The sequence below is a fragment of the Cynocephalus volans genome, chromosome 13 (assembly GCF_027409185.1).
Source record: "Cynocephalus volans isolate mCynVol1 chromosome 13, mCynVol1.pri, whole genome shotgun sequence".
Classification (NCBI taxonomy): Eukaryota; Metazoa; Chordata; class Mammalia; order Dermoptera; family Cynocephalidae; genus Cynocephalus; species Cynocephalus volans.
Genome location: NC_084472.1, coordinates 49484671 through 49628849, shown reverse-complemented (window position 1 = coordinate 49628849; position 144179 = coordinate 49484671). Strand labels below are relative to the sequence as shown.

Genomic DNA, 144179 nt, shown 5'->3' with positions numbered 1-144179 from the left:
TCCAAACCAGCATGTCCAAATCTGAGCCCATAGTTTCCCCCCCCCATGGATGCTCTTCCTGTATTTTCTATTTCTGTTCATTTATTCAGTATTCTCTCAATATGCTTTCATACATATATTGTCCAATCTTCCTGACAAACTCAGGAAGAGAAAGTTACTGAGAAAGTTACTGTTATTTTCCAAATATTTCCCAAATATTCAGGGGATAAAACTGAAATTTAGAAAGGTGATATAAATTTTCCAAATCCCCACAACTGATAAGACTCAAAGCCAGGGTTAGTTAGGCCATGGTCCTAACTCACCCAAAAGCCCATGCAATATGAGTGGACGACAAGAACCCTGAGGTTGGGGTCTTAACAAACACAGTTCTTAGTATAATGTCTAACACAAAGAAGATCTGCAATAAGTGATTAGTGAACATTTCTTTGTCAAATATAAATGAGGCACTGTACTAAGGATCAAGGGAGGAAGCATAAAAGAACGAGGCTCTGACGGAGTTACTCTCTAGTTTAAGGAAAGCAGCACAGGCAAGATTCAGAAAAGGGTGATTCCGTCACCACGATTCTTTAACATGATTCTGAAAGTGCTAACCACACCAGTAAGATCAACAGCAACACAAAGAACAAGACAGACACTGGAAAGGAGGAAAAGTTATTATTATTTGCAATGATAGGATTTGTAGAGCTAAAACTACAATTTTAAATATTTTCTAAAATTAATCAGATAGTTCAATAAGGTGGTCAGTTACCAAATTAATATACCGAAGTTGATATTTTTCCTAAATAGCAAAAATAATTGATAATAAAATGTAATTTTAAAAATCCAATTATTTTTATAAAATTCTCAAAGATCAACTTAATAAGTATGAAAAAGCCATGAGAAAAAGCATAAAATTCTTCTGAAATATATAAAATATGAGTTAACAAATAATTCAAAATATTATGTTTCAAGATGAGACAGTTCCATTTTTTTTAATGCCAATACTTTTCTAATTATAATTTTAATATCATCCCAATCAAAAACTCAACATTCTTTTTGTGGAAAAATAATATCAAGTTCATCTGAAGGAATAAAAATACAAGAGTAGCTAAGACTTATAAGGAGAAAAGAGTAATAAACTGAGACCTGTCATTCCAGATATTGGAACATCATTGAGCAAGTACAGACAAATCAATAGAACATAATGGAGAACCCAGAAGCAGAGTCAAGACAATATATTTGGAATAAAGTGACAATTTAAATCCGTGGAGAAAAGATGAACTATCCAGTAATGATGCTAGACCACAGACTAACCCTTTGATAAATAAATTGAAATTCCCTATTTCATATATCACTTACTTTTGCTACATAACAAGCCAAAACTTTTAAACTTAAGGGGTTAAAAACAACCACGGTTTATTTAATTCACTTTTCTGTGGATCAGCAATTTGGGCTGGACTCAGCAGAGCAGCTCTCCTGGGCTTGGCTGGGCTCATTCATGTCTCTGCCTTCAGCTCCTGCTCTGCTGACATCTTGCCCAGGGGCTGGCTGGTCTCAGAGGACCTCACTCACATCTCTGGAAGTTGGCTCCTGTCAACTCAAGTGACAAGAGCAATAACAGGGTCACGTGCATCATCACTCAACAGGATTGTTCACATGGCCCTGCAGGTCTCAAGGGAGGTTTTCAGAGGTCTAGTCTTGGGACTGGCGCAATATCATTCCCACTACATTCAACCGGCCGAAGCAAGTCATGAGGCCAGCCTAGGTTTAAGAGGTGGGGAAACAGAATCCACCTCCTCATGGACAGAACAGCAAAGTCACATGGCCAAGACCAGATCCTGCTGAAAAGGATAGAAAATTGTAGCTGTTTTCACAATCTGTCACACATATTAAAACTAAATAAACTTTAGATTCCATAACTATTTTAATGTGCTGAGAAAATAATAAAAACTTTAGAAGAAAATATGGATTAATATTCATATTTAAGGGGTAAGAGACACATTTCTAAGCAAAACAGTAAAATTAAATCCCATAAAAGAAAAAAGGTTGAATTGACATAGTTAACTATCTAAATTTTTAAAACTTTTACTTGACTAGAAAAATACCATAAAAATGGTAAAAGGTTAATCCATAAAGAGTTTTTATAATTTGACAATTTCAAAAAAGAAAAACTATCAATAAAGATGTAAAAAGATGTTCATCAGTAGTAATCTAAGTAATTTATATTAAAACAATAATAATATATCATTCTTTGCCTATAGGGTTGACAAAGATTTTTTTTTTCAAGGTCATTCACAAATCTTCATTTTAAAAAAAATTTTAACATTGACTTGTACAATGTTTGTACAATATTTGTGAGGCACAGTGCGCTGTTTCAATAGATGCATATGCTGCACCATGATTCACCTAGGGTAGACAGCATAGTTTTGTACTCATTAGTCCACCATATCTCCTCCTCCCCTCTCTCCTCCCCTTCCAGCCTCTGGTAACCATTATTATATCATTATTCTACTCTCTCCTTTTTTGAGAACAACTTTTTTTTTTTTTTCAGATTCCACATATTAGTGAGATCATGCAGTATTTGTCTTTCTGTGCCTGACTTACTTCACCTAACATGATGGTTTCCAGTTCCATCCATGTTACTGCAAATGATAGGATATCATTTTTTATAGCTAAATAGTATTCCCTTGTGTATATATACCACAATTTTTTAATCCATTCATCCATTAATGGGTATTTAGGTTGATTCCACTTTCTGGCTATTGTGAATAGTGTTGTGATGAACATGGGAGTGCAGGTGTCTTTTTGATTTATTGATTTCATTTCTTTTGGGTATACAGCCAGTAGTGCAACAGCTGGGTCATAAGGTAAATCTATTTTTAGGTCTTTGAGGAACCTTCATAATCTTTTCCACAATGGTTGTACCAATTTCTATTTCCACCAACAATGTGGAAGGTTTCCCTTTTCTCAACAGCCTTGCCAGCATTTGTCATTTTCTATCTTGTTGATAATAGCCATTCTAACTGAGGTGAGGTAATATCTCATTATGATTTCAATTTGCATTTCCCTGAGGATTTGCGATTTTGAGCATTTTTTCATGTGCTTTTTGGCTACTTGTATGTCTTACTTTGAGAAATGTTTGTTCAGGCCATTTGCACATTTTTTAATTGAGTTGTTTGTATTTTTGCTGTTGAGCTGTTTGAGTTCCTTACATATTCTGGATATTAGCCCCTTCTCTGATGTGTACTTTGCAAACACTTCCTCCCATTTCACAGGTTGTTTCTTCATTTTGCTGATAGTGTCTCTTGCTGTGCAGAAGCTCTTCTGTTTGCTGTAGTCTCTTTTGTCTATTTTTGCTTTAGTTGCCAGGGCCATTGCAACCTCACTCAAAAAAAAGCACTGCCCATTCCTATTTCACGTAGTGTTTCTCCTATGTTTTCTTCTAGTAGTTTCATAGTTTCAGGTCTTAAATTTACATCTTTAATCCATTTTTGAGTTGATTTTTGTGTATGGTGAGAGACAGTGATCTAGTTTCAACATTCTGCATATGGATATCAAGTTTCCCTGGCACCATTTGTAGCAGAGGCTGTCCTTTCCCCATTGTATGTTCTTGGCACTTTTGTGAAAAAGCATTTGGCTGTAAGTATGTGAGTTTATTTCTGGGATCTCTAATCCATTCCCTTGGTCTATTTATCTATTTTTATGCCAGTACAATGCTGTTTTTATTACTATAACTTTTTAGTATATTTTGAAGTCAGGAAGTGTGATGCCTCCAACTTTGTTCTTTTTGTTTGAGATTGCTTTAAGTATATGGGGTCTTTTGTGAGTCCATACAAATTTTAAGACCTATTTTCTATTTATGTGAAGAATGTCATTGGTATTTTGATAGGAATTGCATTGAATGTGTAGATTTCTTTGGGTAATATGGACAGTTTGATGATGTTAATTCTTCCAACCTGAGAACATAGGAGATATCCATTTGTGTCCACTTCAATTTTTTTGCAGCAATGTTTTATAGTTTTCATTGTAGAGGTGTTCCACCTCCTTGGTTAAATTTACTCCTAGGTATTTAATTTTTCTGGTAGCTATTGTGAATGGGGTTACTTTCTTGATTTCTTCTTCAGCTATTTCATTATTGGTGTATAAGAAGGCTATTGATTTTGTATCCTGCCACTTACTGAATTCACTTATTAGTTCTAGTAATTTTTGGTGGTGTCTTTAGGGTTTTCTCTGTGTGTGTGTGTGTGTGTGTGTGTGTGTGTGTGTGTGTGTGTATTTTTGGCAGCAGGCCAGTAAGGAGAATTGAACCCTTGACTGTGGTATTATCCACACTGTGCTCTATCCAGCTGAGCCAATCTATGTATGTAATCAAGTTACCTGCAAATAGGGATAGTTTGACCTTTCCAATTCAGATGCAGTTTTATTGCTTTCTCTTGTTTATTATGCTGGCTAGAACTTCCAGTACTAGAAAGAGAAAGTGGGCATCCTTTTCTTGTTCCAGATCTTAGTGGAAAAGCCTCCATTTTTGCCCATCCAGTATATTAGCTGTGTGCTTGTTGTATATGGCTTTTGTAGTGTTGAGGTACATTCCTTCTATACCTGATTTGCTGTTTTTATCATGAAGGGATGTTGGATTTTATCAAATGCTTTTTCTGGATTTATCAAAATGATTATATCGGTTTTTTCCCCTTTATTTTATTGATTGATATATCACGTTTATTGATTTGCACATGTTGAACCATCCTTGCACCCCTAGGGTTAATCCCACTTGATCAGGGTGAATGACCTTTTTAATGTGTTGTTTGATTATGTTAGTATTTTATTGAAGATCTTCATGTCTGTGTTCATTAGGGTTATTGGTCTGTAGTTTTCTTTTTTTGTTGTGTCTTTTTCTGGTTTTTCTACAAGGTTAATGCTGGACTTTTGTAGAATGAGTTTGGATGTATTTCCTCCTCTTAAATTTTTTAGAAGAGTTTAAGAAGAATTGGTATTACTTCTTCTTTAAAGGTTTGGTAGAATTTGGCAGTGAAGCCATCTGGTCCTGGGGTTTTCCTTGTTGGGAGACTTTTTATTACTGCTTCAATCTCATTACCTGTTACTGGTCCCTTTAGGTTTTCAAGTTCTTCATGATTCAAACTTGTTAAGTTGTATGTGTCTAGGAATTTATCCATTTCTTCTAGGTTTTCTAATTTGTTCACATATAGTTGTTCTTATGATGCTTTGTATTTCTGCAGTATCAGATGTAATGTCTTCCTTTTCATTTCTGATATTTACTTGAGTCTTCTTTTTTTAGTTATTATAGCTAAAGGTTTATCAATTTCGTTTACCTTTTCTAAATACCAATTCTTTGTTTCATTGATAGTTTGTATTTTTAATCTCTAGTTTGTTTATTTCTGCTCTGATCTTTGTTATTTCTCTCCTTCTACTGATTTGGGGTTTGGTTCTTGTTTTTACAGTTCCTTGAGGTGAAACATTAGGTTTACTTGAAGTCATTTCTCTTTTCTGATAAAGGCATATATTGCTATAAACTTCCCTCTTAGAACTGCTTTTGCTATATCCAATAGATTCTGGAACGTTGTGCTGCTTTGCCTCTGACAGATTTGTCACCCCTTTTCCCCTGGTTGATGGAGCCACCAAAGATTACTCAAAGCCCATCTCTTCTGAGCAGTGAGAAGCCCTGAAAAGAGGTTAATCTCCCAGAACCCTCAAAAGAGAGGCATTCCTTCCATTTGGGAAATTAACCACGAATTGGTGTTCTCTTTGCACATTTATTTTTCAGACCAGGAAGTTACAGGATGAGAACATTGGTGGGGTTTTTGCTAAGTATAGTTTAACAAATTTAACAATAGAAGCTGGTAACATTCAGTAAGAAAAGCAAGGTGACATTCCATAATGCAATTTTCAACAAGTTAAGTTGATCCACCAACAAAAGCTTCATCTTAGCAAACCTTCTCTTCTTACAGCAATTTCCCAGTATCTTTACATATCATTCAGTAACCTGTCTGTCCTTTGAGCCAGCAACCTTGCTGCGCTACAATTCTTTATCTTACAACAGAGACTATAGCCTGGGGAAATGTCCTGTCCTTTGCAAGGTCAATATTTGAAACTGCAAGTCTTTGGAAAACCAGGCCCTGTGAAGTACATTTGCTTTATGCATACTCCACAATGTTGTGTTTTCATTTTCATTTGTCTCCAGGAATTTTGTAATTTCCTTTCTGGTTTCCCCTTTGGCCCTTTCATTATTTAGAATCATGTTGTTTAATTTCTATGTACTTGTATGGTTTCTAGTGTCCTGTTCATTTTTGATTTCTAGTTTTATTCCATTGTGGTCAAAACAAGGTATTTGTTATGATTTCAACTTTTTAAAATTTGCTGAGACTTGTTTTGTGACCTAATATGTGGTCTTCATATGCTACTGAGAAGAATGTGCATTCTGCAGCTGTTGGATGAAATATTCTATATACATTCATTAGGTCCAATCAGCCTAGAGTGGAGATTAATTCTGATGTTTCCTGGTTAATTTTATGTCTGAATGATCTGCCCTTTGCTGAAAGTGGGGTATTAAAGACTCCAATTATTAATGTGTTGAAGTCTATTTCTCTCATTAAATCTTGTAGTAATTGCTTTATATAACTGGGTGCTCCAGAGTTGGGTGCATATATATTTAGAATTGTTATGCCCTTTTGTTGAATTGATTCCTTTGCTGTTATATAATGACCTTCCTTATCTTTTTTGTTTTACTTTCTTGGCTTGAAGTCTATTTTATCTGATATAAGAATACCTACTCCTGCCCTTTTTTGGTTTCCAGTTGCATGAAATAACTTTTTCCATTCCATCACTTTCAGATGGTGTGTGTCTTCATAGGTAAAGTAAGTTTCTTGAAGACATCATATCATTGGTTCCTGGTTTATAATCCCTTCAGCCACTCTGTGTCTTTCAATTTGGCATTTAATTCATTTATATTTAGAGTTATTATTGATATATAGGGACTTGTTACTGCCATTTTGTTTCTTTTTTCTTTTTTTTTTTTTTTTTAAAATTTTATTTTGTCGATATACATTGTAGCTGATTAATGCTCCCCATCACCAAAACCTCCCTCCCTTCTCCCTCCCCCCCTCCCCCCCAACCATGTCCTTTCTGTTTGTTTGTTGTATCAACTTCAAATAATTGTGGTTGTTATATCTTCTTCCTCCCCCCCCCCCCGGTTTGTGTGTGTATGTGTGTATGTGTGTGTGTGAATTTATATATTAATTTTTAGCTCCCACCAATAAGTGAGAACATGTGGTATTTCTCTTTCTGTGCCTGACTTGTTTCACTTAATATAATTCTCTCGAGGTCCATCCATGTTGTTGCAAATGGCAGTATTTCATTCGTTTTTATAGCTGAGTAGTATTCCATTGTGTAGATGTACCACATTTTCCGTATCCACTCATCTGATGATGGGCATTTGGGCTGGTTCCAACTCTTGGCTATTGTAAAGAGTGCTGCGATGAACATTGGGGAACAGGTATACCTTCGACTTGATGATTTCCATTCCTCTGGGTATATTCCCAACAGTGGGATGGCTGGGTCGTATGGTAGATCTATTTGCAATTGTTTAAGGAACCTCCATACCATTTTCCATAGAGGCTGCACCATTTTGCAGTCCCACCAACAATGTATGAGAGTTCCTTTTTCTCCGCAGCCTCGCCAGCATTTATCGTTCATAGTCTTTTGGATTTTAGCCATCCTAACTGGGGTTAGATGGTATCTCAATGTGGTTTTGATTTGCATTTCCCGGATGCTGAGTGATGTTGAGCATTTTTTCATATGTCTGTTGGCCATTTGGATATCTTCCTTAGAGAAATGCCTACTTAGCTCTTTTGCCCATTTTTTAATTGGGTTGCTTGTTTTCTTCTTGTAAAGTTGTTTGAGTTCCTTATATATTCTGGATATTAATCCTTTGTCAGATGTATATTTTGCAAATATTTTCTCCCACTCTGTTGGTTGTCTTTTAACTCTTTTAATTGTTTCTTTTGCTGTGCAGAAGCTTTTTAGTTTGATATAATCCCATTTGTTTATTTTTCCTTTGGTTGCCCGTGCTTTTGGGGTCGTATTCATGAAGTCTGTGCCCAGTCCTATTTCCTGAAGTGTTTCCCCTATGTTTTCTTTAAGAAGTTTTATTGTCTCAGGGTGTATATTTAAATCCTTAATCCATTTTGAGTTGATTTTAGTATACGGTGAGAGGTATGGATCTAGTTTCATTCTCCTGCATATCGATATCCAGTTATCCCAGCACCACTTGCTGAAGAGGCAGTCCCTTCGCCACTGAATAGGCTTGGTGCCTTTGTCAAAGATCAGATGGCAGTAAGTGTGTGGGTTGATTTCTGGATTCTCTATTCTATTCCATTGGTCAGTGTGTCTGTTTTTATGCCAGTACCATACTGTTTTGGTTATTATAGCTTTGTAGTATAGCTTAAAGTCAGGTAGTGTTATGCCTCCAGCTTTATTTTTTTTGCTGAGCATTGCTTTGGCTATTCGTGGTCTTTTATTGTTCCATATAAATGTCTGAATAGTTTTTTCCATTTCTGAGAAAAATGTCATTGGAATTTTGATGGGGATTGCATTGAATTTGTATATCACTTTGGGTAGTATGGACATTTTCACTATGTTGATTCTTCCAATCCAAGAGCATGGAATATCTTTCCATCTTCTTGTATCCTCTCTAATTTCTCTCAGCAGTGGTTTGTAGTTCTCATTATAGAGATTTTTCACATCCTTGGTTAACTCAATTCCTAAGTATTTTATTTTTTTGGTGGCTATTGTAAATGGGCAGGCTTTCTTGATTTCTCCTTCTGCATGTTCACTATTGGAGAAAAGAAATGCTACTGATTTTTGTGTGTTGATTTTGTATCCTGCTACTGTGCTGAAATCATTTATCAATTCCAACAGTTTTTTTGTAGAGGTTTTAGGCTGTCCGATATATAGGATCATGTCATCTGCAAACAGGGACAGTTTGACTTCATCTTTTCCAATCTGGATGCCCTTTATTTCCTTCTCTTCTCTGATTGCTCTGGCTAGTACTTCCAACACTATGTTGAATAGAAGTGGTGAGAGTGGGCATCCTTGTCTAGTGCCTGTTCTTAAAGGAAAAGCTTTCAGCTTTTCCCCATTCAGGATGATATTGGCAGTGGGTTTGGCATATATGGCTTTAATTATGTTGAGATACTTTCCCTCTATACCTAACTTATAGAGGGTCTTTGTCATGAATGAGTGCTGAACTTTATCAAATGCTTTTTCAGCATCTATAGAGATGATCATATGGTCCTTGTGTTTGAGTTTATTAATATGGTGTATCACATTTATTGATTTGCGTATGTTGAACCAACCTTGCATCCCTGGGATGAATCCCACTTGATCGTGATGAATAATTTTTCGTATGTGTTGCTGTATTCTGTTTGCTAGTATTTTAGTGAGGATTTTTGCATCTATATTCATCAAGGATATCGGCCTGTAGTTTTCTTTTTTGGTTATATCTTTACCTGGTTTTGGTATCAGGATGATGTTTGCTTCATAGAATGAGTTTGGGAGATTTGCGTCCGTTTCAATCTTTTGGAATAGTTTGTAAAGAATCGGTGTCAATTCCTCTTTGAATGTTTGGTAAAATTCTGCTGTGAATCCATCTGGTCCTGGGCTTTTCTTTGTTGGGAGCCTTCTGATAACAGCTTCAATCTCCCTTATTGTTATTGGTCTGTTCAAATTTTCTACGTCTTCACGGTTCAGTTTTGGGAGCTTGTGTGTGTCCAGAAATTTATCCATTTCCTCCAGATTTTCAAATTTGTTGGCGTATAGTTGTTTATAGTAGTCTCGAATGATTCCTTGTATTTCAGATGAATCAGTTGTAATATCGCCTTTTTCATTTCTAATTTTTGTTATTTGAGTCTTCTCTCTTCTTTTTTTTGTTAGCCATGCTAATGGTTTGTCAATTTTATTTATCTTTTCAAAAAACCAACTTTTTGATTCGTTGATCTTTTGAATTGTTTTTTGGTTTTCAATTTCATTCAGTTCTGCTCTGATCTTAATGATTTCTTTCCGTCTGCTAACTTTAGGATTGGATTGTTCTTGTTTTTCTAGTTCTTTAAGGTGAAGTGTTAGGTTGTTCACTTGCCATCTTTCCATTCTTCTGAAGTGAGCATTTAATGCAATAAATTTTCCCCTCAATACTGCTTTTGCAGTATCCCACAGGTTTTGGTATGATGTATCATTGTTTTCATTAGTTTCAATAAACTTTTTGATTTCCTGCTTGATTTCTTCTTGGACCCATATGTCATTAAGTAGAATGCTGTTTAATTTCCATGTGTTTGTATAGTTTCCAGAGTTTTGTTTGTTATTAATTTCTAGTTTTAATCCATTGTGGTCTGAGAAGATACATGGGATAATTCCAATTTTTTTGAATTTATTGAGACTTGATTTGTGACCTAATATGTGATCTATCCTGGAGAATGATCCATGTGCTGATGAGAAGAATGAATATTCTGAGGTTGTTGGGTGGAATGTTCTGTAGATATCTGCCAATTCCAATTGGTCTAGAGTCTTGTTTAGATCTTGTGTTTCTCTACTGATTCTTTGCCTAGATGATCTGTCTAATATTGACAGTGGAGTGTTCAGGTCCCCTGCTATTATGGTATTAGTGTCTATTACCTTCTTTAGGTCTAATAGAGTTTGTTTTATAAATCTGGCTGCTCCAACATTGGGTGCGTACATATTTATGATTGTTATGTCTTCTTGATGGATCAGTCCTTTTATCATTAAGTAGTGTCCCTCATTGTCTCTTTTTATGGTTTTTAGTTTAAAGTCTATTTTGTCAGATATAAGAATAGCCACTCCAGCTCGTTTTTCTTTTCTGTTTGCATGGTAAATCTTTTTCCATCCTTTCACTCTTAGTCTGTGTGAATCTTTATGGGTGAGGTGGGTCTCTTGTAGGCAGCATATAGTTGGGTCCTGCTTTTTGATCCAGTCAGCCAGTCTGTGTCTTTTAATTGGGGAATTTAAGCCTTTAACATTAAGAGTTGTTATTGAAAGGTGTTGATTTATTCCTAGCATTTTATTGGTTGTTTGGTTGTCTTAGGTGTCTTTTGTTCCTTGCTTTCTGATTTACTGTTTGGTTTCTTTGTTTGTTGGTTCCTTAGGTTGTAGATAGTGTTTTTGTTAGCTTGTTTTCTCTTCATGAATGCCATTTTTATTGTACTAGCGGGTTTAGATTTTTCTTAGGTTTTTATGGCAGTGGTAGTTATTTTTCAGGAACCAAACCCAGTACTCCCTTGAGGATTTCTTGTAAGGGTGGTCTTGTGGTAGTGAACTCCCGCAGTTTTTGTTTGTCTGAGAAATATACTATTTGCCCCTCATTTCGGAAGGATAGCCTTGCAGGGTAGAGTATTCTTGGCTGGCAATCTTTGTCTTTTAGTATTTTGAAAATATCATCCCATTCCTTTCTAGCTTTTAGGGTTTGTGATGAAAAGTCTGATGTTAACCTGATTGGTGCTCCCTTATAGGTGATTTGACGCTTCTCTCTTGCAGCTTTTAAGATTCTCTCTTTGTCTCTGAGTTTTGCCAATTTGACTATGACATGTCTTGGAGAAGGCCTTTTTGGGTTGAATACATTTGGAGATCGTTGAGCTTCCTGGATCTGAAGATCTGTGATTTTTCCTATACCTGGGAAGTTTTCTGCCACTATTTTGTTGAATATGTTTTCAATGGAATCTCCATTTTCCTCCCCTTCTGGAATACCCATGACTCGGATATTTGAGCGCTTGAGGTTGTCTGATATCTCTCTCAGATTTTCTTCCATGTCCTTGATTCTTTTTTCTTTCTTTTTGTCTGCTTGTGTTATTTCAAACAGCCCATCTTCAAGTTCAGAGGTTCTCTCTTCAACTTCGACAAGCCTGCTGGTTAAACTCTCCGTTGTGTTTTTTATTTCGCTGAATAACTTCTTCAGTTCAGCAAGTTCTGCTACATTTTTTTTCAGGACATTGATTTCCTTGTATATTTCCTCTTTCAGATCCTGTATACTTTTCCTCATTTCATCATGATGTCTAGCTGAGTTTTCTTGTATCTCATTCAGTTTCCTTAGAATTATCACTCGAAATTCCTTGTCAGTTATTTCAAGGGCTTCTTGTTCTATAGGATCTAGAGTATGAGATTTATTAACTTTTGGTGGTGTACTTTCTTGATTTTTTGTATTTCTGGTGTCTTTTTTTTGGTGTTTATTCATTGTGGCAGGGGGTTTCACAGTCCACCGGTTTGAGACTAATGACTAACTAGGATGTTGCTGTGGTTGCCAATTTGGTATGGCTCCCGCCGTGACTGCTCAGTTGGCCTCTAGTGTCTTGTGTGTGTGGTTGCCTTGGGTCTTGGGCTTCTCCGGGGATCCACCTTTCTGGTCAGCTTGTACTCTGCTGGGCTGGTGGATCACGCACCACAGGGTGTGTGATCTCTGTTGAGCTTTCACTTTCTGTACAGGACTTCTCCCCGTTCCGTGTGCTCTGGCCCAGGCTGTTAGATGGTGCAGTGGCGACCCCACCGGGTGTGTGGTTTCTGTCGAGTCTCCGCCTCCCTGGCCGCACGTCTCCCCCCTCTGTGCACACTGTGCTGGGCTGGGGTGTGTCTTCTGCACCCCTCGTCTATCAGCTGGGCCTTCAAGACCCTGCTCAGCACCGCCTCGCCCAGGAAGTCTACCAGGTTTCTGCTAGGCACAGACGACCGGTCTCTCTGGGTGCCTTTGTAGCACTGTGTAGATCTTTCTCGGGTCTTGTTCACCTTTGTATCCCCCCAGTATAAACCGAGTCTAGTGCCCGCCTGCAGCCTGCTCTCCGGCAGGTTCTAGCGGACCTGGGAACTCTCCTACCACACTATTCCCAGCCAGAAATTCATTAGGCTTTTTTCCAAACTGGTGGTCGCAGAGATGGTATCTGCCTCCCAGTAACAGGAAGTTTACCGGGCCGGAGTCCAGGGTGTGGTGGAGTGACAGTCGGCCCGCCCGTATTTCCTAGCCCTCCCAACACTGGTCGGGACGCCCCACACCCCCAGCCCTGCCAGAGAACCGCGGAGGGAGTGGGAGAGGAGGCCGGCCCGCAGGGTCCGGAAAGCCCCACGCCAGGCCAAGCAAATGGGCTCAGTGATGGCCGATCAGGGCGGAGCTGCCCGCACCTGGGAAAATGGAGGCAGCACTGGGGCAGTGAGTGGCCTGGTGGTGCAGGCGGGAGCCGGGTGGGCAGGGATCACTCACAGAGCTGTGCCAGGGATCACTCACAGTGCTGTGCCAGGTCGGGCGCTCGCTCTGTCTCTGGTTTGTTGCCTTCCGTGTTCTCGGCGCTGCCGCCTCGGGCTGTTCAGTCGCGGCGCCGCTCGGGCGCTCCCAGGAATCTTCTTTAATGCCGGCCTGAAACCTCGAATCCTGAATAGGGCAGCTGGCCGCCTTCAGTGCGGCCCCAGCCTCCGGGATCCTGGCTGCATCCACAGCAGCCCTGGCGCCGTGTTCCCCGTTTCAAGACTCGCTTTTGCAGCTAAGAATCAGTTCTTTTCCTGCTCCACACTTCAAAGCTGTTGCCGGTAAATGAGGCAGCCTCTCCTGCCGGGGGCAAAGTGGCGTTGAGCCCCCACGACCGGCCAGCAGCAGCAGTCCTCCCTTAAGAGATGGCCAGAGGAAGGTCCACAAGTTTCCCGGCTGCCTGAGGCCCAGTGGCCACCTTTTCCACCTCAGCTACTCCGCGCCAGCCGCCGCAGCCGCCGCCATCTTGAAACCTAGTCTATTTTCCACTCCTAAAATATTGATTTATTTTCTACACTATGTATGATGATGCCATTGTATTTTCCTCAGAAGTTTTGGACTCATTCTTTAATAACAACTCTTAGAAGCATTAGAATTTTAGAGCTCATCATTGGTTTGTGAAACACACCCAAGAATCAGCAATAGGCAGGTGTAAACCTGTCCAGAAGGTTACGGGTGGAGTGTAGGTGATGTGGATAATTCCACTTGGATTAACACCAGTGTTACCAAAAAATAACTTCTTCTCTGCAAGATTGCACTGGTTTTCTGCCAGATGTTTGTACTGTATCACAGTGATTGCTTATAACAGAATACCCGCATCTGTGTAATTTTTTAAAAAATTTAAAAATAAAACATTTGTTACAGTTTTGGAGGCTGGGAAGTTCATGGTCCAGGGGGCGCATCTGGTGAGGGCCTTCTTGGTGGGGACTCTACAGAGTCCTGTGGTGACATGGGTATCACATAATGAGTGCTGAGCAAGAACATTTCCACAAGCTTTCTTCCTCTCCCTATAAGGCCCCAAGTCTACTCCCGGTTAATGCAATAAACCACTAACACACTAATCCATGAATGGATTAACTCATTCATGAGGGCATAGTCCTCACGATCCAATCACCTGTTACAGGCCTCACCTTTCAAATACCATATTGGGAATTAAGTTCCAACATGAGCTTTGGAGGGGACAAACATTCAAACCATAGCACTCACCTTAGAATTCTTACATATGAAAGAGAACTTCCATAAACATAAGGATGAAACTTAAATTCCAAATATTGGAATAAAAGAATACTGGAGTAAAAATTTTTTTAAAATCAGAATTTTCATTCTAGCTCCACTCCCTTGTGAACCCTATGTTTTGCCCCTAGTCATTAACTACCTCTGAGATGATCAATACTACCTGCTTTGCCTACATTAGGGGACTGTTGAAATCATTTATTTATTCATTCAACAAGCATTTATTGGGCACCTCCTATGGACCCAGCTGAAAGCAAAGTATTAGGGTGAAAAGACAAATTTGATATAATCTTCCAAGAGAATATGCTAATATAAGATGCAAAATGGATGATATTGCATTGTTATAAATACAGTTGCGTTTACTATTTAAGGATGGTAAAAATAAAAATCTTCCAGCAGGTACTGAGTTCATGGATTATTTCACAGGCTACTCCACAGGAAGCTACTCACCTTCATCTCCATTTCCTCTGTATTTTGACTTTACCTCCCCAGAAAGGCTTTCTCTGGCCTTCCGAGGTATCTCTCCCCTCATTGTTTTTGTTTTTGTTTTTTTTAACCATGGCACCTGTTTGTTTCCTTTGTAATAAATATTTGTGATTATATATTAAGTATTTGTTTATTTATTGTTTATTTCTGCTACAAAACATACATTCAATATGGTCAGGGATTTTGTTCTTGTCTTATTCTCCCCAGTACCTAGTACAGTTCTTGGAGCACAGCAGGTGCTCAATAAGTATTTGTTTCATAACTGAATGAATGGATGAACAATCATGTCACAAAGAGCCAGCCCAACTGAAGAGAAACAGAGGTGATACCTTGGATATAATGACTGAAAATGAATCCATAAAGGTTCTGAACTCTAATTCTTGGTTAGCATTAGTCTGCATTTGTTTTCTATTCAGAGTATAAGGAAGCAAATGACTCATCACATATTTATTATTTTGTTTAATTCTTATGAAAACAACCTTTCCAAGTATGTTATTAACTCCATGGTAATGACAACTAAACTGAGGCTTACAAGGGACGCTAGCTCAATGGCAGAGCCTGTTGTGTCTTTTTTTTTAACATTCATCCCTGCAGATTGATAAACTGACCCTAATCTCTCCCTTTCGACCCCAGGAATGAGAGAGGGGAGAAGCCAGAGGGAGAGAGATCAAGGCACAATGTTTCATGCAGAGTGAGGAGATGAGAGTTGATGATACACTGGAAAATTCACTTTCTTGAGTCAAGTGTCCTCATTTCACGTATGAAGAAGCCAGAGTAAGTGATTTGTCCAAAGTCACAGTGCTCTGTCCTGGGTTTCTCCATAGTGATTTCCCAGTCCTAATGATACTCTGCCTCTTTGTCTCTCTTTCTCTGCTTTTTTCTTTCATCTTTTCTTTCTCTATAAGAAAGCTCTTTAAAAAACACAAAGACCAAGCAAGTAAAGACAGTGTCACTGTGTTCACAGAAAGAGGATTTGGCCTTCAATACAGCCTGAGCTGGGTGCTTTATAATAAGGTTTTCAAGCGTGTGTATTAAGCCCTCCTTTGGAGAACAGAGCTCTGGCCCAGAAGTCTACAGGAAATCAGTGTTTTTGCAGAATTTCCACTACAGCTACAGCTAACCCCTTTGTAAAACAAAAACTTCAGACCGAAGTGGTTTGCAAAAATTTCACTGATGGTGTATGAGCGCCATCTGGCGCCCAGAGGCAGGGTGGCTTCATTCTCAGACCTCTGGTTACAGGCTTGACATCTTAATCACAAAACGTCATCAAAATACAGAGCCACCCACTCAGACTCAAATTTCTCATCAAATAATGTGTAACCAATAATATCTATTAATCCATTATAACTGTTAAAATATCAAATTTTAATATTTTTCTGTATATGAATTTTATTTTGTACTTGTAGCCTGAATCTTTTCAAGGCACATCTCTTATTTTATATGCTTATTATATAACCTCCAATTTCATACATTCAAGTATTTGTTGAGCACCTACTATGTGTAATACCCCATTGTTGGTACTACAGAGGAAACAAAAATTAATAAGGAGGAGAAAAACTACCCCCAAGGATTTTCTACTCTTGCAGGAGAGATAAAACATCTTGACAACTTAGGGGAAAAACATAAATCAACATTACAACTGTTGTACGAGGGGACTGAAAGATCCTCCAGAGAACCCACTCTCTTACAGCGACAAGGCGAGGGGAGGCTTTCTGTGGCCTGGGTAGGAGACCACTTGGGGAGACTGCTGCGCTGGCGGAGGGTCGTTCCTCTCCTGGAAACAAGCAGTTCAGCAAGAGCAGGGTTATGCTAGGTGTAGACTGGCCTCTATACTGAGCCTGGGGAAGTAGAGGAGACCCAATAACTTGCAGAGAAGGATAAGGCAGAAGAATGCAACTCAGACCCAGTAGGAACTTCCTTCTCTTATAGTACAGTGAACCTTCAGGGGCTGGTAATTTGCACCTGACCAAGCCATCAACTAACCAACGGGCCAACCGACACACTTAAAATGGCACAGATATCTCACAAGCTCCTGTGGGTTCCTCACCCAGCAGATTTCTGCCTCTGTGTGGGCTGCCGAGACACTGCAACTTGGGCTTTGAATTTAGGAGCACCTCCCTGAGGAAGAACAAACCTCTGCCCTGAACCAAGGACTTAATCAGAGGTCCATCCTCTCCACCGTGTTCCTGCCAGTTTACTAGTGGTCTTTTCACTGGGCACAAGGGTGCTGGGGCACTCAAAGATTTGAGAGGAAGAGGTGGGCCAAACAGTGTCAAAGAAATCAAGTTCCAGATCCTCAGTTTCCATGTCTTTTCCTGGAAGAGGTCTCTGGTGGTAGGGCAGGGTCACCTCTTCTTGCAGGTCTCACAAAGGAAAGGCACAGCCTTCCCCTAATCTTGTATGGAGCATTAGTCCAGGTTGGGAAAACTTCCAGGTCGCTAAAGCCACGAACAAGCTGAGAAAGCATCACAGCTGCAGAGAGTCATGCGAGGGCAAAGGGAAGCCAGGGAGCAGGAAGTACCGAGGGGTGGAGCCTTAGCTCGTCCAAGTGACAATCCCAAGGGAGCCTCCAAGCCTTTGTCTGTGTTTCCACCACTTCCACTCTCTCTTTTTCCCTCAGCTTTAGGATGAGAATTTAGAAGTGGGATGGCTGTCCCAGGAATGTATTTGAATACAATTGAAAAAGATGAAGAAAACCACTTTTTGTCAGAAAGAAAACCTGATTTGGTTGTTTGGGTTGACAATGAGGAATGGTTTTGTCAATTAATGACATAGTGGGCATATTCTATGGATAGATAACTTAAATCTGCAACTTCAAAAATTTATTTGAGGTATATATGTAATAATCTAGTAACTATATCATGTACAACTATTTAGGCTTATGATTAAAAATTTTAGATGTCACATATAAATGTGAGAGGGAATATATAGGTTTTAAAATTATTTGGATATAATGCAAGCAAAGAAAGGAACTAAGGAAGGAAGGAAGAAAAAGAGGATAAGAGAGAGGAAGGAAGGGAGAGAAAAGCATTGCGAGTGGAAGTTACCTAAGACATGTCCTGACTCATTTTTAACAGTCCTTGAGCCTAGACCAGCCACTGTGTGATTCTGGTGCCTTAACAGCGTTCTCAGTCCTTACACAAATGTCCACAACCCAGGCTCTAGTGCAAGAGCACCTTCTGGAGCTCTGGAAGTTGGGGGCAGCTCAGAATCTCTTTCTTATCACTTCACTACAATTTGGGCTTTGTTTATTTATAGATATTTTCTACTGTTTATTGTTTCTTTCTTTGACTTTCTTTTGCTAGTTTAATATCCTTTACTTAGTGACCAAATCTCCACACCTCACCCTCCCAGTTCTCCTCCAACTTCCCTTGCCCCTGGTATTGCACAGTGCCCCCAAACTGCATGCTGCAGAACACTACCAATGTTGGTAGGATTCCTGTAGAAAGGATTCATGGTCATAAACTTGGGGAATGTGGAGTACTCTACCCTTCCTCCTAGAGATTTGCAATCTGCATTAGCACTGTCTCCCTTACCAGGCTGAGAGCTTGTCTGATATTCACCACTGGTACCTACATCACCTGGAACTTGGCAGGTCCTCAATGGACATGACTTGAATAAGTCAGGATACCAAAGGCCTTGTATGAAAGGGTCTATGTAAGAAAGAAAACCTGTTCAATATTAGTTAGCCCACTGTTTCCCAGATTATTTCATCCCAGAACTCTGTGTGTGTGTGTGTGTGTGTGTGTGTGTGTGTGTGTGTGTGTGTGTGTGAGTTTGTGACCTACTAAAACACTTTGCAATAAAGAGACAACCCCAGAGACAGTAACAAAAGGTTTTGTTTTGCTAGGGCTTCTGTGGCCTATTCCCAAATGGTAACCCACGTTACCCAAGCCCTCAAAGCCCCCTTGCATATTTCCAAGAATACCCAGGGCTGCCTCAGATGGACTCACAAGCAAGCACAGTCAGGGATCGTGGGAGTCCCCCAGCCACCATCTCTTTGGTGTCATAAGGCGCCACCTCGCACATGGGGAATTGCCTCCTCTGGAAAACCCTGGTGCCATTTCTTCTAGGGACCTCTGCATCCTCCATCCACTGCTACTGCCACTGGGTATCATGCTATGCCCGCAACCAGTGCTGCTTCTGCCAGGTACTATCCCATTTTCCAGGCATGGCAGCCTGGAGAAATATTTTGTCCATGCTGCTGATGTTCTGGAGCTCTGGAAAAACAAACTCACTGTGCACTCTGGAATCCTCAGTGCTCTGAAGCCGTGTTGATTCTCCCCACCAGGTAGAGAGATCTTCTCTTCCATTGGAGGTTACACTTTGTTAGCTGCATGCTGAAGGGTGCCTCAGACCCTCATGGAAATAGGTTTCAGAGGTAGCCACCCTGATGGTACAGAAGATTTGCCAAAGACACATCTGAATCCCAGCAATGGATGTTGCTTGGGCTTGAGCTCTGAACCACCCACCAAGCCCCCTAGCTGTATGGCACTGACCTCCACCTCCCTGCACAGCTGCTCTATCTTTTCTCACCTCCCGTTTGCACTGCACTCCCACCTCTCCACCTCAGCTGTCCCAGAAAGGCACCAGTGACCTCCTAAGTGGTGACATCAGTGCTCTGTTTCAGTTCCCAGCTCACTGGACCACTCTGTGACATTTGCCCCTTCTGATAATTCTCTCATCCTTGAGTCGCTTCCATTCTAGCAGCTTTTCATCTTTATTTAGCTTCATATGTATTTCTCCTCCTATCCACGCCCTCCCAAAAAATCTTTTTTATGGTGGCCAGAGTGATTTTCTGAGCCTTGAAATTTTAAGGACCTAAGTAGCACATTCATAAAGCCAAATGTCTCCAAATTTCAGGTCTGTATATTCAACTGCCCACCATATAATTCCGTCTAGAGTTCCATGGGCCCTTCCAAACCAGCATGTCCAAATCTGAGCCCATAGTTTCCCCCCCTCCATGGATGCTCTTCCTGTATTTTCTATTTCTGTTCATTTATTCAGTATTCTCTCAATATGCTTTCATACATATATTGTCCAGTCTTCCTGACAAACTCAGGAAGAGAAAGTTACTGAGAAAGTTACTGTTATTTTCCAAATATTTCCCAAATATTCAGGGGATAAAACTGAAATTTAGAAAGGTGATATAAATTTTCCAAATCCCCACAACTGATAAGACTCAAAGCCAGGGTTAGTTAGGCCATGGTCCTAACTCACTCAAAAGCCCATGCAATATGAGTGGACGACAAGAACCCTGAGGTTGGGATCTTAACAAACACAGTTCTTAGTATAACGTCTAACACAAAGAAGATCTGCAATAAGTGATTAGTGAACATTTCTTTGTCAAATATAAATGAGGCACTGTACTAAGGATCAAGGGAGGAAGCATAAAAGAACGAGGCTCTGACGGAGTTACTCTCTAGTTTAAGGAAAGCAGCACAGGCAAGATTCAGAAAAGGGTGATTCCGTCACTACGATTCTTTAACATGATTCTGAAAGTGCTAACCACACCAGTAAGATCAACAGCAACACAGAGAACAAGACAGACACTGGAAAGGAGGAAAAGTTATTATTATTTGCAATGATAGGATTTGTAGAGCTAAAACTACAATTTTAAATATTTTCTAAAATTAATCAGATAGTTCAATAAGGTGGTCAGTTACCAAATTAATATACCGAAGTTGATATTTTTCCTAAATAGCAAAAATAATTGATAATAAAATGTAATTTAAAAAATCCAATTATTTTTATAAAATTCTCAAGGATCAACTTAATAAGTATGAAAAAGCCATGAGAAAAAGCATAAAATTCTTCTGAAATATATAAAATATGAGTTAATAAATAATTCAAAATATTATGTTTCAAGATGAGACAGTTCCATTTTTTTTAATGCCAATACTTTTCTAATTATAATTTTAATATCATCCCAATCAAAAACTCAACATTCTTTTTGTGGAAAAATAATATCAAGTTCATCTGAAGGAATAAAAATACAAGAGTAGCTAAGACTTATAAGGAGAAAAGAGTAATAAACTGAGACCTGTTATTCCAGATATTGGAACATCATTGAGCAAGTACAGACAAATCAATAGAACATAATGGAGAACCCAGAAGCAGAGTCAAGACAATATATTTGGAATAAAGTGACAATTTAAATCCGTGGAGAAAAGATGAACTATCCAGTAATGATGCTAGACCACAGACTAACCCTTAGATAAATAAATTGAAATTCCCTATTTCATATATCACTTACTTTTGCTACATAACAAGCCAAAACTTTTAAACTTAAGGGGTTAAAAACAACCACGGTTTATTTAATTCACTTTTCTGTGGATCAGCAATTTGGGCTGGACTCAGCAGAGCAGCTCTCCTGGGCTTGGCTGGGCTCATTCATGTCTCTGCCTTCAGCTCCTGCTCTGCTGACATCTTGGCCAGGGGCTGGCTGGTCTCAGAGGACCTCACTCACATCTCTGGAAGTTGGCTCCTGTCAACTCAAGTGACAAGAGCAATAACAGGGTCACGTGCATCATCACTCAACAGGATTGTTCACATGGCCCTACAGGGTCCCAAGGGAGGTTTTCAGAGGTCTAGTCTTGGGACTGGCACAATATCATTCCCACTACATTCAACCGGCCGAAGCAAGTCATGAGGCCAGCCTAGGTTTAAGAGGTGGGGAAACAGAATCCACCTCCTCATGGACAGAACAGCAAAGTCACATGGCCAAGACCAGATCCTGCTGAAAAGGATAGAAAATTGTAGCTGTTTTCACAATCTGTCACACATATTAAAACTAAATAAACTTTAGATTCCATAACTATTTTAATGTGCCGAGAAAATAATAAAAACTTTAGAAGAAAATATGGATTAATATTCATATTTAAGGGGTAAGAGACACATTTCTAAGCAAAACAGTAAAATTAAATCCCATAAAAGAAAAAAGGTTGAATTGACATAGTTAACTATCTAAATTTTTAAAACTTTTACTTGACTAGAAAAATACCATAAAAATGGTAAAAGGTTAATCCATAAAGAGTTTTTATAATTTGACAATTTCAAAAAAGAAAAACTATCAATAAAGATGTAAAAAGATGTTCATCAGTAGTAATCTAAGTAATTTATATTAAAACAATAATAATATATCATTCTTTGCCTATAGGGTTGACAAAGATTTTTTTTTCAAGGTCATTCACAAATCTTCATTTTAAAAAAAATTTTAACATTGACTTGTACAATGTTTGTACAATATTTGTGAGGCACAGTGCGCTGTTTCAATAGATGCATATGCTGCACCATGATTCACCTAGGGTAGACAGCATAGTTTTGTACTCATTAGTCCACCATATCTCCTCCTCCCCTCTCTCCTCCTCTTCCAGCCTCTGGTAACCATTATTATATCATTATTCTACTCTCTCCTTTTTTGAGAACAACTTTTTTTTTTTCAGATTCCACATATTAGTGAGATCATGCAGTATTTGTCTTTCTGTGCCTGACTTACTTCACCTAACATGATGGTTTCCAGTTCCATCCATGTTACTGCAAATGATAGGATATCATTTTTTATAGCTAAATAGTATTCCCTTGTGTATATATACCACAATTTTTTAATCCATTCATCCATTAATGGGCATTTAGGTTGATTCCACTTTCTGGCTATTGTGAATAGTGTTGTGATGAACATGGGAGTGCAGGTGTCTTTTTGATTTATTGATTTCATTTCTTTTGGGTATACAGCCAGTAGTGCAACAGCTGGGTCATAAGGTAAATCTATTTTTAGGTCTTTGAGGAACCTCCATAATCTTTTCCACAATGGTTGTACCAATTTCTATTTCCACCAACAATGTGGAAGGGTTCCCTTTTCTCAACAGCCTTGCCAGCATTTGTCATTTTCTATCTTGTTGATAATAGCCATTCTAACTGAGGTGAGGTAATATCTCATTATGATTTCAATTTGCATTTCCCTGAGGATTTGCGATTTTGAGCATTTTTTCATGTGCTTTTTGGCTACTTGTATGTCTTACTTTGAGAAATGTTTGTTCAGGCCATTTGCACATTTTTTAATTGGGTTGTTTGTATTTTTGCTGTTGAGCTGTTTGAGTTCCTTACATATTCTGGATATTAGCCCCTTCTCTGATGTGTACTTTGCAAACACTTCCTCCCATTTCACAGGTTGTTTCTTCATTTTGCTGATAGTGTCTCTTGCTGTGCAGAAGCTCTTCTGTTTGCTGTAGTCTCTTTTGTCTATTTTTGCTTTAGTTGCCAGGGCCATTGCAACCTCACTCAAAAAAAAGCACTGCCCATTCCTATTTCACGTAGTGTTTCTCCTATGTTTTCTTCTAGTAGTTTCATAGTTTCAGGTCTTAAATTTACATCTTTAATCCATTTTTGAGTTGATTTTTGTGTATGGTGAGAGACAGCGATCTAGTTTCAACATTCTGCATATGGATATCAAGTTTCCCTGGCACCATTTGTAGCAGAGGCTGTCCTTTCCCCATTGTATGTTCTTGGCACTTTTGTGAAAAAGCATTTGGCTGTAAGTATGTGAGTTTATTTCTGGGATCTCTAATCCATTCCCTTGGTCTATTTATCTATTTTTATGCCAGTACGATGCTGTTTTTATTACTATAACTTTTTAGTATATTTTGAAGTCAGGAAGTGTGATGCCTCCAACTTTGTTCTTTTTGTTTGAGATTGCTTTAAGTATATGGGGTCTTTTGTGAGTCCATACAAATTTTAAGACCTTTTTTCTATTTATGTGAAGAATGTCATTGGTATTTTGATAGGAATTGCATTGAATGTGTAGATTTCTTTGGGTAATATGGACAGTTTGATGATGTTAATTCTTCCAACCTGAGAACATAGGAGATATCCATTTGTGTCCACTTCAATTTTTTTGCAGCAATGTTTTATAGTTTTCATTGTAGAGGTGTTCCACCTCCTTGGTTAAATTTACTCCTAGGTATTTAATTTTTCTGGTAGCTATTGTGAATGGGGTTACTTTCTTGATTTCTTCTTCAGCTATTTCATTATTGGTGTATAAGAAGGCTATTGATTTTGTATCCTGCCACTTACTGAATTCACTTATTAGTTCTAGTAATTTTTGGTTGTGTCTTTAGGGTTTTCTCTCTGTGTGTGTGTGTGTGTGTGTGTGTGAGTGTATTTTTGGCAGCAGGCCAGTAAGGAGAATTGAACCCTTGACTGTGGTATTATCCACACTGTGCTCTATCCAGCTGAGCCAATCTATGTATGTAATCAAGTTACCTGCAAATAGGGATAGTTTGACCTTTCCAATTCAGATGCAGTTTTATTGCTTTCTCTTGTTTATTATGCTGGCTAGAACTTCCAGTACTAGAAAGAGAAAGTGGGCATCCTTTTCTTGTTCCAGATCTTAGTGGAAAAGCCTCCATTTTTGCCCATCCAGTATATTAGCTGTGTGCTTGTTGTATATGGCTTTTATAGTGTTGAGGTACATTCCTTCTACACCTGATTTGCTGTTTTTATCATGAAGGGATGTTGGATTTTATCAAATGCTTTTTCTGGATTTATCAAAATGATTATATCGGTTTTTTCCCCTTTATTTTATTGATTGATATATCACGTTTATTGATTTGCACATGTTGAACCATCCTTGCACCCCTAGGGTTAATCCCACTTGATCAGGGCGAATGACCTTTTTAATGTGTTGTTTGATTATGTTAGTATTTTATTGAAGATCTTCATGTCTGTGTTCATTAGGGTTATTGGTCTGTAGTTTTCTTTTTTTGTTGTGTCTTTTTCTGGTTTTTCTACAAGGTTAATGCTGGACTTTTGTAGAATGAGTTTGGATGTATTTCCTCCTCTTAAATTTTTTAGAAGAGTTTAAGAAGAATTGGTATTACTTCTTCTTTAAAGGTTTGGTAGAATTTGGCAGTGAAGCCATCTGGTCCTGGGGTTTTCCTTGTTGGGAGACTTTTTATTACTGCTTCAATCTCATTACCTGTTACTGGTCCCTTTAGGTTTTCAAGTTCTTCATGATTCAAACTTGTTAAGTTGTATGTGTCCAGGAATTTATCCATTTCTTCTAGGTTTTCTAATTTGTTCACATATAGTTGTTCTTATGATCCTTTGTATTTCTGCAGTATCAGATGTAATGTCTTCCTTTTCATTTCTGATATTTACTTGAGTCTTCTTTTTTTAGTTATTATAGCTAAAGGTTTATCAATTTTGTTTACCTTTTCTAAATACCAATTCTTTGTTTCATTGATAGTTTGTATTTTTAATCTCTAGTTTGTTTATTTCTGCTCTGATCTTTGTTATTTCTCTCCTTCTACTGATTTGGGGTTTGGTTCTTGTTTTTACAGTTCCTTGAGGTGAAACATTAGGTTTACTTGAAGTCATTTCTCTTTTCTGATAAAGGCATATATTGCTATAAACTTTCCTCTTAGAACTGCTTTTGCTATATCCAATAGATTCTGGAACGTTGTGCTGCTTTGCCTCTGACAGATTTGTCACCCCTTTTCCCCTGGTTGATGGAGCCACCAACGATTACTCAAAGCCCATCTCTTCTGAGCAGTGAGAAGCCCTGAAAAGAGGTTAATCTCCCAGAACCCTCAAAAGAGAGGCATTCCTTCCATTTGGGAAATTAACCACGAATTGGTGTTCTCTTTGCACATTTATTTTTCAGACCAGGAAGTTACAGGATGAGAACATTGGTGGGGTTTTTGCTAAGTATAGTTTAACAAATTTAACAATAGAAGCTGGTAACATTCAGTAAGAAAAGCAAGGTGATATTCCATAATGCAATTTTCAAGAAGTTAAGTTGATCCACCAACAAAAGCTTCATCTTAGCAAACCTTCTCTTCTTACAGCAATTTCCCAGTATCTTTACATATCATTCAGTAACCTGTCTGTCCTTTGAGCCAGCAACCTTGCTGCGCTACAATTCTTTATCTTACAACAGAGACTATAGCCTGGGGAAATGTCCTGTCCTTTGCAAGGTCAATATTTGAAACTGCAAGTCTTTGGAAAACCAGGCCCTGTGAAGTACATTTGCTTTATGCATACTCCACAATGTTGTGTTTTCATTTTCATTTGTCTCCAGGAATTTTGTAATTTCCTTTCTGGTTTCCCCTTTGGCCCTTTCATTGTTTAGAATCATGTTGTTTAATTTCTATGTACTTGTATGGTTTCTAGTGTCCTGTTCATTTTTGATTTCTAGTTTTATTCCATTGTGGTCAAAACAAGGTATTTGTTATGATTTCAACTTTTTAAAATTTGCTGAGACTTGTTTTGTGACCTAATATGTGGTCTTCATATGCTACTAAGAATGTGCATTCTGCAGCTGTTAGATGAAATATTCTATATACATTCATTAGGTCCAATCAGCCTAGAGTGGAGATTAATTCTGATGTTTCCTGGTTAATTTTATGTCTGAATGATCTGCCCTTTGCTGAAAGTGGGGTAGTAAAGTCTCCAATTATTAATGTGTTGAAGTCTATTTCTCTCATTAAATCTTGTAGTAATTGCTTTATATAACTGGGTGCTCCAGAGTTGGGTGCATATATATTTAGAATTGTTATGCCCTTTTGTTGAATTGATTCCTTTGCTGTTATATAATGACCTTCCTTATCTTTTTTGTTTTACTTTTCTTGGCTTGAAGTCTATTTTATCTGATATAAGTATACCTACTCCTGCCCTTTTTTGGTTTCCAATTGCATGAAATAACTTTTCCCATTCCATCACTTTCAGATGGTGTGTGTCTTCATAGGTAAAGTAAGCTTCTTGAAGACATCATATCATTGGTTCCTGGTTTATAATCCCTTCAGCCACTCTGTGTCTTTCAATTTGGCATTTAATTCATTTATATTTAGAGTTATTATTGATATATAGGGACTTGTTACTGCCATTTTGTTTCTTTTTTCTGGTTGTTTTGTTGATCATTTTTTTCCCAATCTTACTGTCTTTCTTTGTGATTGAGTGGTTTTCTCCAGCAGTGTATTTTTATTTCTCAGTATTTATTTTTAGTATGTCTCATAAGTTTTTGTGTTATCATTACCATGAGGCTTACAAAAAACATGTTAAAGTTATAACAGATTATTTTAGACTAATAACAACTTAACTTTGATATCTAAGAAAAAAGAAAAAAACCAAAGCCACCTCTACACTTTGGCATCATTGCCCCCACTTTTTGACAATTTATTATTTCAAGTTACATCTTTTAATATTGCCTGTCTCTTATATGGTTTTGTATATGTCAGTGTTTTTTTAGGTTTATCATTTAGTCTTCATACTAAGGATGTAAATGGTTTATTCACTATCCTTATGACACTGGAGTATTCTGAGATTGTCTGTGAACTTACCTTAGTAATGAGTTATGTACCTTCAGATGTTTTCTTGCTGCTCCTTAGTGTCTTCTTCTTTCAGATCGTAGAACTCTCTTTAGCATTTCTTGCAAGGCAGGTCTAGAGTTTATGAATTCTCGTAGCTTTTGTTTGTCTGGGAAGTATTAAATTTTTCCTTCATATTTGAAGGTTAGTTTTGCTGGATACAGAATTCTTGGCTGACAGTCTTTTTCCTTCAGTACACTGAATATATCATCCTATTCCCTCTGGTGTATATGGTTTCTACTGCGAAATCTGCTGAAACATATTGGGACTACATTGAATGTTATGTATTTCTTTTCTCTTGCTGATTTCAGTATTCTTTCTTTGCCTTTGGTTTTTGATAATTAGTTTATGATGTTCCTAGGGGTGTTTCTCCTTGGATTCAATATGATTGGAGACCTCCGAGCTTCCTGTACCTGGATGCTGTTATCTTTCTTGACACTTGGGAAATTTTCAGGCATTCTTTTCCTGAATATGCTTTCTACATCTCTTCCTTTTTCCTCTCCTTTGGGTATTCCAATTATACAGAGGTTATTTCACTTGAGTGATTTCCATATTTGCTGTATTTCTGTTTCATTTTTTTTCTTATTCTTTCTTTTTGTGCCTCTGATTTGATAATTTTGTATGTTCTATCTTTGTTCTCACTAATTCTTTTCTCTGTTTGATTAAGTCTGCTGTTTGGGCTCTCTGTTTAGTTTTTCAGTTCAGATAATGTATTCTTAATTCTGGAATTTCTATGCTTTTTTAAAAAATCAATTCAATTCCTTTGTGTAGTTTCTCATTCTGCTCCTGAATTGTTTTCCAGATATCATTTAATATTCTATATGTAATCATAATTTTCTTATGACTCCCTGAACATTCTTAGGAGAGTTATTATGATTTCTCTGTCAGACATCTCTTAAATCCACTGTTTCTCTGGGTCCATTGCTGGTGTTTCATTTGTTTTCCTTGCTGGTGTCATATTTCTCTGCTCTTTTTCAATTTTTGTGTCTTCATATTGATGCCTGGGTATTTGAGGAGACTGCTACCTCTTCTAGGTTTCAGAGGTGTTCTTTGGTGGTGTTAGACCTTTACCGGTTAATATCAGAGCTTCATCTCTTGTCTGTAGTTTTAGTTAATTCCTTAATTGGGGGAACATATTGTGGTGGCCAACACCTGAGATCTGTGTTTTTGCTAAATTGTTGCTTGGCTGCTAATTTTCTTGGGCAGGCTTTGTGTGAAGACTGGATTTTAATTCTTGGCCTTTTAATCACTTCTGGGTCTTGTGAGGCCAGATACACCTGGACAATGTGGAAATTCTGGCCCAGGACTGAGTCTTTCCAGCATACTGTGCCCCCTGCAGTTCCATCACACTGACCAGTCTACACTGTGTGAGCCTGTGCCAATTGGAAGGCAGATCAGCTACCCACTCTGAACCCCAATGTTGTCCTGCTGGGCCTCTTTCCTGCACTCCAAACACTTCCCATGTGGTGGGTCATATGCAGGTCCCTCATGATGACTAACCAGCCTGTGGGTGGTTTCTTTCTTCAGTAACTGCATTCCCTCACTCCTGTGTGGGTCTATGTGAACACTGTCAGTGGTCTGGCTGGCCTGGGGGCTGCTATGGTGTGCTCCAAGGCCCTCTTCTCCCCTGCAGATTCCAGACAACTTTATGCAAAGGGTTCTGTTACATCTTTTGCTGGCTCCTGCTCTGTTGCTGTAGATTCTTCTCGCTTTTCACAAGGCTGGCCCTGAAGCAGTGGGGCTTGAAACAGAGTGGTTTCTTTTTCCCCTCACCACAGCCTTTCCTGCCTTCATGAACTTCATGGGTTTCTCCTCCTCTTTCCCGAAGCTCCAGCCATCGCAGGTTGGCAGTCTTTGCTCTTTAATAGTTGTAAACTGTTTGATTGTGGGGGAAAGTGATGCTTGGGACCATTTATTCTACCATCTTGATGACGTCTCTCCACAACTCTTTTTCAAAGTTTTTTTTAATGATAATTCAGAGTGTGATCAAAGGTTTGGAGTAAGAAAATTAACACACTATTGGTAAAAATGTAGATTGGTATAGACTTTCTGGATGGTTGTTTGACAATAGGTGGCAAAATTTTAAATGTGTATAAATTGAACCCAGCTGCCCTATATCTAGGAATATTCCCATGGGTATCCATATGCAAGAGTTAGGGGTAAGGGCCACATGTAGGGGTGGCCACCATTTTTGCATTTTAATTAGGACGATTATTGAGAAGGTGACACTTGAGCAGAGTCCTAAAGGTATGAGGGAGTTAGAAGTATGGCTGGAGGTGTCCACACAGAGGGAACTTCCAGCATAAATGCCCTCAGATACAATATGCCAAGGTAGTCTGACACTCAGTCCAGAGGCTAATGTGGCTGAGAAGGAGTGACTAGGAACAAAAGTAGTAAAGATGAGGTCAGAGAGGTAATGGCGGTAGGGCATTGAGGAGTGGGACATGGAGAGGGGTGGAGGGTAAAAAGAAATAGATCACCTAGGGCCTTATAGGCCTCTGGCTTTTCTCTAGGTGAAATAGGAAGCCACTGCACAGAGGTTTTGAACAGAGGATGACATGATCTGATTTACTTATAAAAAAGATCACTCTACTTTGTTAAGAATAGACTGAAAGTGGAATGCAAAGGCAGAAGGAGAAAGTCAAGTTAGGAAGCCCCTGAAGCGTGTCAGGAGAGAAATGATAGTGGCTCAGACCAATTGGTGGCAGTGGATACAGCAAGAACCAGTCAGACAGGGGATTTGCTGACAAGAGTATGTGGAGAGCGAGAGACAGAAAGGAGGCAAGAATGCCTCTGATGTTTCTGGCCTGAGTAGTTGGAAGGATAGAGTTGCCTTTAACCAAATGAAAAAGGCTTAGGTGGAATGGGTTTAGGAGGGAAGATCAGAAATTCACTTTTGTTCATGTTGAGTTTGAGTTGTTTATTAGACAAACAAGAGAAAATGCCAAGTAGGTAGTTGTATGTCTAAGAGTCTAGAGTTTTGGGGAGAGAATCTAAAGGAGAGATGGGGTTAGCCAGGTGGAAGAGTGAAAGCAAGGATCTTATCACAAGTCAAGAGACCATCCAGGAATGGCATGATGTGGATTAGGCACGTATATCATTTTACCATAGTCTTCCTTATGGCCTATGAACGGAGCTGTGCACTAAAGGTAAGTGCAAAGTAACAGCCTTCACCATAGTACCCTGTGTTTGGCCTAAAACTTCCATGAGAAGCACTAGTTGAAGGTTGCCATTGAATTCATTTCTGAAACAGCATGTACAACTCCCTAAAGCTATGTTCCAAAAATGGAATCAAAAGAAAGCGGCAAGCACATCTTTGGGAAGGTTAAAATCTCTAAAGGAAACCAGACCTTTACAAAGTTTTGTTGCTCTTTAACTCCCTTGTCCACAAGTAAGACCTGGGCTTCAGGTAACCAGGTGTCATCAATTTCTAGAGCAGTTGTATCCCCATCACGCTCACGTGTTTTGTATATGGGAAGTCAGCTCTTTAGGCCCCAATTTTCTCATCTAAATAAAGAAGGAATTGGACTTGTTTATTGAGTTCAAACCCTTTTCTGTTTTTGTTTGAAGCCAGGCAGAGAGAAATATGGGAAGGGCATGGAGCACCCCCAGTTTGACTTACCCCTTCTCCACGCCCCAACTCTAAGGACGCTGCTTAGAGCGCTGTCAGGAGCACAGCTTGAACCTCCTGGACGAGCTGATCTAGATGGTCCCTTCCCAGCTCTGAGGGTCCCTTTTTCTCCCACAGCCTTTCTGAATACAGCCATAAGGTAAGGTCAAGCAATGGGGAGGATCTGGAAGGCTAGGAGTACAGCAGCACACTTGTGGCCTTTGGTGAAGGAAGAAGGGTAACTATAAGCAGGGAGTCTCTAAAACACAGCAACACGCCATGTGACATTCCAAACACTTACTGAGATGCCATAACATCTCAGGTGACAGAGTAATCTGGCTGTGACACTTAATGGATGGGATTTTTCTCTCCTTTAAACAAAGGCACTTTGGAGAAAAGCTTCAGCTGCGAATTCTAGTTCCTATGAACTTCCTACAGGCCTATTGTGAATGCATGACTGCTGATTGAAGCCCCAGCCCTGCATGCAGTTCATCATTCAGATGGAGCTGCCCTAACCAGCATCTGTCTCAAACACTTCAATTCAAAATTTCTACCCACATTCCACCTTTAAGCCTTCCAGAGATGAGTCTCCTATTCCTTGTGGGCTTTATGTGTTGGGTTCGGGGAAGTTTTAGTGCCTGCATATACAGAATTTTCAACATTTCATGTTGTAAGTCAAATTGGTTCTCATGCCCCAAGAAGGGAGGGGGATCCTTTCTGAATGAGGTGCTGCCTCTAGAGTGGCTTTGCCACTTGCCAGTGTCGAGGAGCCTGAGAAGACTTGCCAAAATGATTCACCACACCTGCCCTATATTCCACCACCCTGACTCCCCTTCTTGCAGTCACTGCAGTTACAGAAGTTACATCTAGAAACACAACAGCCATTACTCAGCTTCCTTTCACTTCCTCCACATCCACTTGCAGCCAAAATTTCTCCCAGTGCCCCAATGCCAATTGTAACATGTAAAGAAGTATTCAGAAAATAAATGCAGTTATAACCACTTTGGCTAGGTTGACTGTATTCCAGTGAATATTCTCCACCTTTGAGGCCAGAAGAATAAGTTGAAACAGTGGTTAGACATCCTATTGATTTTCTTGATACTGCATTAGGATTTGAAGTTGACAAATTCAAACAGCTGTTGGCTTTACTTTTGCATAGTGTATGAAAATAAGTGAATTTGACTAGTATTTAGTACAAATATGACAAAAACTACAGAGCTACTAATTAAATTTTGTACCACAAAGAGACTTGGAAAAAAAAACTTCATAAAATCAATTACCCAAAATTGAATGGATCAGAGCCCTTGTATGGTTTCATCTAAGATATGCACTTACGCAGTTAAAATCTCTTTCTTTCTTTATCTCTCTCAAACCATATAACATGTTGTTAAAGTTAAATTTATTTATATATTTATAAAGTATTAATGTATTTTTCATGGTCAACCTCACAATGGAATAGGAACCACTGAAGAGGCTGTGTGTTGTCTTCTCTTGAAATATCAAAGCACAAGGTTTAATTTTTTTTTTCATATGTTTTACTGTGGACTTCTAACAAAATCTGAATAAATAAACATCCTTTTCAGTACCCATGATGTGCAAAGTGCTGGGTTCATCCAAGGTAGGGGTGGGGAGGGAAGAGAAATAAAGAACTAAATACAAAACATTTAAATTACAAATTCTTGGAGGCCACATCCTATGTGTCTTGCATAATCCTAACAATGCTAAACACATAGTAAAGGTGCAATTTTAAAAATGAGCCAGAACTTAAAAGCAAGCTTTGAGTAACATGTATGATTCCACTTATATGAGGTACCTAAAACAGGCCAATTCAGAGACAGTAGAACAGAGGTTCCCAGGGCTGGGGGAGGGAAGGATGGGGAGTTACTGTTTAATGGGTACAGAGTTTCTGTTTGGGATGATGAAAAACTTCTGAAAATGAGTACTGGTGATGGTAGCCAAACACTGTGGATGTACTTAATGCCACTGAATTGTACACTCAAAATGGTTAAAATGGGAAATTAATGTTGTGTATATTTTCCTGCAATTAAAAAAAATTAAATAAAAATTAAAAGCAGGCATTGAGTGCTTAGCTAGACAGGAATAGTGAACTGTGATCTCAGGAGGCTCTGAGCACCCCTGTACAGAAGCAGCTGGGACATACGCAACCCCTCTGTCAGAGGCCCAGCAGAGGAGTAGAGCTGGTGCTGGCTGAGGCGAGCTGATCTGTAGTTCTCAAAATCACTTCTCCCACTTGCAGACGGTGCATTTGCTCGTATAGAGTTCCGCTTCATGCAGAGTAATCTTTAATACACTTGAAGACAATAACCAAAAAAACACTACACAGGTGGGACAGGTGGATCAAAAGACCTGTACTTTGTTTTGGGGGGTTTCTGAATTTTATTTTATTTTATTTTACTTCTCAAAATACATTGTACTTGATTTTCGTGCCCCTTTATCTGTTCCCTTCCCCCCACTCCCCTCCCCACCCCCATCATATCTGTGCACTTGGCTTAAATGGTTCAAGGAATTTTTGTGGTTATTCTGTCTTCTTCCCCCCACCCTTTATTTGTTTGTGTGTTTATTTATTTATTAATTTTTAGCTGCCACAAATAAGTGAGAACATGTGGTATTTCTCTTTCTGTGCCTGACTTGTTTCACTTAATACAATTTTCTCTAAGTCCATCATGTTGTTGAAATGGTAGTATTTCATTCTTTTTTATAGCAGAGTAGTATTCCATTGTGTAGATGTACCACAGTTTCCTTTTCCACTCATCAGATGATGGACATTTTGGCTGGTTCCAGCTCTTGGCTATTGTATATAGAGCTGCAATAAACATTGGAGTACAGGTATCCCTTTGGCATGATGATTTCCATTCTTCTGGGTAGATTGCCAGCAGTGGAATAGCTGAGTCATATGGTAGATCTATCTGTAATTCTTTGAGGAACTTCCATATCATTTTCCATAAAGGCTGCACCATTTTGCAGCCCCACCAACAGTGGATAAGAGTTCCTTTTTCTCTGCAACCTCACCAGCATTTATCATTCACAATCTTTTGGATATTAGCCATGCTAAATAGAGTGAGATGGTATCTCAGTGTGGTTTTGATTTGCATTTCGTGGATGCTGAGTGATATTGAGCACTTTTTCATGTGTCTGTTGGCCATTCGTATATCCTCCCTTGAGAAATGTCTATTTAGCTCCTTTGCCCATTTTTTAATTGAGTTATTTGAGTTTTTGTTGTAAATTTGCTTGAGTTCCCTGTCTATTCTGGGTATTAATCCTTTGTCAGACGTATATTTAGCAAATATTTTCTCCCACTCTGTTGGTTGTTTTTTTACTCTGTTGATTGTTTCTTTTGCTGTGCAGAAGCTTTTTAGTTTGATATAATCCCATTTGTTTATTTTACCTTTAGTTGCCTGTGCTTTTTGGGTCCTATTCATGAATGCTGTACCCACTCCTATTTCCTGGAGTGTTTCCCCTATGTTTTCTTTAAGGAGTTTTATTGTTTCAGGGTGTATATTTAATTCCTTAATCCATTTTGAGTTGATTTTGGTATATGGTGAAAGACACGGGAAAATACCTGGACTTTGGACTCAAATATCTTACTTGCAATCTGGATAACTTACCTGTCTCCACTCTCAGTTCCATTTCTGCAAGTTAAAGTGAGAGACGAGATAACACAGGGCCTCTACAAGCTCCACAGTTCTATGATTCTAAGGCATCCCTTAATGCTTTTTTCTAAATCGTTCCAACTTAAGTTTGATAAAGAAAACACTATTTCCCGTTTCTTTAATCATTACTATTCTTTCCTGGACTCTCTAGTTTCTTCCCCCCCCCGCTTTTTTTTTTCCAGAGGAACAATGATCCAAAGTGAGCACACCGGTTTCATAAAGCTATAGACAGTGCAGAGTACGGAGGGGACTTCACTTGTTACTTCCAATTATAGCACAGATTGGGTGGTAAAAAGCAGCCTGCTTACTCCTCGACAGGTAAGAATGAGAGTAGGAACAAATAAACTTTTTATAAGCACCTTCCACTATTAGAAGCAATAAGGAACATTCAATGTTTATTTATCTAACCTGTAGTTCCTCTATTCAGATTAAATTCATTCCATTCAGTTACTCAGAACTTCTGTTAAAAAGAAAGCTCTTTTTAAAGTTTTTTTCACCATTTAAGAACATTTTATGTAGTATAATTCATACCATTTCAAATTAATCAAGTGTGACTGTATCATAGAATTTCTGTGTGTATAAACGGTTAGGGGGGGTTCAGTTTTAAAGGAGGATTTCTGTTGAAAGTCTGGTTTTTGACTGTATAATGCCAAATATCAGTCTGATTGAGCAATTCACACTTCGATCCATTGATTTTTTGTAATTAATAAAGTATATATATCAAAAAGCCTAAAAGCACTTCAGTGTTAATGGAAGAAATTACCCTAGAAAATGAAGTGGTATGAAAAAACAGATATCAGCATCCCAAAATTTTAAAAAGGACCAAAATTAGAATAGCCAAGTGAAATTTAAGTACATACCTCCACCATAAAATAATATACCAACGATATTCCAATGAAATTGTTTTTATTAGTTTATTTTAATTTTTAATACTTTTCTTTATTAAATTCATTGTAGATTGGATTCAAGTCAGGCTTCAAGTATATTATTATCAGGAAACCCAGAAAGTTCCAGCACCATAACATATTTTCTTTAGATGACAATAAATCATATTTCAAAAATGCCTAAAGGGAATCCAATAATGCTTCAAAAACACAAAACCATTAAAACTAATTTCATTCAAGATTAATAATGACAAAATATTATACAAAGATGCACAAAGTCTTTACTAAATGACCACACAGTAATCTGATACAATACTTCCTGATAGAAAAATATAGATTATGAACTGGTTTGTAGTATATTAAAAAATCCATAAGTAAAACAAATTTGTGGATAAAATTTGTCTGCACAGATTGTCATTTGCCTCAGTGCCTATTTGCCCTCTGTTTGGACATTCTCTTCCACACACGCATTGCCCTGTGCTGTTCACTGTGTCTTCTCAATCACCTTCCTGCTCCTGCATCGTGACCCATTCTCTATAATGTCTCTTCGAACACCACCACCACAAACCTCCCATTGCTACCAAGCTCTGATCTCAGCTAGCTCTCCAAGAAAAAGGCAATAAGGTAACTTCACAATAAGGTGGCTATAAAAGATACCAGGCCTTTTATGATCTGATCCCTCCCTACTTTTCCAATCTCACCTCACCACTGGGCACCTCCCCTCCAGCCACAGTGAACTGCTTCCTTGTACTTCCACGCCTGGCACAATTGGCTCCTTCCGCCTTCAACCTGCAGTAGCCTTCACACACACACACACACACACACACACACACACACACACACACACACACACACACACACACTCCATCTTGCTCTTCATGCTTTGGCTAAATCAGTCTCCATTCAGAGCTACTGGAGAACACCTTCTTGATACCCCACATCTGGCACCCCATAGCTGGGTTCAGTGTCTCATTTCTATATGTATGTATGTACACATATATCATTTGTATATGTGTGTACACATATATATCACTTATTACAAAGTATACCTACCAGAGCACTGTTACAATATATCACTGTCTGCTTTTCTATGTCCCTCAATAGGCTGTAAGCTTCTTGAGGGCAGAGGTGAATTAATAATCAACTTTATATCCCTAACATCTAGCATAGTGCTTGGCTTATAGTGAGTAGTGGCTTGTAAATACTTAGTGAATGAATGGATGGATGAACTAACTAACAATCAAGAGCAGAGAGAGGTTGTTTTGATATTCCTGATGTTCACTATGTAGGTGGCCACCTCACCCTGCTAAAAGCGACCCATTCCTGATTCTTACTGTATTCCGTACTTGTAGTCAGCAAAGCTAGCTACTCAGAGAGAGAGAGAGAAAAGGAATATACAGATTATTTGTTGCCTAAGAACAAACAGCCTAAGTCATCTAAAAAAATCCTTTTTGGTGTCAGGTGAATGATTAAAAGGGAATGGTGGTTCAAGGTATTAAAAACCAACTATACCTACTTTAGAACTTTATATAGGGTAGTGCAGAACTGCAGTGGTACCAAATTCCTGTTAAAATAAATTGTAAACAAAAACCAAGCACAGATTAGAACTAAACAAATTCTTTTCTGCTTAAGACAGTGACTCCCAACTTGGAGACTATCAGCCCCTATCCATCTTTAGAATAATAATGTGTCCTTGAATCCATATACACAGCCAGCATTAACAATAGACTTAATAAACCATGTGCTTTTCAAACATAGGAATACAAATAAGTGTAAATAGGTAATGACATGATAAATAAAATTCAAATACATTCAAAGATAATATTGAATTCATAATTAGTTTATCAGCTATAAACAATAATATTTTCTCAGCTCATATACAATAAGTTTGTAACTACTAGTATTTTTCAAGGAGTGACTCCTTGAAAATGCTTGCATGATATAAAGTATCTCATGCCAACAAAAGGGTTGAAAATCACCAGCCTAGGTTTCTATGCTAAATTTTCCAGACAAGGTTTGATATATATGGGTTCCACTACCTCAATATGTATATTTGTAGTTTGACCTCCTTACTTACTTTCACAGTGATGAATAACAAAAATATTCACAAAGTATTGAGTTTTACTGATGTGCATAAGAATAGATTTACATGGAGTAATAAATTTGAAATAATAAAAGGAAAATAAACAAATATACATACGTGTACTAAAATCCATTAAAAAATGTATTATTTCAGGGCTGCTCCATAGATTTACTAATCTATACAGAGTATACTGAAATGTTCCTTAGCATTCACTGCCTATAATCAACATGAACTAAATGAGCCTACAGGGTTGGCTCTGCCCCTGCTGTCCCATTTCCACTTTGTAAAGAGCTCCAAGTTTGCTAGCCTGATGGTCCTTCTTTAACAACAACAACAAATGGAGAAGGAAGAATAGATATGAACTCGTCAACTACTCTAAGGCAGGTTGATTGCCTGGTCCTCTGTGAATTTGGGGATCTTCTTAAACTCACTTTGCTTCCTGAAGAAAAGCTGGGCCAAGATGTGATCTGCCATGGCGTGGAAATAATCGTCCATGTCAAGGGTTTGCAGCTGACAAGATAAATCAAAAGAAGAAATGTCAGCACCAAACTACTCTGACTTCTACAAAATCTAACAGCTGCAAAGGCATTTGCACTACTGCCAGGTGCTTGGCTGTCTAACTTTACACAGCTATGAACTCTTGCAAATGGTTACCTTGTGTGCCAGTCTTCTCTTGCCATGGGGAGCTCACCTTTTCAACACTGAGCAGTAAGGAAAGTCTAATGGCTAGAGGGGTTGAGGCATCTGAAGCTATCTTCAGAAGGATCTCTGTCCTACCAGGAGGTAGTTCTCTTTGAGGAGGGAGCAGGACTGTCTGTCTTCCTGTGAGCAGGGACTAGCGACAGAAGGGCTTCTCAGAGCTCCATGACCAGAAGCACATGACGAGGAAAACCTCTCTGCCAATTAAGTGTTCCTGGTGCTCCAAGCTAGAGACAGGCTTCTCTCCAAGGGGCTGGGAATCTCGGCCTATCTAGCCTGGATATCCAGTTGGCTGGGTCTAGCTCTGTCTGTCTTTGTCTCCTATACTGCTGTATTTCTCTCTCTCTCTCTCTCTCTCTCTTTCTCAGTATGCCTCTCTCAATTTCTGCATGTGTGTGTCTCTCCCACTGTGTTTCTCTGTTTCTCTGTGTTTATGTATCTCTGTGTATATCTGTCTCTGAATCTCTCTCTCTCATTTGTCTGTGTGTGTTTGTCTCTATGTCTGTCTGTCCCTGTGTGCGTATGTGTGTGTCTTTCTGTCCCCCTCTGTGTACATGTCTGTCTGTGGATGAGTGTGTGTGTTTGTGTGTGTCTCCTACTGTGTCGCTGTCTTTCCATGGGTTTCTGCCCCTCTTTGTGTGTATGTCTGTGTGTCTCCTCCTATTTATGGGTCTCTGTTTTTTTCTCTCTCTGCGTGTGCATTGCTGTTTGTCTGTCTGTCTGTATCTTTCCCTTTATCTCTGTGTATGTCTCTGTGTGTGTATAAGCATGTCTCTTTCTCTCTGTGCATTTCTGTATCTATCTCTGTGTGCCTCTGCCCCTCTGCGTGTGCGTGGCACTCTCTGTGTTTCTCTCTGGGTATGTGTTTTCCTCTCTCTCTGCCTCTTTCTCCATTCTCCCTCACTCCTATTTCCCTTCGAACTCCTTATGCGAAACATATCCCCATTAGGAACATTCCCACTCTGATGTGGTAATAGAGGACTATTCTCCCTAGAGGTGTCTGTCAGACATTCCTGAAGGTGGCAATAAAAGTAAAAAATTCCTCCTACCCCAAATTCTGGTTCATTTCTTTCTTCCCTGTTGTGAATCACTCCTTAAATTGTCTCTTTTCATTTAAAAACTCCACAAGAGGGATCTTCAAAAAGTTCGTGGATTCATATATTATCTTTTAATTCTATTTTTCTACCAACTTCTTGAAGTACTCTTGTATTTCTATTCTCTCTCTCTCTTTTTTTTTTTGATACGTTGAGTTCATCTTTATTTTGTTCAACCCAGTACACCCAGTATAATCTTTTTTTATTAATAATTTTTATCTTTTATTAATTTTTTATTGCAACATTGATGGTGCATATTTATAGAGTACAGAGATATATTTCAATACATGTATACAATGTGTGATAATTTTCAAAGATCTGTATTCTCTAATTTTTGGCTTGTATTTAAGGTTCTTTGTCATTTTTATCCTTCTTTCATATTTTTGAGGTTTAATTTGTTGGTATTAGCCTGTCATGATACATTAGATCTTATTTATTTTATCTCCCAAATTTATTTTAATTCTTTATTTTTTACCTTTGTAATATTCCACTTTTACATAAAATTTTTATTCTACTCATTTTATAGTTCTCTTTTCTTAGTCTTAACTTTTGAAATTCTTGCTAATTTTAACTTGAGCTTCCCCTTTTTCTATGTATATTCAATTTGATTTGATTTCACTTTGTAATTCATTCTTAAAATGTCTGTAGAGAGTGGTGACTGAGAGGGTGGCAGTAGCAGTGTAACCCACACCAAAAGTAGGGGTCACTGGAATTTTTTTTCCCTCCCTGCTACCAACTTGTAGTTCCATCTCCTTCTTACATAGCTCTCCACAAATCCCATGCCACGTATGCCTAGGAAGGTTCTGAGAACCAAGGAAACAGGTGCTAGAATTTGCCAGTGTGCCTCAAAGAAGCTAGGATGTCATCCTGGGAAGTGAGCATCATCAAGCAGGACCTAGCCCCCCTTTAGACTTAGGCCCTGTTGATGATACTGCAGAATTCACTCTGTGTTCTTCCCTGGAGATCTTGTTAGGTCTCCTTGTAGGAAGAACCACAGTCAAGAGAGATGTCTGTCTGCTCCTGGACTTGCCCCAGCGGTGCCTAAGCAGACTGTTTAATTCTCACCCAGCCTCTGAAGATAACCTAACCCTAAGGATTTTTAAAAATTTAATTGCTACAATCTATTCCTGTTCCTCAAACCCATTATTCCATCTAATTAAGGAAACCTGGGGTGAATTTTTTAAAGTGGATAACTAATGCAGTGAATAATTTCTCTTAATAAATATAGATCATCATATATTAGATTTGTTTAAAATTAAAAATGATGGGAAAAAATGCTACTTTACTAATTCCTGAAGTTTCTTTTCATATAGAAGAAACTGCATTTCTCTCTCTCTCCCTGCACCCCCCCACCCCCATTTCTCTTGCTGTCTTCCCTCCACCCCAGTACATTTGGGGAGAATAAATTGGGTATGCTCACTACAACTTCTCCCTCTTTCTGTCTGGGAGCTGGCAAACCTTTAAAGAGCATGCTCTGTTATTTTCTGCCATAAGGTGTACAAGGGCCTGCCTCAACATGGAGAGGCTTCTGAGGAGCAATATTAGGAAACCCACCTGCCCAAAGATATTAGTCACATTCTCTAATATCTGTTTTATTAGTAATAAAGATTATTTCATGGATCTCTACATACTGGTTTTTTTCCCCCAGTTGGTTCAGAATTTGGGGAATTAAGAGGAAATGTGATATACTGAACCCCTTTATAACCAAATGAAAAAATTATTTGATTCTCCTTCTCTTCATACATTGGTTCATGCAGCTCATTCATTCATTCATTTAACACACGTTTACGGAGGGCCCTCTTTAGTCCAGACACACTGCTTAGCAGAATATTCTGCAGACTATTGAAGTTCAGCAATCTCTGTTAAGCTGGTTTATTCTTACCTGGTCTCCAGTGCTGAAGGCAAGAATGAAAAGCAAATCCTCATCACATGTGCTTTTAATGTAATGCTGAGTTCCAATGGGGAAAAATATCACATCTCCAATGTGAATGTTAAACTCTATGTCACCCTGAGTATTAATAATGCCCACCTAAAGGGGGAAAAAAACAAGCAAATAAAATAAAATATTCATTAAGAATGAGTATTAATAGTGAAGAACGGGTGAATAAAAGCACATGGTTATATAGGGACTTCTAAGCAAGGATAAAAATGGAAGATAGAGGCCATCTTTCACATTAAATCTCCTGTGTCAGAGACATAGCCCACAGAAATCAAAAGATACTCTATTTAAGTAGTTTCCTTAAAATGCATTAGTGAATTTAATACACAGAACTTCAGGCAAAAAGAGCATCGATTGCCGTGTTCTAATAAAGGGTTACAAATTACGTTCCATAACAGATTGGGCAGAAGATTTAAACCTCAGTGTTTTCTACTCCCATGCCCTCTTTTCCACTTGCTTGGGAAAAATTGGCCTCTGGGAAAGCAGCATCATAACAGTCTTCCTTAAAAGAGTTAGAGACTAAATGTGTACACACACACACAACACACACAAGCACAACAAAAATAAAGTCTGATCATTGAAATATAATTTGTGAAAAATTACAATGCCCTTTTCCAATGTATTAAAGCCTTCACCTCTAAAAATATGAAACTTTTGCTATGGATGACACAATGAGTGAATTTCAGTATGGTTTTGGTTCTTCCCTTCAAGGTCGAGAAAGGTACAGGCTAGACAAGCCCATTCAACCTGTGCATACTATTGTACATTTCCCTAGGGAACCCCAGTGAAAGTCTGGACAAACCACAGCCAAATCACTATGGTAACACACTACACGGCCTGGCTTTTCTTATGGTACCCGTATAATTGATTATCCAAATCAGGTTCTCTGAACAGTCAACAGGGGTGCTATCAATAATTTCACCAAGACAACAAGTATACATCAGGAGTGTCCTGGACAAACTGGACTATATGGCCACCCTACTGATGCTCCACACCTCCCGAGCTACCCCCACTCACATTATACTGAGAGGCAAACAGCTTTTCCTCTTTCCCAAAGGGCAGTATTTTCCCCTTTGTGTTACTTGAGGATACAAAACCCTGAAAACTTAAGCAATTATTGCATTCCCTCTATTATAAGTGATAATATCTTTATCACTTCTGAAATATTCTTAGCTTCTTCTCATGCACGTCTTGAATCTATCTCACCATACTTAGAAACTCGCAGGGTCTGCATGGTATCCTCTATAGAAACTGTGTCCAGAAAGCCATTAGGACTGAGTCTTTTTACTAACTACTGAGCCAAAACAAAGAAATACCTCCCATTTTCTTTTTTCTGTATTAAAAAAGAAAGTCAAAAATGTTTACAGAGAAATTACCTGTCCACATCCACTTAATACATATCCCATTTCATTTGCATTAAAATGAAAATGTGGCTGTCTTAATCCATTGTTATAAATCCTGAGTGTACTCAGACTGAGGGCATTTTGATGCTTAAAAAAGAAAGAGACAAAAGAAATGCAGTTAGCTAGATAACGACCTACTCAGCAACTTAACAATTCATATAATCACAATAGTAACTAATATTTATGCAGCCCTCACTAAGAATATGCAATTTTCTATGTCCTTTACATTTATTATGTCACTTATTCCTCACAACAATCTTATAAGGTTGGTAGTATTAGTCTCCCTATTTCACAGATGATGGAATTAAAATCTAAGTTGGCTGAGAAATTTACCTCATGTCACACACCTAAGAAGTGGCAGAACTAGGATTTAAACCCAGAAAATCTGATTCTACAACTCAGCAATACAGCCAGTTCAGCCTTTAAAACCAGTGGAAAGAGAGCACCAGCATCTAGTCTTTTCATTAATGTATCTATCCGTGCCAGAGAAGTTAAGTTCCTAAATCCACATTGAAGCTTCATTTAACAGTTTACATTGATCGAATCAACCAATGTTTGACTAGATCTTTTTTTTTTTCTTTTGTCCAAAAGGAGCCTGAATTCAATCTAAATTCCATATGTCATTCACCTTAATACTCATCAAAACATGTTTCTCAATTACCTGATTCAGGAATTTACTAAAAATTTTTTCATTGTTGCTCAGTTCGCTTTCATTTTTCCAATATTGTGCCAGTTGTATTACTCCTCCTGGAAATTTATATTCTTTTGAACCTGCATCAGATGAAGATTAAAAAACAAAAAGAGATGAAATATCTCAAAATGAAACTCCAATGGAGAGCCAGATTTAGTCCCAGTAAAGTACACAGCTCTTCTGTATTCACATAAAACTTACACAGCAGGAACTGACACCAGATCATACGCACCCCCAATATTAACCTGACATAGTCAGATGCTATCCTACCTTCTGAGCTCACTTGAGATTCCTAACATAGTGTGTCCTCTTCAGGATGGACTGTTCAATTCAGGGGACTTCGCTAAAAAACTGGAGAGTCATCCTCAACACCAATCTCTACCTCACCCTTCAAGTTAGTCAGCTACCAAGTCCTGTCTGCCCTACCTCCTTAAATTCTTTGCTTCACAACAATTCTCTCCCTCTCACAACTGCCATAATAAAGGCCACCATGGTCCCCTACTTGAGGGACTATGGGAGGGAGCCCCCAACTCATCTCCCTGCCCCCCATCTAGTCCTTCCAATGCATTCTCTACAATTCAGCCAGAGTGGTCATCGCTTCAAAAAGCAAAACAAATTGCATCACTCTCTTATTTAAAACCCTTCAATTGCTCCTCTTTTCCATCAAAATACAATACAAACGTGTTAGCATGGCTTCTAAAACTTGTATGATTTGACCCCTCCTCTTTCACCAGCCTCTTCTCTTACAGCACCCCAGCCCCAACACACACCCCTCACACTTCAAAATCCTTTGTCACATTCTCTTTTGCCTCCAGGCTTTTTCTCACATTGCCTACTCTGTTGAGAAATGTGTTTTTTCAAATTTCTCTTGATTGCAACCTACCATAAAAAAAATGCCAATTCAATATACATATATAATCATATATATAAGTAGTTAACCAAAGAGGCTTCACTTAGTAACATACAGTACCTTTAAGGTCATAAAAGTATCTCCACACAAGGCTGTCTGGAGACTGTACATAACTAGCATTGGTAACCAGTTCTGCCAAATTGGGAGGGAGATTGACCCCCTGATCCTCTTCTTGCTTCTGGAATGCTCTAATGAAATTAATTCCACCTTCAGGCTGAAACACAGAAGAAATCACATAAGATATTTGTGGAACGCTCTACAAATTTTCCTACTAGAAGGGTGGGTGGCTGAGGATCGGGTAGCACTAGCACCAGTGTGGTTTTCAGTGGCCCAGTCAGAAGAGCTGACCTCAGTTAGGCTAAGGCTTATGACATTTATGAAATCCATTGAAACTTACAAAGTTTTCGATGTATTTTGCTTTTAAATGTGTTGGTTTTTTATGGTCAACATAAACTCCTGCAAAAATATACATTGGTTCCCGTGCTTACCAAAAATCTCCTTAATCTCTCCTACTTCTCCTTGTAGCACTAGACTAGGGTTACCACAAGGTAGATCTCAAAAACTTATTATGAGGGTACTTCAAAAGGTCATGGAAAAATAGAATTAAAAGATAATGCTAATCTTTCTATGACCTTTTTGAAGGACCCTTATGTATAGGTTTCTATGCTTACCACAGAACCTCCCCCAGTTGTGAATCGTGGGCCATCATCAATTGCTCTTATCCTTTTGCATTGTCAGCATCCACACCTGACTCTCTGTAACCAGCATTATCAGTGCCCACCCCGAGAAATAATGTAAACATTTGGAGAGATCAAAAGTAGTGATTCTTCAGGAAAAAGTATGGAATCCTTTGCATGAGATTAAGAAAACATTTTTACATTATCTGAAGCAAACTTCTCCACACAGAAAGAATGGGCCAGCTTATGACTCTTCAGGGATAACAATTACAGCAATTTTTTCGATTAACAATACCACAATCTTTCTGTCAATACATTATAGTTTCCTATGGAAGACCTTCATAAAGGAAAATAAAAAGCACTCAATTTCAACAATTTTTCTTTTTTTTCTGTCTTTAGTAGGAACACAAGATATGCTTTGGGGTCCACTATCCAACTGTCACAATACCTATTAATTAATTTCTTCTGGACCTGTGCTGACTGCTGCCCTGGAAACATGAATAAGCATGCTCTCTTTGTGCCTGTGTAATACAAACCTTCAAGGTGAGATGTGTTTCAGAAATGGTACATACCTTAAGTGACCTAGAAGCAATGTCCTCAGGCGTAGAAAACAATACATCATCAACATCCAGGGTCTGAAGTTCATCATGTGTGGAAAAGAAGAGCAAGAAAAAGCAGTCTTCAGTCCCCACATTCTTTATCCAGTGTAGTGTATTTTTAGGGAAGAAGATCACCTGGCCAGCTGTAACATTGTACGTGGTAACTACTTCACCACCGTCATCAACCACACCAATCCATGCTGTACCCTAAAACATAAACCAAAAAGCACAGCCAACATCACTTTAGAACAATGTTTCTCACCTTTTTTCATTCTAAAGCACATTTTTATACTTTTTTTCCTATCACCACCCTGTGAAATTTTAATACCATAAGTACACCATAGATCAGTATGCTGTATACATACACTGCTTATGTGCTCTGTGTATCTATGCTTTATACACACAATGGGTAAAATTTTTTGCCCCTCTCCTCAAGAACCAATTTTTGCGACTCCATGTTTTAGAGTTTGAACCACATATGCAGGATGTATGCACGTTCATAGGTGATCACACAGGTATATATGTTTGTGCATGTGCATGTGCATGTGCTACGTACAGATGTGTGCTTTACAGACAAGACATTACTTTTGAAGATATTTTTTTACATATTTTGTATATATTGAACAAAACAAGAAGTCAGAAAACATAGATTTTGTCTCAGTCCAGCCAATGACAACAGTTTATCTTTAGAAAAGTCACCTAATCTCTCTTAGCCTCTGTTCACTCATGAGGAAAAAAGAAGGGTTTGGTCTCATATGGATGAAACTCTAATCTCTCTTCCTGTTGTAAATTCTAGAATTGAATGAATTGTCCAAGTATCAAAAAGGGGGCTTTATTAACAACAACAACCACAAAAAAAAAAAGTCACATAAAATTGGCTACACATCTATTAACCAGATCACCAGGGTAAGACAAAACTCTGAAAGTTCTGTGAGGGCTTAGACATTACAGCTTCCCCAGTGTCTGGAACACAAAAAGAAACTAATAAATATTTTTTGGAATTAAAGATTTATTTGAAATTCAAGTAAGTACATGCTTTTCACTCACTTGACTTCAAGAATATTCTGAAAGGTCTGAGCCACAAAAGAGCATCCAAATTGCCTGATCTTAGAGACTCCAAGCCTAACATCAGCAAATTAATTTGTTATTCTGGTGGCTGCTTTTTTCCTTAGAGGAAAACTGTCATTTCTTTGATCATTAGATCAGAGCTGCCAGTTGTGGCTTTGGCTCAGAGAACTAAACAGTGATCTTATTTTAACAATAGTGTGTGAAAAATGATTTCATATTGAAAAAGAAGTTGAAAGTGATGCCAAAAATAATTAAAACAAACAGGCTAACACTTCGAGACACAGCTAACTAATCTAATTGAATATATAGACAAAGCTTGCATGTTTGTCTGTCACTTAGTTAAGTAGGTTTTGCAACAACTAAAATAATATCCCTGAGGATGTGCAACATAGATGCTTAAGAGCAGAGTGTAGGCAAACTGGTTATACCTGTGCCAGATAGCCATGTTCATTGGCATTGAAGTGCCAATGAGGAGCCCGGAGGCCATTGCTTTTTATTCTCAGGGTCCCCAGAGTCATCTGTGATCTCTGACTGTTCAAGCTGGTGCCAAAGGCCTCTTCTTCATCACTGAGGTAGTCTTTGACATTGCTTCTGTACCGGGCCCATTGGATTTCACCGCCAGGGTACTCAAAGACCTAAAAAATCATAAACAAGCAACCATCAGTAAGGAGGCCATTTCCTAAGGAACATGAGATTACCATGGCCTACAGAGTAAGAGGGAAGCAAAACAGAAAAAGCAATGAGAGTGAGGTAAATTTTGGAGTCCCAAAAAGGAATACAAGGAATAGGTCTGCAAGAACTCAGGAATGACAATAGTGGCACACATAGTGCTATAATTCTAAACCCTGTTAGACTTCAAAAAGGCCCCTAGCTCAGCAAGAGAATAGAGGGATTTCTATTTGCCCACTTGCAGTTCTCCCCTCCAAAGAGACATAGAACTGGCTACTAAAGAAAATTTCTGCTTGAGGCCAATATCAACCCAACCCTTCCATCTTCTCTATCCATCCCTTCCCTTCATCCTGATGGCCCATAGCTGGTTCCTTCCTATAGAGAACAAAGCTTAATAAATATGCAACTAAAAGGTGGTTTGAAATTGCCATTTAGAATAATTCTTTTTCCAGATATGCATGATCCATACCTTGGATTCAGGTAAATGATTAAGAAACTGGAATTTTGGATCTACAGCCTTTTGCAATATGGAAGTTTGCAGAGTCCAGGTTTCAGGTTGAATATGAGCATCTGAATGAGGCTGGTAGGTGATGACATAAACCAAGGAGAGAATCAGCACTCCTATTGCTGTGGTAATGACGCAGGCCAAGAGACACACCAGGAAAATGCTCATCAATGACCACTGCCTCTTCTTCTCCTAGGAGAAATTATGAAGCCATCATTCTCTACTCATGATGCATTAGAAACATTGACTCCTCTCTTAATTACTTAAATTTTTCTTTATACTAACTTCAACTGACATAGTGAAAAGTTCTGTCTTTTTAAAGTACTTAAAATTTATGTTTATTTTTTTGATGTTGAACTGGGGAATGATCAGAGCAGGAAGTACTACCTTTCTTACGAAGATAGCTGGCTGAAAGAGTCTGTTCTGAGCTCTGTGTAAGGGTCCTGGTAGGAACTAGTCTCAAGATATAAACACGGAAATTTTACCCTGGAAAGAATCTTAAAGATTCAGTGTAACGTCTGTGTCATATTTTCCTAATGAGTAAACTGAGGCCCAGGGAGGAGCAATAACTTGTGAATAGCCACACTGTTAATCTGTAATTGTAGTTCTAGAAAGAAGTCCCCCTGAATCTGTGCTATTTCCACTAAACGACAGTGCTACCACTGCATATCTTTTGGGGATTATTAAAACTTGAATTAATACTTATTGTCCAGTGCTCTCAAAGGAAAGTTTATATTTACATACATCTGTAAGGTCACATTTAGGTTGAAAAAAGAAAAAGAAAAGGACAGCATATAATTTTGTATATCTCAAAGAGTACTGCTTTATTAGATATTAACATTTCTTCCTTAATCACTGGCCTTGATCAGTGAGTGTTTCTCAAACTTTTTTACCACATCCACATTAAAAAATACATTTCCAATTGTGATCCAGTACAATCCATATGTATATGTGCACACACAAACACGCATGTAAATAGATACATATCACTGAAACAAAAGTTTCACAAAACAATACTTATTTGTTACACTATCCATTCTTAAATGCCAATTCCAACCCACTATATTGATTTCATGACTAGTGTATTACAACCTGGAGCTTGAAAACCTCCTTGCCTGGATCCCTTTAAACAGAAGAGAGGATAAATCATTACTCTGCCGCCCCTAATTGACAGAGAAAGAAAATATTATAAAGAGGGACCATGAAAAACCAGCTGAGCAAAAGAATAAAAATAAAAGAGTTCTCCCCTTTAACTTGTCTGATGTTCACTGATCAGCATGGATAAAGACATTGCCTCTAGACGACCCCAATTAAGAGGCAAATAGTTTACCTGGTGATAATACCCATTCAAATATTCAAAGAGAGTTGTGCCATTAAAGAGCTAAAGGAGTTGTGAGTTAAGAGTTTATGAGAGAGAAGGCAAATGAGGACATATTTAGAGCAGGACATGCTATCTTTCTGAAAAGGGTTACTTGAGAGAGTTACTCTAGAAAGGGATTCTTTCCTGAGCTCTGCATGAAGGAAGAAACTAATTATAAAATGTAAATCCCCACCTTACCGTTCTGGAGATGGTGTTTATCTTCCCCATAGACGAAGCATCATGTGTTGCATTTTCTTGCGTTTCAAATGCCAAGTTGTCCATTGGCAAAGAGGAGCAAGCAATTCACTGAAAAAGAAAGGAGTGGGGAGGGAAATACAGCTCTGGCAAACTGGCAGATCCTTGAGAGAAGAATGGAAACTCTTAAGTAAGAGAGTACTTATATAGAGCTGAAAGTTAAGGAAATGGAATAAGGAAGCTGTCTCTTGAATTCCAATATTGGTTTACAAAAAAAAAAAAAAAAATCCCTGAAAGAATTACCAGGTGAGAGACCAATAAAACACTTGCTTTGTTCAGTCCCCAACTCTTTGCCCACTGATGACACATCTACAGTAATAACAATAACCAATATTTATTTCCTTCTCTCACTATGTGCCAGGCACTGTGCTACATGTTCTACAAACATTATGTGATTTCATTCCTACAGTGATCCTACCACATGCTATGATTATTCCCATTTTGCAGATGGGAAACCTGAGACAGAGGTGTGGTAACTGCCTCAAGACACAGAGGCAGTTTCAGTGTTGGAGCAAAGCATCCTTTATCATAAAATTCTTCCATGACATTGGTTCTCTGTGACTTCCTATAGTTGGTGCTCAGTCTAGTAAAATTTTTTTTACCCATATCAATCTTGCCTCTGAATAATGTGATTGATTTTTCTAATGGTTTATGGAATAATATTGTTATCTGAAAGTTAAATCTTCATATAAAATTAATTTTGCATCATCTTTCCTGGTGATGAATGGTGGTCTGAGTTATCTAAAAAATGCTACTATAATCTACAAAACAGTCATCTGCCCTTCTTTCCTTCCCAGCTTCCTATCTTTATTCCTTCTCAAAAGGCCTTTGAAAAGCTCATAATCTAGTAAAAGAAACAGAAAAGAAAGCAAGTAATTACAACAAAATGTGCTAAGTGTTACAGTAGAACTATGTACAAGGTCCTATGAGGAAACAGAACAGAGTGACTGTGTCCGAAAAGGTGAGAGAAGGTAAGTCTTGAAATTGTAATTTGAACTGAGCCTTCAAGTTCCAGCATGGTCTTACTATGTAGGCACATTTAGTCAGTTACATTCTAGTCCATATTAATGTTTTGTCAATAAGCAACTCCAGAACAGACCATGTGGCAAGAATGTAGACCCTCTCTGGATCAGGCAGCACTAGGTTCCAACAAGGCTGCAGGTTAGTCTATGCTCAAGAGATGGGGGAGTTGACCTTAGGGCTTTCCTACCACATTGCATCAAATCGAAGGTGCATAATTTTCCACATTTTAACAAATGAAAATGGGATGTTTTTAAATGAGTGGTCTTTTATACTCAGTGAAATACAGTATGGTCACTTTTCTTTGGTTTTAATAGACAATAGTACTATACTAATCTTCAAAGCAAGTTTCATACAATTTCATCTTTTGCTGCTATTCTTTCTTGAAAATGTGCACACTTCTTTGTCACCAGCGTTGTCTAGGGGTTGTGCTTAGCATTTATTTAAATGTCAAGACAAGCAAATCATCAACCAAACTACACCAAACTCACTAAAATACTGCTTGAAAGAATCCTGCCATTGGATATAGTCCTTTTTATCTTTGCAGTTAAGAAAACAGCCCAAAGAGGCTAAGTATTTTTCCCAAGGTAACAAGTCACTGGTGGAGCCAAAACAAAAGCCCAGCCCTCCCGTGGTCATCCAGAGCTTTTCCTCAAACTTTTCTGATTTGCTGCAGGAGAACTTCATGCCTTTCATATACGTGTAAATGACTCAAGGCGAATTGAAGCAGGACACTACAAGCAGGAATATTACACAAATCATTTTCAGGCATGTGAATGTAACTCTGTGGTGCAATCCAGAGGATGCCCTCCCTCCTCCAATAGTGGGTATGCCAGCCATTCACATACCCCTTAGTAAAGGAGAGGGTCCTATTAGACCAGAAGTGATTGGCAGGCTGGGAAGAAAATAGGCAGAATTGTAAACTGAACCGATTCTACAAACACTCATAGCAGCCAAATCACCAAGCAAGCACCAGACATATCAGAAGAGTAGTAAATTGGTGACTCTATTTAGATTTCTTTATAACACACCTAATCACACATCTAATAACCACTTTTAAACAAGAATCATACTACCTATACATTGTGGCCAAAGACAAACATGGGCTAATGCCTCAAAATTGGAAGAACAATTAACAATTGTCTAATACTTCCTTTTTCACTTCAATATTTAAGTTATTGTGCTCCAATCATAAACATAAATACCAGAAAATATATCCTGAGGTTCACTTATGCTTTCAAATATACTTGCTCAATTCAAACTTAATTAAGAAATAAAAACATTTTTATTCTCCAGTGGCCAGGCTTGTACCCCAAATATTTAACAGCCTGTAGGGCACAGGCACTGACCAATCTGAAAAGAAGTAATTAGTCAGTGTGGCCATACTGTGTGTACCAGATGAATATTAGTCCAGCAAGTGGCTACAACCAGGGCACAAGTTTACAGTGAAGTGATGAAGAGTGCAAACTCTGGAGCCAGATCACAGTGGTTCAATTCGTAATTGCACCACTTATTAACCATGAGACCTAGGGCAAGTTACTTAACCTCCCTGTGCTTCAAGTTCTTCATCTATCCAATAGGACTAACAATATTGCCCTCATAATGGTACGAGAGGGTTAAACTCATTAGTATATGTAAAGCTCCTAGCACAGTGCCTGCACATAGTAAATGCCCAAACAACATTAGCCTTGTTCCTTTTTAATAAGCACAAGTAGACTTGCTACTTTAATAATACCTACATTTTAGTGTGGCATAAGAATACCCTGAATTCATAAATCAGCTATTATCCCTCCTAGTAATTCAAAGTGCTACATCCTAACTCATTACCTTGAACAATTTATAGAATTGTCTATAAATTAGAAAAGCAAAGTAAAAACACCTCCTTATATTAAGGTAAAAGGAGAATTGTAACTAAAACCCAGGTTTTCTTTCCGCCATTCCCGAGAGCTTCCTTTCTGGACCATATCTAAGTACTGCAAAGCTGTGGCATTACATCTCTTATCCTTTAGCCCTTTCATCTTCTTCCAAACCTCCTGTCACTATCTAACATTTAAACCACGGTCACTTTAATCTCTAAAAGAGGGAGAAAGAGAGGAGGGCAAAAATCCTTAATTTCTATGTAACCATCAGATATCCACCCAAAATATATTTTTTGATGAAGGATACAGAAAATTATCGTTAGAATACCACAGTAATAATTGCTGCAGGCAAGACATCCTGATGGGTGTTAAAATCACTGGTTTATAGGTTAAACTGAAAGCAGAATATTTCCACATTCTTAAATGATATTTGATCATTTCAAAGACAAAAATAGTGATTTTATAGTGGGGAATGCTGGCAGACACCACCTTAGCCGTGTGGTCAAGGTTCACATACTTCTTTTTCCTGTAATACACATTGACATCTTGTATATTACACTGAGAAGGGCAGAACACAAGGGATCAAGGTTCACGTACTTCTTTTTCCTGTAATACACATTGACATCTTGTATATTACAATGGGAAGGGCAGTTCACAAGTGATCAAGGTTCACATACTTCTTTTTCCTGTAATACACGTTGATATCATATATATGATGCACTGAGAAAGGTGGATCACCTCCAGTCTATGGAAGCCTTCCCAATAATGCATAACTTCAATCCAATCATGAGAGAACATCAGACAAACACAAACTGAGTGACATTTTACAAAATTATTGACCTGTAACTATAGATTTTTCAAAAGTGACAAGGTCATAAAAACCTCTGTTACAGATGGAACAGACTAAGGAAATGTGACAACTAAATTCACTGGATCCTGGAAAAGAAAAATGACATTATAGGAAAAACTAGTGAAATCTGAACAATGTCTGCAGTTTTAGTCAATAGCATTGTGCTAGGTTTTGAAAATTGTTCTATGGCTCTTTAGATGTTAACATAAAGAAAAGCTGGGAGAAATGTATTCAGAAAATACCTCTGCAACTCTAAAGTCTAAAGCCTAAAATTATCTCAAAATAAAAAAGATAAAGAAAGAAGGGGGGAGGGAAGAGAGAGTGAAAAAGAAAGGGAGGGAGAAAAATCATAAAAAATATCTATTACTTCTTTTTGGACACACAGCTAGTCTATATTTCCCAACATCCCTTACAGTTAGGTGTTGCCATGTTTTAGTTGATAGAATATGAGTTTTAGTCAATAGAATATGAGCAGAAATTCTGTGTGCCATTTCCAGGCTAAGATTTTTTTTTAAAAAAAGGGTAAGTCCCCACCATGCCCCCTACACTTTCACTAGCTGGAGGTAGTGATGCGCTGGGGGGTTGGGGAGATGGCAAAGCCACTAGCTGGAAGAGGCCCGGGTCCTCGATTTACTGTGTAGAGGGAACCCACCTGTCAAGGAAGAATACACATCTCAAACTCTTGGATATACAAGGAACAAAGTTTTGCTGTACTGCACCATTACACATTTGGGAGGTCTATTTTTTTACCACAAATTCAAACTAAAACATATTTATAAACTTTCTAGCCCTTATTTCCAGCTAGGGTATGCTGCAAGTTTTATTTTTTGAAATGTTTATTTTCATTACAGGGCTAGGTTCGTACTAATAATAAATTTGGCAAGTACAAAGAGCTGCTGATTGCAGTATCTATCAAAGGGATGAACTGAGTATATACTAAGATATAACTCTTTGTTACATGACTTGAGCTTGTTTTCCTGAAGCACATCAGTGTTGAGAAGACAAACTACTTTTCCTGGGCTCTCATATCACAACAATCAACCCAGAAGACTTCTGTGACCAAATGTGTGGGGATTTCTCCCACCACCAAGCAAGCAATCAGTTCTGCAGTGGACACCAGCTGGGCATCTTCTAATACAATTCAATTCTGATGCTTGGAAATAGCATCAAAACCCACAGGTTGAGTGCTCAGTCCTACAAGACTGCCTCCACTTCTAGATACAAGTTCAAGTCTCCAGAACTTCTGATGGACCACCTATAAATTGGAGTTCCCATGACCCCCTCTCTAGGCTTGATAAATTTTCTAGAGCAGCTCACAAAACTTGGAGAAACACTTATTTACATTTATCAGGTTACTTTAACGGACATTTCTGAGGATAGAAATAAACAGCCAGATGATGAAATACATAGGGCAAGGTCTGGAAGGGTCCTAAGCACAGAAGCTTCCATTCCTATGGAGTTGGTGTGCACCACCCTCCCAGCATATGTATGAGTTCTTGTTCACCTCCTGCAAGCCTCCCCAAGTTCAGCTGTCCAGAAGCTCTCCGTACCCCATCCTCTTGGGCCTTTTATGGAGACTCCATTGGATAGGCATGACTGAAGCATGGACAACTATGTAGATATGTGATTGGACAAAAAAGTGTGTGATCTAATACTAACAGACTGGGAGGGGAAACCCAGAAAGGACTGTCTGTTCAAATTCTTCCTGGCATCTCTGCACAGCATTACTTCCTCCCAGGTATGTAGCAGGACCCCTCTGGAATGAGGACCTTACCACCTACAATCAGACAAGGTAGGTCATTAAATTTCTTTATCACCAGTTCCAAGACAGCAAAGTGGGAGAAGATTAGACTATATTTTTAGTTTCTATAGTCTTCACTGGGGAGAAAAAGGAGCGGGTGAAAGGAGGGCAGGAAAAGTTCAGAGAGAGAGAGAGAGAGAGAGTATTTTATTTTTTTTGAGGCATGCTTCTAAGGGTTGTAGGGGCAGATGGGGAAAATCCCTTTTCTCCCCATCATAAGGGTGAAGACCAACACCCCTATGACAAAGACAGGTTAACAAGAAAAACCATAACAAATTTATTTGATCATAGTTTTATGTGACATGGGTGCCTTCAGAATGAAGACCCAAAGAAACTATCTATTTTTATGCTCAATGAAGAACAGACAGCTTTGTAGAACTGACTGGACAAAAAGGGAATGTTTCAATAGTAATAGACTGTGGTGGAAAACCCAGCATGGCATGTCTGTTCAGATTCTTCTTGGTCTCTCTGTTGTAGCATTTCTTCCTCCTGGTTATGGGGTAAACTATTTCTGAAATGAGGATCTTAATTTCTTTATGGCCAGCTGTTACACAGAGTGGCAGGGGGAGAGGGTGGGACAGAAGATTAGAGTAATACTTTAGGCTTTATGGCTGGCTTTGGGGAAAAGGTATTCTTGAATCTATGACCTGCCTTGAGGAAGAGGAATTCTAGTTTCTATAAAAGTAGAATTTGCCTCAAGGATAAATGAGGGGCAAGAGACAGGAGGGCAGAAGGTCAGAGAGAGAGTTTGCTTCTGAGGCTGCTTCACTTTTGGGTATCGTTTTCTGAGCCCCAACATGTCTAAAGTACTCCAACGTTATAACAAAAGACTGTCTTACACCTTTATCACTCTGAAACTGTTATGAAGCTTCTTCAGGAACAAAAGACAGATGGCCAAATACCTTAACAAAAGATATGTTTATTGTTTTAGTCACTTAGGAAATAACAAGAGCTATGAGAGTTATAAGCCAGAACTGTGGACCAAAACCAAACTATATATTATAATATCACAGCACCCAATCACAAAAGAATATTGTTTTCTTTAGAAAAACTGAGCCAAGTAGATCCTTCTATATGCCATCCTGGTAGAGGAGAAATAGCAATGATACTAAGTTCCAGTAAGAAATTTTCCTCATCTCTATGTTACCTACCTTCTATAATCATTCAGATGGGAGAGGCTAAGACAGTGTTGGGCAATTCTTGCCAATCATTTCCTGTGAAATGTCTACCAGTAACAAGATTCATCAACATTCTTATTACGCAAATGTTTCTGATCTATTGCCAAACTTTCATACGACTGCTGGATATCAGACGTATATGAGAATACACTATATACCAGACACTATGGGGAGTTACCAGATCATAGAAGATACAGACTCTTGCCTCAGAGATTTTACAATGTAATGATTCGTCCCATCTAATGTGTAAGAAATGCACAGTAAAATTAAACAGGAGAAACAATTGTGTTTTATGGTACCTTGATAACAAGTTGGGGAAATCACATTACCACTCTCACAGATAAAACTTAAACAAGTATTTAAATATTTTATCACCTAGGGAGATGCCTCAGACCCTCGACCCAGAGCAGCTCGGAGGTGGTGAATAATAGCTCTTCAAGTCTTCAATAAAAAAACGGCCTCCAATAAAATTACATTGCAAAAAATGGAAAGAAATAGCATGGAAAAAGTTGAGGAGGCAGAACCTGAAGAATTTGTGGTGGAAAAAGTACTGGACCGATGTGTAGTGAATGGGAAGGTGGAGTATTTCCTCAAGTGGAAGGGATCTACAGATACTGACAATACTTGGGAACCTGAAGAAAATTTAGATTGTCCAGAGTTAATTGAAGCATTTCTTAATTCTCAAAAAGCTGGTAAAGAGAAAGATGGTACAAAAAGAAAATCTTTATCTGACAGTGAATCGGATGATAGCAAAATCAAAGAAGAAAAGAGATGCTGCTGACAAACCAAGAGGCTTTGCCAGAAGCCTTGATCCTGAAAGAATAATTGGTGCCACAGACAGTGGTGGAGAATTAATGTTTCTCATGAAATGAAAAGATTCAGATGAGGCAGACTTGGTGCTGGCAAAAGAGGCAAATATGAAGTGTCCTCAAATTGTAATTGTTTTTTATGAAGAGGGACTAACTTGGCATTCTTGTCCAAAAGATGAAGCTCAGTAATAGTTTGCTATTATATATTAATATAAAATCTGGGTCTTAGTTTTTGATTTACTAATGTGAAGAAATAACTACATTCTAATGAAAATCAAGTTTGGTATGTTCGTTTTGAAAGTAGTATTGGGGGAGTTGTTGAGGTTTTTTGCATCAATAGCACTGGTTACCTTGAACGGGTAAATAAATGCTTTCCGTAGTTGCCTCCTTTATCAGAAAAGAACATTTGATATCATGGTATATTATTTCCTCTACATTAGAGAACACATTTTCTAAATGTTGGGGGAAATTTCCATAGTCATTACTCAATCAGAACTTGTGTTTAACCCATATGCCTAAGGACCATTCTGGATTTGTTTGTTTTTTGTGTGTGTGTATACATAAAATACATATACAAATGGCTTTTTTGTTTATTTGCTTTTAACATTCACCAAAGCAAAACTATGGGGTAAACTCATGTTTCTGAGATGCCATCATTCTGAACAATGTAAGAAATAAATCACTTCGAGTTGAATTTTTTCTGAAGCCATAACCTTTCAAATTAAATAGATGATTCTGTAATTGGATAATTTAAAAGCAGAGCCATATCAGAGTCCATACCTATATCTATAGTTGTAAAACTGCAACCACTTATTTGCAAAATTCATCACTAGCAACAACCCACCCAGATGAGGAAACTGGACAAATTCTGGTGTTTTAATCAGCTAAGCAAGACTCTTAAAGGACATTTAAAGACTCTTAAAGGACATTCAAAGATTCTTCTGGTGAGCCATTCCTTTACAAAAAGTTGAAATCCTTGTGTTGTATTGACTAAAAGTTCATGACTGATGGAATATCTAAGACTTGGCTCATGAAAACATAGTCATGTGATTAGAAATGTTGGCAGTTTAGCATCTGCTGGCATAAATGGGTAAACAAACTAGTAAACCAAACTATCAACCTGCATAGTTTTTGTTCATCCCTACTTATTCCCTACATGTAGGCTCAAATCTTTCAGTATTTGAAAGATTTACTGGTTCAGCAGAAGCCAGGAAAACAATAACTTTGTAGTAATCAGAATGTTACCCAACTGTATATTGGGTAAATTTGTTTATTGTAAATACTGGTGAGCAGTGGTCAATAAATAGTTTTATATTCAAAAAATAAATAAATAAATAAATAAATATTTTATCATCTAAAAACTAATGCCATACATTTAAATTCCAGATCTTTGTGGAAAAAGTTTCAATACATATTTCCACTGCTCCTACATCTCTCCAATACCCACTCTATAAACACCCTTGTTCTTAGGAAAAATCCTCACCCTACAGGATTAGGTGGGAATGGGCTTCTAATATAAGTATCAGAGAATGCTGGGAAGGAGCCCTGAACTTGTTAAGAAAACAAAAAATATTCTATTCACTCCACATAGCAGTACAATCTTGGACTAGTTCCTTAATCTGAAGTCTGTTTCCTCATGTGTATAAAATTAAGGCTAGATTAAATGACCCTTAAGATCGTCTACATGTACCATTTGAGTTGGTGATATACTGTAATTATTTTGAGAAAAAAAGTCAAACTGCTAGCTTTCCAATACTCTCATTTTTTTCAGATTCCACTGGACATAACATTCAACATTCCAGCTATTTTTCCTCCCAAATAAGTGCTTTATATGTAATTTATAATGCCAATTTAATAGCATATTGAAAGAGAAGGAAAACTTCAGGAAGGCCACTGAGTGACCAACATGGACAACAAATTCAGCTGAGTCCATCTCCAGAAAACTTCTGTTACAACTCATATTCATTCACTCAACAAATACTGATTGAATGCCCACTACAATTGTGCCAGGCACTATTCCAGGTGCTTGGGTTTTATTGGTAGACAAAATAGACAAGAATTCCCTGCCCACGTGTTGCTTACATTCTAGTAGAAGAGTTAGAATAAATAGATGAATAAATAATAAGCAGTAACTTACATACTGTGTTAGAAAGTAATAAGTGGTATGAAAAAACAAAACCAATAAAAAGCAGAAAGGGAGGCAGGAGAGTGTGATGCAAGAAGGAGATAGTTTAACAAGGTGATCATATAGGCCTTGTCCAGAGATTAGTGAAATTTATAGAAAAGAGACTTCTATGCTAGTCTCAGCTTGATTTAGTGACAAACCGTGTGCCCTTAGGCAAAGAATGTAATTCTCGTGCATACTTGCTGACAAACATCAACATCATGACTACCAGTCACCACGGTGTCACAGATTCTTACTTCTTTTGCATTCGTATGAATGCAGTCTGTAAACATTGAATTTTTTTTTTCTTTTTTGGTAAATTCACAAAGCTTTGGAAAAATAAATAAATTATGTCTTAAAAAACAAGCTTCAATGGCTACAATTTCATCTCCTGTCTGTGTGGGTCCCTGAATGCCTCCAAATATAGCAAGTTCCTTCTGAATATTGTTCATTGTTCTTTACCACCCACCTGTCAAATGCCATTGCCCTGCTCCCATCTATCAGAACTCTCTGATACCTTCAGACTAGGTTAAATGCTTCTATAACACATTCTCAGAACACCCTGCATGTTTCATTTCAAATGCTCATTTCAGTTAATAATTTGTAAAATTATTTGTTACACAAATGCCTCTACAGCCAGATTATAGATTGCATAGACCAGAGACATCATCATCATCATCATCATCATCATTAATTTAACAGAGTTTAATTGGGCAAAAGAAAAACAAAAACAAAAAATGTTTCAGAAGAGGGCAGCCCCTAGAATCAGAACAGATTCAAAGGGACTCTGCCGATGCCACGTGGTCAGTTAAGATTTACAGACAGAAAAGAAAAGAAGTGAGGTAAAGAAACAGCCAGATTGGTTACAGCTTGGCATTTGTCTCATTTGAACACAGTTTAAACAGTTGGCTGCCTGTAAGTTGTTGAAGTATGGCTGCTGTGATTGGCTGAGAGAGACTATTATTAAAGCTTACCATAAGACCTGGAACTTACTAGGCTTCAATGAATAAATAATTGACTTTTATGTGATCTTTACAATTCAGTACAACCACATCTCTTCCACTAAACCACTATCAACTAGTGACCAATGTATCCAGTCTTCATCAGTTTCCCCTTATCTTACGCTTCTAGAGTGCTATAAACATAGGAGAAAATTTAAATAGTCGATGAAACCATATGCAGTACTGTTTAAAGTTTTTAAAACAGGTACAGTATAGCAATATGATACGCTAAATAAGAAATACCAGTGTGAATTCTTGTAGACATGGTCCAGCTCTGCCACTAATGAAAACAGTCCAATAACAGTTGCAGTAGCTGTACTTTTGCCCTTCATCCACTTTTGTGTGCTTCTCTAGTGACCAGACTTTGGTCTCTGATTCTATTAGAATTATATTAATTCTAATTAATTCTAATTAGTTACTAAATAGAGAATAAGTGCTATTCTTTACTATGAGGAACCACAACTACCAATTCCTTGGAAGGAGGTTGTGTCTATGTGTTAGGGCAGAAAAAAATAAGGAGTGTCTAAAACACCCTGTTGTTGTCAAAGAGCAATGATGCTTTCAATAATGTCAACACAAAGGAGGCTTTAAGCGCTCCCACAAACCAGATTGTGACAATTTGAGCTTCAAATAATAGTTATATTTGGAATACACTGCACCTATGGGAGGCCTGAAGTGATACTCTAAGGATAAGAAAGGTAATATAGGATATTGATAAAGTTAACTACCTTTGTAATATAAAATAGTCAATACAATAAATGCTATATCTTAATAAGTAGAAGAGTATTAATATAGAGGGGTTTGTTTCCTCTATTAATGATACATCTCTTTAGAAATTATAGATGTATACTTATTTCTGTGTAGGCACAATAAACATAGGGAAGGGAATAATGAGTAAACTGAGTAATCCTGGGAAAAGCAGGTACTGTACCCAAAACACGAATGAGTGAGGATCACCAGTTGTCACACATAATAACTGGGAAGAGCTCAACTGTTTATCAGCACCTGTGGTCGCACACAATTACCAAGTAAAAGAAGGTTGGACTGTGTGTTCCAAAATGATCACTTAGCTATTTATTTATATCTTTTTTTGGTGGCTGGCCAGTACAGGGATCCAAACCCTTGACCTATCAACTCAGCGCTCTAACTAACCGAGCTAACCAGCTAGCCAAGCTAATTTTTTAAAGAAAAAGGATAATTATAGAGTCCACCTTCATCTCCCAGGAGAAGAAAATTTCTAGATGATACTACTAATTATAGTAAAATTCTTTAAGGAATACGTATGTTCTAACAATGCCAACATACCAGGTCACTAAAATGTAATAATTGGAAATCGTTCAGGTACTGCTAGCCATAAAAAATTTAAAGATTAAATTATTTCTTGGATAAACACCATTCTGTATGAAAGACAAGTACTTAAAAGTCTCATGATGTAATATGTAAAACTTCACTGTGAAAAAAGAAACTCCATCTAGTGCTCCTACAAGCAGGTCCAGTATCTTAACCAATAATTAACTGTTGAGAATCAGTTCCTGCAACATCACATGAGATTACAAAATCCCTGAGAAAGAATCAAAATATAAAACCCTGGGAAGCTATCAAAATAAGTGTAAGAACAACACTTGGAAAATATAAGATCTAATACAGAAATATGAATTAAAGTCATGGTGTTGATGTTTTAGGTTTAAGCGTAACTCTAGAAATATTTTTGAAATTACTGTATTTGTGTATATTTTATCTTTTATTTAAAGTGGTTAAAAGAATCAAATATACTAGTCTGAACTCACAATCTAAATTACTTCAGGGAATTTAATTAATCAATTTTTAATGACTATCTAAATGCTTAGAAAAGTTGTTATAAAATTTAACACATTTAACAACTGTACAGTTGTTGGAGTTGCTTTCCATGTTCAGAGGATCTCTGGGACAAAGGATCGATCAATAATAATTTAAAATATGCAGAAAAATTCAGGCCTTAGGTCTATTTCTGCCATGTACTTATAAGGTTACTCCTCTATCCTACATTCTAAGAACATTCCTCTAGAGCAGGGGTTGGCAAACTTTTCCAGTAAAGGGCCAGATAGTAAATATTTCAGGCTTTGCTGTCCAAGAAGAAAATACTTACCTATCAAGACAGAAAATAAATTTCCAAAGAAAATTTTTACAGGTAAAGTTTAAAATATAATAATAATAATAATTGAATATAATATTTTTTTCATAATACAGGTCCGTTAATGAGAAAAAATGAACTCTTCTGGGCCGACCTCATGGTGCACTCGGGAGAGTGCGGCGCTTGGGAGCGCAGCGGCGCTCCTGCAGAAGATATAACAACCACAATTATTTGAAGTTGATACAACAAACAAACAGAAAGGACATTGTTGGGGGGGAGGGGGGGAGGGAGAAGGGAGGGAGGTTTTGGTGATGGGGAGCATTAATCAGCTACAATGTATATCGACAAAATAAAATTTAAAAAAAAAAAAAAAGAAACAAGTAAACCACAGTTCACAGAGATGTACAGTGACCTCCTCAAGATCTCAAAGCCATATGGTGGCAGAGCTGGAATAACCACTCAGGGGACATCATTGCCCACCCAAGTGCTCTTCCCTTTATATCATATTTCTTCTTTCCTAGCATAGCTGTATTATAATAAGGGACAAGAACTTAACCAAAACTGTTAAAGCTCTAATCATGGCAAAAACTTTAAGCACCAATCAAAAAGAAGAAGCTACACTTTGTTTCCTGCCCACTTACCCCAAAGCATATCATTTAATAAATTTGCCTGAAATTCCTGTTTGTAAAAAAAAAAAAAAAAAAAAAAAGGAATGGCCGGGGCGCTCACTGGCTGAGCCTGGTGCAGACGGCACCACGCCCAGGGTTGCGATCCCCTTACCGGTCACAAAAAAAAAAAAAAATGAACTCTTCTTTGGGGAATAAGATTTTGCTTAATTTGGAGTTCACTTTGTGCTTCTCATCATTAAAATCAATTGCAAATATTCATCTGTTAATTCTGTTCAGTTACACATTTCATCTTTGAAAATGTCCTTTCACACAGATAGGTACTACCAAATACTGATATCAAACCACAAGCACATCATTTTAGTTGAACTTATTCATTTGAAAAGCATTTATATAATCCTATTAAATTCTTCTCTTGATATTTGCCTTTAAGCATGTCATTAATCACCTCCAATTGAATGTGAAATCTTCTCAACTGCAGAATTAAATGGATTTTTAAGTATTGATGCACTCTTTGCTCTTGAATCAAGGTTTAGCAAAAAGTGCTGCTAAAACTTTAGTTTGATCTCAGAAAACACAGCCACTGCAAGTTTGTGTACAAGTGGAGTTTTAAGTGTTTGAGATTACTGGTGATCCAAATGTTAGCTGTCATCAAAATGACACTACCACAGTATAAAATTTGCATATAAATAATTACCCTGCTTTTAAATTGACTATTGATGTCCTTCTCAATGTCTTCAACTCTTTGAGCAACTATTCTGCCCCAAAAGCTAACAGTCTTAAACAAATTTATTTTCTCTGGACACATTCCTTCAGTTGCTGCAATCAAACACAATTTAAGAAACCCACCATCAATAAACAGATTTCTTTAGTTGGCTAACAAATGAGACACTCACAATTTACTGTGTTTTCAGCCTCATTTTGATTTTTTACTTTTGCAAAGAAATTCTACTGGGAAATTTTCTAATTTGTCCAACTACTGCTTTCCTGTTATTTGAAAATGTGATAAATCTCTAACCTAGTAATGTTAGTGTATACTGTACTCTTTTAGCAGAGGTATAGTGGTCATTGCATAACTCACACAATGCTTTGCTATGTAATTCAATAACAAAATACACTCCACTTTGCCTGAAAATATTTGAATTTTACTTTTTCTCTTCTCATTTTGAAATAATGGGTATTCATTGACAGTAAAAATAAGATGTCATGGTACAGTGATATGCACAGCACTCAAAACACTGTTGCTATAACTACATCACTGTAATTTGTAGTGTGTCCAGCAGCAGTGCAAAGTGATGAAAGCCCCGTATCCAGTCTCTATTGCAACTACTCAATATGTCAATATAGTGCAAAAACAGCCATAGAAAATACATAAATGAATAACTGCAATTATGTTCCAACAAAACTCTGTTTATGGACACTAAAATTTGAATTTCATATAACTTTTTGTGTATGATTCATCTTTTAACTTTTATTCAACAACTTAGAATGTAAACAACAGTCTTAGCTGGCAGGCTGTGCAAAAACTGGAGGCAGTCTAGATTCAGCCTGTGGGCTGTGGTTTGCCCCCCCTCCTCTAGAGTACAGATCTCACTTCTCTTCACTCCCATATTCAGAACCTATGATCACTTAGAAAGGTGTGTGATCAGGATTAATTACCATTTATTGGCTTCTCTTCCACACAGGGTGAACTGTACTTTATTAAAGGGGTGGTTATTTCTATACTAGATTGTTAATAATCTAGTTCCAGCAGAATTAGTGGTTGACCACTTTGTTAGTAGCTTTCAGAAAACCCCTTAGTCGTATCTTAATTTTCACCTTTATTTCAATTCTGTCAACATCAAAAACATTCCTACCTCGCCCCCTTTGTACTCAGTCAGAATGTGTGCTCATATTATTGAATCAGATCTCTAGTTTATGTTTGTATCCCAGATATGGAGACCTGTAAAAGGATTTGGCTCATTCTTAACAAGTGAGGGCCTTCCTATAGCCAGGGAAGTCCCTAGTACACAGTTGATGCTGAGTTTGCACTTTTTCATTTGAAACTGAGATCATGGGTCATAGAGAATGCTGCTTTCCAGAACCTAGAATTGGGCTGCAGGGACTCCAGCTCCCAGTTTTACAGTTCAGGATCTGTCAGTACAAAATAGTGATGCTATCAAAGTTTATATTTCACTTTTTCCCCCTTTCTGCCTTTCTCTTTCCCTATCCCACATCTTCTCTTTTCTCCCTGATTTAAAATAAGAGAGATGGTGGGGAGGCTACGCAACTGGTTTAGTCAAGTAGCTAAGCTTGCTTTAATTGTGTTTGGGAAGGGGCCCTCAGGGGTAAGAGGTAACAAGGGTACTTCCCTTTGACCTCCACTCCCATCTCACTAGGTCAAACCTATGTTTTACTGGAGACCCAAAGCCAATTATTATCCTTTCTACATACGAGAGCGCCACCCCTTTACACTGGCTAAAGCACATGCTAAGGCCCAAATACCCTCCCATTATGTGAGCATGGAGAGGATAACTAGAGAGAGACCTGGCACAAGGTAATTTCACTAGTGGTCTAACAATAATCCTGAGGCTGAGGCATGCTAAAGAGAAGGAAAAGAAAATTGAGGGCTGAGTCATAATACCTTAAATCTAAAGAATTCATCTGGTTTATAGTATGGAGAAAGGTGCCCTCCGGTGGGGGGCGGGGGGAGTATAACAGCACCTACTAACAGACCTATGTCTGTTTCTACAAAGTATCTATAAAGACACACACCGCTGACTGGCAACAAGCAGTCCTAATCATCTGAAATTCTGCCACCAGGTACTGGCATAATTCTGTTTCCCAGTAATAGCTAACACAGAGCATTTACTATGTGCCAGGAACTGTGCTAGCCAAGTACTTTACAGGCATTGACTCAATTAATCTTCACAACTGTGTGAGATAGGTATCACTAGCTCCACTTTAGAAACTGAAGCTCAGAGCTTCAACATGCCCAAGGTACCCCAGCTAAGAAAGAACAAACATGACATTTAATTTTCAAATGCTTCTAAGAAATCTGACTCATAAAACTATACACATGCATGCACACACACAGACATACAAAGAACAAGAACTACAGAAACTTGGGAAATATTTGCTACATTTTGCTCATTTTTTCTTTTGACAGTTTTTTTTTAATTGCTTTATGATTGACATTTCTTTGCTCATTTTTAATAGAATATTGATTGTGCCTCCACTTGGAATAAGTAAATCTGTTTCTGAATAAAATTGTTTATGTTTCCCCCAGCTCTCTCTAAAAAACCTGTTGAATGCTCAAGTGATTTAAAGGGGTGCTAAACTGTTAGTTTGTCAGGGGTACCATCATGTCCCTTCCATCACTGGCTCAGAGCCGAGTCATGAACGATATTCCTTGCTGTCATTGGTGCTTCTGGACCCTCTTCCAAGAGAGACTTCCTTGTGCTCATTTCTGTTGTCTTCTTTTACTATTGTCTAAAAAAACAATAAATGGATCAATAAGTTAAATATTACCTACTGCAACCTAAAACAAATCTTAACGTTGTTATAAAAACACTCAAGCCTATATTTTCAGAACTTACTTTATATTAAAACATCATAGGAACCTCACTAAGAGTAGGCTATCTCTGAACAAAAACAATAGGACTGCATTCTACCATTTATTACTATATAAAAAAATTATTAACATAGTGCATTATTACCATTGTATCATATTTTAAGGACTGGCCACTGTAATGAAGAAAAATGTTGGTTTTAGTATCTGAAAAACAGTTCAACTTACTGCTAGCACAAATCAATACAAAACTAACAAAAAAATAATACTCATTTTAGGCTTTATCACAAAAGCTGGTCCCCGTTCTTTGCCTATAGGATAAAATCCAAAATTCTTAGCTGAATATACCAAGTGCTGCAGGCGAGCCCCCAAGCCACTTTTCCAGCCTCATTCATTCAGAGAACAAATATTTGTGGAGCATTTTACATTACTGCTAAGCACTATTCTAATTGTTGGGGATACGGCAGTGAATGAAGCAAAGTCCCTACTCTCAATATTAAGTGAAGAAAAATAAAAGAGTGAAGGGGCAAAAAGTAACAGCATGGGGAGCGGTGGTGGTCAGGGTAGGCTTCTGGTAAAATGACATTTGTGCAGATATCTGAAGGAAGTGAGGGCGTGAATGATGGAGTATTTGAGGAAAGACTATCCAGATGGACGAAACAGTGCAAAGGTCTGGAGTTTTAGTATGTTTGTAGTTGTTTGAGAACAGCAAGACCAATGTGGCTGAATCAAAGAGCAAATAGAGTGGCAGGAAATGTCTGGTTTTGGGGGCAAGGGGACTGAGGTGTTGGCATACCACGCAACTTGTTAGGTTACAAAAGGAACTTCACATTTTACTCTGGAAATTTTTAGAAGAGATCAACATCATGACATGTTTGTAACGGATCATTCTTGCTGTAGTGTGGGGCACAGAATGGGGCAGCACAAGGACAGAGCAGCTTTGTGTCATTCCTAGTGCCTCCCCCACATAAATGTGTTACCACCTTGGCAGCCAGTATTTTCTGAGATCATACCTGCCAGGCATACTTTCTCTCATTTAATCCTCAAAACAAAACTGCAAGGAAGATATCAAAAATGAAAAGGAAGAACTTGGAGGAGAAGCTTGAGGCCAGCTGCTGTCTACTGCCAAGAAAGGGGTCCGTCTCTGGTACTGTCTTGTGGCCACATGTAGACCACTGTACTGCAGACCAGTCGCCTGTTTGCCTGTCAGCAGAAGACACACGCACAAGTGGCCTCAGGGAATAGAAACGGAGAACATGGGCAGGTATTCACTTCAGCAAGTACAATCTTTTTATACATTTCCATTTCAACGAATGAAGGCTAAAGCTCCTAATACGGCATTTATGAATGAACAACAGATGCCAGCAGAAGTTACAGGCACAGCTCCTGCTCAGGAACCTGCACAAGAGGCTCCAAAATAAGGAAAAGAAAACTTAGAACAACAGAACCAAAAAAACCCACTGTGACCCAAAAAACCTGCTGAGACAATTGACAAGTCCACAAAATCTAAAGAAAAACAAGAAAACAATTACAGAAATTTAAAGTGAAAAGCGAAGTAGACAATGTTAATGGTGTTTCAGAAGCTAAACTATTGATCAAGAAGACTCTTCCTGATATTTTGATCTTCAGTCTGGACATTGTGATTACTGGCATAAAATAAACCCAGGACTAATGATTTCTTAGAAAAGGCATCATCTTGGACACAGAAAGCATCTTTGAAAGTGTCTGTTTATGTCAGGGCTGAGTGAACACCGACTGAATCATGTGGATGATCATACGTTACCAGGCAAGTACTGGCTTTACCACTATTGTGGTAAGGATAACTCCTGGCAGCAAAGATCTTTCCAGTAAAAGATTTCATGAAGGAGGATGTATTCTAGTACAGCAATTACAGAAGTATCAGCCGTAAAGAGAGGTGTTTAATGGAAAATGTACTTATGAAATTTTCGGTAAAATTTTTGGGGTAAAGGATAGGAACTTGGAATTTGGGCTTCAACCACATAAGATGCCAACACAGAAACTCTATGCTATGTTATGCCATCATCCAGTGCAAAATGTGCCCAGTTTCCTCAAGCCCAGGACAAAGTTCACTACTACATTAAGCTGAAGGACTTGAGATCAGTTGAAAGGCACTGAATGAAACACAGACATTCAAGAAGTGCAATATACATTTTACCTACAGCTTATCCAAGATGCCAAGATGGCGGCTACTAGAGCCAAAAGAAAACACACACACACACACACACACACACACACACACACACACACACACACGATCTAGGTTATGAAACAGTGTATGGTAATGCTTACGGTGAAAATCCATGCAATAGTGAACCTTGTAGCTTGTCCTCAAATGGGCTGACAGTGCAGAGTTAAGAGGAGAATCAACTTTAGTGACACTCCAGATGGGCAGTGGAGGACCCAAGTTGTTTACAGACCAGAGGCCATGCTTTAATAATCATTGTGGAACACAAGGACAGGAAGAAGGAAACCATGCTTAAGAATGGTGTTTCTCAGCTCTGCTTAAATGCTGGTTTTAAAGCAGTTGTCAAGAAGCAGAGCCTCAGTTTGCTAACTATAGTATTCTATTAGTATTTTACCCTAGTGGTGTAATATAGTACAAAAGAGTTGTGTGGTAGAATCAAATGTATGAACTTAAGTAGTTTGGAAGGAAAAAATAGAGGTTTTGTATATGAGTTTTTGTATTTGAATTAACCATCATTCCTAGCTTTTTATATACTGCATTTGATTTATGAAGAAATTGATTTTCTTCTGGGAGTCACTTTTGCCCTGAAATTTTAAAATACAAGTCTAAATATAGCTGATTCTTAACTGTGCATAAACCTAGATACACTATCATCTAATTCATGCCTAAGAAGGGCATGCTAATAATAATTACCACTGACAAAGAGGTAAATGTGTTGATTTTCACATATGAAGTTAACCCTCTGTGGAGTCTCCTTCATTAGTTTTTAGTGGTGTTTAATGGGCTCCTGAACTGTATTCACATTCACACCTTTTTGCTTTACCAATGTGTGTGTATATAAGAGTTGCTTAGTAGGAGAAACGTAGAGCATGGCCTTGCAGTAGCAAGGCTAACCTGGTCTTATCTGACAGGGCATCGAGCCTTGGCTTTGCCCTTCTCACCCGTGTGTTAATCTTCTAGTGGCAGGAATTTTTCTGGGATGGTAGGCTCCAGAGAATGCAGTAGACCTTTTACATTTTGTCATTCACCTATGTTTGACGTGAGAGACCTACATTTGATAGGGAAGGAACAGAATCTCTGGCAATATTTATTACTATTCTTATTTGATCCTCCTCGGCTTTAAGGATGTGACATTGAAAGTGATAAGAAATAAACTTTCAGGCTGAGGCATAAGATGCTGGAGAAGTTTGATAACCATACTTTAAACTGGTACTTTAAATACATGAAATGTACTAAAATAAATACAAAATTTTTCTTGCTAGGCAAATCTAATGAGCCAGTAATTTTCAAAATTCTTTCTTTGCAATTGCTGTATGTTACCGTGGACTAAATTAACCTTATGGAAAAGTTGGTACCTTCGCAATTTTCTAATGCATTTTCCATGGTGCTACAAGGAGTCCAGACTGCCAAATCTGGTGGATATTAAAATTGGGTACTCAAAAATGCCATTTGCATTCACTCTTAATCATTTCTAAATATTCTGACTTCATACATAGCCTGGGAGCATGCTGTTTCTTCGATATGAAATACTTATGAGGTCCACCCCCAGGAGATTTCTCCTTCTGAGAAACAAATTCCTGTGAATCTTAACATTATTTTTAGCTGTGGCTATGATGGATTTTATTTTTCCTTAAGTCTAGGTCAAGCTGTGTAAAGTCATCCATGTTATTTAAATGATATACTGTACTACTATTTACATAGATGGTCTGTGCAGGTGCTTTGAAGTAACTTGCATCAGGGATTAGGAGCAACTGAATTATTTTTTCACAGGACTATGTAAAGCATGTAACTAGGTTTTGCTTTGGTATATAATTATACAGATTTTTTTTCTGAGTGGGGAAAATACCCTTTAAATTATGACAGACACTCATGAGAGACTAGGTTTGAGGATATTTGAAGCACAATAATGGTGTTTTTCATTAAACATGACAGATAAGAGTAAATGTCAACATATCTTGTATATGACAGTATGAGTCTTTTTCATTAAATAATATCATTTTAAATTTTTTTAAAATGAGAGGATAAACAAAAAGGCTCAGGCAAGGTCAAGCCACTTGTCCACAATAAAGAGCCAATAAGAGGTGGAATTATAAAACAAATCTTTCTTAACCTAAAGCTCAGATTTCTTTCCCTACAACACATGATATATTCCCTTCTAATGCAGTAAGTTGTTATCAGACCTTTTCACCTGTCAGATCTTTGCACATATTTCCTCCTGACTAGAATAAATACATTACTAACCAATTTCTTTGACGGCAAACTTCTGTTCATTTTTCTAGATTAACTCAAGTATCCCTTCCTGAGCAAAATTTTTCCTGATTTTTCCCAAGCTAATTAGTTGATCCATCTTCTGTGCTTCTATATCAGTTGTTCCATCTTCATTTCTCTGAAGCAATACTTACCTGATCGTAGTGCACATTTACCTATTTATATACATCTCCACTAGAGTTCTTCATGATAGAGTCATGCCTTATTTTTCATTACCTCTTCTACTCCTACGCTCCCCTGACTCCCCATCCACCCAACACACACCTAGCAGTGCCAGGAGCCAAATAAATGCTAGTTGAATAGAGTAACAAATTATTTAAAAATCAGAGTCCTCTCATTCTACTCTTGGACTTCTGGTGCCACATAAACAAAACAAAACCAGAAACACTGAAAGCTGGAGGGCATCCAGAAAAGTGAGACAATAACAAAGAAATAAAACTTTGTCCAAAGAAATAATTTAGAAACTAGAAACATTTAGCCCAAAGGATAGAACATTACTCGTTGGTTTTAGTATTATATACTGAAATATGTATATAATATTGTCTTGAAAGGCAAAATTAAGAGCAATATTTGGAAGACAGAAAAGCAAATCATGGCTTAACTAAAGCAAGAATATGCTAAGAAATAGAGCATTCCAACTGTAGGGAATTTCCCACCTCCAGAAATGTTTATATAGAAGATATATAGCCACCTTAATGAAAACTAATGAAAGGAATGCTCTATACTCCTAACATTTTGATTGAGGATACCATTCACCTAACTCCAAAATACTCACGTAATAGTTCCAAATTTCTAGTTCATGAATTATTTCATGAAGCTCATTAGATTTCAGAAATATTCATTAGATTTCAGAAATATTGGCTCAAGGTTTTTCATTTTTCCTGTTTTCTAAGTGACCTGACATTTTGCTACCCTACCTATAGGCCCACACTTCTTGGACAGGCTATACAGGATGTTGCAAAAGAGGGAGGGCAGAGGTGGATTGGTAAGACATTTTGTATATACCTTGTGATATTCCCTACTAACAAAACCTTCCTAGAACCTGATTAACTTCTGCATGAGTTATCAGTTATAGTCCTTCAGCTCCAAGTTCACCCTGAAGGGGCTCTCCTGCTGCTTTTTGGCAGCTGCACCATCAGTAAGAGGTGTGGTCGTGAAGACATCTGGTGGTGCTCTGCCCCAGCCACTCTCCCAGAATGTAGTTTTTACTGACTTCACAAACCTGGCAGAGGCTGGTGATCACCTTCCACGACCCGCCCCGAGCACATACACCTCATGTTCCAGACGTCCTACCAGCACTAGTTCACTGCGCCTCCACCCACCCCACACCCCACACCCCCACCCGGAGTCCCTCTGCATGCCCACATACTCAATCACAAGCTGTACCTTCCCTGTACCTTGGAGGGTGACCTCCTGTTTGCCTGGCGACTAGAGACCAGCTTTGGTCTGGGCAAACCAGTAATCTCTGCCATCAACTGAGCTACAGCTACCTCTCCTTCAACAAGGTCTGAACCCAAACTTCGGCCTCTCTCTTCCAAGTTTGTCTTTCCTTGGATACTCCCTCAGCTCTAGGGTACCACAGACAGTTCTCTTACACCTTATCTTCTGATGTAGCTTAAAACTTTTATACTAAACTTTTTAAAATCAGTGTGTGGTTTGTTTCTAGACTGTATCCAAACTATTACCATCAAGCCAGGCTCAAAGCAACACAATGCAAAACTAGTGCTATGGTCTGAACATTTCCTCCAAAATTCATGTGTTGGAAACTTAATCCCCAATGCAACAGTATTGGGAGGTGAGGACTCGGGAAAGTGTTTAGGTGGCTTAATGTCACTATAAAAGAGCTTGACAGAGGGAGTTTGGTCCCTTTTGCCTTCCGTCCCTTCTACCACTTGAGGATACAGTGTTCTTCCCCTCTAAAGGATGCAGCATTCAATGTGCCATCTTGGAAGCAGAGAAATCCTCACCAGACAGCTGAAACTGCTGACCTTATCTTGGACTCCACAGCCTCCAGAACTGTGAGAAATAAATTTCTGTTCTTCACAAATTACCCAGTCTCAGGTATTTTGTTGTAGCAGCACAAGCAAATTAAGACAAGCAGCCATTGAAAATTTTCCTAGATTTAGTCCTAGATCTATAAAATGGATTGTGTATCTGAGGAAATGTAAAACACTTAAAAACTCAAAAATCTCAAGTTTTTTGGGCTCAGGAGATCAGAAGTCTTACAACTGTGTTGTCTAAAAATACTTTCACAACTGTTGATCCTATTTGATAAAAGCAGCAACATCAAAAAGGAAATACCTCTCCCAAAATAGGTTTAATTTACCTCGTTGTAAAATGGATTTGCAGAGGGCAGTGGGAGGGATAAATAGGCAGAGCAAATAGGATTTTTAGGGCAGAGAAAAATACTCTGCGTGATACTATAATGGTAGATACATGTCATTGTACATTTATCCAAACCCATAGAATGTACGATACCAAAATTGAACCCTAATATAAACACTATGGACTTTGGGTGATTATGATGTGTCAGTGTAGGTTCATCAGTTTTAACAAATCCACCACTCTGGTGGAGGATGTTGATAACAAGGAGGCTATATGTATGGGTGTGGGGGCATATGGAAAATCTCTGTATATTCCTCTTAATTTTGACATGAACCTAAAACTGCTCTAAAAAAATTGTCTTTAATCTAAAAAAAAGTTTTTAAAAAATAGAATGATTTGCAGATGTGGTTTCTCTTATCTTGAACTTACAATCTTATACAGGGAACCAGGTTTAGAATCATCAATCAACACTTAAGGCCACTGTGTATAACATAGTTTACATTTTCTTGATTATCTAAAGAAATATAAGAGGCACTATCATCAAGGAGATAAAACAGAATCAATCACCTAACATTTCTTGAGATACATTTTCTCCACTAGGGGTACAACATGGTATAAGAGGCACTATCCAAAATATTAAAACAAGAAATATAAAAGCTGAGTGATAGAGGAAGGAAGCCAATCTACCAGAGTTTGAAGAATGATTAGCCTGTATGGAAAAGGAAATGCAAGATTTGGTCAGACCTTTAAAGAAATGTAAGAGTAAGATTTAGATAAATGAAGAATGAAAATGAGTATTTCAAGTATGAGAAATAATTTGCACAAAGATAAAAATATACATAGAAAGTGTCAGAGAATCTGAGTAAAGCAATTTAGCTACAGCAAATGTGTTGAAATAAATCAGTAAGGTTAGAGTAGTGGTATACAACAGTGTCTGGCAAAGACTAGTCAGTCTGGCTTCAAAAGTCTGGCTTCCAATTGAGGGAGGAATGTTTGAGATTGAAGTATTAGAAAAAAAATGAATTAGTCCTGATGAAGGCTGTGAAGGATGGATAAAAGTTGTTACACTGTGAGAAAAGTTACATAGCAGAGTCTAACCTAGGGTAAAGACAATGCAGAATAAACTGGGAGGATAGAAAGCTAAGATATTTTTGTGTGTGTGTGTGTCCAAAAAGGGAAAACAATCTTAGGGACATATGAATTTAAAGAAGAAGAAAAAAAAAAAAAAAAGGAAGGAAGGAAGGAAGGAAGAAATGAAGGAAGGAAGGAAGGAAGGAAATGGGAAAGGAATAATTTCAAATATCACAGGTAAAATATCTAACAATATTACCTCGTATACAATGCATTCAGGTTTAGGCTTACATTCATCTCAATCATATATGATAGGTACTGCAATCCAACACAACATATAAACAGGTGTAAAATATCCAATCTATACATGGAATAGAGAGATACACAGTTTTGCACATTTGAAGAAACTTCAATTGCTCAGAAATTATCAATTTTATTGACCTTTTGCTTCTTTTATCTCCTTTCAGTCTAGCTACCTTCTGACAAGTTCACTTCTGATAGCACTTCCACCAAATTTTAAGATATAGAGAGTGAAGGGTGGGACAGAAAAAATGAAACAAAAATTCAAATTTATAAGTGCAATTCCATGTATTCAAAACACAGGGAAAAAAAAGAATCTTGTCATGATTATCTTCAGGCAACATTTTGGTATAACATATAATTTAACAAGATATCATAAACTACTAGATACAAAATAATACTAACCCCCCGCACATTTATTAATTCCAACAAAAAAATAACATCAATACGGAGACATATACCCAAAACAAACCCAAGAAGAAAGAACTCCTAGATTTGGTCAGAAATCTCTATGAAGTGGAAATGAATTGTTACCAAAAAAAGCTGAAAGCAGAGTTCTTACTGATAGTAAAGACAATACACTTCAGTTTTGACTCTTCACATACTGGTCACACTTTTATCCCTTGATCTCAAATAATTTTTGGATTTGGGCTTTTTTTTTTTTCTTTTTGACACTCAAATTTGAAACATAATACTAAAGGTTCCTTAATTTTTTTCTCAATTAACATTTTCTCAATATACCTAAAAGAGAGCAAGGGATTGATAAAATTTTACATTCACAAAGCAATTTTTCAAATCTAATTGTTCTCATCTGCTTTAAATTCTCAATTTAGCAGTCTCCATATTATTGTCCCCCTTTTGCCTCCTGAAAACCTCAAAACAACAAAAAAATAAAAATACATCAAAAACCCTGAAATATTTATGAAACATTTAATTAAAATCACTTCTTCAGAGAATTTCTTGAACATCATTCAGATGTGTTTTCTTAACTGACTCTCCTATACCTTTTTAAAAGGTTGAAATCAATCATTTTGAAAAAATTAATTCTTCTTTTAGATAAAAGACTAAACCTTTCCATATTTAGCACAAAAGGAAAAATTAATGCTCCTCTGGTAAGTAGAATCAAGTTTCTTAAAATATTACTTATAACAAAATTTTAGAACAGGATTATCTTTTTTAGTACTGGAGATAGGTTCTTGCAAATGGGAACACTAACTAAATGAGTGCTGTTCAGTCATTACAGCATAATCTCTTTGAACATGCTTTCCAGACAGTGTATATTATGTATGATCAACATATAACTAATATGCAATTAGAAGCTATTACCTGATGTCTTTATCTTCTCTTCCTTCTTTAGAATTTGTCTAATAGTGGATTTTGCTAGGCCTAGAACATGACCCACTTGGATCCACCTGATGTTTGCCTACTTAAAATCTGCATTTTTTTAGTCAGATGTACTTCAATCTTCAAAGTAACTCCTTGTTTGGCTATACAAGCTATTTTCTCTGAAGCAGACCATAATCAGAAAATAGAATGTCAGCGGCAAAAAGATCTCCACAGAGTGAACAAAACAAACCTATTGGCAAGTGCCTTTCAAATACCCACAGCATATGATGATGAAAAACCCACTGGCCAAGAAAGAAAAAGAAAAAACAGGGTTCACTTGACAGTGTTTGACATGTCAGTGCCTTAATAACTTGGAAAAAAAAAATTCTTTGATTCACCCATGCTTAGGAATTACTATTTGACAGAAAATCTACATAAAAAAGATGCTACCATTTGGATAGTGTTAATTTATAGTATTTGTATATGCACACAGATGTTCTTGAATTTCATCAGATTTTTTTATTATGCTGTATTAGTTATGTTTTATGACTTAACTTTTAGTTTTGTTTGTAAAGATTCTTCCTGTTTATTAGAAATATTAATAATAATACTTGCTTGGTAGAAATTACAAAATTACAGAGCTCTGTTCAGTTTCAGCCAGAGACAAACTTTGAAGACTACAGATTGCTTTAATGAAAGCTCAACTCTTAACAAAATAGCTTTAAAATACAGAGTTGCTCTCTGATTATCCATATTCATTTTCTTTAGGTTTAGTTATCAAATTTCATAAAGCAATTGGCCACGGAGTCACAATTTTCACTAGCTTGAGCTAACACCAAAACTAAAATCTGAGAAATAATCTTTTATCAAAATACTAACTTCTTAAATATCTCCCCCGCAAAATGTTTTGTAAACTGTCATGTATTATCAAGATTATCTTAAACAGAATCAAACACTAACTAAATGAGGAGGTTCTCTAGGATGTCACAAAATAAAAACATTTCTGCATCACCCACTATTAAATTGATGCCATTTGAAAATACAAAATATCTTAAATATTTCATTTATGAAAACTTAAAAGCAACAGACTTCCATATGGATAAGAAGACACATCATAACAATTTTGATGTTCCTTTAAGCTACTTTACAATAAGTGCTAACTGTGTCAAAAAAGTCTATTTAACTTAAGAGATTTTAGACAGAAATGAGGCATTCTTACTGATACAGAACCAGACAACAAAATAAAGGGGATGCTGAAGAGGGTAAGTCCAGGCAAGCTTTAAAAACGGAAATCATCCATCTTTCAAAATTAGACATTTGCAGGCCTGAGGACCAAAGTAAGACTTTACCGTGGATCTTTCCAGTTCGCATTCTAGTATTTTGGCACAAAATGAGGATAGGTCATAAAACCTATGGATATTTTCAAGTTCAGTTTTTTAGAAATATATAATACTTGAACTAATCACAGAATAACGTATGGCTTATAATTACATTGTCAGTTTAAGTAACAGAAAAAAATACATGTTTGTTTTGTGGTGACTATTTATTTTGGTGACAGTTTTATTTTCCTCTTCATATTTTCGGTGACTGTTTCCCACTGGTATCATCGACCAGGTCTCTCAGGCGAGATAAATGGTGCAAAGCCCTTCATTAAAAAGTATAAAACACATTATAAACCAATATTAAGGACTGAATAGCCAATGCAGACAGCAAGAAATGGTGATTACATTGTTTATTAACTTCAAAATTAATGAAAAATAAATATATAGAATAATATAAAACTTTGAAAATTGTTCCTTATAAAACCTTGAGATCTGAATAAATGAAGGTTAAAATAATTTAAAGTTCTGTGAACGTTTACTTAAAAAATTATATTTTTGACATTCAATTTTTTTAAACTTAATCTGCCAAGTAGCTTAATAAGAAAACAATAATAGGTATCATTTATATCACACTTTACAAAACTTTATTTCACGTAATTTTCACCACAGTTCTGCAAAATGATACTTTTATTTTGGTATGCTGTGTACATCATTTAAGAAATAAAGTACATAATTCATTTTTAACATTTATACTGCTCCAGATAGCTAAAATTAAAAAAAAAATTTTTTAAAGCATTTAAGGATCAGTTACATTTCTAAGGAAAACTCATTTTTACTGAGTATGGAGGAAACCAATAACTTCTACAATAAGGCTGAATAATGTGGAATTATTCCAATATCCTGAATTTTTCTCTAAAATAAAGCCAAGATTATAAATCAAGTTTCAGTGGAGAAAATTCAATCATTCCTCAAACAAACCAGGAAGACAGAGGCCCCTAACTTTCCAGGCTTCCTCTAAAAATATTCTTTCAGTTTTTCTCTCCTCTATCTTTCAGCTCCTTAAAGACCTCTCAGAAAATGTTAATCAGTCACATTCTTTGATAAATGAGAAAGATACTAAGAAAAACAGAGAGACAACAATCAGGATGCACAGTAATCTCTAATGTTAGTAATTTCCATTTCTATGGTGAGCTGAGAGATAGTGACCAGAACACCCTATTCTACAGTCTCTAACATATAGTAGAGGCTCAATAAATGTACGTTAAATAAAATACATCTTCCTTTTTACCAAGACAAGGAGATGGGAGGAAATTCTATCTATTTCCCTGTACTCTGCATTTCTTGGACACTTTTACCCAACCGTAATGAGAGAAGACTCAGGATTCTTTCACCTTTTTTGGCAACTTTAGTTAATTATTGAGATTCCCACCTTCATTAACTAAATGACAATAACTCACCCAAGGTTACTAAGCAATTAGAGATAAAATAACTAAAATTTTTTAAAGACTCCATCATTTCTACATCCTATAATAAACTCTCTCTACCTGAAGAATTATTTTCCTCCTAAAGGCACACATTAATGAGAAAAAAGATAACTTATAAATATACTTGGGACTTATTTCCCTTTTTTTTCAGGCTTGTCATTTATCTGTGATTCAAGGGAAGGAAAAAGGCAAGTGAACAGAGTCCTACCTTATTTGTTACAACCCCAAGAGAAGGGGTTGTAAACCTGAGAGCCACAGATCCCTTGGATTTAGAAGGTCTGTGAAATTAGATGGGGGAGAGGGGGGTCATCTTTATTTTCACCAAATGCTATCTGTAAGTGAGCATTTCCTTCCATTATGAATACAAGCAACAGACCAATACCTGTGACCTTGTACCCCATAGAATTCACAGATATTTATACACCACATTGTAGTCACTGCACGTATCTCAAAATATCTTTTATATATTCATCACTACTTCGAAATTACAATAGTGACTAGCAGTTATAATATTACAAGCGTTATTAAACCCACTGCTGGAACATATGTTATCTAAATCTGTCTACAAAAGTCCATGTGATAGAACTGGACAACTATTAGACAACTGTACACCCAGCTGTTCATCCACCAAATAATGAGGTCTCACTAGTGACCCAGAGGTCAATGCTTTCCAAGAGTCCATTTCTCTAACTTTTGACCAACATGTAGAAGGAGGTAAGTAAAAGAAAACTCCATGGGTTAGTGTTTTTATTCAAGCTATACAAAAAGCTTCCCTCCATACTAAGTTTTTACAAAATGAATTTTAACTTACCTGTATTTTAAATGTATTGTCCTATTTTAAATGTGTTAATAAACACATATTACCATATCAAAAATTTGTTTTAATATCATAGCTATAATTCAGTATAATTGATTTCCTTTCTATGCCTGTGTAGGTTATTTTATGCCTCTACAAAACAATGGCCAGGAGAAGGGAGGGGAGAGAACAGGAGAAAAGGTGAGGAGAGGTACGTGTTATGGTGAGAAGGAATAGAAAAGCTAAGCAGAAATGTGAAGTTTTTAGTCCCCCTACCCTGGCTACACAGTCAGCTGCTGGTTCCTTCCTTTACTTGGCCTCTATCTGCCTGCTGAGACTAAGACAACTCAATCTACTTAAAGAAGCGGAGATCAGAAAGTGATTGCTATTTCACAGGCATGTGTAAGAAGTAGCGTAGAATAAAATGATGGAAGGAAATTATTTTTTATTTTCTTCTCTAAAAAAGTAAAAAAAGTAAAAAAAAAAAAAGTAGGCTAATGGAGTAAACAGCAATTTAAGGGTGATGGTTACAACACTGAGTAGTCATCCACCTTAAAAACTGAAGTAAAAGAAACTCACTTCTTATAATAATGTATCAACCAATGAGCATTAAGTAAATACAAATCAATCTACAGAAACTCAGTAACAGAATAATTACATGGAGGCAGTTTATCTATATTTTCATTTACTTACAGATATCTTGCCTTTGGTCTCCTATTAGTATTAACCACTAACTTTCTCTTAAATACTTTCTGCTGGCCTATCTTCAGCAAGAACTGAATGAAAGGCTTTTCAGAACTGCCCACCATTCCCTAAATCTAAGCAAAGTATTGAGTACATTAGAATAAAAAAATACCTTTCCTTTAAGATCATGTTTTGCAAGTCTGAGAGGCAATTCTGTCTATCTCTAGTATGGAATGAAGAACAGAAAATCTAACAGGAAAAGTGAAGTAGGAAACTGGACAACTTTCTGGCTATCATTAAGTTTGGTCTTCAAAGCATGGCCCGTAGTAATGAGAATTACAAAACCTTATACATTCATTTCCAAATTATATATAAAACAACAAATTCCAAAGTCAAATACAAATTACTTCTGAATGACTGATGACTTTGCAGCACTCTGCTATTGCTCACCTTTAGAATATACGAGCAATGCTTACTGCTCATTCTTTACCTCCTGCCTGTGCAGAGTAGCTGGTTGTCTACATGACATAATAAACAATTTAGGAAAGCCCCTTGCTCAAAAACTACAATTCTTTCATTTGCTTAAAGATGACAAATGTCTTACGGAAGTTTCATTTAATACATTTTCACTGAATTCCTAATATATGAATGTATAAGAAAAAGCTAAGTATTATAGGGATACAAAACTATTACAATTTAGATTCCGACCAAAGAGAAATCCTTCTGGAAAAAATAATATTTTAAGCTGCTGTCAACCATTTATACTTCAGTTCCAATGAGTCTTCCTAGGGAGCAGACATTTCTAACAGGAGAACATAAGAGAACTGAGTGTCTCAGGGAGTAAACAGAACCCAAACTAAGAGCTTACAGTTCCCTAGTTAATGAAAGATATCTTAAAACTAGCTAGCCATCCAAATCGCTAAAAAAAAAAAAAAAAACTGTTATTTGAGGAATCGGAAGACATTGAGATAGGAGGTGCTCAATTTCCCTGGGTTAGTATTTTAGGCCACTCTCCTGGGTCTCAAACCACTCCCTTAGGACTCAAGCCCCTCCTCTAAGTCCTGAGTTACTGTTGCTTGTTGCATCTATTTTTGGCACCAACACTGGGAGATTGAGACCACAAGAGGCAGACTTACATAATTCCAGTGGCCGAGCATACTCAGTAGAAAAGAGTTTATCCTTGAATGAACTTCCACTGGAGGCACTAGAGAACACCAAATATATTTTAAATAATTTTCAGTGTATATGTTGGAATTTGACCAATGAGCATGCTCCAGAGAGACCAAAAGAGCATGCATAAAGCTAGGTTACATAACCAGTTACATAACTGGGAACCACTCCCTTAATTAAACATTCACTAGATAGCATGAATATGTACAGAACAGCCAACTATAAAGGTAGAATCCAGAAAGAAGGCAGGGCTGCTGCTCACTCTCAAGCCAGCCTGCACTTTGTGAAGTCTGTATTTCTTTCTCTTTGCATTAAACCTGTTTTTGCTTTCTACTCCAACTCTGCTCTTGAATTCTTTCCTGTGGCGGAGTCAAGAACCTGTTAGAGCCCCACAAGTCCCGCCCGACACCCAACACAATCAGCCTGGCAGCTACTCCCTACAACCTAGGCCTCTTGTCCTCTGATGAGCCTCTGGGGTAGAGGGCCTTTGGTAGGGATCAAGGCCACCCACCAGGCAGACATGATCTGCCTATGAGGCTGTCCCGCCCCAGCAGACAGCCAGAACCTCAGGAGCCTCTTTACTTAGATCTGGCACGTAGTGGGGCCTAGTAAAGGTGAAAGGAAAGGAAGCAGGGGTGGTGTGGGCCTGACACTCAAGTGTGCCCTAAATATTTGGTCATTGCTGGATATGAGGACATTCACTCAAGCTTGGAAGTATGGGGCATGTTGCTTCTGGAGTAATAAAGGGACTCGCCACCAATGGAGTTGGAGGAATGGCAACCGGTGCTTCTCAGGGGTAGACTTAGAGATCTCTTAGAGTTACTGCAGAAGCTATGACTATGCAGGGTGAGAACTCGGAGAGGTGCACAGAAGGCCAGGAGAGTGACCCGCAGGACCTTCAGAGAACTTGGTCCCTGGAAACAGGGTCTGCAGCATTAAGGTCAAGGTGCGGGAACACAGAGGCCCTGGTGACTGGCAGTGAGCACCCACTGCCAACCCTGGAGAAATTCCTTTTGAAGAACAAGAAAGAGATGCTTATTCACGAGAGGGCTGGAACTAGCATTCACCTGGGGCCTGGTGTGCACCAGGCACTGAGCTGAGTCGAGCACTTAGATCTCCTGTGGTACCTCCCACTGGGTGAACCCAACAGAAAGCCCAAAAGCAAGTGAGCCCAGATGATGCTGTCTTTCAAGATCAGCCTCTGGTGGTATGCATGCACACCCGCAGCCAGCCCAGCGATGACCACCAAACTGCTGCAGGAAGCGCCCCAGGGCTCTCTCAAACCAGGGCGGTGGGGGACTGAGGGCCTCGGCCATGGCCCCCCGACGTGCAGCCAGCCCAGCAATAACCACTGAGCCACCACAGGAAGTGCCCCAGGCTCTCCTGAGCCAGGGAGGTGAGGGGCTGAGGACCTCGGCCATGCCCCCCCAAAACCACTGAGCCACTGCAGGAAGCACCCTGGGCCCTCCTGAACCAGGGCAGTGGGGGACTGAGGGCCTCAGCCACACACCCCCAACACCCACAACCAGCCCAGTGGCGACCACCAAGCCACCACAGGAAGCACCCCAGGCTCCCCCAAGCTGGGGCAGTGGGGGGCCAAAAACCTCAGCTATGCCCCCCAGCATGTGCAGCCAGCCCAGCAGCAACCACCAAGCCAAGGCAGGAAGCACCCAGGCTCTCCTGAGCTTGGCGGTGGGTGGGGCCGAGGGCCATGGCCATGCCCCCCCCGACACGCACAGCCAGCCCAACGATGACCACCGAGCCACCACAGGAAGCACCCCGGGCTCTCCCGAGATGGGACGATGGGAGGCCAAGAGCCTCGGCTGCACCACCCCAACATGTGCAACCAGCCCAGTGACAACCACCAAGCCACATCAAGCAGGGCCCTGGGTTCTCGAGCTGGGGTGGTGGGAGATGAGGGCTTTTGCCACACCCCCCTGACATCTGCACCCAGCCCAGCAATGACCAAGCCACTGCTGGAAGCTCCCTGGTCTCCCCTGTGGGAATGAGGGGGGTGCCGCAGGCCTCAATCCCGCCCCTCCTCCTTCCTCCTTCTTCCATCACATTTCCTTCCCCTTTCCCCTCTCCCTCCCTCCCAATTGCTCCGCAACAACATCCTAGAATGTAAAAAAGTAAAATTAATAAAATTAAAAAGTAATTTAAAAAAAAAAGTAAAAAAAAGAACCTGGTAGAAGACAGGGTTGAGGTCCAGCATCCAACCTCCCCAGACTCCTCCAGTACCAACGTAACAGTGTTTTCTCCTTAGAAAAGGTCATTAAAGCAAAGTACAACATGTAACTTTTGAAGAAGCTATTCTATTTATTTTAAAATATGAAAAGATGGCAATATACCTATCCAGAACATTTTGCAGCCTATAAAGAATTCAGACTGAATAAGTTTTCAACTGTCCTTAAAAAGGTTAATCTACAGACTGAAAAAAATGGAAAAAAATGTACTAATATGCTTTTGTAAGTCTAAACTTACTTTACAAATGTACAAATGCCTTGCTGATAATACTGTTGAAATGTAAAGTAAAAGACTAATTAAGATTGGTCCAGCTAATCCAACAGAATGAACAACTAAAAGCCATCTAACAAAACATGAATATTGCTCTCCCTAAAAATGAAATTCAACATGTAGGCAAGACCACTTATTGTTTATGGTAGAAATAAAATTACTATTATTTTTAAAAATTCTAGCAAATGATAAAAGCACCTATGGATCAATATCAATTTTTGTGGTGATTTAATTAGTTGTAGCCCAATATTCATTTTCAAGAAAAAAATCTTCTAGGGTATGTACTTTAACTCAGAAAACACATTTAGGTCTGCAACACAAGTTTAATACCAATGCATTTAAGAGCAATAGGAAGCTGGTGGTGAGGTCATCCACCTTAAATTTTAAAGCATAATGAGGTCTTTATCCTAGATGATCAACTGAAGCCCTGCACGTAGTCTCAATGAGCAATTCAGCATTGTCATTAATGAGAAGAGTGTTAGAAACACTGGCTTTCAAACCAGATTGCCTAGTTTGAGTCCTGCTGCTACCTCTTACTAGCAGTGTAACACTGAGAAAGTTACTTTACTACTTTTTGCCTATTCCCTGTTATTTATTATGAAGATAATAATAGCACTTATCTCATAGGGTTACGAAGATTACATGAATTATATTCAATAGCACTTAGAATACTGATACTTGGTATATTCAATAAATATTAGTTAAAAATTATCATTATTCATTGAATTCTTATAGGTATGAACACTATACCCACATACTATGGCAAGCTACAAAGAGGCATTTTTTTCTACCCTAAAGATTATAAATTAAGTAGAGAAAAAAAAAAAACATCATACATCACATATTTTCAACTATGAAAACTATATATATGTATATATATTTATGATAGTCATAAGTTTATACGTCTAGTGTTTTACTTTTCCACCACTTCATTAGATAACAGAATCCTAAGCAAATTCTGAAAGTACAAAAGGTAGAGAATATTTATTTAGCTCACTTCTAGTTAAGTAAAATAGTGTTACTAGAGTAAAAATTTTTATCTTAGTATTTCCTAAGCTCAGTATTCCAATCTTCTGGAACACTTCGTATTCACACAACCATAACCATAAATAAATAGTCCTCTTCTGCCAATATCACAACTATAGGAAAGACTTGAATTCTCCACTTTTTTTACTGAAGACAATGTAAATAAGAAAATTAGACCTATCATTATACACAGGACATTTTAACTACTTTAGGTTTTTGTGGAGCTGTGTTACATAATGATGCATTTATGATTATTATATTTATCCCAGAGGGAATATATAAAAACACATTTCATAACAAATTGTTACAGAATATGCACATCAATATTGACTATCTCAAATTGTTGCTGTTTCTCAGAAATGAAAAGAGAATCTCTGAGCCATTCACATCCATTATATTTTAGATATCTAAGGGTATTTCATTAGCTCCTTAGAAAATTTAAAACAGGAAATAGCACAGGTGTAAGAGAAAACAATACAATGTTTTTCTTAAAGATTAAACAGTGTACTCCCCAAGTTTAAATATGCTTAGCATATCTACTCTTGGAACTACTTAACTCTACCCTGTAACTTTCTGATCTCAGTCTAATGACTAAATAGATTTGTATCATCTATGTTAGTAAAGAATACTTACTTTTGAAGTGACCTAGTAATAGGAATCATACTTTCCTTCAACTGTAATTCAGAGAAATCACCTTCTGAAACCTATTATTTAAAACACCAAATATAACAAAATATTGAAAATGTTATATAATTATAAAATTAAATGCTATTTACAATGTGATTATGAATATAAAAAAATATTTTCTGCATTTCTAAAGAATTCTAGCAAATAATTTTCAAAAGAACATTATTTTTATTTTCCCTTTATTCTAAAAATATTACAACTACTACTTAGAGTTACCTATCAATTATCCGAAAGTATGTTTCTAAATGTATGTCCATTAAAAATAAATCTTGGCTTGAAATTATGACTTTATTGAAAAAAGTTATGCCTCAATGTTTAAAAGGGGAGGGAAAAGAAGGATGGATATGATTATTAGAATGTAAGGAGAAAAATTAAGAAATACAACTCAAATGAGCATGCTGTGGTAGTTCTCAAGAGCTAATCCACTCATCTGTAATGAAAACTGAATTTCATAAAGCTCTAACAATAAGAAAATAAACAAAGACAGTAAGAGCTACTATTTACCAAGTGCGGTTCAAATCCCGGACGAGCCCCCAAATGAAAGACTCCCGCAGTGGGTAGTCAGTCAGTTCAGGGAGACCCTCCCAAGGAACAGCGAGACCACGGCTTCGGATGCAAAAACAAGAGGTTTATTGAACACACAGGTACCCGGGCGACTCAGTCTTTCGAAAGACTGGCGCGCCGAGTAGAGCTCCTGGGTCCTTTTTATAGCAAAAAGCGCGGGTACAGAAGCGAGAAGCAAGTTTAATTGGTCAGTTCAAATAAGCGCGGGTACAGAAGCGAGAAGCAAGTTTAATTGGTTAGTTTAAATCAAGCCAGGGGTGAACTTCGGTCAAGTGGGAGTCCTTGAAACAGCTGAGGGGCACTCTTGAAACTTTAACTGACTTGTCTATTTCTGGGAACTATCCGCCCTTGGCTCCGGGCTGGGGCCCAGGTGCATAACTGCAGATATCTCAGACCTGCCCTCTTGGCTGTACTTTCCCTATACCCTTGTAAAAAGCACTTCCTTCATTCCCCCATTTCTCTTGTGGATCGCTCTAATCTTAGAGCGGAGTTAAAAGTTATTTTCATTATCTATAGTCTGATATTTTTGTCTAAGAACCAGGACTTTAATTGTACTTATTCTATCATTGATGAATTGGACTAACCTGTTGATGACACAGGGCCCCAGAATGAGCAACAGAAGAAGGAGTACTAGGGGCCCGGCGATGGTTGATAGTAGGGTAGTGAACCAAGGGGAGCTATTGAACCAACCTTCAAACCAGTTTTGATCTTTTTGGCGCTCTAACTGTCTTTTATCTAGTCTTTGTTTGAGTTTGGCCATGGTGTCTCGTATCACACCTGAATGGTCTACATAAAAACAGCACTCCTCTCTGAGGGCCGCGCAGAGGCCTCCCTCTCTTAAAAACAGTAAGTCAAGGCCTCGCCTATTTTGGAGTACTACCTCAGATAGAGAAGTCAATGAGTCCTCTAACTTGCTGACTGAATCCTGGAGGGCCCGGAGGTCAGTGTCCATGGCAGTCTGGAGCTCGGTTAGGCCCCGCTGGAGGTCTATAGGTCCTTTAATCAGAGCAGCCGAGCCGGTACCTATACCTGCCACAATTCCCAGTAGGACAGCTAGGGTAAGTGTGAGAGGTTCTCTCTTAAACCTGGGATGAGGGTTGTCATAGGCCTGCAACAAAGTTTCTTCAGGATGGTAATAGATGCGAGGAATCAGCTGAACCTGGACACAGAAATCCTTAGACTGATTAAAAACTGAGAGGGAAACGCAAGGGGTGAGACCGGTGCTGCAAGCCCACCAGCTATGGTTGGAGGGGAGAAGGTACTGATGGTCCCCGGAGGAATTGATGGATAGGGTCTGGTTGCAAAGATGTTGATGGGTAGAAGGTATTGTTCCTATACATAACCCTTGTCCTGTGACCTCTGTGAGAGTAAGCTTTCCCTGGGTCCCCCAACGGCAACTCTCGGCGCTGGTATAATTGGCCTCTCCCAAAAAGGCTATTCCTTCATAGTAGGGGGGGCTTATGGCCAGACAGAGCCAGCAATGCTCTGTGGCGTTCGGGTTGGTGGCATTTAGAGCTAGGAAGGCCCCCTGTACAAGACCAAAGAGCCTGTCACCCGTGGTGGGGGGTAGAGTGCCTGGTGATAGGAGGCTCTGTGTAGCAGTGCTCCTTTGTGCCGCGGGGGGTTGCCTGCTAGTCATTGGGAACAGCTTGTTGCTAGGAGGTCCCTGTTCTGCAAGGACGGGGTCGGGGCCCACTGCCACAGTTGGCATATTGGTGATATCTAGGCGAATGGTGAACAGTACACCTGGATCGTTTCCCGTCAAATAGAACCTTAGTCCCCAGGTTCTTCCTTGTGCCCAATCTCTGGAATTTTTTCCTTTCTCTGTGAATTTTATTTTAAGGGGGTTACACCAGCCGGAGTTGTCACAGCTTTTACTGCTACCGTTACGTTCTACAGTTATGAGGTCCCATGAGGAACTAGGTCCCCAGTAGACTGTCCCCGTGGTTTCACAACCCCATTCTTTGCAATATAGGGATTCCAGCCCTCCGCACCTTCTAGCTTCTGAAAGGGTCCGGCCATCCCGGGGGCACACGTAGAAGGGGGAAGCGGCAAGCCTGTTTCTAGCTCGGGGATAGCTGCACCCTGGGACCCCCCAGGTGATCTGATTATAAGCTTTTGTATAGTCTGAGTCAGGGGGTCTGATCTGGGCCTTGGAGGCCGATACACTGGATCCCGGGATATCCCAGGTTTCAATACCCGCCGCCAGGGCACATACATCAGGTTTAAGATCGGGCCACCAAGTCCAAGGAGGCTGGGCAGCCTGTTTGACCCAGACAACGTCTCCAGTTTGGGACAGTACCTTCCAGGTGAGGGTCACAGGCCGGTGAGGGTTCTTACCCGGTGGACTCATTTTTCCGCCGCCGAATACGCAGCTTAAGAGGATGATCAGTCCTTTCCAGCTCCCAGGTCTCGTTTGGTGCCGGGGGTGGTGCAGGCTTGAGATGGGAAGCATGGACCCAGGCAGCGATGCCATCAACTTTTACTGCGGTCGGGGTGGTCAGCAATACCAGATACGGGCCTTTCCACCGAGGCTCAAGGTTGCTGGGTCGATGGCGTCTGACCAGCACTCGGTCTCCGACCTGGAACGGGTGGGGGACAGCTATGGTACCGGGCTGATATGCCTCTTTGATCTGGTCCCAAATCTGGGTCTTCACAACTTCTAGAGCCTTTAAATGGGTAAATAAGACAGGGAGAAAATTATCATCGGGACCCAGTGTTTCTCCCAACTCAAGTATGGGGGGGGTCCCCCGTAGAGGATTTCATAGGGAGTTAGACCGTACTGGCCAGGGGTATTCCTGGCTCTGAACAGCGCTAAGGGAAGGAGGGCCACCCAGTCTTTTCCACCGGTCTCTAAGGCCAATTTAGTTAAGGTCTCTTTGATGGTTCTATTCATTCTCTCTACTTGACCTGAGCTCTGGGGCCTATACGCACAATGTAACTTCCAATTTATCCCCAGTTGTGTGGCCAGTCCCTGGCTTTTTTACTGGTAGCAGAGGGGTGTTCCAGGGCGACTGGCAGGGCACTAAGACCCCTAGGTCTAAGAACCTTTGGATGTGGGGTCTGATGCCTTCCCGGGCTTCTTTAGTCATTGGATACTGTCGGACGGCCACCGGTGAGGCACCCGATTTCAGCTCTACTACCACTGGTGGGACTTGATTGGCTAGCCCCATGCCTGCCCTTTCTGCCCATACAGTGGGAAAAAGCTGGAGCCAGGACGGGTCGATAGAGGAGGGAACTGGCTTTTCATGTAGCCGGTATTCTTCTTCTAGGTTTAGGACCAGGCACATGGTAGAGTGATCTCCCCATGTTACTTGTGGGCCCTCTGTAGAAAACTGGATTTGAGCTTTTAGTTTGGTCAGGATGTCCCGGCCCAACAGAGGAGTAGGGCACTCAGGTATGACCAAAAAGGAATGGGTCACTTGCTTATGTCCGACCCTTAAAAGTCTCTGTGTGGTCCAGGGGTAGACTTTGCTGCCGGTCGCTCCTACTACGACTGTCCGCCTGGACCCTACCTTCCCCATGGGTTGGGTCAGTATCGAATGTTCAGCCCCGGTATCGACCAGAAACTCGATGGGGGTCCCCTCCACAGTCAGTGTTACCCTAGGTTCGGGGAGGGGGTCCGAACCCCGACTCCCCTAGTCATCTAGGGATAGAACCTTGGCTTCTCTGATATTCTTTTTCCGGGGACATTCTCTTGCCCAGTGACCCTTCTCTTTACAGTACGCGCATTGGTCTTTGTCTAGAGGGGGTCTTCCATCCCTAGGTGTTTTCTTTGCCCGGTTGCTCAGGTTCCCTGTCTGCCTATCTCTAGACCCTCTTTCACCTACCACTGCGGCCAAAATCCTAGTCAAGTTTTTTTTTTTTTTTTTTTTTTTTTTTTTTTTTTTTTTTCTTGGCGCCTATCGCGCCGTCTCTCTCTCTCTTCTGTCTCTCTTTTTTCTCTTTCTTGTTTTTCCTCTTCTGTCTCTCTCTTGTGGTACACCTTTTCTGCCTCTCTCACTAAATCTTGTAAGGAAAAGTCTTGGAGCCCCTCTAGTCTTTGTAACTTTTTCTTGATATCTGGGGCTGACTGGCCGATAAAAGCCATGGCAACTGCCGCCTGCTGTCCCTCAGAAGAGGGGTCAAACGGAGTGTATCTCCTATATGCCTCCATCAGGCGTTCCAAGAAAACCGAGGGGGGTTCTACCGGTCCCTGCAAGACCTCTCTTACCTTAGCCAAATTGGTGGGGCGCCGGGCTGCCCCTTTGAGACCTGCCACTAGAGTCCGGCGGTAGACCAGGAGACGCTCCCTACCTGCAGCTGTGTTGTAATCCCACTGAGGTCGGTTGAGGGGAAAGGCGTCATTAATGAGGTTCTCGAGTTGAGTGGGGGCCCCGTTGTCCCCAAGGACATTTTTGCGGGCCTCTAGGAGAATCCTTTCTCGCTCCTCAGTGGTGAAAAGAATCTGTAGGAGCTGTTGGCAATCGTCCCAAGTGGGCTGATGAGAAAACATAAGAGACTCAAGGAGTCCCGTGAGTCCTGCTGGATTTTCAGAAAAAGAAGGATGGTTAGATTTCCAATTATAAAGATCTGCTGAGGAAAAAGGCCAATACTGCAAAGGGACCAAGCCACTTGGCTCGGCTGGGGGCCCTATGGCTCGGAGGGGCAAAGCTACGGTGGAGTCAGGACCCGAGTCGCCTTTCGGACTGCGAGGTTGGCGGCTCCTAGTCCCTGCAGCCGGTCCTTCAGGGTTGGGGTCACTGGGTGCTCGTCCTGGTGCCGATCTGTTTGGTTGAGGGGCCAGAGGGGGCAGCGGAGCCGCCGGGTAAGGTGGGGTTTCAGAGAGAGAAAATAGGTCATCTGGTGTCGGGAGGACGGGGGGTTGGGGAGGGGCGGAAGGCTTCCTTGTAGGTGGCCTTTGAGTATTTTCTGATCCCGAAACAACAGCGACTTTGCTGGAGGGTGGCACCCAGGGAGGGGGATTCTGGGCGAGGTCTTGCCATACCACGACATAGGCAACCTGGTCCGGGTGTCCTCCGGTCTCCTGAAAAACAATCTTTTTAACTGCAAAAATGACAGTAAGATCAAAGGTTCCCTCTGGCGGCCAACCTACGCCGAATGTGGGCCACTCAGACGAACAGAAAGTCCGCCATTTTCCTTTTTTGATCTCCACGGACAGATTGTGAGCCCTGGTTTTGACATCTTTCCAATGATCTAGAGTAAGGGAGAGAGGCGTAAGGGCACCTTGCCCCATCTCGAAAATTTCCAATAGGGGAACGACGACGCAAAGACCTATCACAACTAAGACAAAAAGAAACCAGAAACGGCGACGAGACCGAGTGCCGTAGAAATAGAAGAAAGAGTCCGATGGCAGAGCGCGCCTCCCGAGACGCGGTGAGACCAAAACACAATAATCCTCTGCCAAGGGGTCCACCAGGCGTCCCTGGTCCTCCCCTGATCCTGGGACGTCTCCCAGGATTGCCGGGTGGTGAGCCCCCGAACACGTCTGTTCGCTACTCACACATCAACCCGGAACAAACCCGAAACCAAAATGTGCGCACCCTGAGGGACAGTCGAAATCACTGAGTCAGACACAGAGACGAGACACAGAAACGAGACACAGAAACGAGACACAGAAACGAGACACAGAACGACTGCTGGCCAGCTTACCTCCCGTTGGTGGGTCGGTGGTCCCTGGGTGGGGGTCTCCGATCCCGGACGAGCCCCCAAATGAAAGACTCCCGCAGTGGGTAGTCAGTCAGTTCAGGGAGACCCTCCCAAGGAACAGCGAGACCACGGCTTCGGATGCAAAAACAAGAGGTTTATTGAACACACAGGTACCCGGGCGACTCAGTCTTTCGAAAGACTGGCGCGCCGAGTAGAGCTCCTGGGTCCTTTTTATAGCAAAAAGCGCGGGTACAGAAGCGAGAAGCAAGTTTAATTGGTCAGTTCAAATAAGCGCGGGTACAGAAGCGAGAAGCAAGTTTAATTGGTTAGTTTAAATCAAGCCAGGGGTGAACTTCGGTCAAGTGGGAGTCCTTGAAACAGCTGAGGGGCACTCTTGAAACTTTAACTGACTTGTCTATTTCTGGGAACTATCCGCCCTTGGCTCCGGGCTGGGGCCCAGGTGCATAACTGCAGATATCTCAGACCTGCCCTCTTGGCTGTACTTTCCCTATACCCTTGTAAAAAGCACTTCCTTCAGTGCCAAACACCATACTGAGTACTATTATCTGTCTCATTTCGTCTTCTCAACAACCTCATTTTACAGAAAAGGAAACTGATAAGCAAAATAGGCCAGGCACAGAAAGAAAAATACCACATCTCACTTATATGTGAAATCTAAAAAGTCTAACTCACAGAAGCAGAGAGTAGAATGCTGTTTACCAAGAACTGGAGCAAAGCAGGGTTGGAGGGCAGGGAAGATGTTGGTCAAAGGATACAAAATTTCAGTTAGACAGGAGGAGAGATCTGTTTAACAGATGTGTTGTACAACATGGTCACTGTAGTTAATAACAATATACTTGAAATCCACTAAGATAAATTTTAAGTGTTCTCACCACAAAAAATAACTATGTGAGGTAATCCATGTCAATTAGCTCAATTTAGCCATTTCACAATGTATGCATATTTCAAAATATCATGTTGTACATCAAAAAATATACACAATTCTTAAAAAACAAATTAATAAATTTTTAAAAAGAAAACAAAACAAACTAAAGACGTTAAGTGATTTATACAAATATTGCACTTGCTAGTAAGAAGAAGTGGAATTCACAGACTTGAAAGAATATAAATTCTAGGCTCTTAAACACTATACCTTTGTGAAGAAAATCTATCTTTTATAAAATAGCAGCCCTAAGCAGAAACAGATTTTCAAATTCCTAGAAAATACACAAATTAAAAAAACACGGTCCTAAAATAAAACTTTACATAACTATATTCACAACAAGAACACATGGTAACAAAATTAAATTTCAGATGACAAAGGTGTGTGGAGCAGTCAAATGTTGAAAAGGTGTTTTATGCCTCCCCAAATATAACTACAAGAAGCTGGGCCCTACTGATTAATTTTGTAGGGCATTAAAAACAATTCTTACAACCCTTTCATACTATAGTTGTAACCTCATTAAATCTAAATAAGATGTTGGATTTATAAACCAAATAGAATAATCTGTTCAGAGATAAACAACTAAAAAGGATACAGGAAGGCATCTTTATATAAATTCACAGATCTCAATTCATAAATCAAGTTTGTACTTACTTGCTTAATCTCTTCTTTTGGCTCTGATGTTTTATTGTGACTAAAACTTTCTTGTACTGCTTGAAGATTAAATAACATTTGTTTCAGGGCTTCAACAGGACCATGATGTTTGCCTCCAGAAAGGGTACAGGTCTAATATTAAAACAGATGACAGTATAAGATTAACCATTCAAATTTGGGGGGAAAAGTTTTATTTTCTATTATTTTCCCCCCAATATAAAATTAATGAAAAATCCAAACAATACATGTCAATAAAGTGTTTTAAAAACTGAAATTACAACTCACCACTTCCCCATATTCAGTCCCCAGATGAAATTATTTAGAAACAATCATAATTAAAAAGTTTGGCATATGCTTTCTAGTCCTTGCTCTTTTAAAATGAATAGTACATGTTTACATTTACAACAAATTCATTTAGTACATTTAAAAATCACAGTTTTAGAAATGAAAAGGACCCTCAGAGATCAGGTAAACCAACGTGCTCTTTTCGGGTATGTAAATAAAGCTGGTTATCAGCTGAGTGAGAAATAAAATTTCAAATAAAGTATTCTCTGCACACTTTTAAATATGTTTTCATAGAAAGAATGCTGGCATTTCACCTCTACATGAGCCACATATTCCTTGCTACCTAAATAACACTTATACCTCAATTATTACTGACCTTACCTGGTCCAGAGAAGGCAACAGCACTTAAACACATAAGGTGGTCATGTTTCTCTTAAGATAATCTGTAAGGGATATTTTAAAACTTCTTTTTGAAAGTCCTGCCATCTATTATTTTACATCTTTCCAATCAGTTGTTGTGTCCTGATAGCTACCCACAAAGCAGCAAAAAGGCCTAAGATGTCAGTGATTAAGCATATTTCTGCATAGACAATACAGTATATGTACTATTTTAGCTTCAATTCTATAGGAAATTGTTGACTACCATAAGATATTTAAGGCAAGCAGAATGGCTAAGAAGGTTTTAAAGATAATTCCACAGTTATATGAACACAATATAAGAAACAGGGTGTGGGAATGTAAAATGGTATAGCCACTGTAGAAAACTGTACAGCAATTCCTCAAAAATTAAGCATAGAATTTACCATATGATCCTGCAATTTCTCTTCTAGGTATATATCCAAAAGAAGTGAAGGCAGGGACTAGGACAGATATTTGAACACCCGTGTTCACAGCAGCATTATTCACAATAGCCAAAAGGTAGAAGCAACCCAGGCGTCCATTGATGGATAAATGGATAATTAAAATGTGGTACATAGATATATATCGGATATTATTTGGTCTAAGGAAGGAAGGAAATTTTGATGTATGCTACAATATGGATGAACCTTGAAGACATAATGCTGAGTGAAGTAAGCCAGTCAAAATGGGACAAATATTTTATGATTCTTATACAAGCATATTTCAAAAAGTTCGTGGAAAAACTGAAGTAAAAGATAATACTAATCCTTCCATGAACTTTTTGAAGATCCCTCATACCAGGTTCCTAGAGTAGCAAATTCATAGTGAAAGAAAGTAGAATGCTGCTTGCCACAGGATAAGGAGGAAGAAATGGGGAGTTGGTGTTTAATGGATACAGTTTCAGTTAGGGAAGATGAAAAAGTTCTGGATATGGATGATGGTGATGGCTACACATAACGTAAGGGTACTTAATGCCACAGAACTGTATCTACTTAAAAACGGTTAAAATAGTAAATTTTATGTTATGTATATTTTACCACAATAAAATAAAAATTTTTAAAGAGACAGTGATGTCATCAAGATCGCAGAATAGACAATTCCCAGCATCACTCTCCATTACAACCAATCAATTCACAACTACTAAAAAGCAAAGTCTGCCATCCTGGGAGCAATGGAGCTCAGGGGAAGAGGAGTACAGACCCACGGAGTTCGTGAAGGCATGAGAAGCTGCGGCAATAGGGAGTAGGGACTGCTCAGACTGTATCGAGCCCCTGCTGCTTCTGGTGTAGTGTGGGGCAAAAAGTTGCTACATACCAAGAAGCTTCCAGAAGCTAGAAAAGCCACAGCCACACCCTTTGTGTGATGCTGCTTAGAGTATGCAGTGGAGAAGAGGGCCTGAGAGCGCACCATACCAGCCCCCAGGACAACACAGCCACAGGCAGAGTTCCTCTGGTCCCACACAGGAGCAAGGAGCCATAGCCAACCAGAGAAGAAAGCCACCCAGAGGTCAGCGAGTCATTGTGAGGGGTTGTGCACAGCCTGAACCATGGGAAGTGTTTGAAGAAAGAAGAGGAGACTGGCCCACTGGGGGAACATTGTGGCACAGTGTAGGCAGCTAATGTACCTTCTAATTGGCATGAGAGCCACTCAGTAGAGACCGGTCAGGGTGACAGAACTTGCAGGGGGCAAAGTTAGCAGGAAAAACTCAGTCCCAAGCCAGTATTTCCACAAAGCCCAATCATATCTGTAGAGACCCAGAAGTGATTAAAACAGCGACAAGTAAAATCCAATCTCCCCAAAAAGTCTTCCCCAAAGAATCAGCAGCAAAGTAGCAATTTAGTTCTAGCACGGGGCTCAACTTCTGGTGCCCACAGGAAGTTCCTCCAATTCTGGAATTAACCCCAGGACAGCATATTAGTTCCAGAGAAGAGTTTAAGTGGTAGTGGTAGTTAATAATTCACTTCAGAAAGAAAAAAAGCACAGGTAAGAGACAAAGCTCTGAAATTAACCAGTGAAGGTCTAACACCACCAAAGAACACTTATAAAACCTTGAAGAGGCAGCAGTCTCCTCAAATGCCCAGGCATCAACACACAAAGATCAAGAAAGAACAGAAAAATATGTCACCACCAAAGGAAACCAACAAAGCACCAGTAACGGACCTAGAGGAATAGCAGATTTATAAAATATCTGACAGAGAATTCAGAATAACCCTCTTAAGTATATTCATAAAGTCACAAGAAAATACAGATAGAAAATTAAGTGATATCTGGAAAACAACTCAGCAAGAGAATGACAAAATTGACAAAGGAACAGAATCAATTTAAAAAACACAAATATAAATTCTTCGAATAAAGAATACATCATCTAAACTGAAAAACTTGACAGCAAGCTCTAACAGCAGACCTAATCAAACAGAGGAAAGAATCAGTGAGCTCAAAGATAAAACATATGAAATTATCTAATCAAAAGAGCAAAAAAACACAAAAAAGAATTTAAAATTAAACAGAAAAACATGAATTATGGGACTCCCTCAAACAAAATAAGCTCCACATAACCGACATGCCAGGAGAGAAAAAAAGGAAGAGACGTAGAAAGCAGATTCAAGAAAATAATGACAGAAAATTACCCAAATATGGAGAAAGGTGACAGCATGCAGGTAAAGAAAGTTCAGAGGCTGCCAATCAAACTCAATCCAAAGAGGAACACTCCAAGGCACATCATAATCATTATTAAAAACCAAAGAGAAAGAAAGAATACTGAAAGGAAACAGAAAAAAAACACATAACATTCAATAGAGCCCCAAAATGTCTCTCAGCAGATTTCTCAGTAGAAACCCTACAGACCAGAAGAGAACAGGATGACATATTCAGGATACTAAAGGAAAAAGACTGTCAGTCAAGAATTCTCTATCTGGCAAAACTAACCTTCAAATATGAAGGAAAAATAAAGTCTTTCCCAGACAAAAAAAAGCTAAGAGAACTCATCAACGCTAGACCTGCCTAATAAGAAATGCTAAAGACAGTTCTACAATCGTGAAAGATGACACCAAGGAGTAGCAAGAAAACACTTGAAAATACACAACTTGTTAATAAAGCAAGTACACAGACAACCTCAGAATACTCCAGAGTTATAAGAGTGGTGAATAAACCATTTATTTCCTTAGTATTAAGACTATAGGACAAATCTAACAAGACACTAACATACACAACAACCATATAAGAGATAGGCAATATTGAAAGATGTAATATGAAACAAGAAAATGTCAAAAAGTAGGGGGGAATGACATGAAAGCATACAGGTAGCTTTGTTTTTTTCTTTATTTAGGTATCAAAGTTAAGTTGTTATTAGTCTGAAATATTTGCTTATAACTATAACATGTTATTTGTAAGCCAAACACTTATAAGAGATGTACTAAAAATAAATAGCAAGAAACGAAAATATACTGCTAGAGAAAACTACTTAACCACAAAGGAAGAAAGTAAGACGGTGAGGCATTATGTCCAAATGATCTGCACCCAGCCACTAGTTTAGAATTTCTGGTTGCCCAATGCCAACCACAAGGGTTACAAAAGTCTACTTAAGGAATATGTTATGTCTGACTTGAATAAACTTTTCATGCAATGTGGTGCTCAGAGTACCAAAAAAAGATAGAAGACCACAAAAAAAGATAATATAAACTGTTCTGTGCTATTACTAATGAACATTTAATAAATATTGGTATGTGTGATATAATTTGTTCGGAGACTGGTCATTAACCTGGTAGTGAATGTCTCTGGGTACAACTTTTTGTACATTTCTCTTAAAACAAGAGAAATGTTTCACATATTCAAAAAATGAACAATTTAAATAAGGCAGAATGTGGGAAGAACCCAATCTGTATAATAACGAATGAACTACCTAACAGTATTATAAATAAACAACACAACCACAAACCGAAGGGAGATAGGAAGAAAATAATCAACCTAACGTAACTTTGGAAAACAGTATTTTGACAGAATATTGTAAGGCTAAAGACAAAAAGAACAATGTACAAATAATGTAATCTAGTTAATAAATTTGTTTCTTACAGGGATATAGGTTAGCAATTCTGAAACAACTTTATGTGTATACTAAGACTGAACAAATAAGTAAATCTACTGTAGATAATAAGAGTCAGAATTATCAGAGGGGGAGAAAGATATAAATAAGGAATGAGAAAAGCTAAAACAAACCCTCTGGTATTGGACTGGAATCTGAGGTATCAGTATGAACCCATGATTTTATACATAATATGTATTTTACACATATACACATACACATAGATACAGAAATGTAGATGTGGAAGCATGTGTGGGATAGTAAACAAATATGTTTCCTAGGTCTGCCTGCTGTGAGAATCTAGAATGAACAACAATGCAGTAGCAATAAGCACACCTAGTACCTAGATCTTTGTTTCTAAACATCATTTTCCAATAAAAAGTACCACAGTCCTCAGAAAAATATTCAAAAAAGAATAGGGACAAGGCAAAAGGACACAGGAGCCAACCTCAAGGAACTCCTAATGGCCTAAACTGAACAGTATGAACAACGACATAAATAATATTATTTTATAAACCTAGAATAAAATAAATATTTATGAGTCCCTACTGACATAATTTAATAAACATGTAAATGGGAGAGAAAGTATAGCTCTTCATTACACAAGAATTTGAGTCAATAAATGAATAAATATAGAAGAAAAGACAAGATTCACCAACGGATACTAATTTAGTGGATGAAAGTTTGATGAGAAACTGGATATTTGCATAACCGCAAAGAACCCTAAGATATGGGAAACAGTAACTTCATTAAGGAAATAGCCAGTAACGCCACCAAGTGTTCAAAGTTAACACCACCTGCATTAACATAATATTATATTGTTATATATTGTTATATTATTACATTAACATATCAACGTATCTATGATATCAACATATCATAAACTCTCTAATATGATGTATTGAGAAGGGTACTACGTCACTTTGTTATTCTTGCCAAAAATATATAACCTCATTCTATTCACACTGAAGCTTTAGACAAACCCAAATTGAGGAATTATATACAAAATAACTGACCAGTACTTTTCAAAAGTGACACTTCTGAAGTGACAGACAAGGAAATACTAAGAAGCCAGCACAGAGTGAAGTAGATTAAGGAGACATGACCACTAAATGAGATGTTAGATCCTAGACTGGATCCTAAAACAGGTCATGATAGAAAAACTGGGGTAATGAGAAGATCTACAGTTTTGTATCTATGTTAATTCCCTATTGGTAACCATTATACTATGATTACATAAGATGTTAATTGTAGGGTAAGCTGGGAGAAGGGGCACGGGAAATCTTTGTATTATTTTTATAACTTTCTGTACAACTAAAATTACTTCAAACAAACAAAAGAAATCCAAAAACGAAAAAGACCCTGGTAGTGAGATTGTTTATGTGTGGGCAGGGAACAGGGTATTGGGGTACTCATCCACCTCAAACTTCAAAAAACTTCCCCAAATTTGTTCCTCCACCAATGTTCCTTGCCTTAGTAAATGGCACCATTAATCCTCTAGTTGCTTGGCTCAAACATCTTGGATTCATCCTTTGAATCCTCTGTGTCTTCATCCTATGAGGTCTACCTTCAAAATACATCCCAAATCTAACAATTTCTGACCACCCCCAATCTACCTACCCTAACCCAAATCTCCATCCTTAATCTGAAAGATGACAATAGTCTCCCAGCTAGGTTCCCTGCTCCTCCTGCTCCAGTTCCTCTCAAGACTATACTCCATACAGCTGCCATTTTATATTTTAAAATGTAGATCTCCACTAAAAACCCTCCAGTGACTTCTCATCTCACTATAAAATATAAAATCTTCATTCCATAGCTTACAAGAGCCTATATGATCTGGCGCCTGATTACCTTTCCAACTTTGCCTCTTACAAGTCTTTCCCTTGCTTATTTTGATTGTGCTACACTGATCGGACTCTGAGACTCTATAAACATGCCAAACATATTTCTGCCTTCGGGCTTCTAAACTTACTATGACCTCTACGTGTAAAGCTATTCCTCCATGGGTGCTTGGCTTATTCTCTCATTTCAAGTTTCTCTAGTAAATTTTACCAAGGGAAAGACATAGTTCATTAAATGTTTTAGCTAATTTTTATTTTGAGTGTTCAAACCTTCCAGTCCTCTAGATGTTAAGATCCCAAATGTAACTTCAATTTATGGTAATGGACATACTCATAGTATTGATCTGATAATCACATCTTGAACACAGGTGGTGACAATCAGCTTTGTGCCTCATGAATATGCATAATCGATTTTTTTTTTAAATGAGACTTACAAAAAAAAAAAGATCCCAAATGTATTACTTCAATATCTAATAGTCAAATTATAATATTATTTCTTATGTGCAGATATATACATTTATACTTTATTTGGGGGGTTACTTGTAAGATACACATAAGCTGATTTTGTAAAATTGGTAATAGTTTTCCTATTTTAAATTATAGAGGTTTATCATTGTATCTTAGAAACACAACACTCAATAATCAACTGCTCTATGAGAATTTTACTATAATTTACGCTATAATTATCTGTTTTAAATGTTTTCCAGAAAAAGAAAATTGTAATGCCAATTTAGGCTATCTGTAGAATTCAATCCCAGGTTCCTATATTTTAAAATTCTAAAATAAAATTACAATAACTCTGGAAGGAGTGATGGTTTTATTGATGTGTGCTGGGGAGAAGATTTGTGTCTTTTTTGTTTTAAAACATCTAAATAATTTAGAAATAAATACTTATATGTTAGCCATGAATCTTCTTTTAATAAGTTAAAAAGATTTAAGTTCACCCACCTGATTATCATTATTTAAAAAGTCTTCAAGAACTCCTTCAGCATACTTTGCCCTTGAAGTTTGTTGAGGATTATCATCAGAGTTAACAGGAACAGGAGATTTGCTAAGCAGGATTTAAAGGATACAAGATAGTAATTAAGTTTCCAATATAAGTGATCACCAAGAAATAACCATGATATATATGCTTTTTATCAATGTGGCATGGTAATTATACTTAAACTAATACCAGAATCCAACCCCTACTTATCTCCCTGCTTCTTCTTTCAAACTTCAAAGAAACTGAAGATATTAGTCCCCAACTTAAAAGAGATAAGCACTCAACTATAGACTATGCTCCAAAAGCTCATTTGATTGAAATAAGCAGCATAATTTTCCCATTAAACACTGTTAGTTACCCAACGATAATAAAAAACCCCATGAATTCATAAGAGTTTCTAATGGGACCGCAATTACATGTTCTCCTTCTTCAAGGCAACAATTTTGAAATTAAAATTCTGTAGTGCAAATCCCAGTCCCACCCACTATATGATCTTAGGTATAATTTATTTATCAGAACTTCATTTTCTACACTTGTGGTCCCACTTATCTCACTGAGGTGTTGTATAAATACACTGAATTAATTCTCGGCATACTTGGTATATTTAATAATGCTCAATAAATATTAATTTTTCTACTGATGTTCAAGGGGTAGTAAAGGACATCCCTAGCATAAACAAGAATATTCCTCAAATCAAATTGTTAGTCACAAAAATAAATAAATTCATCCTATTTATCTCTTAATGATCACTATAACGTTTGTAACTCAAGAACTCCAATATCTAAGAAGCTTTTTATAACACTTAAATGTCACAATGCTATTTTTTTTCCTAATAAATGGTACTTATGTACTGACATATTTGATTCGTAATCTGGTATGAGCTTTTTCTCACTCCCAGGTAGTCTTTTCCCCAACTCTTTACCAACATAGTTTGCACATCCACCCACTGTTAGCAAAAAACATTTACCTGATTGTTGAAAATGGGTGCTGGGTACATAGAGGTTTATTATACTATTCTACTTACGTATTTGTTTGAAATTTTCCGTAATAAAAAGTTTTTTTAAAAAGCAATTACCTAGTTGTGGTTTTACCCTACCTTTTAGAATACTACCTTTAATACTTCCTTTTCAATTCTGTTTTTGATAGCAGGTTGACAATAATTTGTCGATCTCAAACTAAAGTCTATTCGTTCTTCTCATCAATCCATTGTTAGTTTTATCTACAAACATACCTGTCACAATATAAATTCAATCTTCCAAAAATGAGCTATTGAATACAAGGTACTAGGCCAAACCATTGATAATATTAATTATACAAGCCAGAAGTTATATTACCTAATTACTAAAATGATTAAATGCACTCAAAAATTTTACTCTTAAACATGTCATTCATTTTGGGTCCAATTGAAAGCAAAATATTGCAGCTATGATACTTTGCTAGTACACAAACCAACTGATAAGAAAATAAGAAATTAGAAAATAAGAAGTATAACAGAAGTTAAACATCAAGTGAGCTTGTTATTATCCCAGGTTGGAGGGAAGTGGGGGAAGGTACCACTGAAACAACTTGAGAAATGAGGCTAAAAGGAAAAAATAAAATATTCTGGATAATCATCACCACTACTACAACTTATAAGAGATCTCACCCTAAGTTAGAAACTGCCTTAAGTACTTCATATTCATTTTCTAATCAATTGAATCCTCACAACCCTGAAACATTTTATTTCTCCATCTTTAACATTTAGAGAAGTAACTTGTACAAGGTCTCAAAGCAAGAAAGTGGCAGAGATGGCATTCCAAACTGGCATTACAGTCAGCAAATACATTCAAAAATAAGGTACTCAACTGAGAAACAATCAAAAAAGAAGACAGGAAGTGACAGACTCTGTCTATAACAAAATGAAAGGGTTAGACAACTGATGATAATAAATTACCAGAGCCTAAGGCATGATATAGGGTTACCAGGAATGCACTGTTGATAAGCCCAAATGTAATAATATCACTAAGAATAAAAACTTTCCCATATAAACTTCCAATTCTAATTCCACACTCACATTCTCAGGTATCTAGATATACTTTTTAAATTATTCTGAGAAACTATATCACAGAAAAGTTAAGCACACAAATAATGTTAGGAACTACAAGAATTTATACAATAGGATGCAGAAGAAAATGCATCATCATTTAAGGAAAATAATGACTAAAAAAGAAAGTAAAATATAAACGAAAAGAAAAGGATAGCTTTAATATATGAAGAAGGGGAAATGCTTAAAGTAAAGAGAAAGTAACAAGTATTTCATAACTCTTCCATCTGCAAAATAATTATTTTTGGTTATAATCAATCCCTCATATTAAGACATATATCGATATTTTATAGTGAAACAAAATGAACATGTGATAAAGACAAGTTATATACCTAAGATTATGAAATGTTACACCATCTTGTGGTAACAAAGAAAAAATGCAACTTAAAGCAAACAACACTGAAAGCTATATTCTACAGAATTACAATGTTATTAGCATTGTTTAATTAGCATTAAGTTATTTAAAAAATAAATAAGATGTTCACATGACATTTTCATTTGAACACTTAGTTTTTCCAGTCACTTACTTACAAAGTAACAGGAATATTTTCCCATGATCTTTCTGCTTCAAGTTTATCTAATGAGCAAGGACTATCATCCTTTTTCATAGACCTTGGTAATTCTTCTGTACACTGCTCTAGATTTTTCTTGGCCTTCAGGATAAGCAATTCAATTTTGTCACCTAATTTTAAAAGATTATATTAATTCTTTAACACAAAATGCAAAGCTCAACAAAATCTCACAGTCAACAAGAATTCAGATAATTTGGAATATCCACATATCTAGAACAGCAAATTATGTTAAAATGTGACATTTCAAGCAAAAAAAAAGAAAAAAAACAGGGAATGGGGAGAGAAAAGATATTTTCTAGTTACAAAATGCTACATAAATGAAGATCTTAAGCATTCTAAAAAGACATTATATCAAAAATAGAAAGCTCCTAGGTATTAGGTCAAATTTACAGCACTTTCTTTGGCTTTAAAAAAAAAAAAACAAAATAAAAAAAAGTATTACCACTGAATGGCTTTTTGGATTGTCCTGGGAGAAGTGGATTCTCACACTGACATTGGTTATGTTCAGAATCACATTTGTACTCATTAACTAATCCTTTATCATCACTCAAGTAATGTGAAAAGTTTGAGGGTTCAAAAGAATATTCAAAACAACCTAATTTATTCATAAGCCGAGAAGTTCTTTGTGCCTGATAACTATGTCTAGGGGAACACTGATCTTCTACATAAACCCTTTGACTATTTGCATCAGGTAGCAAGTCTTGATTGTGGAGCCAGACTGGGTATTTGAAATCAGGTATACTAGTTATCCCTGAAACATTAAGGTCAGATTTCTGGCTAGTGAGCCATCTTGGATAATTCTTTTCAAGATTGTGTTCTGCATTGTCCTCGAAAGACGACTTCTTGGGAAAAGATAAAGATGATTCAGAAATGTATTTATTAGTCCTATTCTTAAGTTTTGGGTTTTTTAGCCTACCCCGTTGCTTTCCATTTATATGTGTGTATACAACAGGAGTAGCCAAGTTATCCTTGCCCATGGGAGTGAAGGGTTCTTGAAAATTTGAGTTCTTTTCGATGTCCAATGGACCCAGTCTTTGAACACATTTCTTGTTTTTCCTGCTCGCTCGGTGACCTTGTCCAATATAAGTGAAAGGAAATGATCCATCGGCTGGAAGTTTTAATAGATCATCAGTTGTTAAGCTAATGGAGTCTGCGTCATTAATAGTCAGTCTTCTATAGGATAAGGAGTTTGAATGCTTTTTGTAATCAAGATTTTCAAAAGCTGAAAAACAAAGCATAGTTCTGTTTATCTTCTTTTAACACATATACTTTATAATATTCAATAGTAAATACTTTATAATATTCAACAGTAAATGAGAATTAAAAATTTAAGAATCATCTTTGCTGCTTTCCCCCTTATCCTCACTAAGCCTTTGATTAAAAGTATAAAAGGTACAGCTTGATAGATTAGAATGTTTTCTCTCTCACATTTCTTCAATCTGTTTTACTTAATTTCTACGTTTCTCTCCAACCTCCTGAATTTTCCTGTGTTCTCTAATTTACTGTTTCTTCAACTTTTTTCATCTAGACATACCAGAAACACTAATACAATCACCTTAACATTGACCACTGAACACTAGCTGCAACACAGAAAAAAAAAAATGCTGTTAAACTAGGTGGAAAATAATTTGCTTTCTCGCCTACTAACCCAGCAATGGGCATGGTTACACACAGAGAACAGTTGTTCTAATTCTCTTCTTCTAGACTATATTGCCCACATCCCTCTAAGAGTTCAATGTAAATGTTTTCCATTCTAAGGCCATTCTCTAAGTGCTCAGTAAAGTGTCAGCTGGCTTATAACAACTATATTTTCCAAACTTGTCCTCATGGAAGCCTTATCAAGGACAAACTTTTAACATCTTGTGAACGTTATTGTTCTACAGAATACAGATCAGAAAGATTAATATAGTCCTATCCCATCAACTGGGATTGAGCAAACAAACCCAGAAAGGTTGAGATATGTTTAAAGTCATTAAGCTAGTTATGAAAGTTAGAACCACATCAATGCTCTTTCCATGATACTACAGAAAAATGGCTTAAAGGTTTAGGATCAGCCCATCTGCTATAATTAGTTACATTCATCAGCTTCCTCTCCAAGATCAAAAGAGGATCTTAGCTGAAAATTCCTAAGAACTAGAGAATTATACAACCATTTTACACAAACATCCAGATCTCACTATTATAAAAGTTATTTTTATTCCAAAAAAAAAAAAAAAAAGGCAAGATTTACAAGGCTAGAGCACATCTCTCAAATGCTTCAAATCACTGGACATGAAGAAAACAAAGAATAAAAACATACCATTGTTTGGCTTATAAATATAGTTGGAGAACTGTGGCATATTAGTGGAACCTTCATCAGTGTTCATTTTTCCAGTGCTTACACCAGGATGTACTCGGCTTAGATCAAAATCATCAATATAGGCCTGTAGAGCCTGAGATGCAGAACTGTACCATTTATCCTTATAGTGAAAAGAGCCATCGGAGTTAGAGGAATTACTACCATTCAGGCTGCAGCTTGCTAGCAGAGAAGACACTGAAGATTCCCGAGAACAAACTCTATATTTTGTGTTTGATTTTGCCATGGCTTCCTCAAAATGGGTTATTTCTATTCTTTTCTCTTAAAAACAACTGTAATACAAAAACAAAAGGTTAAGGTACCAATTTAAAGGAATAGTGACCAATGCAGAAAAAATTACTAAATATATAAACTTCTTATAATTTAAAGAATAAAATCCATTATCTATAATAGACACTCATTTATAGGCACTGTAGATTTTCCATTATCTTTATTATTGTGAATCCCTTCATCAATGATTGAGAAAACATTTACTGAGTGCCTACTATGTGCCTGGAAGCATGCATACAAAAATTATCTGAGAATATACATGGAAAGTACCAAGGAAAAAGTACTCACTTTTTTAAAAGTCCTAAACACTACTGATAAAGTCTTTTTCTCTTATGGTGATATATTCTATGACATCACAATTACATAACATTCCCCTATACAAAACATTTTTTAAATCACAAGCCTACTGCTGTGCACTGCAGATAGTAGGTACTCAATAAATTTTTTAAAGTCATCAAGTAAGTATTAGAAACAAGGAACAATGGAGAAGATCCACTTTCACGTTGTGAATGTTGCCAATATGTAACTTTAGCCAACCCTTTCCCCCCAAAAAGATTTGAGAATAAAGTAATTTACAATACTTATCTGTAAAGAAACAAACAAGTCTTACTAAAGAATGAGCTAGCTATATCCCTTTTTTATTTAACATTGTTAATAATCATTTCCTGACCTTTATTTTCGGTAATATCCTATTTTCAACTCTTACGTTAAACAGATTCAGCTCACCTCTCTTTAAAAGGAAGCTTAAATAATTTGTAAATTGACTTAATGTATTCATTTTACTGTTTTTCCATTATTAAAATTGAGAGAATTCCTGTGTACCATAGCACAGCAATAACAGAATCTACATTTGAAAACTTGAGAAATAACATAATGAACCGGCACTAATTTAGTACATGATAGGACGGTCATTCAAAATTAAATCAACGGATGTTTGTTTATTTTGCAGCCAAAAGAAGAGAATCGATGGATCCAAAATTAAATCAATGGATTAATGTCTGGGACTTAACACATGCTATTGTGTTGTAATGTCTAATTTTTGGCCATAGCTTCGTAAATATTTAAGTTATAACAACTGTAATCTCAATAATTGTCAACTATGACTTTAAAATATTGAAAGTTTTCTAACTAAAGAAAAGAGAGAGTAACGTTCATCATGTCACAGCCTTGGAGCATGCACGGCTGGCCTAATTATAGGATATCTGACAGTGAACGGTGGAAGCAGCAGCAGAACAGAATGGTTATTTAGCCTCTTCGATTGCCTTGAATGCTGTGACGGTGGTGTATCTCTAAAGAATGGCTTAGACTAAGTCAGCTTTGTGCTTTATCCCTTCTACTAAAGAAATTTAAATTCTCTCAAGTAAATTTGCTTGGATAAGCTTAACCGAACGTTTTCTCCCTTATTTGAACACAGAACAGGTAACCGATTTTAGTTTACAAAACTTTAAAAAACAAATACAAAACCTTTTGGGAAAGCTGTTGGCTTACTGCTCTCAGTAAATGGGTGATAACATTTACTAATTATTTTAATTCACAGGACTGACAAAAAAGATAATACACAATCTAACTTTTATTTTGGAGAGTCTTCAAATGTATACAAAAGTAGAATAGTTTAATACACACCTATGCACCCATCATCCTACTTCCAACAATTATCAACATACCCCAACTTTTTACCCATACTCCCACCCACTTCTCCCCATTCAGCCACAGGAGTGAGTCTCATATATCTTAAACAAATCCCGTATATCTTACCATTTCCTCCGTAAACGCTTGAGTTCGAATCTCCAAAAGAAAATGCATCATGTGGAAGAATAGAATGTTAAGCTTAATGGCAAGAAATTTCAACTCCCTTCGATCCAAAAATAGAATGTGCAGTGTTAACCAATGGGCATATCGCACAGAAAATGAAAAACAACTCTTGGAAATCACAGCTCCGTGATTTCTAAGTTTGGAAAGCGAATGTTTATTTTGTCGCAGAAGAACGAGAGTCGATGGCCCTGGAAAGCGAAGGTGGCCAGCGCCCCTCCTCTGCGCATCTCTCCCCCACCCCGGGCGCGCCGGGTCCACACATTTCCTCCTCGACTTGGGCAACAGCCGCCCTTCGGGGTCCCACCGCCCACGTCAGTCACAGACACAGTCTTCCGTGAGCTACTTTTCCCTCCGAAACCATTTATTCTGCAGCAAGTCCCCAGAGGCCCACGTCAAGTCCCCTCCGCCCCGTCCAGGGACGCTCCCCGCCCGAGGAGCACTCCCCCTAAATCGTTCTTTCCACAGAGTCTCACCTTGCGTCTTCCCTGAGGAGACGTCTTCCTCTTCCCTCCTCGCCACACCTCCTTTTAGCCTTTCCCTCGGGCTGTCAAAGGACGGGACGCCCCTCGAAAATACGCCCTCATTTCCGGCCTAACTCACCCACTGTGACCCGAAAAGAGAGAAATACGCACATTTCCGCAACTCCCCACCGAAAGCCCAGGCCTGTTACCGGACCGGAGACGCTGCAAAGCATCCCCCATACGGACAAGGCCCCTCCTCAGGCTCCGCTTGCTCTTAGCTCCTCAGCCGTCACAGTCTAGCGAAACGCCCGCGTTCGCTTTCAAACTGACCCAACATGGCGCCGGCCCGCGGTGCGCATGCGCGGTGCTCTGGCGCGTGGGGTGCGCGGAGGCCGGGAGCTGGCAGGGGAAAAGGGGCCGCTGCGGGACGTTAGGTCGCGACCCCTGCTGGGAGGTGTAGTTTCTCGCTTGTCTTCTTTCTGGGGTTGGAAGAGGGCGGTTCCAGACTACATCCAAGTCGATGCCCACCCCCCGCCTCCGTCACCGATATTCTTGGCTAGTCCGAGCAGGGAACAGGCTGATCGTCTTTCGGCCGGCCCCCGGGACTGTGGGAGGGGACCGGGAGGAGAGGGCGGTGTGGGAGCGCTGCCGGCCGCCCTTCCTGCAGCTGAGCCAGCCACACAGCCCGTCCTCCCAAGTGAGCTCGGCTTCCCCGCTTTCAGAGCATCCCTTCTCCAGGAAAGACATTATTTCAGCCAGGAGGCAGCTCCCCCCACAACTTCTTACCCCCCTCCTCAGTGCCTTCCCCATCCCACCTGGGGTCCCCGGCCCTCCTGGACTCAGCCAGCCCCTCATACACAAAGCAGACGTGGGACTGGAGAAGGAAAACTGGCCAGGGATGGGATTTAACAAACTCCTTGGTGACCTTGATTCCCAGGGAAGAATGGCAGTGACCCAGCACGAATTGGGGACCCAGTCAGGCAGCCCAAAAAGGAGGAGATTATACAAACAGATGTAAAGACCCATTAACATCATGTGTGAACCTGTCTACAAGGCTGGGACAGGATATGAGTTGCGAAGAATCCAGTTTCAACCAAGCAGTCTATCAAAAAAAGTTGCCATCTCAGCACTGGTTCGTGTTTATATTCTACTAACCCTATGTGTGAAGATATCCTTGACCATTACTCTGTCTAAATATGTTCCAGTTCATCCGATGCCACATCACCAAGTAGTACAATTGTTGTCTTGCTGTTTGCTCTTTCTTCTTTTCTCCTTCTCTAGCCTACTGAACTGTATCTTCCCTTTTCTCTTAGCAAATGAAAAAGTCCAGAAGCTACAAAATTCAGTTTAGTAGTTCAATTAAACACATGTCTATTGTGACAGTAAATATTAATGATTTTAAAGTGACACAGTCCCTGCAGGAGTTTACAGCTGGTGGTATGTTCTAAAAATCTGCAAAATTTCTAGATCAGTATCAAGTAGGTTGCTGATAAGCCCAGATCAGAGACCAGCCAAGGATTATTAATGGTGTGAGCTTTAAAAGTTAGACATTTTAAAATCTACATTCCACCTGTCTTTTTAACATGTCCTTCTTTTAAATAATTTCTTAAAGTTTTTTTTTTTTCACAAGTAGTATCTTTAAAGTTTCTCATACTACCTTTTCTTCCATCTTGTGGCATATATAGCAAATATTTTCTAATGAAAACAAAATGTAAATAAAGGACACTGAGAAGATGTAGATGAAATTATCAAATATATTGACCTAATTCATGGATCAAAATAATTCTACTTATGCTTTGTTCCTTCACAGGTTAAGAGATGTGGAGATTTTTACCAGGTTTTGGAGAAGAGTCCCAATAGTTATTAAAATTCTGGACTAGATCCTTTAGGAAAGGTAAAGAAAACAGACTCTACCAAAGCTTTTCAAATATAGAACATATCAAGTAGCTGTTGTGCCTTGCTGGAGAACTAAACAAGAAAGAATAGATGTATGATCCAACCTAAAGAGATTTAAGTGAGAGCTAAGGAAGATATGTTCCAATAATTAAACTTTAAGAAGTTTTATTGGGGTGCTTAAGGAGGTGGCTCTTTAGAGAGTTTTTTAAATGATGGATTGAAATGTGTCCATTTTAAGAAAAGAAACTAACCTTTTTGATCACCTAGAGCAGGGCCCCACATTGTTTCAAGCACTCTTATGTATATTAACTCAATAACAACTCTATGAGATAGGTGTTATTATCCCCATTCTACAGATAGGGTAATTGAAGTTCCAAGGTTAAGCAGTTTACCCAAAATAATACAGCTGGTGGTGAATAGCCAAGTCAGGATTTGAATCCAGCTCTGCTAGCTTCCCCTAAGTGAAGACTGGATGATGGACAAAAGGTCCAGAGCTACAGCTCTGAACTACAGTTCAGAGACTACAGCTTCCTGAACTCATTCACAGCAGAAACAGTATCTTACTCAACTGCCTTTGCTACACCTACCACAGTACCTGTCTCAGTCCCTTCACACTGCTATAACAAATTCCCATAGACTGGGTGGCTTAAACAATAGAAATTTATTTCTCACAGTTTTAGAGGCTGGAAGTCTGAGTCAGGGTGCCAGCATGGTTGGGATCTGGTGAAGGACTTCTTCCAGGTTGCGGACTGCTGACTTCCGGCTGTGTTCCCGGCAGAAGGGGCAAATAAGGTCTCTGGGGTCTCTTTTAAGGGCACTAATCCTGTTCATGAGGGCACTAATCGCCTTCCAAAGGCTCCACCTTCTAATATCACTAATGTTGGGGTTAGGATTTCAACATACGAATTTGGTGGAGGGACATAAACATTCAGTCTATTGCAGTACTAAACTTCGAGTGGGGGTTCAGTAGATGTCTTTAAATTGAATTGATTTAACTTGATCCTGTCTGAGGAGGTGACATTTAAGCAAAGATGAAGTGGAGTCAGTCCAAGCAGAGGGAACAGCAAGTACCCAGACCCTGAGGTAGGAAGTTGCTTGGTTATATTTGAGGAAAAGCCAGGAGGTCAGTAAGATTGGAGCTAAATAGATGAGAAGATGGTAGATGTGTTTAAAGAGGAAACAACTGTCAGATCATGTAGTGTCACTGCCACTCATTTTAAAAAGATTAATTCCAAAGAATACATGATCAGCAGATTGTGATGCTTTAGAAGAGAGGCTGTTGTGAGGATTAATATATAAACCAGGTAAAAAAACAGGAGACTGAAGGAAGTAGGAGAGATGGGGCAGTATCTGCCAGTATAGCAGGTATGGAGAGGGCAACAAGCAGGAGAACGATGATGACGATTTCTTATTGGGGACTGACAGCTGGATAGACAGACTCTTTTCTGTGTGTGTGTGTGTGTGTGTGTGTGTGTGTGTGTGTGTGTGTGTGTGTGTGTGTGTGTGTGTGTGTGTGTGTGTGTGTGTGCAATTTTCAAAGTGGCAAATATTTCAGTTTACAGACGGCTAAAATCCTCTCCTCTCCCCAGTTTTCTTCCCTGACAACACACATGGGATATGAATGACTTATGTGCCAGCCACTGGGGTAGGATATTTAAGTGCATCATCTCAATTAATCCTCACACTAATTCTACAGGGTAAGTATTATCCCAACTTTACACCTTGAGGAAAATGGGAAAACAGAAATATTAAGTAACATACTTCACACAATTAATAAGTGGCAGAAACAGGATTTGGCCCAGTTGTCTTTCATTCCAAAGTCTGGCTTTTTCCATTACACCACATTATCTCATTTGAAAGACTATGAGCAAGGAGAAAGGTATTCACATATGCACGCATTCAGCAAGTATTGTTCATGGCTATGTGACAGGCACTATAGAAATACTGTTAAAATGTAAGATAACATTTTCAAAGTTTTTATATGATTACATTATCACCAATCATTTGTTCTTGAAACTTTGCAGATAGATGGATTATAAAGCAATTGCCCAACAAACTGCCCAAGAAGTTTTAGGTTATAATCAAGATACATCGGACTGGAAAGTGGTTAAAATTTCAGTAAGAAAATAAGTTAAATATGTTTCAAGGGTTTTTTTTTTTAAAGACAGCAAAAATATTTCTCAACAGTTTGTTTTTTACTGAGAAACAATTTGTTATGAAGACTTTTTAAAAAATCTCTTACAAACCAGAAAAAATGTATTTTTACTTTTTTTTCGTTTTCACTTTTTCTGTATCTGATATCTAATTTATTTGTGGGTTTTTATTCCCCTTTGAGAAAAAGATAACTGTTTCCAGCAAGCCTTCTAGAAAATTTCGTGGAAATCTGTGAGTACAATTTCCTATGTGTAATCATTGTTTTACATTCAGTAACGCTGATGTATCTGGAATTCAATGCTGCTTCATTAACTATAACATATTATTTGACAGTAATCAGAAAATAGAAATTATTAAGTCACTAGGCTGAAATGTGATATTAACAAAATGAAGCAATTATGTACCATCTAATCATTTATTTTCAAACCTGAAGACAATCAGAAAAAGAAATGTCTTCTAATGAATAATTCACTAAGATAGGAAATTTCCACTTCAAGAAATAATTACTATAAAAACAGATTCATGTTTTTCTTGCTAACAGTAGTATTTCATGATCTTTTGAACCCTTCATCTTTCCATTAAATGAACCACTAAAAACTAAACTTTATTTCCTTATTTCTCTTGCTAATATATGCATTTTTTTTAATTTAAGCACTTATAAGGATATTTTTGAGGATTCTATTATTTGAAATACAAGTACACCAATGGACACTGTGTTGACATTTTTAGACTTTATTTTTTTAAAGTTCATCTATTGCTCATGATACTACATTAATACTATCAGATCATCATATGTTATTGAGACCAAATTTTATTCTGTCAAAGGACAAAATCATAACCAATTTAAAGATCACATTTGGCTTTATTGTGATTCTAGAATCAGGCAACACTTCATTCCATAAAATAGAAGACATATTCCAGTGAGCCAAGCAGAGGAAGGTGGTTTCATAGACAGAAAAGGCTGAGGAAAACAGAAACAAAGAACAAAAAGTGGATTGGTCATTTCAATGTTACTGTCCTTGTAAAATGGTGGAGGGGAGACAGAACAATAGAAAAATAACTGATTATTTAACATCAGATTACTTTAGGTTATCCTTTTTGTGAAAGGATTAAAGGAGAGGGAACTTCCTATCATGTCTATTATAGATTTAAACTGGCCTGTTTTGGGAAATTGGCTTATTTTTTTATTTTATTTTATTTTGTCGATATACATTGTGGCTGATTATTGTTGCCCATCACCAAAACCTCCCTCCCTCCTCCCTCCCCCCACAACAATGTCCTTTCTGTTTGCTTGTTGTATCAACTTCAAGTAATTGTGGTTGTTATATCTTCTCCCCCCCCCAGTTTTTTTTTTTATATGTGTGTGTGTGTGTGTGTGTGTGAATTATGTATTAATTTTTAGCTCCCACCAATAAGTGAGAACATGTGGTATTTCTCTTTCTGTGCCTGACTTGTTTCACTTAATATAATTCTCTCAAGGTCCATCCATGTTGTTGCAAATGGCAGTATTTCATTCGTTTTTATAGCTGAGTAGTATTCCATTGTGTAGATGTACCACATTTTCCGTATCCACTCATCTGATGATGGACATTTGGGCTGGTTCCAACTCTTGGCTATTGTAAAGAGTGCTGCGATGAACATTGGGGAACAGGTATACCTTCGACTTGATGATTTCCATTCCTCTGGGTATATTCCCAACAGTGGGATGGCTGGGTTGTATGGTAGATCTATCTGCAATTGTTTGAGGAACCTCCATACCATTTTCCATAGAGGCTGCACCATTTTTCAGTCCCACCAACAATGTATGAGAGTTCCTTTTTCTCCGCAACCTCGCCAGCATTTATCGTTCAGAGTCTTTTGGATTTTAGCCATCCTAACTGGGGTTAGATGGTATCTCAGTGTGGTTTTGATTTGCATTTCGGGAAATTGGCTGTTATTATCTTTCTCCTGATGTCGCAGAAGGTCAGACCACAACTTAGTTTAGGTTTAAAACTTAGCAGGGGTGGCTCCATTTTGATTTTTACTCTGGTCTTTTGGAGTATAGTGCAGGGAACTTAGTCCAAAACAGTGGCCTCCTATAATTTTTATTTAACAATTCAATTCCTTTTCTTTTGGAGTCCACATCTTTCAGCTACCTCATTTTGTGCTTCCTGCTTATTTTTCTTGTGACTTAAATTTACCTATCTTTTATATCAGTACAATTTTTCACTATGGGACAAAGCTAGTATTCTTTCTCCCATTCATTTTAATAATTATCAGGAAGATAATTCCTATCTTTGTTATCTAAATAATTATTGATTCTAATAGTGGAACTTTCAAAAATAAACTAAGGGGGAAGGGGAGGAGGGTAAGGTCAAGCCCAGGCACACTAGGAGAATAAACTTTTGGATAATGTGGCTTTTTGGTACCTTACAGATCAAACCAGTGTAGTTTCTATGCATCAAAGAAACTTTGGAAGTTGTTCATTCATTTTACAAATACTTACTGAGTGTTTATATGCAAGGTGCTGTACACAATACCTAGAGCCATTCAAAGAATAGCCTCCCTTAGGCTGTTTCATTGAAACTTTTTATCAGAGATATATATTATTCTTACATGTAAAACTAAACAGGCAAACAATTAAAACTTTTTGCATTCACATTTTGAGTAAAATTTATATACACTGTGTTTATTGATTCACAACAAATTACCCCATAAACTAGTGTCTTAAACATTTATTATCTCATAGTTTCTGTGGGTTAGGAATTCAGGTACAGCTTAGCTTAGTGCCTCCACATCAAAGAATCTCCAAAGAATGTAATCAAGATGTTCTCTGGGGCTTAGGTCTCATCTGAAGGCCCAGCTGAGGGAGGCATTGCTTCCAAGCTCACTCACATGGTTGTCAGCAGGATTCAGTTCCTCAGGGGATTGTTAACCAAAGGACTCAGTTTCTCAATGGCTCTTAGCAGGAACCTTCCTTAGTTCCCTGATATTTGGGCCTCTCTATAGGGCTATTCAAAAGGCGAAAGATTTATACGATCTGAAGAGAAACCAGAGTATAGGGCTATTCAAAACATGGCAGTTTACTTCCCTCAGATTGAGGGGTCTAGGAGAGAGCAAGAGAAAGAAAGAGCAAACAAGACAAAAAGCCAAGGTCTTTCTGCAGCCTAATCTTGGAAGTGACATCCCATCACTTTTGCAATATTCTGTTTATTAGAAATGAATCACTAGATCCAGCCCTGACTCAAAGGAAGGGCATTTTACAGGATGTCAGTACCAGAAGGTGAGGTTTATTGGGGGCCATTTTAAAGGCTGTCTGCTGCACACTGGTTTTAGCAAACTTTCTTTTAATTCTATTTTATAGTTGAGCTATAATCCAATTAATATCAAACACAGCTTCAAAATTAAGACTGATAATACATGTAACATAGTTTTACATGCAAGTTTTCTGAAGCTTCTAAATTTTCCATGCTTATGTACAGAAGTAGAGTATGGTTGGAGCAGTTTATATTTATTGTAATACAAAGGTACTTCAAAATTCATGGAAAAATAATATTAAAAGATAATACAAATTTTTCCATGAACTTTTTGAAGTACTCTCATATATATATATGTATAGTATTCTGAATCAACCGTGGCAAGTATTTAGGTTCTTACTAAGGAAATCAAGCTGAAAATGTTCGTCCAGTTGGTCTGCCTCATTTGAAAGTTTACCTTCCCTAGCCTGGATTGAAAAGAAAGTGAGATTGCAATCAAATTGGGGAGGACTTTGGAAGTGGGGGAGCTAGGGAAGTTCAAAATTTTTCCAGCGCTTCAAACAAAGCTTTCCAGTTTTATTTAAAGAGCTGTAAATAATCAGAGCGAGAAACATATGCATATGAATTTTGAATGGGTAACTGAGGGTTGGCCACAGTCAGCCCACTTAGTTAGAGAGCAGTGCTGTAATACCAAGGTGAAGGGTTTGGATCCCCATACTGGCCAGCTGCCAAGGAAAAAAAAAAAAAAAGAATGGGCAACTGATTATAAACATTATACACTTTGGGGATATACAAGGGCACTTAAAAAAGTTTGTGGAAAAATGGAAGTGAAAGATAATACAAATCTTTCCATTAACCTTTTGAAGACCCCTTGTGTTGTATGGTACAATACAGTCTACCACACCAGTATCTGGGAGAAATGTAGTCCTTCACAATGTCCTGTGGGGGGGAAATGGGTTACATTGTTTAATAAGTTTTCAGAACATTCCATATTATATTTTCTTCTTGGAGGTTCACTCCAAGGTTCAGAGAAGTCCTAAAGTAACAAAACCTGTTAACTTTAATTCAAACTTTCAAATTTTTTTGACCAAGAAAATGCTTGTAAAACATTGGACTAGAGAGAATGGATCATTGATCTCAGATTTGGATTCTGACAGAAGTTCTAACTGACCATATACAAACAGAGAAAAGTAGTTTATTTTTCTCCCTGCTCTCATCCTAGTGTGTACCACTACCTCTCGCACTGGATTATTATTTTTTTTTTCTTTTTTTTTTTTTTTATTTTTATTTTTTTAATTTTATTTTGTCGATATACATTGTAGCTGATTAATGCTCCCCATCACCAAAACCTCCCTCCCTTCTCCCTCCCCCCCCTCCCCCCCAACAATGTCCTTTCTGTTTGCTTGTTGTATCAACTTCAAGTAATTGTGGTTGTTATATCTTCTTCCCTCCCCCCCCCCGATTTGTGTGTGTGTGTGTGTATGTGTGTGTGTGAATTTATATATTAATGTTTAGCTCCCTCCAATAAGTGAGAACATGTGGTATTTCTCTTTCTGTGCCTGACTTGTTTCACTTAATATAATTCTCTCAAGGTCCATCCATGTTGTTGCAAATGGCAGTATTTCATTCGTTTTTATAGCTGAGTAGTATTCCATTGTGTAGATGTACCACATTTTCCGTATCCACTCATCTGATGATGGGCATTTGGGCTGGTTCCAACTCTTGGCTATTGTAAAGAGTGCTGCGATGAACATTGGGGAACAGGTATACCTTCGACTTGATGATTTCCATTCCTCTGGGTATATTCCCAACAGTGGGATGGCTGGGTCGTATGGTAGATCTATTTGCAATTGTTTGAGGAACCTCCATACCATTTTCCATAGAGGCTGCACCATTTTGCAGTCCCACCAACAATGTATGAGAGTTCCTTTTTCTCCGCAGCCTCGCCAGCATTTATCGTTCATAGTCTTTTGGATTTTAGCCATCCTAACTGGGGTTAGATGGTATCTCAATGTGGTTTTGATTTGCATTTCCCGGATGCTGAGTGATGTTGAGCATTTTTTCATATGTCTGTTGGCCATTTGGATATCTTCCTTAGAGAAATGCCTACTTAGCTCTTTTGCCCATTTTTTAATTGGGTTGCTTGTTTTCTTCTTGTAAAGTTGTTTGAGTTCCTTATATATTCTGGATATTAATCCTTTGTCAGATGTATATTTTGCAAATATTTTCTCCCACTCTGTTGGTTGTCTTTTAACTCTTTTAATTGTTTCTTTTGCTGTGCAGAAGCTTTTTAGTTTGATATAATCCCATTTGTTTATTTTTCCTTTGGTTGCCCGTGCTTTTGGGGTCGTATTCATGAAGTCTGTGCCCAGTCCTATTTCCTGAAGTGTTTCCCCTATGTTTTCTTTAAGAAGTTTTATTGTCTCAGGGTGTATATTTAAATCCTTAATCCATTTTGAGTTGATTTTAGTATACGGCGAGAGGTATGGATCTAGTTTCATTCTCCTGCATATCGATATCCAGTTATCCCAACACCACTTGCTGAAGAGGCAGTCCCTTCCCCAGTGAATAGGCTTGGTGCCTTTGTCAAAGATCAGATGGCAGTAAGTGTGTGGGTTGATTTCTGGATTCTCTATTCTATTCCATTGGTCAGTGTGTCTGTTTTTATGCCAGTACCATACTGTTTTGGTTATTATAGCTTTGTAGTATAGCTTAAAGTCAGGTAGTGTTATGCCACCAGCTTTATTTTTTTTGCTGAGCATTGCTTTGGCTATTCGTGGTCTTTTATTGTTCCATATAAATGTCTGAATAGTTTTTTCCATTTCTGAGAAAAATGTCTTTGGAATTTTGATGGGGATTGCATTGAATTTGTATATCACTTTGGGTAGTATGGACATTTTCACTATGTTGATTCTTCCAATCCAAGAGCATGGAATATCTTTCCATCTTCTTGTATCCTCTCTAATTTCTCTCAGCAGTGGTTTGTAGTTCTCATTATAGAGATTTTTCACCTCCTTGGTTAACTCAATTCCTAAGTATTTTATTTTTTTGGTGGCTATTGTAAATGGGCAGGCTTTCTTGATTTCTCCTTCTGCATGTTCACTATTGGAGAAAAGAAATGCTACTGATTTTTGTGTGTTGATTTTGTATCCTGCTACTGTGCTGAAATCATTTATCAATTCCAACAGTTTTTTTGTAGAGGTTTTAGGCTGTTCGATATATAGGATCATGTCATCTGCAAACAGGGACAGTTTGACTTCATCTTTTCCAATCTGGATGCCCTTTATTTCCTTCTCTTCTCTGATTGCTCTGGCTAGTACTTCCAACACTATGTTGAATAGGAGTGGTGAGAGTGGGCATCCTTGTCTAGTGCCTGTTCTTAAAGGAAAAGCTTTCAGCTTTTCCCCATTCAGGATGATATTGGCAGTGGGTTTGTCATATATGACTTTAATTATGTTGAGATACTTTCCCTCTATACCTAACTTATAGAGGGTCTTTGTCATGAATGAGTGCTGAACTTTATCAAATGCTTTTTCAGCATCTATAGAGATGATCATATGGTCCTGGTGTTTGAGTTTATTAATATGGTGTATCACATTTATTGATTTGCGTATGTTGAACCAACCTTGCATCCCTGGGATGAATCCCACTTGATCGTGATGAATAATTTTTCGTATGTGGTGCTGTATTCTGTTTGCTAGTATTTTAGTGAGGATTTTTGCATCTATATTCATCAAGGATATCGGCCTGTAGTTTTCTTTTTTGGTTATATCTTTACCTGGTTTTGGTATCAGGATGATGTTTGCTTCATAGAATGAGTTTGGGAGATTTGCGTCCGTTTCAATCTTTTGGAATAGTTTGTAAAGAATCGGTGTCAATTCCTCTTTGAATGTTTGGTAAAATTCTGCTGTGAATCCATCTGGTCCTGGGCTTTTCTTTGTTGGGAGCCTTCTGATAACAGCTTCAATCTCCTTTATTGTTATTGGTCTGTTCAAATTTTCTACGTCTTCACGGTTCAGTTTTGGGAGCTTGTGTGTGTCCAGAAATTTATCCATTTCCTCCAGATTTTCAAATTTGTTGGCGTATAGTTGTTTATAGTAGTCTCGAATGATTCCTTGTATTTCAGATGAATCAGTTGTAATATCGCCTTTTTCATTTCTAATTTTTGTTATTTGAGTCTTCTCTCTTCTTTTTTTTGTTAGCCATGCTAATGGTTTGTCAATTTTATTTATCTTTTCAAGAAACCAACTTTTTGATTCGTTGATCTTTTGAATTGTTTTTTGGTTTTCAATTTCATTCAGTTCTGCTCTGATCTTAATGATTTCTTTCCGTCTGCTAACTTTAGGATTGGATTGTTCTTGTTTTTCTAGTTCTTTAAGGTGAAGTGTTAGGTTGTTCACTTGCCATCTTTCCATTCTTCTGAAGTGAGCATTTAATGCAATAAATTTTCCCCTCAATACTGCTTTTGCAGTATCCCACAGGTTTTGGTATGATGTATCATTGTTTTCATTAGTTTCAATAAACTTTTTGATTTCCTGCTTGATTTCTTCTTGGACCCATATGTCATTAAGTAGAATGCTGTTTAATTTCCATGTGTTTGTATAGTTTCCAGAGTTTTGTTTGTTATTAAATTCCTAGTTTTAATCCATTGTGGTCTGAGAAGATACATGGGATAATTCCAATTTTTTTGAATTTATTGAGACTTGATTTGTGACCTAATATGTGATCTATCCTGGAGAATGATCCATGTGCTGATGAGAAGAATGAATATTCTGAGGTTGTTGGGTGGAATGTTCTGTAGATATCTGCCAATTCCAATTGGTCTAGAGTCTTGTTTAGATCTTGTGTTTCTCTACTGATTCTTTGCCTAGATGATCTGTCTAATATTGACAGTGGAGTGTTCAGGTCCCCTGCTATTATGGTATTAGTGTCTATTTCCTTCTTTAGGTCTAATAGAGTTTGTTTTATAAATCTGGCTGCTCCAACATTGGGTGCGTACATATTTATGATTGTTATGTCTTCTTGATGGATCAGTCCTTTTATCATTAAGTAGTGTCCCTCATTGTCTCTTTTTATGGTTTTTAGTTTAAAGTCTATTTTGTCAGATATAAGAATAGCCACTCCTGCTCGTTTTTCTTTTCTGTTTGCATGGTAAATCTTTTTCCATCCTTTCACTCTTAGTCTGTGTGAATCTTTATGGGTGAGGTGGGTCTCTTGTAGGCAGCATATAGTTGGGTCCTGCTTTTTGATCCAGTCAGCCAGTCTGTGTCTTTTAATTGGGGAATTTAAGCCTTTAACATTAAGAGTTGTTATTGAAAGGTGTTGATTTATTCCTAGCATTTTATTGGTTGTTTGGTTGTCTTAGGTGTCTTTTGTTCCTTGCTTTCTGATTTACTGTTTGGTTTCTTTGTTTGTTGGTTCCTTAGGTTGTAGATAGTGTTTTTGTTAGCTTGTTTTCTCTTCATGAATGCCATTTTTATTGTACTAGCGGGTTTAGATTTTTCTTAGGTTTTTATGGCAGTGGTAGTTATTTTTCGGGAACCAAACCCAGTACTCCCTTGAGGATTTCTTGTAAGGGTGGTCTTGTGGTAGTGAACTCCCGCAGTTTTTGTTTGTCTGAGAAATATACTATTTGCCCCTCATTTCGGAAGGATAGCCTTGCAGGGTAGAGTATTCTTGGCTGGCAATCTTTGTCTTTTAGTATTTTGAAAATATCATCCCATTCCTTTCTAGCTTTTAGGGTTTGTGATGAGAAGTCTGATGTTAACCTTATTGGGGCTCCCTTATAGGTGATTTGACGCTTCTCTCTTGCAGCTTTTAAGATTCTCTCTTTGTCTCTGAGTTTTGCCAATTTGACTATGACATGTCTTGGAGAAGGCCTTTTTGGGTTGAATACGTTTGGAGATCGTTGAGCGTCCTGGATCTGAAGATTTGTGATTTTTCCTATACCTGGGAAGTTTTCTGCCACTATTTTGTTGAATATGTTTTCAATGGAATCTCCATTTTCCTCCCCTTCTGGAATACCCATGACTCGGATATTTGAACGCTTGAGGTTGTCTGATATCTCTCTCAGATTTTCTTCCATGTCCTTGATTCTTTTTTCTTTCTTTTTGTCTGCTTGTGTTATTTCAAACAGCCCATCTTCAAGTTCAGAGGTTCTCTCTTCAACTTCGACAAGCCTGCTGGTTAAACTCTCCGTTGTGTTTTTTATTTCGCTGAATAATTTCTTCAGTTCAGCAAGTTCTGCTACATTTTTTTTCAGGACATTGATTTCCTTGTATATTTCCTCTTTCAGATCCTGTATACTTTTCCTCATTTCATCATGATGTCTAGCTGAGTTTTCTTGTATCTCATTCAGTTTCCTTAGAATTATCACTCGAAATTCCTTGTCAGTTATTTCAAGGGCTTCTTGTTCTATAGGATCTAGAGTATGAGATTTATTAACTTTTGGTGGTGTACTTTCTTGATTTTTTGTATTTCTGGTGTCTTTTTTTTGGTGTTTATTCATTGTGGCAGGGGGTTTCACAGTCCACCGGTTTGAGACTAATGACTAACTAGGATGTTGCTGTGGTTGCTAATTTGGTATGGCTCCCGCCGTGACTGCTCAGTTGGCCTCTAGTGTCTTGTGTGTGTGGTTGCCTCGGGTCTTGGGCTTCTCCGGGGATCCACCTTTCTGGTCAGCTTGTACTCTGCTGGGCTGGTGGATCACGTACCACAGGGTGTGTGATCTCTGTTGAGCTTTCACTTTCTGTACAGGACTTCTCCCCGTTCCGTGTGCTCTGGCCCAGGCTGTTAGATCGTGCAGTGGCGACCCCACCGGGTGTGTGGTTTCTGTCGAGTCTCCCCCCTCTGTGCACACTGTGCTGGGCTGGGGCGTGTCTTCTGCACCCCTCGTCTATCAGCTGGGCCTTCAAGACCCTGCTCAGCACCGCCTCGCCCAGGAAGTCTATCAGGTTTCTGCTAGGCACAGACAACCGGTCTCTCTGGGTGCCTTTGTAGCACTGTGTAGATCTTTCTCGGGTCTTGTTCACCTTTGTATCCCCCCGGTATAAACCGAGTCTAATGCCTGCCTGCAGCCTGCTCTCCGGCAGGTTCAAGTGGACCTGGGAACTCTCCTACCACACTATTCCCAACCAGAAATTCGTTAGGCTTTTTTCCAAACTGGTGGTCGCAGAGATGTTATCTGCCTCCCAGTAACAGGAAGTTTACCGGGGCCGGAGTCCAGGGTGTGGTGGAGTGACAGTCGGCCCGCCCGTACTTTCTAGCCCTCCCAACACTGGTCGGGACGCCCCACACCCCCAGCCCCGCCAGAGAACCGCGGAGGGAGTGGGAGAGGAGGCCAGTCCGCAGGGTCCGGAAAGCCCCGCGCCAGGCCAAGCAAATGGGCTCAGTGATGGCCGAGCAGGGCGGAGCTGCCCGCACCTGGGAAAATGGAGGCAGCACCGGGGCAGTGAGTGGCCTGGTGGTGCAGGCGGGAGCCGCGTGGGCCAGGGATCACTCACAGTGCTGTGCCAGGTCGGGCGCTCGCTCTGTCTCTGGTTTGTTGCCTTCCGTGTTCTCGGCGCTGCCGCCTCGGGCTGTTCAGTCGCGGCGCCGCTCGGGCGCTCCCAGGAATCTTCTTTAATGCCGGCCTGAAACCTCGAATCCTGAATAGGGCAGCTGGCCGCCTTCAGTGCGGCCCCAGCCTCCGGGATCCTGGCTGCATCCACAGCAGCCCTGGCGCCGTGTTCCCTGTTTCAAGACTCGCTTTTGCAGCTAAGAATCAGTTCTTTTCCTGCTCCACACTTGAAAGCTGTTGCCTGTAAATGAGGCAGCCTCTCCTGCCGGGGGCAAAGTGGCGTTGAGCCCCCACGACCGGCCAGCAGCAGCAGTCCTCCCTTAAGAGATGGCCAGAGGAAGGTCCACAAGTTTCCCGGCTGCCTGAGGCGCACTGGATTATTTTTGTGCCTCCTAATGGTCTCCCTGTATCTACTCTTGCTCAACTATACTCCACTCTTTGCACAATGGCCAAAATATGCTTTCAAAATATGTTAGTTTTCGTCACTCTCCTCCCTAAAATCTTCTAAAGGCTTCCCACTGCATCTAAAATAAAATCCAAACATTTTATCATGATCTGCAAGTTACCATCTGGCCCCAGGCTACTTCTCCAACCTCATTTCCTACTATGTCATAATCTTCATTTTCTCTGTGTTAACAGGCACAACAGACTTCTGTTGCTTGAGTGCACTGAATCCACCTCAGAGCCTTCATAATTGCTCTTCTCTTGCCTGGCATTCTCTTCCCCCAAATCTTTCCAAGGCTAATGTCATTTTTGTCCTCAAGCTCTCACCTTCATTTGTCTCCTCTTCAGAGTAAACTTCCTAGTCACTTGGTCAAATTTATGAAATGCACATACTCGGCCACTGTTTACCACAGTATTCTGCTATTATCTTCTTCATAGTGCTTATCACCATATGAAATATACCCTCTTTGTTTTCTTATTTACTATATGTCCCTCTTATTAGGATATAAATTTAATGAGAATAGGAACATGAATAGGAACAAGACTAGAAAGAAATCACTCTTGTTCACTGCAGTATCCCTAGCACCAGGACAGTGTCTGTCACACAGACACTCAAAAAATATTTATGAAATGAATTTATGGACTTTAGTTATGTTATATTGGCTACCAAATAGAAAGCTGAATATCTCATAACTGCAGTACAAAAAAATACACTCAAGATATTTTCTCAACACATATGCCTTTTCTTAATAATTTACCACCCAAAAAAAGGCCTTTTGTGGGTAGCTCTGAGCACAGTTCAGCCTACACATTTCCCTAAATGTTAGAAGCAGCTAACATTTATTAATCTCTTACTGTATATCAGGCACTATGCTAAACACTTTTTCTTTCATTTTTTTCATCTTTTAATTTACTTCTCATATATCTCACAATGTAAGCTCTGTTATTATCCCCATTTTACAGATGAATAAGGGCTTTCATAAGTTACTATCGCCAAGACACCTAGCTAATAAGTGTTAATGAGATGAAAACTTAGAATCCAGGACTTCGCTTCAGAGCTGTAATTTCTAAATCATTATTCTCTCTGACCTCCATAAAACTATCACATGTATCTGTGGAATGATTGGGCAGTTTTTAGCGGAGGAGTCTAGCAGTATACCTTTTCTACCTTTATGCATTTTATGCTTATGTAGCATGCTTTCTTCTTTTCTTCCAGTTATTTTCATACTGTTTCTTATTACCATTTTTACCACCACTGTATTTAATTTCCTCTTCTGCCCTTTGAGACACACAAGTGAGACAGTTTATAACATAATTTTATAAATTAGAGCATTCATATTTAAACAGTTTAAAAGTTTTCAAAGTAACAAAAGTAATAAATAAAATGCTGTGACCAAAATGAAGAGTTCTAATATTGTTCATCGTAGTTCAGTATCTTCTTAAACCTTGAGTCCTAAGCAATATATGATGTTCAAATCAGGATAATTAGTATATACAACAAGGATTGGCGTAAATTCTTTAAATGTTTGGTTGGATTCACCATTGAAGCCGTCTAACCTTGGGCTTTTCTTTTGGGGGATTATTTGGATTACTAATTCATTCTCTGTCTTATTATGGATACATTAATATTTTCTATTTCTTCTTAAGTCAATTTCAGTAGTTTGTGTTTTTCTAGGAATTTGTCTATTTCATTTAAGTTATATAATTTGTTGGCACACAGTTCTTCTCTTACAATGTTGTTTTTAAAATTTCTGTAAGGTTGGTAGTTCCCATTTCTATTTTTTTATTTTAGTTATTTGAGCCTCCTTTTTGCTTTGTCCATCTAGCAAAGGGTTTGTCAATTTTATTGATCTTTTCAAAGATCCAACTTGTGGTTTTGTTGACTTTTAAAATGTTTCTATTCTCAATTTCATTACTTTCCACTCTAATTCTTATGATCTCCTTCCTTCAGCTTGTTTTGGGTTTAGGTTGCTATTCTTTTTTCTAGTTCTCTAACATAAAAAGCTAGATTATTGGTTTGAGAACTTCCTTTCGTTAAAAAAAAGACATTTATAACTATACATTTTTCACTAAGCATTGCTTTTGCTGCATCCCATAAGTTTAGCCATATTGGGGTTTTGTTTCCATTTATCTCAAATTATTTTCCAATTTCCTTTTGACTAAATTTTTCTTCTTTGAGTTATTGGTTATTTAGGAGTGTGTTGTTTAATTTAAATTCACATATTTGTGAATTTCCCAAATTTCTTACTGTTATTGATTTCTGGTTTAATTCCATTGTAACATAAGAATATACTTTGTATAATTTTAATCCTTTTATATTTATTGAGATTTGTTTTATGGCCTCACAGGTGGTCTATACTAGACAATGTCCCATCTATGCTTGAAAAGAATGTGTATTCTGCTATTATTGGGTGTAGTGTTCTACACATAGCTGTTAGATCTAATGTTGTTCGAGTCTTCAATATCCTTTCTGATTCTTTGCCTGATTATTTTACTCATTATTGAAAGTGGCTTATTAGAGTCTCAACCTATTATTGTGGAATTATCTATTTCTCCTTTCAGACCTATCCATTTTTCATTTATGTATTTGGGGCTCTATTGTTAAATACATATATATTTATAATTATTATATCTTCCTAATGGATTGTCCCTTTTATCATTATAAAATATTCCCCTTTATTTCTACTAAAAGTTTATTTTGTCTGATACTAGTATAGCCATCTCAGCTTACTTATGGCTCCATTTGCATGGCATATCTCTTTCAAATCTTCTATGTTCACCTATATATATCTTTGACTCTAAAGAGCATCTCTTATGGACAGCAAGCATATTGTTGGAACTTGATTTCTGTAATTTTTTTTTTAATACACTCTGACAACCTCTGCTTTTTGATTGGCTTGTTTAATCCATTCACATCTAATGTTATTGTCTTATGGTTGTGTTTGTGTCTGCCATTGTTTCTGTATTTTTAAAATTCATTTTGTTTTCTGTATGTCTCATGACTATTTTGTTCCTCTTTTCCTTTTTTATTACCTTCTTTTATATTAAGTGGGCTTTGTCAAGTGTATCATATTAATGCCTTTAATGATTTTTTGAACTTTTTAAAAGTTATTTTCTTAGTGATTGCTGTAGGGATAACAATATACATCTTAACTTATCAGAATCTACTTCAGATTTTATACTAACTTAATTCCAGTAAGGTATAGAAACTTTACTCATGCATAGTTCCATTCCCTTTACCAACACTTCTTGTGCTATTTTTGTTGTATGTATTATGTCTATATATGTTACAAACACAATATATTGTCATAATTATTGTTTTATATGATCTTACATCTTTTAAAGAAGCTAGTAGAATAAAGGAGAATATAAACATATTTAAAAATACTTCTATCTCTGTACATGCATATATCTATATGTATACATCTATAGAGAGTTATAGATACAGAAATATATTCTTTCTTATTTACCATTTCTGGTTCTCTCATTTCTTTTGTGGATTCAAGTTACTATCTGATGTTATTTTCTTATTCACATATGGCTTAATTCCTACCCAACTCCTTTGTGTTATTATTGTCAAAAATGTTTATATATGTTATAGGCACAATAATAAGATTTTATAGATATTGTTTTATGCAGTTGTCTTTAATTAGTTAATAGAAGAAAGGGTAAGAAGTATGTAATTATACTGTCTTGTATCATTAACTACATACTTATTGTTACTGGAACTCTTTTTCTGTGAGAATTTGAATTAACGTTCGGTGTCACTTCCTTTCAGCCTGAACATCTTCTTTTAGCATTTCTTGTAAGGCAGGACTACTACCAACAAATTCTCTCAGTTTTTGTTCATGTTAGAATGTCTTTATTTCACCTTCATTTTTTTTTCACCCTGGCTTAAGTCTCCATTCACCTTCATCTTTGAAAGATAACTTTGCTGTATATGGAATTCTTCATTGATACTTTTTAAAAATTCAGCTCTGTAAATATGTCATCCTGCTTCCTTCAGGTTTCTATTGTTTTTAATGGCAGGCCAGCTGTCAATCTTACTATGGTTCCCTTCTACATAATGCATTGTTTTTCTTTTGCTGCCTTCAAGATTTTCTTTTTATCTTTCACATTCAACATTTTGACTATGATGTGTCTTGGTATGGATTTCTTCCACTTTTCCTACTTGGATTTCAATCAGCTTCTTGAATGTATAGTGTTTTTCTTTAAATTTGGGAGGTTTTCAGTCATTATTTCCTTTGAGTGTCTTGGTATGCATTTCTTCCACTTTTCCTACTTGGATTTCAATCAGCTTCTTGAATGTATAGTGTTTTTCTTTAAATTTGGGAGGTTTTCAGTCATTATTTCCTTTGAGTGTCTTGGTATGGATTTCTTCCACTTTTCCTACTTGGATTTCAATCAACTTCTTGAATGTATAGTGTTTTTCTTTAAATTTGGGAGGTTTTCAGTCATTATTTCCTTGAGTATTTTTCTCTCTCTCTCTATCCTTTTCTACTCTCATTATGTGCATGTTAATGTGTTTAATGGTGTACCACATTTCTCTAAAGCACTGCTTATTTTTCTTAATTTTTCCCTGCATTTTTCTTAGTTCTTTGACCACATAGTGATGCATTGCTTAACAACAAGGGTACATTCTGAGAAATGTATCATTGGGTGATTTCATTGCTGTGTGAACATCATAGAGTATACTTACACAGACCTAGGTGGTAAAACCTACTACACACCTATGCTATATGGTATAGTCTGTCATTCCTAGGCTACAAACCTGTACAACATGTTATTGTACTGAATACTGTAGGCAATGTAATATAAAGGTAAGTATTTGTGTATCTAAATGTATTTAAACATAGGAAAATACAATAAAAATATGGTATAAAAGATTAAAAAGTGGTATACCTGTATAGGGCACTTACTATGATTGGAGCTTGCAAGACTGGAAGTTGCTCTGGATGAGTCAGTGAGTGAGTGGTGAAGACCTAGGTCATTATTGTACACTGCTGTAGATTTTCTAAATACTGTACACTTAGGCTACACTGAATTTCTGAAAAAAAATTTTTTCTTCAATAATAAAATAATCTTAGCTTACTGTAACTTTTTTACCTTATAAACTTTTTAATGCTTTTAAAATTTTTGGACTCTTGTAATAACACTTAGCTTAAAAAAGATACACATTTTACAGCTGTACAAAAATATTTCCTTTCTTTATATCCTTATTCTATAAGCTTTTCTCCATTATTATTTTTTTTTAACTTTTTAAACTTTTTTGTTAAAAGCTAAGACACAAAAACACACATTAGCCTGGTCCTATACTAGGTCATGACTAACAATATCACTGTCTTCCACCTCCACTTCTTGTCTCACTGAAAGGTCTTCAGGGACGGAAACATACATGGAGCTATCTTCTATGATAACAATGCCTTCTGGAATAACTCCTGAAAGATCTGCTTGAGGCTGTTTTACAGTTAACTATTTTATTTTTATAAGGAGAAGTACACTCCAATAAAAAGTTTAGTATAGTAAATACATAAACCAGTAACATAGTTGTTTATTATCTTTATGAAGTATTATATACTGCACATAATTATATATGCTATACTTTTATATGACTAGCAGTGCAGTAGGTTTTTTTACACTAGCATCATCACCACAAACACATGAGTAACGAATTGTGCAAGGACGTTAGGAAGGCTATGATTTCGCTAGGTGATAGGAATTTTTCAGCTCCATTATAATCTCATAGGAGATCATATGTATGCAGTCCATCTTTGACCAAAACATCATTATATGGCATATGACTGTATTTATAATAGCCGCTTTGAATTCTTTGCATAGTAATCCCAACGTCTTTATATGGTAAGGACCCCTAAAATGTAGTTTCTACTGCCTGCTATTTTTCCTGAGTATAGATCACAGTTTTCATGTTTCTTTGTGTGCTCCATACCTTTTTGTTGAAAACTGGACATTTTAGATAATACCTTGTAGCAACTCTAGATACTGATTCCATTCACCCATTCAGGGTTTGCTGTTGCTATTTGTTTGGTCATTTGTTTATCTTTTAGTGATTTGGGTCAACTACTTCTGTGAAGTCTATTTTCCCTCTGATATCCCTGCTCTGATTCTTTTCCTTGTGGTTATCTTTTGGCGTGGCTATGGGTCACTGCTAGGTCAACGTAAGGTATTTATTAATCGCAAGTTGTACTTAAGTCCTCAGAGCCAGTAAGACTTTAACTCCTTAGTATCAAATATGTGTGTGGCTTGGAGACTGCTTTCATAATTCAGGGAGTTTTGTGGTTTTGCCTTGAATTTAGCCAGGGAATGGCAGCTTGGAAGTTCTATCACTAATCACTCCACGGAGGGTATAGCCTTGGGCGTTCACCGTCTTCTAGACCACCAGCAGCAAGTATGATTTTATTTTAAAGTGACTAGAATGGCTTTTTATTCAGTCATTGATGGGTCAGAGGTTGTACCTATGCTTTTTGAGCAAGTAAGGCATCAGCCCTTTGCTGACCAATCTGTATGTAGCTTGGGGAATATACTCATCCCTCGGTATCCATGGAGGATTGATTCCAGAACCCACCCACGGATACTAAAGGCTATGGATGTTCAAGTCCCTGATATAAAATGGCATGGTATTTGCATAAAACCTATCACACCCTCCTGTATACTTTAAATCAAGTCTAGATTACTTAAAATAACTAACACATTGTAAATGCTATGTAAATATTTGTTATACTGTATTATTTAGAGAATAATGACAAAAAAAATGTCTGTACATGTTCAGTACAGGTCCAATTCTTTTCTTCAGATATTTTCAATCTGCAGTTGGTTGAATCCACAAATGCAGAACCCACAGATATGGAGGGCCAACTGTACTTTCAAGTCTGCCTACATCTTGCTCTGATTGCTACTGAGTAGGTGCAGCCTATGCATATACACAGCCTTCCAAACCCCCCAGGGATGAGTATGATCTTAAGTGGGCCATTTTAGCTTTTCCTTTCCCTGGTTCCCTCTGTTAAACTTCTGGCTGCCATTAGTTTCATGTAACTACTAGTCTTCTAATTGTTCACCAACAGAAATCTCTATTGTTTCTGAAAATTTCTCCACTTTGTGTTTCAAATAAAATCAGTCTCGTCAGGCATAGCTGAGATGCTGCCAGTCCTTATGGCTTGCCTTTCTCCCTAAGCAGAACCTATGCACTACTACACTGGAGACAAGTGACCCCCCCCCCCACTCTATGAGTGGGAGCAGGAGGTGGGGGTGGGGTAGGGGAGGAATGGTACTCTGACTTTCTCAGCTTACCCCTCTTATTGGGGGAGTTGTAGGAGGAAGAGCAATTTATGTTCCAGTATTCACACCCTTAATGTGCTTTGGGAAGAGCCCTCCCCGTACCAGTGACGGCCGATGGGATAAAAAAGCCCTAGTCTTCTCAGCAGTGCATAGACCTTCCACTACATTAGCTTGGGGTTAAGGGTGAGGGATTTCAGTGTCCTGCCCTTCCTAGGGTGAAACCATAGCCCTAGACTGGAAGCTCGTCGGGAGAGGGAACGCCTGTCTTCTCTGCACCTACCTTGAGTAAAGCCTCTGTAGGGGTGAGGGGGTGACTGGAAGCAGGTTGTGGCACAAATACCACAGACTCTCACTTTTCCTACCCAGATTTAGTAGATTTTCTTGAAAAATGTTTTTCCATTTCCTGTATGCCCTTAGGTCAATTTCTAGACTCTAAGTGATTTTTAAATTTTTTTTTTTTAATTTTAACTTCTCAATATACATTGTAGTTGATTTTTGTGACCCTTTACCCATTTAAATGATTTTTTAAAAAAATAATTTTCACCAGTAAAATTATTGTTTCATTGTGGAGATGGTTTACTAAACTCCTAACATAGTCACTCTGGAAGTCCTACCCCCAACTCATTAATATTACATAGGAAATGCCAAAAATAAGATCACTAAAAGCCTATAAGAATTTTCTATTACAGGTTTATAGTTTTTAGTATGCAAAAATAGACATTTCACATTATTTTTCTCCTTCCTTGCCCTCCTAGTTGCTTTTCTGGCATTACTCATTCACAAAAAACATAAAAGGCTATAAAATGATTAAGTAATCATTAATTAAATTAAAATTAATGTGTTAATACAAATCCACATTTACCAAAAAGTTTTCACTACAGTCTGAAAGCTTCATCAAAACAGTTTGTGAAAAGTGTAACTTCATGTATACTGATCTGTAAGTTGTTCCAGATACCAGCTGAAGTTTGTCAGAAACTAAGAGAAACAGGAGAGAATAGTTAAAATATTTTAAATTTGACCTGAGGTCACAGCTTAATGATTAATAGATATAAAAGCTACATGGCAAAATTGATATCTGTGAAGAGCCTCAAACACAGCATACGCTGAATTGCTCATTGGATAATAGACTCAAGTACTCAAGACACTGATGTTTTACATTTCCCAAGACATGTGATACTTAATCCAGTTTTCTCACACTGCCTTAATTTTATTGATGGATAACCAAACCCACACAAAGGTTACTTACTTGCCCAAGTCACTGATCTTAAGCCAGAATTTACACTAATTCATAACAGTACTAGTTCCTCTAGGTTGGGGGTTGGACTATGACCAAGTATTCTGTATTTCTGCACAGCCTTAGAGCTAAGAATGATTTTTACATTTTTTAAATGGATGAAACAAAATCAAAAGAAGCGTATTTCCTGACATGTGAGAAATAAATGAAATTCGAAAGTCAGTGTCTATAAAGTTTAATTGTAACACAGCCACACCCATTCATTATACATTATCTATGGCTGCTTTACCACTACACCAGCAGAGTTGAATAGTTATGACAGAGACCATATGGCCTTCAAAACCTAAGTTATTTACTATCTGGACCTCTACCAAATAGTTTGCTGACCTCTCAGTAGACGACATTACATCCTTAAATTAAGAACTGAAGCCAGAAGATGTATAACCACATAAACTTCTTATCAATTACTGTTGGCTTATGACAAATACAGCAGGTAAAATTTTAGTAGAAAGATTTTAGAATAATTCTAAATAAAAGCAGCCCTTTAAAAAAGACAACTATAGAAACATTATAAAAATTTGTAGAAAAATGAATTTTGAAATATGTGCTAATTATTGCTGTGCATATTTAAATAAACCTTGCTATTTCCAGTTAAATATTAATGCATTAATTTTGCTGATACTATCTTCATATTTTCTTCACAGTTGTTTGCTAAACTAGCCTTCCTTTATACTTCAATAGCATTATATTTTCAGCTTAGATTAACATTAACTCTTGAATTTTCTTTATTTTGTTAACTATAGATATCGTGTTGAAGGGATAATTCCAGAATCAACAGCTAACCTATCTGATTTCCTCTACCAACCTGGAAACAGAGTTACATGGGATAAGTCATTGAAAGTGTACAATATGGTACATAGGATTGATGCGGTAATTTGTTGTTTAATTCTGAACTTTTACTGTATTATTATATTTTTAGTTTTATATCTTAGTGAGTTAAGTTTAAAACTATGTTATGCAGATGCTTAGAATTTTATAGATTCAAATTGACTTCGAATCTTTATAAAAGATTTATAACTTCCCTCGTTATTAGTCAAGAGTTTAATTCCAATTAGCTTTATTCTGCTTGTAATGCATATCACATTCTGAATCTGGTAAGCACTCTTACTGATGTGTGCCTTTTTTTATGAGGGAACTGAACTGAGAGATTCACTTCCATTACATGGAAAACAAAGATTAAGAATGCGTTGTTAGTGAGAAATCAGTAGACTTATCTTAGTCATATTACATTAGATAATAGGAATAAGAACAAACAGCATATAGCTTTTAAGAGTAAGAATAAAGTATAAAGTAAGGAAATAATATTATATAGAAGGCTGCCGTTGAGGAACACTTACAAATAATTATTTCAGTTAAACAGATAAGAAGAGGAAGAATCAAAACAAAGAGAAAAGAAAAATATAGGTAATCAGCGTAGAAAGTTCAAGACAAGTGAGATGAAGAGGGAATGTAAGAGGCAAGCATGGTTTAGAAGGAGATAGAAGAAAAGTGAAGTGAGAGTAGAGTGGAAGCTCAGGAAAAGAAAAAATGAATAAAATGAGAGTGAAAGAATGATACATGGTTAAAAGAGGCATAAACAAGGAAAAAGAAGGGGGATAAAGATTCTGATCTTTGGTACAACACACTATGGATCTCTCATTCATTAAGATCACTATAAAAATTAATCACCTTTGGAAGATAATTCTCTCTTAATATAATGTATTAAAATTTGTTCATTTCTGTTATTGTTTGTATTTCCCCCCATTATGAATCTGTTTGTGGGGGAATTCTGACTTTGTTCCAACCCCTTTTCAGACAGATATTTATGTTCTTTTGACTAATTCATTCTATATATACTTTTTGAACTCCTTTTTTTGAGTGAAGTATGTACTATTTCAGACACTGGAGATACATACGGGAACAAGACAAAATGTACCTGATTTCACAGAGCTTACGTTCTAGACAGAAAAGACATAATAAACAAGTAAACAATTTTTAAAAAACAAGATAATATCAAATAATGATAAGTATTATGAAGGCTAAGATTGATAAGAATAAGTATTAAGTGAAGGATAACAGTACAGACAATGACCATGACTGGGAGCAGCTAATTTATAGCTAGTCAGGAAAGGCATCTCTGAGTGAGAGACATTTGTGTAGAATAACAAAATGGAGGTGAGGGAGCTAGACATGCAGAGATCTGGAGAGGATGGCAGAAGAGGGAAAGCAAGTGCAGACACCTTTAGGCTGCTGAGAGTTTGGCCATGTTTAATGAAGAGAGGAACAAGATCTGTGGGGTTTTAACATAAAGAACAAGAAGAGCAGTAAGAGGTGAAGTTGGAGAGTTTATGCTGGGATCAGATTCTGTATGAGTCTCATAGGTCTTTGGGAGAAGTTTTATTCTAAATTCAGTGGGAAGCCATTGGAATCTTTTAGACAGAAAGTGCTTTACACTTATAAGACAACAGCTGAAAGGAGAATGGATTGTAAGGGGGCAAGAATGAAATCAGCAAGAACAGTTAGGAGGCTATTATAGTAATACAAATGAGACACTGTGGTGGTTTGTGCTAGGGTGGTAGCAGTGGAGAGGGAGATAAATCAGAGGACCCAGAGACGCATTTGAAGGTACAGTCCATAGGACTTACTGGTGCAGGGAGAGAGGAATCAAAGATGAGTGTTCAGTTTTAGGATTGTGGTGAAGGTTGCACAACTAAATAAATTTACTTTAGAAAACTCATCGAACTGTATAGCTAAAACGGGTGAATTTATGGTATGTAAATTTTACCTCAGTAAGCTGTTTTTAAAAAATAAGTCTCTGGGTTTTTGGCTAATAATAACTATTAGAAAAAGGTGGTAGAAGTAGAATAAAATTAATTTTTATGATTTTCACAAATGATTGTACTTATAAAATTCCAGATCACTGGGTCTTTGGTTTGAGTCTCCAACCCACATTCCACTCATCAAAACAAAAATAAACACATGCCCCACATATCTGCCATCACTTTATCATTTATTTAGAATTCTATAATTTTACCCACTTTTACTAAATTGATCTTAAAGTTTGAGAGGAAAGAGAGGTTGTAGAAAAGCCCAGGAAGTAAATCAGGTCCATTCAGTACAGAAGCCCTGAAGTTCCTATCCACAAAAAACACATGTCCATGGCCTTCTTGGGATTTGAACATTTAGTCTGAGAAATATTGTGCATCACAAATGAAAAGTCAAACACTGGACTAATTTCATTTACCACTGTATGATTAGTAATACTAATCATACACTTCCATTAGCATTTTTTTCTGCTGTTGTTGCAAGTCAGCTGTTACAATGGAAAAAATACTAGACCTGGCATCAAAAAAAAAGATTCAGAGAGATTATGTGACCTACCCCTTACCACAGCCATATGTGATAGAACCAGGATGTGTACCTGGTCTCCTGATTTCAAATTCCATGCCTTTTTCAGTATACCACAGTATCTCTGAATAACATTATATTGTAAGAAGAATTAACTTCTATTATCTTCCTATTAATATTTATAGTATTCATCTCCAGGGGTGTGTTTAATCGCCTCCTATTCACCCCACTGGTGAGGGAGGGATTCTCACTCTCCAGTTACGAGGATGGCCAAGTGCACAATACCTGACACTGGACAAGTGAGATTGACAGCAGTTTACTCATCATTAATCACAGACCAGGGGAGGAGGACACACAGTGTCATACAGGACAACATGGGAACAGAGTGAATAACCAGGGTTCTGGGAGACAGGTTTTGTACTATTAAGAGGAAGGGGTGAGGGCCAGTTCCTGCAGGAGGATGTGATTGACTTGTTTGAATAATTTCTCAGGCCAGCAGGGAACTGAAACACACTAAACAGTGATAAGTAGTAACTGTGCTAGTTCTGTTGTTAAGGAGAGTTGTTTGACTAGTGGATATTATCTGCAGGAACAGAGTGGGGAGATGAACTTGCAGTTAGGCCATTCAGGTCCTTCCCAGTTTCACCAGGTGTTAGGGCGGCACATAATATTGGTTTTTAATTTTAGGCCTTACAGAACAGGGTGCTAAATCAATGTGTTTTTCAGACTATATTACCGAGCCAATGTGGAATACTAGAAATAGTACTGTACTGGGAATCGAGAAACCTGGGCTCTAGTTCTGCACTTATATCTAGTTGTGTATGTGATTTAATATTAGGCTTTGATTTCTCCATCTAAAAATTGAAAGAGTAAATGAACTCAAGATTACTTGCTGAATTTCCTACACTTATAATTATAGATCTAATCCTCCTTTAACACTGAAAATGCAAGCAGATTTGGTCTTAAAACTTCAAAGCCCCGCTTTTTCCAAATAGAAGCCAATCTTGTACAATGAAATTCTTTGAGGAACAATATGAAGAATAGATATTAAATAATTGTTGCAATCTTTATGGTTTGATTTGTTGCAGGACACATGCATATGTCATTCCATTACACAAAGTTTTGCCTTGGGCTCAATTTCCCCTCGAGACTTTATCGACTTAGTATATATTAAACGCTGCGAAGGGAATATGGACATTATCAGTTGTAAGTTGAAATATCTTGCCCACATTTTGGAATTAGTATGAGTCATTAATAAATTTTTTCCCTTTAGTTCACAGTTTGGAAGAAACTATATTTTCAATTATTTCCTTTATTTTTTTATTTACTCAGTGGGACCAACAAGTACATGTATCATGTAAACATGCCTGATATTTAGTGCCATTTATAGACTAATAAATGATTATGGCATCTCTTGGACTTTTGCAGCATATACCCCACAGCACTAAGTACAGATAGATACTTGTAAGCTAAAACCTTAAGGTATACATTTTTAAAATCCTAAGAAACAAAATTTTTGGATATAGTTTTATATTTGAATTGCTTAGAATGAGCATATTTAGTAACTGATAAAACTATTAAAGAACTTTCTGCTAGATGGGTCTTTAGATAAATGTGCTTATATTTCTTTGAGAAACTGGAGATTTTGGTATATCCCCAGATCCCCCTCACCACATGTTCACTCTGTAAAATGCACATGTATAACTATTACCTAACTTACATTATTAACTCAAAACATAGCATTTCATACTATAAGGATCTTTGGACTTAGACAAGATAACTCATGGTGAAGGGGCTTTGGTGGACCAGTGGCATAGAGTCCTGTTTCTCTATAATTTAATTTAATCTCACCATTCTTATCTGAATAGTTTCCCCTACTATAAGCTATTTGGGGATAGGGACAATTAAGCAGACCATTTCTAACTCATTATTCATTATTCATGGTCATAGGGAAGATAAAAAAGAAAGAGGTTCAAATCAACAACTAGAGGTAATCAGTCATTCGGTGTACAAATCCCCACTGAATTTGTTACGAGAAATTCCCATTGAATGAATTTCCAAAGAATATTCATAGTTTTCTTCTTTATGTTTCTTTCCCTTCCTTCCCTTCCTTCCTTCCTTCCTTCCTTCCTTCCTTCCTTCCTTCCTTCCTTCCTTCCTTCCTTCCTTCCTTCCTTCCTTCCTTCCTTCCTTCCTTCCTTCCTTCCTTCCTTCCTTCCTTCCTTCCTTCCTTCCTTCCTTCCTCCTTCCTTCCTTCCTTCCTTCCTTCCTTCCTTCCTTCCTTCCTTCCTTCCTTCCTAGCTTACTCAGCACCTCATTTTGAGCTAAATATTTTGTATGCATTATCTCACTAATGAGGAAACTGAAGCTCACAGAAATCAAGCACTTAAGAAATTAAGTTACATAGCTATAAGCTGAACCAGAATTAAAACGCCTCTTTCTGATTTTCCACAATAAGAGCTAACTACCATACTATATGCCTCCTAAAAGACTCATACGTGTTTGTAGACTATAACAAGTTTTTTTTGAAGACAAGTATAATCTCCATATTTTAAACAGAAAAAATATTTTAATATCACTTCTGGCAGTACCATCATGCCAACATAATAGGCTCTGTTAAGATAATGATACAGGCCATAAAAATGGAAAATTCACTCAACCACATTAGTCTCCTAAACTAGTGTTTAACATTGTATTTCCAACATATGTTAAACTCACATAGGAAAATCCATCTTGTCTGACATGAGCAGGATTCAGTCACACAAAATAAACAAATATATTTTTAAAAATATTTTTGAAAGAGTATATATAATTATCATGAATTCAGTCATAATCAAATCAGTTCCCTCTGCATCCACATGCAATACAGATTTTATGCTGCATAATTCCTAAATAAACTCTATTCATTTTTAGCTGAACTTTGAAGTTAGCTACAGGGCATTGGCAGAAGAAGGCATTTTAAACTATCTTTATTGACAGACCATCTAACCACTTCAAATATTTTATTTTTTAAAAAATATGATTAACAAAAAAATCCATGAACCCATAACCCTAATAGAAGTCTTTTCTTTTGTGATTTCTTTTGCTTCAAATCTCAGAAAGTAACTAAATGATACTTTTAACAATTTTTATTGTAAAAATGTAACAGCATCTTTTTAAATACTAGTGGGAAAAAGTTTGATAGGACAATACTGCTCATATTGGTATTTTCTCAGTTTTGGTTTGTGTGCACATTCATATGTGCAAACATACATACACATGTATAAAACTAATGTTAGTGCTGATAACTAATTTAAATTAAATGCTATATCATACAATTTTTTAAATACGTTATTGGAAATGGAATTTTTCATCTTTGTGGAATAATTTTTTTTTTAATCACTTAGCTAACAGTGTGGTTTTTCCGGAATATCCTCCATCTTCAAATTATATCCGTGGTTATAACCATCCTTGTGGCTATGTATGTTCACCACTGAGAGAGTAAGTGTTATTTACATTTTTTATTTTAACAGTTTTTTTAGTTCAATTTGTGAATTAATGCAGGATTCCTGGCTCATCAGTAGAAATATGTACCAGCATATTCTGTTGTGAAAAAAACTGACCCTAAGTGCATTTTAAAAATAACTTTTTATAATTGTTTTTATATTAAGTATAATGAGAATAGATAATTTTCTATAAAGTGTGATTTGAAGTTTCTGGAAATAGTCAAACATACCCAAACATTTTCCCACAGTTAAACTTTCCTTGATGTTTTGTATTTCCCCATTAGAGTCACTTCTATAAATTAAGGAATTTTTGTGAATTAAAAATGTTTGGATCAATTACCAAACATGGTAAATGAAGGGGTAAACATCATTTACCCCTTACCAACCAGCTGCCATAAATAAATAAATAAACAAACAAACAAATAAATAAATAGATAAATTTTCCTAGAATTACAACACACTTACATTTACCCGCAATGATTGCTTTACCTTGAATGAATTATTTCCAGTGGACTACCTACTGAAAGCAGATACCTACAGAAGGGAAATCCAGTAGGTATATTCAGATAAGAGAAAACCTGGAGAAATCAGAGATGAGTCACTGCCTACAGGTAGTCAGACTAGGGATAAGATGGCAACATAGAATACATATATTCTGTAAAAGCATGTACTCTAATTTAATGTATATCATTTCACAAATTCCTTAAGTTTTAATTTTTATTAAATGGTTTATTAAGTAAAAGATATTGGCACGTAGATTAAGTGTAAAACTTTATATTGGTTAGATATAAGCCTCTCAATACAAGAAATACAATATTTATGTGAAGATAACCAAATAAAATTAAATTTTAGACCTATATTCCTTAATGTTTTCTCTACTGAATGAGCAAACTAAAAGATCCCTCACAATTGTTTGCATTAATGGATAGGATCAGTGGTGTGGATGATAATAATAATTATAATAACAATGTGTGGTCTTTCTACCCATTTGTCAAATTTGAATCTATGGCCAAGACTTTATTCTTCATAGCAGGAGGGAACAAAACAAACAAAGGACTACTGCTCCAAATCAGTGAGGTACATCAGTTGCTGTCAGGGACTCGAGCTGAGAAGTTATGCATCCTAAAGTATGCTTCACAGGCCAAGGCCCCTTCTTGCACCTTGTCAACTCTTCCTTTTCACTGCAAATATATGGGACAAAAGCTTTAATCTAGATATCCTATCTAGAGTAGGAACTCCACTTCGCATCTTGCTAGGGTAAAGATATAGTCTCATTCATAGTTGGAGAGAAAGATGCTGACAAAAAAATGAGTCTTTCGTACCTTCTCTTTCCATGCAGCCCAACATTTTGGACAACCAACATTGTAAACAAGCCATGCAGGACACTTATAAAACACATTATCAGTAGTAAAATTACTCTCTAGTAAATACTGGAAAGGCTTTCTACGTGTGTAAAGCCATAGTAAACTCAAATAGAGATTTAAGACCAAACAAACTTCTAATAAGTATTCTCAATCCAGCCATTTGAGATCTGTGAAAATAGTCTAAACTGCATAGAGAAGGATATTAGAAAATGGGCACTCATGCTATTGGTTGGGAGCAGTGGTCTTCATACCCTCTAAAAGAATTTGGTAAAATTGTATTCTCCTTCCAACCTAAATGATAGTCGATAAAAGGACTGTTAAATAGAGTGTGAAATACTATATGTGGCCATGAAAAACAGTTAAGCAGATCTGTATATATAGACACAGAAGGAAGTACATGATATCCTATTAAGAGGAAAATAAAACTAGTTGCAGAAAAATAAAAATATCTCATTTTTTAAAAAACAAAATTGTGTATTGGTGTATGTGGAATACATATGCATATGCTCCCTTTTTATATACATAGACAACTGTCTAAGATACAGTTAAAACTATAAACAGTGATTACCTCTGGGGAACAGAATAAGGGAGGGATAAACCTCTTTAATTATGAAAATTCTGTATTGCTTAAATTTTCATAGTAAGCATACATTACTTATATAATTTTTAAAAGTCAGTAAAATGACAAAAAGGAAAAGGTGCCTAACACTAAAGATTTTAAGATATATTCTATCTACTTGATATTTTTTGTAAAATTTTTATTTGTAAGGATGAGTCTGTAAATTACTCAATCTTTTTCTTTCTTTTTCCTTCCTTCCTTCATAACTATTTATCCTATCATAAGCCCTATGCAGGGAATCAACAGTGAATAAGACAAGAATCCTGCTTTCCATAAACCTGTAAATTCAATAGGTAAATCTTCAAATTCTTTATCTTTTTTAACTCTTTCTTACAGAAACCCAGCATATTCCAAACTAGTGATGTTTGTCCAGACAGACATGAAAGGAAAATTGTCCCCATCAATAATTGAAAAAACCATGCCTTCCAACTTAGTAAGCTTTGTCCTCAATGCAAAAGATGGCATAAAGGCATACAAAACTCCATCAGTACGTGGATGTCATCGTAATGGTCATTCATCATTCCAAAAGAAGAAATGAGGGCATTCTGCTATAAAATCATGTGTAGTAATTATTGCAGTTTAATTCTAAGTCAACATGCATAAATGCTGTTAAACTATTCTGTACAGTATTCTTGTACAAATTACTGAAGAACCTGTGAAAATAAGAACTCATAGTTGAACAAGATAACATCATTAAATATAGTTTTTAATCTCACGTAAGAATGTTTAATAGCATGTGTTATTAATACACTTTTATCCTTTGCTTTTGTCACTAGAAAAGGTTCTGCATTAGAATCAATAAGAAAGCAGATACAGTCACATGTCAGCATTAATTAAAGATTAAAATACATTTTAAATCATTTTTCCTTCACTTACTGCTTAAATTGAGAATTGTAGGAGCATGAACTTAAAAATTGAAAAGAATTCCACTGAAATGTGTGACCAATGACATTTTGCATTTTTTTTTTCTTTTGCGCCTGGCCAGCATCGAGATCTGAACCTATGACCATGGTGTAATATGACCATGGTGCTCTAACCAGCTGAGCTAACTGGCCAGCCTGACATTTTGAACTTGAAACTGAATGAGTTATAAATCAGTTTCTGGTTGTGGCCAAAATGTAGTAGCCCGTTTCTCCCTCGTCTTTCCTCCTTCAACTAAAAGACCCTACACATAACACAACAATCAAGCACTGGAACTCAAGCATAGGTGGAAAGAAGACAGCAAATTGTCTGGGGACCTTGGGACTTAAGGAATGACCTTCACCAAGTTCTCTGGGTTTCCTTATTGCCTCCCATAGATCCCAGACAGGGCACTGCAGAAGCCTCTAACCAGGAACTACTAACAGGCAAGTAACTAAAAAAAAGAATAAAATAAGCTTCAGGAAAAAAGCCACAGGACCAGGAAAAGGGCAGCCTAACAGAACAAAAAAACTTCATGACATTACCCACCCTACACAGCCAAACAACAACCTAAAAGCCATCCCCACCCCACCCATGGTTTTAGTGGGACAGAGCAGGTAGATTCTCTTCTACCAAACCCTACCCCTATCCCACAGAAGCAGTCAGTGGTGCTCTGACACCCCCACTCTAAGGTGTCAGGAAGGCTCGGCAAGGAGCTAATCTCCCATCTTCTACATGGCAGAAGCAGGCAGCACTCTGAGTACCCTCCCAGGTGATGCTGGCTAACCAAGCAGGGAGCTAATTTTCTATTTTCCACCCAGCAAAGCAGGTGGTGGTACAGACAGTATCAGTGGAGTCCAGTGACAAAGAGCTTCCACTCCCACCTGGCAGCAAGAGGGCTAGTGACTACCAAGCATCACTGCCCTCTCCATCCCTGTTGTGACCAAGGACCAGCAGGATGCTGAGCCTCCATCCCCACCCAAGATCAGTGGTTTCCCTTCTATAGTAGGAATAATGTGCCCCCAAGTCCATGTCAAACCCCTGGAAACTGTGAATGTGACCTTATATGGAAAAAGGGTCTTTGCAGAAGTAATTAAGGACCTCAAGATGAGATCATCCTGGATTATCCCAGTGGGCCCTAAATCCAGTCATAAGTATTCTTATAAGAGATGCACAGAGGACAGACACATGGAGAAGAGGAGAAGGCCATGTGAAGACAGAGGCAGAGACTGGAGTTTTGCAGCCACAAAACAAGGAACACCTGGAGCCACCATATGCTAGAAGAGGGAAGGAAGGATTCTTCCCTAGAGACTTCAGAGGGAGTGTTGCCCTGCTGACACCTCAGTTTTAGACTTCTGGCCTCCAGAACTGTGAGAGAATAGTTTGTTTTTTTTTAAGCCACCAAATTTGTGGTAATTTGTTAAAGTAGCCATTGGAAACTATTATGCCCTCTCTGACGTTAGCAGGGTTCAGCAGGGGTCTAAGCCTCCATTCCTACTTGGGCATCAACAATATGGCACAAGCTGGTAGGACATGGGCCTATTCAGCACTCCACTTCCTTGTCCCTTCCCCTAGTATCATAGGGACCCACCCACTGGGAGGCAACAAGGATATACAAATCAGTGCCCACTTTTGCCAGGAAGGTGTTGGCAGGGATAGAAGAGGAGCTGAACTGCCACCTCACCCATCTGCAATGAGTGTCAGACAGTGCTCTACTTTTGCCAGGGCGGTGACGGCAGGACTTGGTGGGAAGCTGAGCATACCCATCCACCCAGCCCTCGCATTCCACCTGAACAGTGGGACTACCTGCTAAAAAGGAAGATTAAATAGGATCCAGAGTCCTTCAAAAAGAAAGAAGATCAGAATAGGTAAAAATATACTATCCTCATGAGTATATTAAGTCATATTTGATAGTTGACAAAGGTTCAAAAGCAATTCAACTGAAGAAAGCCTTTCAGTAAATGGTGTTGGAGCAACTGGACATCCATAGGCTTTGAACTAACCTTACACCTTATACCAAA

At 37.9% G+C, this 144179-nt stretch overlaps 2 protein-coding genes and 2 pseudogenes across 6 annotated transcripts; 3 read left to right on the top strand and 1 right to left on the bottom strand.

Moving 5' to 3' along the window:
* Positions 1–56693: 56693 nt before the first annotated feature.
* On the top strand, positions 56694–57066 carry LOC134362190 (chromobox protein homolog 3-like; annotated as a pseudogene).
* A 9239-nt stretch (positions 57067–66305) lies between these two features.
* On the bottom strand, positions 66306–108905 carry C13H18orf54 (chromosome 13 C18orf54 homolog). Of its 5 annotated transcripts, none has more exons than XM_063077345.1 (8): positions 108601–108905; positions 105989–106317; positions 104132–104911; positions 103649–103799; positions 100998–101100; positions 93447–93578; positions 85583–85653; positions 66306–66375 (listed from the first exon to the last, which is right to left on the bottom strand). In XM_063077345.1, exons 2-8 carry the CDS (start codon positions 106269–106271, stop codon positions 66369–66371), a joined length of 1527 nt encoding a protein of 508 aa, XP_062933415.1. In that variant the 5' UTR covers positions 106272–106317; positions 108601–108905; the 3' UTR covers positions 66306–66368. The 5 variants fall into 5 exon arrangements, with proteins under 5 accessions (XP_062933415.1, XP_062933414.1, XP_062933411.1 ...); XM_063077344.1 differs by lacking the exon at positions 66306–66375 and adding an exon at positions 77523–77595; XM_063077341.1 differs by lacking the exons at positions 66306–66375; positions 85583–85653 and adding an exon at positions 88003–88869.
* LOC134362116 (G/T mismatch-specific thymine DNA glycosylase-like) lies at positions 67105–68955 on the top strand (annotated as a pseudogene).
* A 3607-nt stretch (positions 108906–112512) lies between the features above and the next one.
* On the top strand, positions 112513–141796 carry STARD6 (StAR related lipid transfer domain containing 6). Its single transcript, XM_063076445.1, has 6 exons — positions 112513–112602; positions 112820–112869; positions 133207–133333; positions 136879–136996; positions 139177–139270; positions 141595–141796. Exons 1-6 carry the CDS (start codon positions 112513–112515, stop codon positions 141794–141796), a joined length of 681 nt encoding a protein of 226 aa, XP_062932515.1.
* Positions 141797–144179: the final 2383 nt, after the last annotated feature.

Excerpts from the sequence above, each read along its gene's own strand:
- C13H18orf54 (XM_063077341.1), bottom strand. The coding sequence starts at position 106,271 with ATGGCAAAATCAAACACAAAATATAGAGTTTGTTCTCGGGAATCTTCA. Across the intron at positions 104,912-105,988 it reads TATTTATAAGCCAAACAATG|CTTTTGAAAATCTTGATTAC; the intron begins GTATGTTTTTAT and ends TTTGTTTTTCAG. Across the intron at positions 88,870-93,446 it reads CAAAAGAAGAGATTAAGCAA|GCTCTAGAAGTTGTGAAGAC; the intron begins GTAAGTACAAAC and ends ACCCATTTAAAG.
- STARD6 (XM_063076445.1), top strand. The coding sequence starts at position 112,513 with ATGGATTATAAAGCAATTGCCCAACAAACTGCCCAAGAAGTTTTAGGT. Across the intron at positions 112,603-112,819 it reads GGAAAGTGGTTAAAATTTCA|AAAAAGATAACTGTTTCCAG; the intron begins GTAAGAAAATAA and ends TTCCCCTTTGAG. Across the intron at positions 112,870-133,206 it reads AGAAAATTTCGTGGAAATCT|ATATCGTGTTGAAGGGATAA; the intron begins GTGAGTACAATT and ends TGTTAACTATAG.